General features: G+C 40.1%; 1 protein-coding gene and 1 pseudogene across 2 annotated transcripts; both read right to left on the reverse strand.

Moving 5' to 3' along the window:
• Positions 1-19,107: 19,107 nt before the first annotated feature.
• PCMTD1 (protein-L-isoaspartate (D-aspartate) O-methyltransferase domain containing 1) lies at positions 19,108-86,832 on the reverse strand. 2 transcript variants are annotated; one of them, XM_039254258.1, is made up of 6 exons: positions 86,613-86,832; positions 42,556-42,658; positions 37,268-37,460; positions 31,607-31,778; positions 29,647-29,770; positions 19,108-21,695 (listed from the first exon to the last, which is right to left on the reverse strand). In XM_039254258.1, exons 4-6 carry the CDS (start codon positions 31,658-31,660, stop codon positions 21,328-21,330), a joined length of 546 nt encoding a protein of 181 aa, XP_039110189.1. In that variant the 5' UTR covers positions 31,661-31,778; positions 37,268-37,460; positions 42,556-42,658; positions 86,613-86,832; the 3' UTR covers positions 19,108-21,327. The 2 variants fall into 2 exon arrangements, with proteins under 2 accessions (XP_039110189.1, XP_039110188.1); XM_039254257.1 differs by lacking the exon at positions 37,268-37,460 and adding an exon at positions 56,189-56,619.
• Positions 86,833-94,467: 7,635 nt separating this feature from the next.
• Positions 94,468-95,227, reverse strand: LOC120246641 (annotated as a pseudogene).
• Between the last annotated feature and the right edge of the window lie 48,952 nt (positions 95,228-144,179).

Consider the following 144,179-nt stretch of genomic DNA (forward strand, 5'->3'; position numbering starts at 1 on the left):
CCCTGGTCAAGACAGGAAAGGTATCTCCCAACATCTGGGAGGAAGGGAAAAGAGAAGACTTCCTGAAGGTGAGCTCAAAGCTGACCTCTGAAGGAGGCCAGTGGAGAACAACAGGTGCTCCTGCAATCCAGGCAGAAAGAGGAGTGGGGACAGAGCCCATTGGCTTCCTGCATCTCCAGACTTCTGGCTGCACCTTCCTAGAAGCACAACCCGCAGACGTTCTAATTGTCTCAGGGGCTACACTCTGGTCCTAATCTAATGAACTGATTCCCTGTCCTCTTTAATCTATGAAGGCATAACATTCCTGCAAGATAAAATGGATGTTTTTCATTGGAGTCTTCGGTGATCTAACCCAAGGGCAGATGGTGGCAAATGCCAGGGTCTGGGAAGCAGTTGAGGGATCTATTTTGGGGACACCTCTAGGCTTTTTTCAAACCATGTGTGTAGGCAGTTGCCCCTAGTAATTACTCATGGGGCTCGCAATCTGGGTGGCATTCGTAAACGAATCGTAAGATCTGTGTCCTGGATTTGCAAAATGGCGACAGGGTAGGAGGACCCTGGGCTCGTCTTGCACCACAAACACAGCTAGATAATCATCAAATCATCCTAACTACTCCAGAAATCAACCTGAAGACGGACAGAAGAAACTCCACAACAAAAGAAAGAGAAGAGGCCACATCCAAGAAGGGAGGAAGTGTAGAGATGGGGGTTAGAGGAGAAAGAGATTCTGGATGCTGCAGAGGGGAGGGGGCCGTGGTCGAGGAGAAGGGCAGGGGAGAGGAGCACACGGGAGAAGGCACAAAGAGAACACTCCCCCAAAGTCACTGGCTTAGAAAACGAGGGGGGCTGAATTGTGTGAGTTCTTGCACCCAGCAGGTCTTAAAGGCCAGGGGGCCTGGCTGGGCACTGCCCTGCTCCTGGAGAGAAGGTGGGCAAACCGTTGGGGTGGAGGGGTGGCAGATGGCATGGAAATAATGATCTGGGAACACTTGGGGCACACAGGGGGAGGATTATCCCGTAGTCTCAGAGCATCCCCGACAGGCAGCATTCACGAAGCGCCTCTCTGGGAACACAGATGCTGGCGGGCACCATTCCAGTTCCCTGCCCCTCAGCATAAGCACCCAGCTACCAGCACAGCACAACACTGGCCGCCTAACTTGCTTACACCACGCCCCACTCGCACTGTGCTTTATAGGGACTGCCCTTCTCAGTCAAGCTTGCCTCAGTCCCAGCATGGAGGGCTCATCACAGTCCCCTGCCCACCCCACAGAAATATAATTATAAGAGAATATTATGAAAAATTATATGCCAACAAATTAGACAACCCAGAAGAAATGGACAGATTCCTAGAAACATATGAATTACCAAAACTGAAAAAGGAAGAAACAGAAAACTTGAACAGACCTATAACCAGCAAAGAAATTGAATCAGCAATCAAAACATTCCCAACAAATAAAAGTCCAGGGCCAGATGGCTTCCTGGGGGAATTCTACTAAGCACTTAAAGAGTTAACACCTATTCTTCTCAAACTAGTCCAAAAAATAGAAGAGGGAGGAAAACTCCCAAACTCATTCTGTGAGGCCAGCATTACCCTAACCAAAACCAGATAAAGACTCCCATAAAAAATAGAACCACAGGCCAGCATCCCTGATGAATGTGAAGGCAAAAACTCACAATGAAATACTAGCAAACTGGGGCTCCTGGGTGGTTCACTCAGTTAAGTGTCCGACTTCAGCTCAGGTCACAGTTTCACGGTTCATAGGTTCGAGCCCCACATCGGGCTCTATGCTGACAGCTAGCTCAGAGCCTGGAGCCTGTTTCGGATTTTGTGTCTCCCTCTCTCTCTGACTCTCCCCTGTTCATGCTGTCTCTCTCTCTCGAAAATAAGATAAAAAACATTAAAAATAAAATAAAATGCTAGCAAATTGAATCCAACAACATATTAAAAAATTATTCACCACAATCAAGTGGGATTAATTTCTCAGTTGCAAGTATGGCTCAATATTTGCAAATCAATCAACGTGGCAAACCACAGTAATAAAACAAAGGATAAGAACCAGATGATCCTTTCAATGGATGCAGAAAAAGCACTTGACAAAGTACAGCATCCATTAATGAAAACAGAAACCCTCAACAAAGTAGGTTTAGAGGGAATGTACCTCAACATAATAAAGGTCATATATGAAAAACTCAAAACTAATATCATCGTTAATGGGGGAAAACTGAGAGTTTTTCCTGTATGGTCAGGAACACGACAGGGATGTCCACGCTCACCACTGCTATTTAACATAGTACTGAAAGTACTAGCCTCAGCGATCAGACAACAACAACAAACAAAAACAAAAAACAAAAAAATGAAAGCCATCTAAATTAGCGAGGAAGAAGTAAAACTTTCACTATTTGCAGATGACATGATACTCTATATAGAAAACCTAAAAGATTCCACCAAAAAACTGCTAGAACTGATATGCAAATTCATTAAGGTCACAAGATACAAAATCAATGTACAAAAATCTGTTGTATTTCTATACACAAATAATGAAGCAGCAGAAAGAGAAATTAAGAAATCAATCCTATTTATAATTGCTCCTAGGAATAAACCTAACTAAAGCGGTGAAAGACTTATACTCTGAGAATTATAACACACTGCTGAAAGAAACTGAAGATGACACAAGGAAATGGAAAAACATTCCATGTTCATGGATTAGAAGAACAAACATTGTTAAAATGTCTATAATCCCCAAAGCAATCTACACAGTTAATGCAATCCCTATCAAAATACCACGACCATTTTTCACAGAGCTAGAACAAACAATCCTAAAATGTGTATGGAACCACAAAAGACCCCAAAGAGCCAAAGCAACCTTGAAAAAGAAAAGCAAAACTGGAGACCAGACTTCAAGTTATATTACAAAGCTGCAGTGATCACAGTAGTATGGCCCTGGCACAAAAACAGACACATTGATGGACAGAACTGAATAGAAGGCCCAGAAATGAACTCACACCTATATGGTCATTTAGTCTTGACCAAAGCAGGAAAGCATATCCAATAGGAAAAAGATAGTCTCTTCAACAAATGGTGTTGGGAAAATTGGCCAGCAAGCTGCAAAAGAATGAAACTGGACCACTTTCTTACCCCAAACACAATAATTAATTCAAAATGGATTAAAGACCTAAAGGTGAGACCTGAAACCATAAAAATCCTAAAGGAGAACACAGACTGTAACCTTTCTGACATCGGCCACAGCAATTTCCTTCTAGATGCGTCCCTTGAGGCAAGGGAAACAAAAGCAAAAGTAAACTGACTATATAAAAGAAAAAAAACAAAAAACTTCTGCACAGTGAAGGAAACAATCAACAAAACTAAACAGCAACCATGGAATGGGAGAGGATATTTGCCAATGACATATCTAATAAAAGCTTAGTATCCAAAATACATAAAAAAACTTATGAACCCTCCCAAAACAAATAATCCAATTTAAAAATTGGCAGAAGACATGAATAGACATTTCTCCTAAGAAGACATCCAGATGGCCAACAGACACAGGAAGAGATACTCAACATCACACATCAACAGGGAAATACAGATCAAAACTACAATGAGATACCACCTGACACTTGTAAGAATGGGTAAAATCAACACAAGAAACAAAACATATTGGTGAGGATGTGGAGACAAGGAACCTCTTGCACTGTTTGTTGGTGTGAATGCAAACTGCTGCAGCCTTTGGAAAACAGTATGGAGGTTCCTCACAAAGTTAAAAACGCAGGGGGGTCCTGGGTGGCTCAGTTGGTTAAGCATCTGACTCTTGATTTTGGCTCAGGTTATGATCTCACAGTTTATGGGATCAAGCCCTGTATTGGACTTTGTGCTGACAGCACAGAACCTTCTTAGAATTCTCTCTCTCTCTCTCTCTCTCCCTCTCCCACTCACGCTCTTACTCTCAAAATAAATAAGCTTTTAAAAAAAAAAAGAAAAGTTAAAAATAGAGCTACTCTACGATCCAGCAATCCCATTACTGGATATTGACCCAAGGAATATAGAAATACTAATTCAAAGGGATCCATGAACCCCTATATTTACTGCAGCATTATCTACAGGAGCCAAACTATGGAAACAGCCCAAAGGTAGACCGACTGATATGAATGGATAAAGAAGATGTGGTATATATTTACAATGGAATATTACTCAGTCATAAAAAAAAAATGAAAGCTTGCCATTTGCAATGATGTGGATGGAACTATTCAGTGACGTGAATATTATGCTAAGTGAAATAAGTCAGTCAGAGAAACACAAACACACCATATGATTTCACTCCTTTGTGGAATTTAAGAAATAAAACAAAGGAGCAAAGAGGGGGGGAAAAAAAAAGAGCAAACCAAGAAATGGATTCTTAACACTAGAAGACAAACTGATGGTTACCAGAGGAGAGGGGGGTAGAGGGATGGGTGAAATCGATAACAGATTAAGGGGATACTTCTCATGATGAGCACTGGGTAATGTAGAGAAGTGAATCACTCTATGGCACACCTGAAACTAATATTCCACTGTGTGTTAACTATACTAGCATTAAAATAAAAACTTAAAAAATCTGTGTCCACAGTCTCGGGAGCCATTTACACACAGCGTTACAGATCTCTATCCTATATGATCTCCAGCCATTAGCACTCTGCAGCGTTTGAGGTTAAATGAGGGCCTTTTAGTTCTGCTTGTTAAAATAAATGCATTTAGTAGACTTGGGGTTTTTTTTTATATCATTAGCTAAAATCATGTTTGTAGTTTTCTGTTTTCCATTTTAAAATCCAAACATAATTTTTTTTTCTCCTACTCAGACAAGAAATTGCTGGGGGAGAAAGGGTATAGTGTCCAAACTGACCAGATGAAACCGTAAAACAAGGCGATTTTTAAACACAGCCCTGGTTTTCACTGCACAGTCTGGGGTTAGACAATAAAAACATGTGCCACTTGTGGCTACTCTGCTGCCTGAAAGAACCACAGACCATTTAAAATGCTGAAATGTTTCATGGGGCACTTGAATAAGTTGCCATGATTTGAATGTTGGTCAGAGATGCTTAATTTATGCAACAGCAAGAAAGAGAACTGTGTAACATACATGCCTCCCGTGTAGCTCAAGAAATAGTTTATTGTTATCTCACAGTGGGAAGGAACATACAGATTAAATAAAGAAGACAGCAGGACGCTTAGATTAGGTCAGAAACCTATTTGTTTTTGATAAACCGTTTGATGACTTAAACCTGAGTCACTGCCATGGGCTGAGTTCTTGACTCACCTTCAAATTCTTATGTTGAATCCTTAACCCTCAGGGTGATGTTATTAGGACGTGGGGCCTTTGGGAGATAATTAGGTCATGAGGACGGAGCCCTCATGATAGGAAGAGACAGGAGAGAGATGGTCCCACTCTCCATCATGCAAGGATGCAATGAGAAGGCAGCCAGCTCAATGGACCAGCAAGGGACCTTTCACCAGGCATCTCGGCCCTGCCAGCCCCCAGAACTGTGAGAAAAAATTTAGATCACCCAGTCCAGGGGCGCCTGGGTGGTTCGGTTGGTTAAGTGTTTGACTCTTGATTTTGGCTCAGGTTATGATCTTATGGTTCGTAAGACTGAGCCCAGCATCAGGCTTGCACTGACAGCATGGAGCCTGCTTGGGATTCATTCTCATACTTTCTTTCTCTCTCTCTCTCCCTCTCTCTCTATCTCTCAATACATAAATAAACTTAAAATCACCCAGTCTATGGTATTTTGTTATAGCAGCCTGAGCTAACGCAAGCACCTTCAATAAATTCACCACTCCATCGTATAAAACACTTTATAAAAACTATTGTTAAGAATGCCATTGAAGCAGCTGAAACAGCTAGTTGCCCAACATCCCCTGTCTCCTTAACAGAATCTCTGTAACTCTCACCATTATTCTAATGTGTCTCTGTCCCTTTGGAGCCAGCAGCATCAGACTCATTCGGAGCCTGGGCTGGGACGTGTGACGGAGCGGTGATGGCCTCCAGATGCTTTGGCGCTGAGGTGTGAGCCTCGAGCCACTAGGTTTTCTCCCTTTCAGACAAGAGGGTCTGAATCCGGCCTGGTCTATCCAGACACCCAGCTCTCAGCCACGTGCTCACACAGATCTGGTATAGACGCCTCCCCTCGGGGCTGTGAGCTGCAACAACTACATAGGACTCCCCTGCTCCCCATCCTTACTCCTCCCACACTTTTCCCACTGCCCTTGCCTACCACTTGGGCAAAACACCCCCCGACCTGTAAAAACAAACAAAAAACAACACACTCCCTTCGACCTTCGGCTTTACTTCCAACATCTTGAAGGTGAACTTGGCACTCTCCTACCTCCACTTCCTGTGCCAGATTTGACCACCCTCCTCCCGCATGAAATACTAATACTCCCCTGTGGGACTCCTCCTCCATCGGATGCTGTGTTCCTCGTGGACTCCTTTCTCCTCTCCTCAGAGTCATTGCACCGCACAACTGCAGGGGGCACCATTCCCACCATTCCCAGCACGGTGTGGAGCTGTGCAGTGCACGCACTTCCCAGCCACAACTGAAGGGTCGAGCGTGGCTTGCATGTGCGTTCCCTTGACTCAGGGGCTTGCCAGGCTTCTAGTCTCGTGCTGCCTTTTCTCATCTCCTGGGAAATCCCATTTCCTCCCTGCATGCTCTTCTTCCAGGGGCTCTCGGAGCTACACCCCCCCCCCCGAGCTTGCTGTATTTCTGAGCCTCTCCAGCAGGATGCCCAAGTGAAAGTCAACACGTTTTCTCTATTCATATTTTCCCCCTTTTGTCACTTATTTTCACTGTCTACATTTCCCATCCAGTTGACAAACCAGGACATTCACCGTCCTTTCTTACTCCAGAAATGCAAAATGGCTTGGCCCTCCTTCCATCAGAGCTGTCCTATTGTCCAGCTTTTCCTATACACAATCGCTGTCCAACCAGAACGGGGACCTCACCTGTGCCGTCTCATAATGTAACTACCCCCCTAAGAGCGGTGATTGTGCAGTGCTTCCCTTCATCTCCTGTAGAACCCACAGGAGGGACTGAAATGCAGAGCTCAGGGCACCTGGGTGGCTCAGTCGGTTGAGTGTCCGACTTCAGCTCAGGCCATGATCTCATGGCTTGTGGGTTCAAGCCCCACGCTGGGCTCTGTGCTGACAGCTCAGAGCCTGGACTCTACTTTGGATTTTGTGTCTCCTTCTCTCTCTGCTCCTCCCCTGCTCACACACTGTCTCTCTCTCTCTCTCTCTCAAAATAAATTAAAAAAAATTTTTTTATATAAAAAGAAATGCAGGCTCAGCATGGAAAACACCAGTCTATTCCACTGGGCACAGACCAGTGCAGGAAACCCCCAGACAAGGCCGCAGGGAGCCTGGCGTCCCGAGGCAACATCCATCCTTGTCTCGCTGGCGAGGACACTGAGACTCTGAGACGGGGGATGCCAACGCCTTGGTGGGGGCCACATTCTGAACTCTGGAAAAGCCAGCCGGTTGCTCCTTAAGTGCTTGCCATTCGGCCTCTGTTCCCATCTGGCTGCCGCAGCTGCTTTTGCAAAGTCCTGTGCAGTGTGCAGGGTCAGGTTGTCTCTCTAAGCGCAGGCTCTGACCCGGGTCGCGCCGCTCTGGGAAACGTCATGCGCCTTCCCTGCGACGGCCGGCTCGCTCTGTCCCCTTCAGTGGTGTGTGCACAACTGCGCCCTGCGGCTTCCCGGGTGGCTTAGGGGTGTGCTCAACATCCGGATCTGCTTCTCCGGGTCCCATGACCACCTGCTGGACTTCAACTGTTTGTCCCATGGGAGACCCCCAAACACACCCAGAGGGGACCCGTTTATCCCCTAAACTCATTCTCCTGTAGGTTGGTTTGAAGGAAGGATGACTCCCAAATAGGAGGGGTGGGCCCCACCCTGGACAGTGGCGCTAACGGCTGGCGGCTTCTACCCCTCCCACCCCTGCCTCTGCCCTCCCCTTACTGCCCCTCCACCCCAAACCCTCACGTGGGCTCCATGAACACTCACCCAACCTTCTAGAACAGCCTCTTCTAGTTCTTCTCTGAGGACCGAGCTGTCCTGAGTCATTAGGGTGGCGAGGCTGCACTGTGTCAGGCCCCCAAGATTGGGGACAGGTGTTGAAATAGTGTAGCTTGACTTAGGCATGGGCAGTGGAATAGGAAATGCATTTCAACTTTTAGTTCCATTGCTCTCCCCATCAGGTCAAGTGGGGTAGGCTTGAATGCAGATGTGGTTCAGTCGGGTCCCTCTTGCTTCCCTTCAACCACGCCAAACTGGGTTAGGTCTAGAGAGCCCAGGCTCGCTCACCACTGCTAAGTGATAACTCAGAGCCAACAAGTTATGTCAGTTATGAAAAAGTTATGAGAAATTCCATTTCAAAGGTCAAAGTCACCCCTGAGGGTTAAATTTAAAAAAAAAAAAAAAAACTGGATTGGAAACTGGAAAGAGCTGAAGGAATGCTATTTTCTTCTTGGACAAGAGGACATTTTTATCAGCTGGATAAATGTTTTCATGACTGGACTTGTCATTTTCCCATCTGCACCCCTCCCCGCTAGCCTTCCTCCTGAGGGTGGTCTTACTTGGGAGGCCAAGGCGAGCTTCATACATAAAGGAAATGCCTTCATTAAATAGTTAAAACATCACACTGTACATACTTGTGAAGCTAAGACTTTGGGGGAAATTCTCATGTTCTACATTTTTCTAGTGGAGTTGAGATGGGTTTTTAGAGTCTGTTTAATCGCAGTCCCTGAGTTCAAATGATACTCAATCTTCCACTCCTGGGAATTCAAAGAACATCTTATCTCTGACCTTTGGCTAAAGTAAAATCAACGAAAGCTAAGCAGGGCTTCTGATTCTTGAACAGGCACCTCCAAATTTCATTACTAGAAGTTTTATGTTTGCTAATTCCAATTCTGAAAGATTTATTATGCTAAAATAGCTTGAGGAGTGAGAGTTTCTAAATGGTAGTGGACTGGGGCGCCTGGGTGGCTCAGGCAGTTGAGCAAATAATTCTTGATCTTGGCTCAGATCGTGATCTCACAGTTCATGAGTTCAAGCCCCATGTCCAGCTCTATGCTGACAGTGTGGAGCTTAGGATTCTCTTTCTCTCTTTACTCCTCTCTCTCTCTCTCTCTCTCAAAATAAACTTAAAAACAAATAAAAAATGATAGTGGACTATTTGCTAACTGGTATTTGTTTTGAATACCCAATGATATCTTTATAGATGGAATTAAATTAAAAGGGGGGGAGTAGTTCTGTATTTTTCTATACTTGAAACCCCTGATTAGCCATCATCAATCATTAAGTATAGCGACATTTCCTTATCTCCAGCTGAGAAAAACATCTTCTATTAAAATTTTAAAAGCAAGTAAAGACAAAATCAAGAAAATTATACTACTAATTAACATTTACTAAGCACTCTGGCTGTGTATAATGCTACACGTTATTTATATTGTTTCCACCGTTGTGATGACCACACATATCTAAGTTTGCTTTAGCAAAACCTCTCGATGCTGCTGTTAGGGAGAAATTTGGCCAGGCCTTCCCCTTTGCCTCAGCTTTCAAAGGCTGATTGGGTTTTTCTTTTTCAGAATTTTTATCTTGATGCATTACTTGTGTACCTTCATAATATTGCTTCCATGAAAATGTAATCCTAGGTCAGGGATCTGGGGCCCAAAAGAAGTAGGGCACCAATTTTTATAGACTGCACATATATTTCTTGGCCTTTATACCATTTCTCTAATAAAGGCCACAGAAGAAATGTCCTGGGGTAAAAGGAATCTACAAATATGGGGAAGGGGGCCTATATGCTGTTGCCTTTCATTTAAAAAAAAAATTATATTCTAAGATGTAGAACTTAGGGAAATTCACTTTTGACTTCCATACCTTCTTGAAAAATATGGCAGCTCATTAACAGTAAGCCCAAATTCCCACAGGGCAGCAGTGAGCTCAGTAGCCACTGGCCCAGGCCTCTGACCACCTCTGCCTCCCCGCGGCCCCCACTCACCCAAACCGGCGGTTGGACGTGTCCCTGTGGACACCCTGCCTCCCCACGGCACCCACACAATGTTGGTCTCACTGTCCCAACCAGTTTTCTGTGGGCATTTGAGTTTGCAGCTGCTGTCCTAATTGTATGATGACAGCACACCCTCGCACAGTGCTGAGTAAGGCCAGACACTTTCCTAAGTATTTAACATGTATTATCTCATTGTGAGCTGCAGAATAACTCCAGAGGGTGGGCACCCTTAGCCTCCTCACTGAATGTACTAAGAAACTGAGGCCAGGAGTGGAGACTTCACCTACGGCACACACGTTTCCTCCCTAGGGCACCTGGCTCACGACCTGGCCTGGTCTGGAACCTGAGAACCATTTTATTTCTGCATGTGGTGGAAGGCTCTTTAAAACTACACACACAGGGTTGGGGTGCCTGGGTGATGCGGTCGGGTAAGCGTCCAACTTCAGTTGAGGTCATGATCTCATGGTTCATGGGTTCGAGCCCTGCATCAGGCTCTGTGCTGACAGCTCAAAGCCTGGATCCTGCTTCAGATTCTGTGTCTCCCTCTTTCTGCCCCTCCTCTGCTTGTGTTTTCCCTCTCTCTCTCTCTCAAAAATAAACATTTTTATTTATAACTGAGAGACAGAAAGAGACAGAGGATGAGCATGGGAGGGTCAGAGAGAGGGGGAGACAGAAAATCTGAAGCAGGCTCCAGGCTCTGAGCTGTCTGCACAGAGCCCGACGCAGGGCTCACACTCAAAACTGCAAGATCAGGACTTGAGCCAAAGTTGGACGCTTAACCCACTGAGCCACCCAGGTGCCCCATTATTAGTTTTGAGAGTAAGACACATTTTGGTATTTGCAAGCATATAAAATGATCAAAATACTTAATAAAAATCCCCATAAAGATGTATGGCAAATAGAGCTCTCTTATTCCACAAAAGTACTAACCAGTAGCTTCAACTTTTCATTGCCAGGTTAAAATCCTCATTTCATGATTATGACCAAAAAAAAAAAAAAAAAATACAGTGCTGACCTTCTTATCTCATATCTCAAAATTCCGGGACTCTTAGGCTATTTCCCTCTGCTCAAGACTGGACTTGTAACAGTGAAAGGAGGTCTCCCTTCCACAGACAGGACATAATCCACAAAAACTTTACCACGGACAAGTGAACCCTTCAAATCGGTACGTCTTTTCAGTATTTTTCCTTCTCTGGTGACGTAAGGCTTGAAAATTATGGTAAAGAAAGATTTGCACTTCACACAAATTATTTCATTTAACCCAAATGTCAATTCAATGATATAGGCTTATTATCGCCATATTAAAGGAAAGGAAGTGGGATTTGAACCCGGGTCCATCTGATTCCTATATTGCAGTTTATTCTACCATCCACGAACGCCTGCAAGATGCTGATTAGTCACCGCCCTGGAAGGCTTCTAAGTACCCAGCTCTGCTGCTCCGTTTGCAGGGGCTGCTCTGGAAAACCGAGAGACCTTCAGAGGCCTGAGGCTGAGAGCACACCCACCAGGGATGCACGCGCAACACAAACCCCAACAACGAACAGAAGAAATGCAAGTTGCCAGCACACACTACATCGGAGCAGCTTCCGAAGCTCAATCAGTTCTGTCCAAATGGGACAGATACGTGCTGACCCAATTAGGAGTCTGAAAGAGTTGGAGGCGAGGATGAAAGGAACACACTGAGAACCTACGCAGGAAAGCGCTTCAATAAAGATGAAAATTCTCAATAGCTAAGTTCTGGAAGATGCTGGAAAAGAGAACTGCACCTAGTGCACATGGTTTGATTTCAACACATCATCGCTCACGTTTTCTAGTCCAACCAACCAGAACCGTTAAGTTGTCCGAGAAGTGAGGACACCCCTCCTCCGATCACACCAGCAGGGCCCGCGTCGGGAACCTAGGTGAAAAGCGGAGCGGAGCGCAGTCTCGGCAGAGCGCGGGGCCGCGCTGCCCGGGAACGCGCGCGAACTTACAGGACCGTGGTCGGCAGCGGCACCTGGGGAATGTGATCCAGCACCAAGTGCATGCAGCGGACGGTGCTCTTCAGGCAGAGGCACCGGCTCGGGCACGGGAGCGCCGGCGGGCACCTCGCCACCAGGAGCAAGCAAGCGGTCCAGCAGAGGAGTCTGCGCTCCATCGCTCCATCCGCCGCGGGCGGCGAAGCGGCGGGAGCGGCGGTGGCGGCGGCCGCGCGGGGCCTGTCGTGGGGAGCCGAGCTCGGGAGCCCCCGCCGAGCGCACAACTCAGCTTCTGGCCAATCCCGGAGCAGGGCGATCACATTACGGGGCGGAGGGCGCCCGCCGCCTCCAGGGGGCGCCGGACCCCGCAGGACGCCGAGAAGCTCGAGCCGGCCAAAGCCGTTCGCTAACGAGCGCACCCTTCAGGCGGCGCAACGCAAATACAGACTTTTCCAAAGTTGGGGCCCCTGCGCAGGTTACTTAAGCCCCAGCCTCGCAGCCCCTGGCTGTCCTTTTGAAGCGCAGGCTGATGAATTATTTACTATTCAATGCAGAACAGCTTTCCTTTTTATCTGCGAATATTAATGAATCCTAAAGGGCAGGCCGAGCTCTAAGGAGTTGATCCAGGCTCACGTTTTCCTCCCCTACCTCCAAAGTATGCTTCTAGAAAACCGTTTCGTTGCCTCCTATGCATCCCACTCCTGCGCTCTCGAGATTCAAACCAGCTACTTCCGATTTCCTCCTTTAATATTTATGTTCGAAGCTGTATGTTTAAACCATGAGCTCCTATAGCAACATGCAGAGGAGACAAACTCCTAGAAAAACATGTGCATCAAGTACAAGGCCCGGCCACCTCTGGGCCCAGCTACAGCGCCGCGGGCTGGAGACCCATTTTTCACCAGGTTTCACGAGCCACGGGTCATTGGCCAAGACAGACTTCAATAACCACTCCTAAACACGTGCCTTTTTGGTCTCTCTGAGCAGGTGTTTGGGAAAGGTTTTTGGTTTTATCCTTGAAGTTTCCAAACAAATCTTCTCCCTAAACTAGCACTTTAAAAAATGTAAAAGTAATAGAAAAGCACATTAAAATTTGGGATGGCCCAACTGGGGCAACAATCCCGGATAACCAGACTGAGAGGCAAATCTAGCGGCTGCAGATCTAGTTTTGTCAAAGCTTATCAACCTTATGCGGAAAAATAAATTCACTTGCCTCTTTCCCTCTAGCTTCTCAGTCCCTTTACATTCTACTGTGGGTGAATACTGCCCTCTTTTGGCAAGATGTTCAAACTTAAATATGTGGGGTTTTAACATTATTTTTAAAATACATAATCTCTACGAACAAGAATGATTTTAAAATAAACTTTAAGTATGCTGACACTGTTCATGTGTAGTTTATCGTCTACAGCAGTAAACTAAAAATGCAGATTTCTTTTCAATCCCATAGCTTAGAATTCCTATGTTCTTGTCACAAATGTTTGTGACTTGGAGCACCTGGATGGACACAGCATACAAACTTGTGCGTTGTTTTCAGTTCAAAATACACTATTAGCTTGTATTCGGAGAACATTGTTCCAGGATAGACGATACATTCTCTATAGGTTTCCTTAGAAATCTAAGCTGCTTACGTTAAATGAGAAAATCTACCCATCACCTCCCATGAACACAGGACTAAGAACTGCAAGCTAGGCACAGAGAAGAGCCAGTGCAGGACCGGGCCACAGTGAACTGTACATTCTTTCCCACAATGCTTCAGGACAGCTCCCCTGCAGAAAACTGTCAATATATGTTAAATACCATAAACATTTGTAAAAATGCATCGATGTGCTGAGTTAGTGAAAGGCACTATCTGAGAGCCCAAAAATGAAGGGAAAATGAGAAGCTGGCCAGGTAAGTAAACACTGGCTGGTTCAGCTTCTGAGTATTTGCTTAACCAAGTAAAATAAACAGATTTGGGGGTGGACAGGAAGAAAAAGCCCTTTCCTAAGTGGAGTGTCTTAACTGGAAACCCTGTATTTTTATCAAGTTCATTAAGGATGAATGACATATAATCCACTTTACCCCATTCCCCCATCCACCCAGAAAAGGCAAGGAAAATTGCCTTTCACACTTGCTATGGGGAGGGAGTAAAAACATCTCCCTGGAGATATAATATCCCCAAATTAGCTTTTACATGAATTTTCGACCTGAAAACCTTAAACAGGATGTAAAAAGAACTAGCAGTAATTCCAGCTTAGTCAAAATCCACAAAATAGGGGCACCTGGGTGGCTCAGTTGGTTAAGCGTTGACTTTGGCTCAGGTCATGATCACACGGTTTGTGGGTTCAAGCCCCACATCAGGTTCTGTGCTGACAGCTCAGAGCCTGGAGCCTGTTTCAGATTCTGGGTCTCTCTCTCTCTCTCTGCCCCTCCTCCACTCGTGCTCTGTCTCTGTCTCAAAAATAAACAAAAAAATATTTTAAAAATTCATAAAATGCAAAACAAAGTTATAAAAGCTAGGCCTTAGAAACATCGTGCAGAGGGGCACAGAGGGGCACCTGGGTGGTTCACTCAGTTAAGCGTCTGACTTAAGCTCAGGTCATGATCTAAGGGTTCCTGAGTTTGACCCCCCCACCCCCATCAGGCTCTCTGCTGTCAGCTTGGAGCCTGCTTTGGATCCTTTGTCTCCCTCTTTCTGCTCCTCCCCAACTTGTGTGTGTGCTCTCTCTCAAAAATAAACATTTAGAAAACAAACAAACATCATGCACAGAAGCCTACCTCTTAAGATGTCAAGTAGATATGGAATATAAAATTGGGTTCTGTAGGCTTAGAGAAATGAATGTATAAATAGAAATTTATAAAGAGCAGAAAACTGTAAAAACAACCAAACAGGTTTGAAAAAGAAAAAAAAATTAACAGACATTAAAATCCAACACCAGGGTTTAACAGCAGATTTAAGGCAATGAAAAGAGAGAATTAGTGAGTAGAAGATCAATTTGAAGAAATTATTTTAAATTCACTGCTGAAGAGACAAAAAGTTGAATCATATTGATAAGGAAAAACAAAATGGCCAAGAATTTCCAGAACTGATGAAACAGACTAACCCACACAAAAAACCCAACAACTAAGAATTAGCTACCTACAGTCTTTCACTAAAAGAAATTTTAAAAGATGGGGGTGCCTGGGGTGCCTCGGTGGTTCCGTTGGTTAAGTATACAACACTTGATTTTGGCCCAGGTCATGATCTCACGGTTATCTCCCCTGATGGGCTCCACGTTGACAGCACAGAGTCTGGTTGGGATTATCTTTCTCTGCCCCTTTACCCCACCACTCTCAAAATAAACAAACTTTAAAAAAATGAGGGTGCCTAGGTGGCTCAGTCAGTTGAGTGTCTGACTCAATTTTGGCTAAGGTCATGATCTCAGGGTTGGGGGATCGAGCCCTACATCATCAGGCTCTGGGCTGAGTGTCGACCCTGCTTGAGATTCTCTCTCTCCCTCTGTCCCTCTCCCCTGCTTGCACTCTAAAATTTAAAAAAATAAAATTTTTTAAAGGTGTACTGTAGGCAAAAGGAAATTGCAATTATCTAAAACTAAAGAAGGCATAATGAGCAGAAAACAAAACAGTGCAAATGTGGGAGTAGAGCTAATGGTGTACTATAGGGGCTTACATATCTAGAAATAACAAGGGGCACCTGGGTGGCTCGGTTAGGCACCCAACTTCGACTCAGGTCATGATCTTAACTGTTCATGGGTTCGAGCCCCACGTCAGGCTCTGTGCTGACAGCTCAGAGCCTGGAGCCTGTTTCAGATTCTGTGTTCCCTCTCTCTCTCTCTCTCTCTGCACCTCCCCCAGTCATGCTCTGTCTCTCCCTGTCTCAAAAATAAACTATAAGAAAAATTTTTTTAAAAAATAGAAATAACACACACAATATGCTACTCTATAATTATGAAGTGATGACTTCAGTGTTAAAGTGTCATATGTGCCTTGCCTGAGAAAGATAGGGCACTAGGTAACTTTAGACTTTGATAAGTTCAGTGAGTGTTTTAAAATATTAAATGAGGGAAGGGAACACACATAAAAAAAGAGGAATGGACAAAAATGAGGAGAAAACAATTATCCTTTAAAAAAACCAAAAATATTGAAAATGGTGTATAGCACAAATATTCTGTGTGAATATTTAAAATGAATGTAAATAAATGAATTGCTTTAAGTAAAATTCAAACTCTAATTTCTTAAGATTCAGCTATATAATAATAAATATATCAAAAAATAAGGATATAGAGTAGATTGAAAATAAAAATTTTAAATGCTATACAAATATCAAACCAAATGGACTTTGAAGAACATAAAAATATAAAAAGGGTTCCCACATACCATTAAAGGTTCAAATCGCAGAACAGATATAACATCACATTAAAATGCACAAAGCAAAAACTGAAAAAGACTACAGTGAACTGACATGCTACCATCAGTGAGAGATTTCACTGGAAACCACAAAAGCACAGAAAAAAATGTTTATACAGACTATATTAGATTTGAATGCAGTCCAAAATTTGATTCAAATGACATTTACAGGACATTATACCGAACAGAATATATATTCTAAGGACACCAAGCCGTTTATTAAAAATGACTTTAGGGGCACCTGTGTGGCCCAGTCGCTTAAGCGTCTAACTTTGGCTCAGATCATGATCTCAACGGTTCGGGAGTTCAAGCCCAGTGCTGGGCTCTGTGCTGACAGCTCAGAGCCTGGGGATTCTATATCTCCCTCTCTCTCTCTCTGCCCCTCCCCTGCTCGCTCTCTCAAAAATAAACATTAAAAATTTAAAAATGACTTTACATGGGCAATAAAATAATAAGGCTGCTCTTGCTCACTGATTCTATTCAACACTGTAGTGGAACCCCCAACCAGTATATCTGGCAAGATAAACAAAGGAAACCCAAAGGAAAAAAATAAACTGTCTTTACGAAGATAATTTAGTTACCTGTGTAGAAAATTTAGATCACAAGACAGTGTGTTTTAAGTAATGTACGAAAACCAATATGGAGCAAAACATAATTTTAATAAACAATAAGGCAGTATTGAAAAATATGACATCTAGGGGCGCCTGGGTGGCTTAGTCGGTTAAGCGTCCGACTTTCGCTTAGGTCATGATCTCGCGGTTCGTGGGTTCGAGCACCGCATCGGGCTCTGTGCTGACTGCCAGCTCAGAGCCTGGAGCCTGTTTCAGTCTGTGACTCCCTCTCTCTCTGACCCTCCCCTCCTCACGCTGTCTCTCTCTCTCTCCTCGAAATAAATAAAATATTAAAAAAAAAAATGACATCTACACATAAAATCTAAAGATGTCTGAAATGAAACTGTGTACCTTTACTAAGACACTTTAAGATCTAAATAAAAGTACCACCATATTTACGGACTGGAAGACTCCCTATCATAAACATGTTACCTCTCACACAGATTGATCTATAAATCCAGTGTGAATCCAAAGGAAATCCGAAAAGGACTGTGTGCATGTAATCTGAGAGGTTGGCTCTAAAATGCTTATCGAAGTCAAAAGGTGCAAGATTAGCCACAATATTCCTGAAATTTAAGTTGAAAGGACTTATCTGACTAGATCAAGAATTACTGTAAATCTGTAGTAAATAAGAGTGTGTAGTTTTAGCACAGGAATCCATAAATGACTAATAAAACAGAAAACTTGGACACAAACATGAAAACTTAATTTATGATAGTTAACACTGCAGCTCAGAGGAGGAAAGTGGGGCTTTTCCAAAAATGGTGTTGAAACAGTTGACCAACAGTGTTAAAAAAAAGAAATGACTTACTATTTCTCACTTTATGCAAAGATCAGTAGCAGATGTACTATAGACTAGAATGCAAAAGACAAAAGTCATAGAACTTTTGTGAGAAAATACAGGCTAATATTGTCATGATCCTGGACTGCGGCTGTGCAAAGATGAATCTCACAGGATTAAAACTGAAAATGCTGGGGCACAAGGGTGGCTGGTGGCTGTTGGTTGAGCATCCACTTTTTTGATTTCGATTCAGGTTTTGATCTCATGGTCATGAGACTGAGCCTCACATCCAGCTCCACTGTGGTCAGGGAGGCTGCCTAAGATTCTCTGTCCCTCACCCTCTGCCCTCCCTTACTCATAGTTGTTCTCAAAAAATAAAAATAAAAATAAAAATAAAAAACTGGGGGCAGGGAGCCTGGGTGGTGCAGTCAGTTAAGCGTCAGACTCTTGATCTCAGCTCAGGTCATGACCTCAGGGGTCATGAGTTCAAGGCCTGCATTGGGTTCTGGGCTCTGTGCTGATGGTGCAGAGCCTGCTGGGGATTGTTTCTCCTTCTCTCTGTCCCTCACTTACTCATGTGTGCGCGCACACACTCGCTCTCTCTTTCTCTCAACACATTAAAAAAAATTTAGAAACTTTTTAAATTGAAAATGCTACTTCACTAAAGGCACCACAAACAGAGTGAGAACAGAAACCACAAACTAACGAAAGATATTTGCAATACATGTAACTGATGATGGGTTAAGCCAATTTCGTTAAAAGAAACTACCCAATAAAACATTTCCAAAAGACTTGAAGACAAGCTTTACAGAAAGGAAACCTAAAACCAAGAAACACTCTGAAAGGTTCAAAACTTCAGTAATGGGTAACAAAGCCTCTGTAACACTTCACACGATAAAGAGGCACAAATGGCCGTCAAGTGCAGGAGAGGTCAAGGAAGAGCTGGAACATTTAAAGAAGCAGGAAGTCTCGCACCGTCCCACTATCCTGCAGCATCTAGTGACGGTTTCTTGAGATTTATCAGATGCTCGATGCTACTTCAAGTCATCTCCATCTAGCTGTCTGCCATGGGAGAATCATGCTATCTCCCTAGCCCTCCTTTCTCTCTACAAAATAAAAGACTAGGTTATATACACTGTTTTATCTGGCTGTTAAAATCCCATGAATATATTAATCATTTTCAATTAATTTTACCTTTATTTGCTACTTCTTCCACCCAAAGAACATAATTATTCATACTCAAGTAACCATGAATTCATTAAAAAATAAACACAAACCCAAAATACTCTTAATCAGCCTAATATATTCACATTAACAGATCAAAGGGCTTTCACTTGAATTTTCATTTTTTATTTCTACTTCTTTATTTAAAGTCAATAATAAAGTCACAACTGTAAAATGAATGAATGCATTTAAAAACACAAAAGATACATTTCAATGACAAAAATATGTAACGACCATGAAAATCTGCTGTACACTTTGCCAAGGTCCACAGAATAAAAGATCACATGAGCAAGTCAACCTTCAAATATAACCTTAACGAAAACTCTCTTCTGAATCGTAAAAGTGTCATTTAAGAACATGTATGTGTACGTATCTGGACACCAGCTCCAAAACCAACAGTGTGTACAGGGCATGGCTGGGGGGGAGGGGGAGGTGCTGGATAAAAAGATGTGGGTGGGCACCAGGAACTCAGTACTAAACCTCTAAAGCTAACATTTAATTTAAAATAAAGTGAACATTCCTAACAGATAATAATTGTATAAAACTTTTTCCTTGATAGAAATGAGACGGGACATTTCTTAACAGTAAATGGCTTAGTAATCATCTGAAAAAAAAAATTGTGGAGATAACACCCAACCCCCAACCCTGATCACCTGGCCCTAGCCCCTGGTATAAAACCAATACCTTCCATGAAATTATCTTCCCCATTACTAAAATACCCTCATTTACTCGAGATAATTCATACTCAGAATATTTCAAATGCTCATTTTTAAATGTGTAGAATTGCCAGAGCTGAGATTTTTTTTAAACTATGGATTACTAATAGTTGAATCTTTGAAGAGAGATAATAATCATCCTTTTACTATGTATCAGTTGGGTTTCATTACACATATTTGATACACTACTGCAATAGGGATGCTGGTGGTAATAAGCGATAGCTCTCAAAATTTTCCTTTTAAAAAATACATAATCCCATGCAACATGAAGTAGAAAGTCTGTTACATTCTGTACTTTCTTAACAAGGAATGGCTGTTTTCAGGCCCTTGTGGGAAGAAAAGGAACAAATCAAAAATGGCATTTACTGTTGTACCACTGAAAGCTATAATTAATATTCAAATGATGGATAGTTTAAGTGTGTGATATTAAGAAAAAAGTGATAATTATAATTTTACCAAAAAAAAAAAAAACCACCCCACACACCATGAGAAAGTTAAATGAGCACAACGTAGGTCCCAAAGATTACACTATGATTCTGAACTGGATTTTCAAAGCAAGAGGCATCAACATACAAATCCCGTGAACATCTCATACACTACAAAGATGAACTTCTTCTGGAGGCTAGCCCAGTCCTACCTTGTAAAAGACAAAGATTCAAATGAACCAGAAGTTCCATTTGCTAAAGTGCTCCTGCCTCTGAGCGCATCCCAAGAAAGGGGTCGCACTCATGCTGACTCCCTACCTGTGTTACCGACTGTCGTACAGAACAGCGGATCTTTTTAAAACCAAATACTTTATACAGTGGATAAGAGAAAACCCAATCCCAAACATACTATCTTCTAAAACTCCGGAGAGTAAGATAACCTCATTATTTTTAAATACTGAAAATGCAAAGGGTCCATACAAATTAAGAACTGTATGAAGTATATACTTTTTATTTAACATTCACTTGATGTGCTCTTAAAATCTCTAGGAGAGAAGCAGGTATTTTCCCATGTCTTTTGGCAATAGGTTCAAAAGCAAAAGTAGCAATGCTACTGAGTTCCACGAAACTTTTTTTTTTTAAAGCTAAATTATTCAATATCTGTATTGTTATTGCACTCATAGATTGCCCGGAATACTATAGCAACTCAGCAATAGTGACTGCAACGAAAGTAAGGTAAGTGGGTCTACACAGCGTCTGATTTCCTAAATCAGATCACAATGTTTTCATAGAGGAAATGAAAACAACTGCTGTTCAAAAACCAGTATATGCTGAACAGTTATGTAACCTTCTATAAAATGAAACGTGAGCTTTACCACTACAAATCCGTAAGGAATCAGAAAAGGATTTACAGTACCCAAATCTCGAGTATTGTTGCATTTCATTCTTGAAGTCACTCTGAGTTAAAACAGCATTTTTTCCAAGATTTAAAGAAAAATATATTTTATAAAAAGGGATTTAATTACTGAATACATCATTTTTATTACTAAGACAGAAACAAGTTATTCTTTTTCCACTATAATTCGCTCTGTTGAGAGAATTCGCTCTCGTTTAACTCCTAACAAATGCTACATTTTCAAGACTAAAGGAATTATCAGTAGGCATTCTTTCTTCGTGATCTAAGTTATTTTTCTCTAAAATATGTCAAGTAAGCCTTTAAAGATTCAGGGAGAGGGAGTTTCATGATTTTTTCTCTCAGTAAATTCTGAGGTGGCTCCTCTGGCTTCACGACTTCACTGTGATCTTTCTCTTCCTCTTCTTTATTATCTTCTTCCATTTTGTCATCTTCCTCACTGTCTAGAGGCTGAGGAATAAGCTGGTTACCCACAAATACGTAAGTATTGATTCTCTGTTTAACCCTCTTTCTTTTCCTTTTGGGTGGAGCTCTCTGAGGAATTCCCTTGGCCTGCATCTCATCGTTTATGAAATTCCTAAGTGTACGTCGGATGTAAATACGAGCCAAGTCTTGGAGGTTCCTGACAGCACAGGGAGCTAAAAAAACAAACACACACACACACACAAAACATAAAAAAGTTAAAACATATACCTTCCATTCCTTCACAGAACAAAATATTTCTTAGCAAACATTAGAGAACACAACATATAAAAACTCTATTTACCTAACAAAGATTTCTCTGCGCCAAGCCCCCATTCTAAGTCCTATGGATATGTGTGTATGTGTGTCCCCAAGTATATCCGTGAAAATTCTTTGAAAGAATAAGTAAGAACTTAGGGACAGGTTACCTAAGAATGAAGAAGTTAGGGAATGAGAACAGAGGAGAGGTCTTATACGACATATTTTTTTAATATATTTGATGTTGAAACCTATCCAAGAGGACGATCTATTCCAAAAACTCAAATAAAAGCAACATTTGAACAACTGCCTCAGTCCGAGTTTTAAAGCTAGTACTCGTGCACGTACACACACATGTGCACGCGCGCACGCACACGCGCGGGTACACACACACACACAAACACCGAGCTTTCCTCTGTAAACCAGTAAGTACAGCTTACTTAGGCAAAGGCCCACCGGAAATCAAGCTGTAAACAACCTAATAGGCCAAAGCCTGTTAGTAGGTTTCCTCTAGTTACTGACGTTTACCTCTGCCAAACACAGACGTGGTGCTGGCTCCCACCTCCCACAGATCTGTAAGCGCATAAGCCCTAGAACACGTACTCTTCTTTGTAGCCTGCTCAATGCTTTATACATAGAGAAATTAATTCCCTCGTCCCACTTGAAACGCATCACTCCTAGTTTCCATCCCTGTGGAAACAAAACTACCATCAAAGATCCTTCTCAAATGCCTCAACAAAGAATAAAACCAACCCTCCTCAGTGAAACAGCACTGAAAAATCTTCACTTATGTTTTCTTTCTTTACTTGGGGTACTCTTTTCCTGGATACTTCCCTTGCAAACTTTTTTGTTATAACCTACGAAATCCTGCCTTCTTCAGGAACTCTTCGGCATGCGGTCTCCCTCTGCCTTCAGACTGTGAGCGCCTGGCACGAGGGGCCAAGGCCATCTTCCTGGCACTCTGGCCCGGGCCCTGCTGGTGCCAGGCTTGCACGGAACTTCCTGTCCAAGGCTCCGAGCCTCCTTCACCAGACCCTCTCCCAAACTGGACACACGCTGCAGTGGGAGGTGGGGTTTACTGTAAAACCCGATAGGAGGGTCTTTACCAGCTGAATCCACGACCTATTGGCACACCCACCGCAAACCCTTTTTCTTCAAACCTTTGTCAACTCCCTCCCGAAACCTAAAATAGAAAAGAATTCCAAAGAGCCATGCTGGGCACGTTCAACTAAAAACTCTGTGGCCTACTATCTGGGCCTGCCCACAACTATCTGAGATGGAAACTGAAACAACATATGACGATTTGAGTTCAAGTCCTGCTTCTGCCAACGGTGCATTTTGTGAACGCTAGTAAGTACAAACAGGGGTGAAATCCCACCCCTTACGTGGTACAACCTGCAAGCTATCACCTGTTCTGCCTGCCTCCCCAAACTGTGACGCTGCTGCCTGTTCACTCAACAGCTGCGTGTGAGACTGTACGCCAGGTACTATTAAAGAGCTCATTTAGACACAGTGAATGATTTAGGCTATGAAAGTCCCTGCTCTTATGGAGTTCTTTTATTTGGGGGAGGGACAGATAAAAAAATAATCATGAAAAAAAAAAGAAGGCAAGAGAAGCAACACCAATGGCATACAGAGTAACGTGGGGTATTGGCTACTTCCGACAGGCAGTCCCCAAATGGTCTCTCTCAGGATAGGCATGCCTGAGCGAAATATGAAGAATAATATGAAGAAACAGCCATTTGTAAATAGCTTCATGCAGAGAGAACAGCACGTTCAAGGAGCTGAAAGAAGGCTAGTGTAGATGAAGTTGCGAGCAGGAAGGAAACAGTAAGGGATGGGATCGGGGGGATCTTGTAGGCCCTGGTAAAAAATGTGCCTTGTACCGGCCGTGTAGCTCCTCACGGGTTTTACAAAGGCGGGGTCATGATGCAATGAAAATGGCACTTGGGTTCCTGTGTGGAATATGGATCGGAATGAGAGGGAGCAGGAGAGCAGCGGGAATAGTCCAGTAATCCACCTGAGATCTGACCACACTCGGATGCAGATTAGAGTATGGGAGGATGGCAGTAATGATGTAGAGAAGTGGACAAATTTGAAACACATGTTGAAGGCAGGTTGGACAGGCACTGGATGTGTGAGAATTTTCAGTCCAGACAGACTGAAATTGATAGATGCTAATTACTGACATGAGAAAGAGGAAGAATAGCTGGAGAGAAGAAAACCCAAATGCTGTTCTGTGTTAAATCGGGGATGTCTGTGAACACTTCCTGAATGGAGATTTCAGAAAGAAAAACAACAGGGACATACTGGTTACCATCTCAGCACATTACATGCAAGAGCACATCCCGAGCTAAGTGAGGAAAAGGAAGTAGACAGAAGTGAAATAACGTGATCCCAGTCACAGAGGTCACAAGTGACATGACGTGGGACCTGGTGTGGGCGGTTTTGACTGCACAGCCTACGCTCCTGCCCAACCACAGGCAGCTCAATCATGAGGCTGGGGCTCAGGGGCACAGCCAGGGCTGGGGACAGAGATCCAGGAGCCATCGGCCCCTCGCGAGCACCCAAGGGGGAGTGTGGCCAGAGAAGAAGCCTACGCCCGAGTGAGCTCTGAAAAAGCAGGGTGGGGGGGCTGGTGGAGAATAAATCTATAGAAGAGTTCTGGGAATTTTATTAAAAGAGCTAAGAAACAGAGCTATAATTAGTCTTTTCGGCTGGTCTTTGTTCTGCCACCGCTCTCACATTTTCGGTATTCTCTGTTAACACCTTAATTACGCTCCTCCAAGGATGCTGCCAGAATGAGGAACCTTTCAGTCCTAACCTAACCGGAACACCTGAACTTCATAAAGAACCAACGAGACCCAGAAGGGGAAAAGACTGCGACTTAAGTCCTAAAATAGCATCCCCATGAGCTTCGTTTGTCTAAGTGGTACAAAAACTTTTAGATAATTCTCGGCCCTAGCTATTCAAAAACCTCCCATATCTTCTATTCTTTGACTCTAGATATAAGGATTTAATGGACTACACAATACTAACTAAATGGCTGACTGCCATTAACATTTTATTTTGAATCCAAGCTTTCACTCCAAAATTATAATTAAGGTTATCTCTAGCACACACACGTAAGCTCTATTCGTTTCCCAAAAAGGTAGTCTCTGCCAAGATTTCATGGGAACCTAGCAGTCAGCATTTTTGTTTTTATTAGCAAAGACTGAAAAGGGCATTATATTTAGGTCAAAATCACAAAAGCACGGATTTGGGGCCACCTTTTAACCTACAAAAACAGCAGCTTCGTATGCTCACTGTGGTTAGTGCCACAATTTATGAACTCTCTTGTCCCTAGAGACTTTTAACGAGAAATCTACATTTGGCTTTCCATTCCTGACACAGCTCCGAAGAGCTGTAAGAGCTTCCTCAGTGAGAAGAGCAGAACAGGTTCCTTTCAAGCACACCTAAGTTTATGCTAAAAAGGCACCTTTGGGAAGCCCCGGAGCGAGCTGGGCTGGGCTGCTTGCCAGAGGACTGGAACCTTCAGTCGGCGCTCTCTGGGAGGGCAGGAGGGGCCGGAGGCTTAGTCAATCATAAACAGCCAAGGACTGAATCAATCAAACCTCCATAAAAAGCCTGAACTGAAAGGGTTCAGGGAGCTTCTGGGCTGAATACAAGTGGAGGTGCCCGAGGGCACTCGGAGGGGGCACGGGAGCTCCGTGTGTCCTCGCCCCCAACCCCCTATGCATCCACTCAGCCAGCCGTTCCAGGCTGGGGCCTTTTATGATAAAACCGGTAATCTCGTAAGTGAACTGTTTTCTGGGTTCTGTAAGACACTCCAACAAATTCCAGAAAGCGGTTATGGGGGTTTCTGATTTATAGCCGGGCTGACGGAAGCACAGGTGAAAACCTGTACCTGTGACTGGGGTCTCGAGGTGGAGGAGGAGGAGGCAGCCTTGTGGGGTAGAGGCCCTTTCACCTTCAGAGTCTATGCTAACAGTGGTTAGTGTCAGAAGGGGGTCAGATCGCAGGACACCTAGCTGGTGTCCGCAAAGAATTGGAGAATTGCTTGGTGTGGACAAATCCACATATCTGGGATACAGAAGTATTTAGTGGGTGGTGTAGAGAGGAAACCGCTTTCCTTAAGTTGGTATAGAGTTTTCTCCTTTTTCCTCTTACTCCTTCTAGAGGGCCCGCCCTCAATGTGAGGCAGCTCTTCTAGAATGTTGTATACCACCCCCAAACAAAGAAAGACTTGGGTTGAATCAAAAGTAGTGATAAACCAGAGGAAAAGTCCTAACTACATTTTAGTAACTGTTTATGTAGGCAATTTCGTAGCTACAAAATGCATTTGGCCCAAGATTTGCATGTGTATTTTTTCAGTTCTTTTTGCTAAGAGCCTTTCATCCTTTAATCCCCTATAATTAATGAAATAATGTTCCCTAAACAGCAATTTTCACAGAAGAGGAAACTTGTTATTCCAAACATTCTATTAACTTCTGACAAATAACATCTTCAGAACTTTTTTCATTCTATAAACATTACTCATAGTGAAGCATTTTTTTTTTTTTTTTTTTTTTTTACAAAATCGTAATTCCTGGCTCATGTTTATGCTATTGATTTTTTTTTTCTTTTTATTGTAGAGACTTTCAAGTATGTACACAAGAGAGTGAACAGTATAACGAACCCCATGCACTGGACACTCAGCTTCGACTCTCACACTATAGCCAATCCTACCACACCAATGCTCCCATTTCCTCCTCCCAAACCCACCACACACTATTCTGGTGACAAATTTGGATACATCATTTCTCCTGTAAGTATTTCAGAGGTTATGATGGATCTTTTTTTAAATTTAGGCTCTTCCCCCATTTTATCCCTTTCAACCAAATTTCTCCTCCTGCTTGACCTTCAGTTATGTCCATCAACCCAACCAATGACAGTCTCATTAATTACCTAGGTCTAAACTGTATCGACATCCTTAAAATGGAGACGAATGAAAATTGCCCATTTATAACATATCATCATCCATGCCATTCGTAAGTATGTTACTGCAAAACCACATTTACAACCTGGACTCCTCTGAAGGACACTAATCTGGGAAACTGTCAGATAAAGAGGAAATGTCTCAGGCGACAAGTCTCCATGAGAAAGTAAAACACCTAAATGGCTGATGCACAGAAGTCCACAGGGACCTCTATAAGGACACATGTATCTTCATAGATATATGTTGTACTTGTGGCTAGGCCACTGTCAAAACCAAACTGTGTCACAGAATTTTTTTCATTACTTCTTTTTTGTGACTCTCTAACCTGTTATGATAGGTTAAAGAAAACGATCATAAATATGACCTGTAATTCTAATACTTGGGAAACAGGAGGAAAAAAATAGTTTTACTTTGTTATTACTGCTTTTAGCAAGGAGTTGAAATAGTCAAGTGACCTTAGTATGGTATAGTCCATATTATAGTAGGTACCATACAGTATAGTCTACTATATATTATAGTATGTGCTATATGGTATATACATATACATGTCATATATGTACTATACAGTAGAGTCTACTATGAATTATAGTACATACTACACCGGTACAGTCTCCTATATATTATGGTATATACATACACCTCTGTATACAAGGGTGTGTGTGTGTGTGTGTGTGTGTGTGTGTGTGTGTGTGCAGTCTACCAAAAAGGATACTGTGAAATAACCATATCATGCACGTGAATACAAGTGACAGTTACTTGGTTCTGGTGATAGGTGAAGAAGTCCCTTTCAGTCCCAGAGCACATCTAGCACGTGTCTCTGAATAAACAGGAGGGACATATAAATTTAACATTCAAGCAGAGTAACTTTACTAATAGGATGAGCCTTTTTGATAATCCTTTTTTTAATCATTCTTATTTTTAATTCTCTATATATGCAAGTTTCCTGATGTAATGGTTTTATGTGGCTTTGTTTTGTAGATCGACTCATTTTTGTAAGTAACATACAACAGCATCAAGTATGTCTGGAAAAAATGGCTGATTAACAGTTTCTGAATTGTAAAAAGTTCAAAACGGAGTTTGAAATCAGAGTGCCTGATTTCTAACTGAGACTGAAGTAAGAGCACGGCGTCAGAGCTGATGGATCTCATGAATCTGAAGAGTGGTCACCAGGCCTCTCAGACGGCAGCTCCTGCTATGGAGGAATGCTGGGGAGCCCTTTCTGGGGTCGAGGGAAGAGCCCTTCCTGCCACTCACCGCCCCTGACCCCAGGACCTCCTGGGGCTCTCTGCACCACCACACACCCCCCTCCCCACGGCAGGAGGACTGCTCTGTATGGTTTGTGTGCACGTGGGGCCTTTCACTTCTCTCTTCCTTCACTCACACACATGAAGCTCTGCTCCCCTGATGGGAGGGAGGCTGGCCAGGCTGCCTGCAGCCGCACGGCCCTAATTTAGGATGCAGATCCCAGTCATATCCCCCAACTCCTTTAGTAGGTGATAAAACTGACAGCTCACTTCCTAGCTATCTGACCACCAAATCCATCTCTCCATTGGTAAGAACTTCGAAGACGGAAAAACAGGCCACAAAAATCACATGGCTGAAAAGAGGGTAAAATAAATGATGAAAATAAAACTAAATATAAAGCCAGGTTCTTTTGAAATTAATTCATTTAAAAAGCAAGTTAAAGCAAGAAGTCTACCACGGTAAAGTTCATTTTAGGTAAAGAACTTTACTTACCGACTTCCAAAATCGTGATCTATCACAAGCCAATTAATACTACTCTTATTTCTTTTTCTTCTTTGAACTGCAGTAAGTTGATCACTTCCTCCTTCTTGAAATACTGTTTTCTTCTTGGTTGCCAGCACAAACACCTCTTCTCTCTCCTCACTCTCCCCCAAGTGCTCTCATCCATTCTCATAGCTTAAAATGGCATTTTCCCGTTGAGGATTCTCAATTTATACCTTCCTCCTGCAACAGGTTTATAACTGGACTACCTGACATGTGCACACCGACAGGAAACTCGGATGTGGCCAGAATAAAATGTCTCCTCTTCCTACACCTACTTAAAAGTTATTCCATTGCCGGTCTTGCGAATGGCAATAAAATGGTACCACCACCCAGCTAGCTGCTCAAGGCCAAACTTCACACCCTCCTTTTTTTCTCTACCACTGCCTTCTAGTTACTGTTTTTCTACCTTCAAACAAGTCTATCCACATCCAGTACGGACTTTCCCTTTGAGTCTAAGACAAGTCTTGTTAAATCTATCTTCTACACTCTAGCCAATGAGCTTCAACTACCCTGAAACTTATTTCTGCTCTTGGAACAAGCAAGCTCTTTTAGCTCAAATAAAGGCTTTTGTGTTTGTCGTCCTTCTGTGTAGAAAACGACAACAGGGGCGCCTGGGTGGCTCAGTCGGTTAAGTGTCCGACTTCACCTCAGGTCATGATCTCACAGTTTGTGGGTCTGAGCCCTGTGTTGGGCTCTGTGCTGACAGCTCAGAGCCTGGAGCCTGTTTCGGATTCTGTATCTCCCTCTCTCTCTGACCCTCCCCTGCTCACGCTGTCTCTCTCCCTCTCTCAGAATGTTTAAACCAAACAATAAAAAAATTAAAAAAAAAAAAAAAGAAAATGACAACAAATTCAATAATAATCAATAAAGTCACCACTATAATTAATAAATTCATGATTTCTTTGGTCTGTGCCTTCTTTTCATATGTCCATGAAGGCAGCTAAGTGTCTGGTGCAAGGTAGGGACTTTAACCCACTCCCACAAAAAAGCTGAATAAATCTGTAAATATATAGCTATTTCTTTAATTTTTCATAATTATATAGTCCATTAAACCCCAAGCATAAGAGCTGCACAATAGTCGGGAAGGACCAGCAGTTACTTACGGAGTCCTACAGAATCTGGCTTGCCATTATCATTCTTACTTGGCTGCACGAGTGGAGCAAATGAAACAGCAAGGATATTTTTACTTTCCCAAGTGTTTTGTCCAGTTCGCATAATTTGTGTTAACTATTTGGAGGAAAACATAGAAAGAGAACGGCTTAATCCTGGAAATGCGATCGCCTTATGGCACAATTTTATTTTCATGGAATAACTGCCAATAGTTGCTATATAATCATTTGTATTTGAATGCAACCAAATTACTATAATTTAAATACTTACGGTAAAATAAGACAAAAGAAATCACAAATATTTGCAGCTCAAGATAGATAAGTTAATGTGAATAGACATCCAAACATGGTCAAGGAACTCATCATGTTATATTTGGGGTCTGACAGCCTCTAGGGGTCTTACTCCAATCCACACGTGCCAGGGAACCCCAAATTAGATGTCTCACTAGGTTCAGTTGTTTGGTTAAAGCATTATGTAAGACATCAATAAAACCATTTTCTGTTTACTGCACCAGTGAGTCAACTTCATGGTCGTCAATGACAGTAATAAAATACAGATTCTCATTCTAATCCTAACTTAGTATTCCACAAATAAACGTAATTAATCACAAGAACATTAGAAGTCTTACCTACCTGGCAAAAACCCATCCCCAGTCCTTGGAAAAAAGAAAAATTAGCTCGGTACATTGCTTGATCAAGTTGAATTAAGATCTTCAATTTCTATTATAAAAATAAGCCCATTTGACATCAGGATAATAGTATATACTTAATATTTAATAAAATACCAATGGGAAGCCCTATCTTAAAAATATTTGAAAAGATATTTTTAACAGAAAACAGAAGATTGTTCATCTGGGAGTCTCAGCTCTGGAAGCATGCAAATAACAATATTTTCCCAGGAATCTTTTTTAATGAATGTTTTTATATTAGGTCTTCTTATAACTGACAAACAATTTGCTACAGAGCACAGTGCATGGTGATGGTGAAATCTACTGAGTTACAAATAACATGCTGTGATGTGAAGGGCCCCCCCCCCGAGATTATAAACTCCAAAATGATGAGGCAAGGTCCCAGTTGTCTTACATAATTTATTTTCTACCATATAAACCACAAGGCATTTTAAACATCTCAAACTTAAGTTAATATGAATATTAAAGATTCTTTTTTGAAATGCATTTTTATTTAAAAAAAACTTTTTAAGAGAGCAATCCAGACAGCATACGTAAGTAAGCACAAGCAGGGATGGGGCAGAGGGAGGAGGAGGGAGGGGAGAGAGAGAACCTCAAGCAGGCCCCATGGGGCCCGATCTCATAACTGTGAGATGAAGGCCTGAGCTGAAATTGAGTCAGACACTTACCTGACTGAGCCACCCAGGTGCCCCCAGTTTTCTAAATTTTTAAAGTAATTTCCTTTTGAAAGACCCACCCATTTTCTGAATATATTAGTAGTTTATACATTTACTATATCTAATAATTCCAAACGGAAAGCAGGCAAATGATTGAAAAAATATCTCAAATGAGTCTGTGTCATACTAAAGGAAGATTTAAACATTTACTCGTTTCTTTAACGGATTTAAGCAGTCCAAACCGAATCCCAAATAGAATTTATTTTTCATATGTTCAGAGAACTAAGGAATGTTGGGGACTGAGCAGCACGTAGAGACCACCACACTCAACGGAACAGCTACAGGTAAGAAGCCTGTGGGGGAAGCAACCTGGCACACGCCACACAGGTTAAGCTCTGCTGAAATGCAAAAATCTCTTCAAAGCCTAGTATAAGGATCTCTTCTCTGCTTTGCTCAAGAGTCTGTTTCAAGGGTTTTTGTTTTGTTTTGTTTTTTTATAGCTAGATCTGTGAAGAGTACTCCTTCTTTAAAAATTACAACCTACTTTTCACTGATACAACATTTCCCACCTTAAACTAACGTGTTTAAGCAAAGAACACTGGAAGTTACCTGATCCTCTATAGGCATGACCAGAATGCCTCCGACCTTCAGTAGTATTTTCATGTAGTTTTCATGGTCCTTCTGGACACCAGCTCCACAGTAAATTCGATCATACTGATGACTGTCAGATGCTATCTGGAGGCAATTACCAACCACAAATGCAGGTTCACAGAACTCAAATCTGCATGAAAACACAAATATATTTTAATTCATTTAAACAAAAGGTTAGACCTGAAAATTTTAATACAATCCAGTTCTTTGAAATAGTGAAGTTACCAAAATTAAGGACAAAATATCACTATGAGATTTGGTTTAACTGCTCCAATACATTGTTTTATTACCAATGATATAATTTCACATGTTTTTAAAACAACCAATTTTTTTTTGCCATACTGAAACTTCACTTAGGGCTTAAAAAAATGAATATAAGGAAAAGCTCCTCTCGATACCAACCTTGTGATGCCCCACAAATGATATATACTAAGGATGAGAATCACAAGGGTCCCACAAACAAGAAAAGGTTCACCTTCCACTGCCCTTTCCAAAAAAACAAAAACAAAAACAAACACCTAATGGGCCCTCGGCAAAGGGAAGGAGCCGTGCAGTAGCCTTCTCTGTCTGACATTTCTGCTGTGGCTAACAGTGGCAAAGCTTTGTCAGGAAAGGACACCAGTGTCCCAACCACACACTTCAGCAACCACTACGATTAGGGAGATCTTCCTAACAGATTTTAGCAGAGCTGCGTTACAGGACTCTGAGATGTGACTGGTGCTTTGGCCCCTGTGATCACCCTATGCAATAGAGGGAGAGACGGTTTCAAAGCAAAGGCATTTATCCAGGCTGCTCGCTCCTGGTTACAGTGTTGGCTCATGGTAGGTAGAGTTATGCTTTTACAAACTATCCTATTTAGACTTCTACTTTATTCCTGAAGTTTTAACAAATTTGCAAATAGTTTCTAACATAGAACATTAATTAAAACCCCAATGCACTAATAAAACATATACTCTTTTAAAAAACTAATTCATGGAATATATTTTTGCTTTTAAGTTGATTAACGTTGATATGACCACACGAAAAAATCAGGCTATTATTTGAGGATGGAATAATTCATGTTAAAAGTTTCAGCATGCAGTGAAAAATGACAGTGATTGAATCATAATCATTTCTACTTTGTAAAACATATCCTGTCCTTTGGTAATTAATAGATTTATTACATAACAACTTTTCATTAAAATTCACTAAAAAACAGACACGCTATATTTACTAATATTTAAAGAAGAGTTTACCGGAATTATGCTCTATCTTTAGTCCCCTGTCTCTTAGTGGAGGGTTAGGAGTAGGGTGGGAAGGGCTGAGGGATTGGGGTGGGATAAGTTATCAGTGTACACTCTCTTCTCCATACCCCCTCCTGAGGGTAGTCTGTGCCTCATTACTGCTTTCACTGTAACTGCCTCCTGGCTGCTCCCACCTTCCAGGTCTCTCTCCCCTCATTTGCTCCGTACTGCAGAGGACAGGGTGAAGCTCCTTAGAGCACCACACGGGGCTCTTGAGAACTCTCCCATCAAGCTGTCCTGCCAGATTCATTTCCTGGGCCTGCCCCCACTGCTCTCCCCCCGCCCCCACTATGTTATAACCAAACTGAATTACAGTTGACCCTTGAACAGGAGAGATGCTGACCCCTCTCTGCTGTCAGACATCCAAGTATAACTTATGACCCCCCCAAACTTAACTACTAATCAACTACTGTTGACCAGAGGCCTCACAATGACAACATCAACAGATGGCTAACATTTCTTATGTTACATGTATTTCATACTGTATTCTTACAATAAAGTAAGCTAGAGAAAAAGAAAATATTAAGAAAATAAGGAAGAGAAAACACATGTATAGTACCATACAACAATCCGCATTTAAGTGGCCCGGCACAGTTTAAACCCATGTTGTTCAAGGGTCAACTGTGTGTGCTTCTAGTTGCTTAGAGGAACTAGTACAAAGTGTTTGGAAATCCTGTATCTGTGTATATGCTGCTCCTCTGACTGAAATACGCTTCCTCTCTTCTTCCTTTGATAAATGCCTACCATCTCTTCAAGACACAGTTCAAATATTAGTTTTAGTAATGAAATCTTATTAACTCTAACAGTATCTCATTCTTCCTACTAGCATGGTGGACACAAAAGGGTAAACTTACCTAGGTTAGGGTCAAGCTTAAATTCCTTTTGAACTCAAGATTATGGTACAACCTATGATTGCCTAAAATATGGCCAAAATATAGTTTCTTGGCTTTTAAGTATAAGATACTATGGATCATGTGGTTTAATCACTCTACTAAACTCAGAGTAAGCATTCTTTAACAAGAAAAAGTTAGACTATTTTCAATGAAGTCTATCTAGAAATCTTTATTCTTATAAAAATTCATATTAAATAATTTTATAGTAATTTAAGCCAGTCTTATTTTTAGGGAATTTGTATTTTAAAAACTAAATTATTAAACCTCTTTATCAAGTCTATTAAATCAACTCAAAAATATGCTTACAGTTTAAAAAGCTTCCTACTTATCATAACTACATGAAAGCTTACAGAACTATTACTTAGGACACTACCATTATAAGTAAATAACTCACAATTAAGACCATTTCTCAGATTAGTGACAGTTTATACATCCTCATCCCAGCAAAATTAATTAGAAATAATTTAGTGCCTGATTCTAAAATCAGGTGTGTGATTATGGCCAAATTTCCTTATACTACTAATAAGCACAATTCATTAAGTGAAATACTATTTATAGAGCCCCAGTTGTGTGTAAAGATTGGAAACAGATTGGGAAACACTCATGCCTACATCTAGTGGAAGAGACAAGAATCAAAGAATCTCACTAATACAGATTTACAGCTATGATAAATGCTCTAAAGGAAAGGAATATGATTCCATAAGGCTAAGGACGAAAGGAAACAGACAGACCTATGGAATCGGAGAAACACTCCCTGAGAAATGGCAAGATGAGACAGGACAATCTACAGCCTCAAGGTAGCCAAGATGGTCGTCACAAGCCACATGTGAATTCTGAGCGTTTAAAATGCAGCTAGTCCAAACTGAGCTGCACAGTGAGGATAAAACTCACATGGGATTTCAAAGACTTAGTCCAAAATAAATGTAAAATAGCTCAATATTTCTTTTATTTATGTGTTTAGGGGTGTATTTCAACAGCCACATAAATTGATGATACTAAACAAATACCCTTCTACTTATAATCTGTAACTTTAAATACTTTCTCCTTAATAAAGTCTTCCCTTTGAAGCGTTCTCCTGGTATTCCCTATTTCTGTGAATATTTCTTCTGAATTTTAAATGTATCTCCATCACTTATTACAGTCCTCAAAATACATTTACTAAGAGAACTATACAAAAAACATAAATGCTTTGCCAACTTTTCTACCTAACAACTTTGAATATGAACCCCCAAAATCTCAGGACTAGAAGAGAAACTTGCCCAGAAAGATAGAGAAAATATGTGCCTATGACCCTTTTTATATCAGTATGATGGTTCTTGTTTTACTAAATTGGTCACTATTAAAAGCTATAACTTCATGCTACAGAAGACAGTTTTTCTCAAAATGCCAAAAAAGGCAAAACCCAAATAATTTTTAAAAAATCCTTGTCTTTAATGAATAAATCAACTGTCCTATAACTGAAAGGTATTTGTTTGGGCCTTTCCAAAGATCTTAAGTAAGCCACCATTAACTTTAGGAAAATGACTTAATGCTTTCCCCCTGTAATGCAGATCAGAACATGTGTATTTGTGTTCACTTAGAGAGAAATACAAAGGAGCATTGTAATGAAGACCAGATCTCCAAATCCATAAATTTGTACTAATGCAAATCGAATATATGTTCTAACAAATACATGAGATCTTTACACTTTCATTTAACATAGTCTGATTCATTTATTTAACAGAATACTCAAATCTGAAAGTTTAACTGAACTTGAGATGTTCCAAAAGGATTGGACTTTTTCTAGATACAACATAGTAAAATTTGAAGGACATAAGTAAAACTGAGAACACTGTAATGTCTTCAAATGTTGGCACTAGAACATCTAGAACACAAAAAATTCACATGCCAGAGACTCCTGGGTGACTGAGCCGGTTAAGCATCTGACTTCGGCTCAGGTCATGATCTCACGGTTTGTGAATCTGAGTCCCGCATCGGGCTCAGAGCCTAGAGCCAGCTTCAGATGTTGTGTCTCCCTCTCTCTCTGCCCCTCCTCTCTCTCTCTCTTCCTCTCTCTCTCTCAAAATAAACATTAAAAAATTTTTTTAATAAAATTCATGTGCCAAACCCATTACCAAAAAAATTGTAATAACACTACCAATTTAGTGGTTTTTAGGAAAAAATATCTACCAGAAATGGTGTCCCATCTAGAGACTCTTAATTATAACTATGGCCTAACCTTTTCTACCAGTAATACATGAATCCTTCACATTAGTAAAGAACACAAAACAATTCTCAAAATGCATATTAGTTTATACATTATATCTAAAAAAAAAAAAAAAAAAGTAGGTAGTGGACTATCTTTCCGAATAAAGGACTTAAGAGATGAGCTTTAGTCTTTCTAACTAGGTACACATTGGAGGATCTCAGACATTCTGTATTCTAACAGTAAAACCGTGGCTTATTTCTATAACAGCATTTCCCATACATAAACTCACACCAGTTCCACAGCTAACAATATGTTTATGGATGTGCCCCCACCAGGGTCAGATGACGCTCGGGCAGTATTTACAGAGAGCGAGACGACTGACTGGAGGCGTGGATGGTAGCTAACGTGTCACCAGAGTAAATTGCAACTCCCATTCAGTCTTCCGATGCAAACAGGAAAATAACAGAAACACTTCCCCCGCAGGCTCTGGCTACCTTCGGAGAGCTGCGTCTCCCCTAACATCTCACCTAAGTTCCCACAAACCTCTGTAGAGGCAAAGGGCGTGTTTTAATCCACAAATACAATCTGTTTATAATCTGGAAGACTTCAGCAATAAACTCACTGCAAGTTTTCAGTTTATTACAAAATAGTACTACACTATTTACAGACCTATACATATTAGTGAAAAGGAAAATCCAAATTCCATTTTTGCACGTCAATCAAATACTATATGAAACCTGAGGGGCGGGGGGGCGGCAAGAGGTGAACCAAAATGGCAATTCCTACGTGGCTATTATTTTAGTCATAAAAGGATGGCTCACGTGTGCTTTGCTCTAATTTTTATTAATTTAAGAAAGTCATTAAAATTTTTCTGTTAGTAAAGTGAAAAGGAGCAATCCTTTTTATTCTTTGAAGAAAATTTCCAAAACGAAATTTCCCACATGGAGATGACTCATACTTCTAAACCACACTGAATTACATCTAACTATATAAGTTATCTGTGTACAAAATAAACAGTTGTGAAACGTGCATAATAACTACACATTTATTCCTTTAGACTTATAGTCATTTGTTGGTTTAAATCTGAAAATCTAGTTACTGTTTTTAGACTCTCTTGTGCGGAGAGGGAAAACTACCTGGCACGCGCTTCCTAAAATGTACACTGGAAATCATTTGTGGGAAAACAGGGAGCACATTATCTTGGCTTACAACATGAACACTTGCCCAAAATAACACTGGGATTCTCATCACTTACCTTAGCAGTGGTTTTCTTTATAGGTGCGTGTTGAAATATCTTCATCTGGAGACGGACAGATGATTTCCTTCACAGCAGGGACCTTGCCAACTTGCCCATATAATTCTTTTGATAAGCTGCTAGGAGATCAGGGTGACCTAGCCTTGCCCTGCAGCTTGCCTCTTAGACGGATAGTCTAGGTTCTAGGAGCTGACTGAGAGTAGAAAAAACAACATTCCCCTTCAATACACTGTTGAAGCGGGGGGCTGACAATTTGCACACCTAGTTTATCGTGTGCCACAGGATGCTGTCATTGAAAGTTTAGACAATTATTCCAATGGAATAAAGGATTTGAAGGTCATAGGAAAGAATCCTACCTTGTTCTCAGACCTCATCCAAAACAACCTGCCAAATGAATCACAGAAACCTGTTTTTCTTAAAACACTTGTCAAAATACACATTTTGGGTCGTAAGAGCTATGACTATTTAGTTAAAACAAGATAAACCTTCAGAATTTTCCACTAGGAAGCAAAATCCAGGGAAATATTATCTCTTGCTCTCCAAATGCAGTTTTACCATTCAAAAACTCTTACAATCAATAATTAAGCTACTGAATAATATAAAATTTAAAAAGCAAAGACTTTACCTTTTCAAGTGTTATCCCTTCCAACTGCATCAATCTCATCTCAGAATAATTTCAAGCATTATTTAAAGCAAAGTGTTAAGAGTAAATAAATACAGTGTTTTCTCATTGAAAGCTTTCGGAAAATCTATAGGATCAAAACCAATCTCTAAACACTTTATAGGAAATGTAACAGGTACATCACATGAAAGTGAGCCTTCAAGTATTTCAACAAGAATTTCTTCTCCTAACAATGTGTTTGAAGCCATCAAACTTTCCCCCCTGCTGTTTCTCAACTGATGTTAAAAATATATAACTGATAAATAGCCCTGATGACTATTTTCAAGCACTTCTGTTACCACCATTTGAATGTTTGTCATGGTTAAAAACAGTTTACAACCTGTAGTAATTGTTATAAAACTACCATCTTAACATTATTAGTGTATCAAAATATTCAAATATCTGAGAAATATTGTGAAATAATGTTGAACATATATTTATAGACAGACAGCAAAACTACTTCAAGTATGCCATAATTCTCTTAAAGATGAAGCAGGACTATTCTAGTCATAAATTTGACAGGATACAGAAGCATTTTTCCAAGGCAAATCGAATCACATGAAACACAAACCTAGAATTAAAAATAAAATAAGGCCACTAGACTTGCCATAAATCAATTAAATCTTTAAAACACAAAAGACTATACTATCTGCACTTAACTAAACTTACACCTCCACTGCATTTGAGGACTGCATTGCCTCTCTCACTCATCTCTCCTGCCAAATGTAACTCACACCGTAGGTGAGTTTCATTAACGGACAGGATAAGTATCCTTTGTAATAAAACCTAGGCCCAAAGACTTGTCTAGATCAGAGTGGGCTAACACAAAGCTGTTCTGAAGAGTTTGTGTGAAGACCGAACAAGGGTCGGCAAACAGGCCGAATCCACCTCGCTGCTTGTTTTTGTAAACAGAGTCCCCAGAACTCCCGCTCAGAGGATCTCCAGCTGCATCTGCATTACGGCAGGGTTGAGTAGTTGCTAACAGGACCACTTGGCCCAGGGAGCCCAAAGTAGTTACTATCTGGTCCTTCACTGGAAAAGTTTGCCAATATTCTAAAGGACGCTAGAAATCAAACGTCACGTTTATAAGAGAATTTCAGCGAATCTAGAAACACTGTAAGTAGAGCAAAGGGATAAACCACACAAGAGAGCTCCCCCCTCACGCCCATTTCCAAATACAGTAAATTCAAAGAAGCCTCTCCAAATTACTTAGTTTGCTGACATAGGAGTAAGGCATGGAAAGAAATTTTTAAAATACATACGTTATAATAAAGATACTTTCTTCTATAAGAAGAAATACTACTTTCAAGACTCAGGAACCAACCTTACTTTATAAAGCACACACAAAAACACACATTTATATTGTTTACAAGATCACCTTACATTATATATTTTAAGGTTAAGTAGTTTATAGATTTTTTCCCCACTTCTATTGGAGTTCATTATGATCTCCAATAGATAGACATAAGAAAATTTTAAAATGCAGTATAAATCTTAAGTGACATAACACTTTTGAAAAAAAGGACTGATTAAAAAAAGATCCCAACCCCCCAAAAAAAGGATCCAAAACCATAGGATAAGAAAGGAAGAGTATTACATTTTAGCTACCTATTCTGTGTTACACATAATCAAGAATAATCTGGTACTAAGGAATACATAAAGAGCAATTAATTTTCCAGAGTTACATTCTATTAGTTAAAATATGTATTTTGGTGACCTGTATACAACTAAATATAATTAAGAGTCTTGGAAAGGGAATTTTTAAAATCACTTTGCACAGCAACTTTCCCAAATTCAAAAAATTTAATATAAATAGAAATATCATTCACAAATATAAAAAAAAAACAAAGAAATCATCAAACCACAAGACAGAAAGAAAACTGTTGTATCCTTATAACCTGTCACCAAAACCAAATAATATGAAAAGACCAAAAAAAGGAGCCCAATGAGAACTCATCAACTTTGACTACTCAGGTTCCAACCACTCACTACTTTACACAAACGGAAACATTTTCCCAGAACCTAGTGCTCTTCGGATACAAGATAGTTTTTATCATCTGAAATATTTAAATAATACTTCAGGACACTACTGGAAAACCAAAATAGATAGTATTTCCAGAACTAATTCTTTTAGACTAGTTTATTAATGTATGAATCTGTTTTAAAAAGTTGCAACACTTCAAAAACAACTGTGTTATAAAGTCTGACTGATTGTTTTCAACTAAAATAATCAGACCATTAAAACTTAATAACATTTAGAGGAGTCCTATCACCATTTTTTAGAAATCATCATTTTATGAGTAACAAAACTATCACAGAGTAACAAGAAACTCAGGAAGTATAAGGAAAGTTAATCTTTTTATAATTATATGAAAACAATTTTAGAAAAAATTTTTTAATTGAGACACTTAAATATATATAGTCTTCTGGGGCGCCTGGGTGGCTTAGTCGGTTAAGCGTCCGACTTTCGCTTAGGTCATGATCTCGCGGTTCGTGGGTTCGGGCACCGCGTCGGGCTCTGTGCTGACTGCCAGCTCAGAGCCTGGAGCCTGTTTCAGTCTGTGACTCCCTCTCTCTCTGACCCTCCCCTGCTCACACTGTCTCTCTCTCTCCTAGAAATAAATAAAACATTAAAAAAAAAAGATTTATAAAAAAAAAAATATATATATATATATAGTCTTCAATCTTATCTGTTATGGATTATTTGATATTTAATTACATCAACATAGAAATGCTTTAAATGATGACATATTTTATTGTGTCCCCGGGCCATGCCCACTTGTCAGCCCTGAACTTGAGTTTTGTCGATACCTGTATGAGAGTCTTCAGGTCCCTGGTGCATGATAGATGTATTACTATCTAATGATACTAGACCTTGTGATGGACCTTAAACACTGGCTTTTACTAATACTACTTTTGTATTTTCCAAGTTCAAACACATTCAAAAGTCCTACGTGTACAGTTTCACCATCAAAATATATAAAACAGGAATTCAATAAATTTGCCAAAATTCTATGGTTCTAAGAAACCATATAAAAATATTCCTGTCCACATCTTAAGCATTTAACATGTTACAAATCATCACACAGACAAAATGGTAAGACAACAAAACAATGGCAAAATTGAATCCCAATTTCTTATAAAATAACTTGGGCTAAAAACTATTATTTTTTTTTTTTCTGTCAAACAACATGTTATTCTTGGAAGCAGAATATGAACCAACACGGTAAGCATTGAAAAATGATTCAAATGTGAATTACGTTTTAATTATTTATAAAGACCAGCATAAATAAGATAAAGGATGGAGCTCCACAAATTGATGCAGAAAATTCAAATGGCTTGTTCAGATACACTGAACTAATTCTAGAACACCAGAAACCTGAACATGTCCCACTTCCCTCAAGCCTGCCTGCCTGAGCTCTTTCGTATCCCACTTACAATCCAGCCAGGACAGACACCTCCCTTCCCAGGAACACGGAGATTCTGCAGCAGATCAGTTTCTTGTTCACCAACCAATCCAGTGCCACCTGCCAGAGGACAGGTCCACACTGGCAGAGGTTAAGGGGAGTAAAGCAAAGAGCAGGGGGAGGGAGAAGAGGGGCGAAGCAGGGGAGGAAAAAGGAAAACACGCCCCACCAGACGTTCACAGGGCCTTCTCTGCTTCCTTGGTGGCATTGTCTCAAGGCAAAAACTCTCTTAGAAAAAAAGTCTGAGCTCTGACTCAGACCCCCAAGTGCCTCATCTCCATGGTCATGGCCAGGGTCTAGAGAGGAGTGAGGAAGGCCCGCTCCCAACAAGCTGAGTCAGAACTCTGGTTTTGTACTAAAACTCTGCTACAGAAGGTGACTGGGTTCTAAGCTAGTGTTCTAAGCTTTTTAAGACTTTCTTTGAAAACATGACTAGTTGGAAGATATAAATGCCCTCAAATTTTACATCATTTCGCAGAGTTTGTGGACTTCAGCCTAAGACACCCTTGCCCCAGAGTACTATCCTTGCTGAAGTTTAGGAATGCTGCACACGAAGAAGACTCCCCAGCAGGGCTAGGGACCAAAGTCTGCACGACATTTGTTCTAAGGGAAAGTATGAGTTCAAAACAATGTTTTACAAAGAAATTGCTCAAACACAACCCTATCACAAAATACGTCAATATAGTTCTAGGGTAATTAACTCCAGTTATATTACAAGGTAACTGAATGTTTTTAAGAAAGTCCTTGGGATGCTAACAGGTATGACCCTATGTTAAGAGGGCGGAACTATTACATTGCCGCTCCAAATGTACAAAACCAGTTCCAGATCAGTACTTTCTAATGCCAAGCATCTTTACATTGTACTTTCAGAAAAGGCACTTATGTGACTTTTAATGAATGGAACGTTACCCTACGGATACAATGACAGTAATAAACAGTTATAAAAGTTACGTTTGCTATCAAGTTACACAGAACAAGAATTAGAGCACAGAATAATTCTTCTAACTTAATTTTTTCGGTCATTTTATACCACACTGATTTTTGCTGCATTCAACTGAGCAATTCAGGATCAATGAATTAACAGCACTGAGGAACAGACATGTCATATACACCTACTTATCAACTGTTTTCAAACCAAAACTATAGATGTGAGTACTTACTTATCAAAGCTATCACTATTTTTGATGAAGCTCTCCAGCTTTTCCTTGGCGTATTCCACCACATCTGAATGAAGCTCAATCCCATGATTTATTCCAAAAGGACCTGCAATTGTAGCAGCAGCAGCGTTTTTATAAAATACATATATGTATATTAATAATATGTCTTTACAGAGTTCTTTTAACTTCTTCTCACTTATCTACCACAGGAGCATTTAAAGAAGGCGTGAACATCCGCTAGCCAGATTTAAAAGGCTGAAAGGAAACTAACTATGTATATGACTTTAAATAAAAAAAACAAAAACAAAACAAAAACAAAACAAAACAAAAAAAAGACTAAGTTACAGAGAGTTCTCTCAAGAGAGGAGCTTATCTGTCAGGACAATATTGACAAAGAAATAAACATATTCCTATACAAAGTTTTAAGTCCTTTAATATTACATTTTCATTTGTTATTTGTTTAAACATGTAGTAATTCTGACACGCCTAAAGCCATGGGCTAACGTGGCTACTATACAAATGTCTCACACCACCCCACTACATGCCAAGGTCCTCCATTCTATGCCTTCTGGAGCTCCCAATGTCTAGCAGAATGTGGCCATCAGAAGGCAGGACCGCAGAGCAGATTTCACTCCTTTGTTCCAGCATTTCACACTTCACTTAGCATTTCTTTTCACCCATCGCCATGGATGAGTGGCATTCTACAAATGAAGAAAAGGAGAGCTTTCTGAGCTCCCGGAGACGGTAGTGGGGTGGCACCCTGGAACACTCTGAGAACATGACCAACAGGGTCCACATTTCCTGAAGCTACTGTGCTTTCCGCCAGCCCTGTGATGCACACGAATGTAACACACTATCTCATCTAGGTAGGCTAGTTGTTTTTTAACTTCCAAAACTGAGCCAGAGTTCTCTACTCTATACTTCTGTTATATTTTTATTTTGAAATTGGTCTCCTAAGAAAAAACATCTGTTATGTATTTTCCCTATCTTACATGTACTTATTTCTGTATCTTGTATCTTAGGAACTAATTACCTGGAGATAACCCCCTAATGAATGTCATTAAAATACAATATGTTGTGGAGTTCTACTGACCTCAAAGATTTTTTAAGTAACAAAAAAATCAGTCATCAATTATCATGTTTGAGGGCACATGAGGTAAAAAACAGCTTATGATCTACAACTACCTAAACTAGAAATGCTAAACCAAAATATTTGGATACTGTCTTCATGCCAAAATCAGATAATGCTTTAATGTACTATATTTGTATATTCCATTTGATTAGTATTAAAAAACAAACTCATTCTACTTGAAAAATGTATTCAGATACAGTTAAATAAAAAGGTACTTAATTCATCAAAACTGTACAAGTAGAATTAACTCCCTTTGCAATGTTTTTATACTTTTGATGCAATCTTAAATGTTTGTTCTTGTCTCCATACAGTCGAACAGTTGGGTCTCCATCTGAAAATCTGAACATCCTACCTGGTATCATTTAAAACCTCTTGTAATTCCTATGGGGCACCTGGGTGACTCAGTTGGTTAGGCGTCCAACTTCAGCTCACGTCATGATCTCACAGTTGTGGGTTCGAGCCCCGCATCGGGCTCTGTGCTGACAGCTAGCTCAGAACCTGGAGACTGCTTCCGATTCTGCGTCTCCCTCTCTCTCTGACCCTCCCCTTCTCATGCCGTCTCTCTCTCTCTCTTACTCTTAGAAATAAATAAAACATTAAAAAAAAAAAAACCTCTTGTAATTCCTAATTATTACCATAAAGTAAACAAAAATGACCGGTTTTCAAAAATAAAAGTGGCAAAATAAACTGAGAGAATACTTGAGGACATCTGTTTTTAATTTATATTGAATCTGAATACTTTAATAACTTGAATTTCCATAAGGAAACAAAGAATGCTAGGAAACAGTGAATAAAGTTTTCCTCATTAAAAAAACTCAAATCACAATTACTTAACATTATGCACATAAGGAAAATACTGTTCTATGAAATGAATTCCTTTTACCGCTTTAAGGTGATCCATAATATGTAAAACAGAAACTTCTACATTTTTTTTATCCATTAAGAATCTAGTTATACTAATCAAAATTCTTATGAGAATATTGCTATTCTCACAAGATATTGCTAGAATCTGAAGTGTCCTGTTAAGACCAAATGCGTAAGTCTGTATAATAACATGTCAAGTAAAGAATCTGGAAATCAAGGCTCCTATTCAGGATTTTACACTGCTTTAAGAAAAGGAGTCTGACCTTGAGTTCTATTTCAAAGGGACTAACTACATCGGTGGTTAATCACTTAAGTCTCTTTTTCCTTTCCGGGCTTTCTGCTTATTGTCTAAAACCAAAGTGGCAACTTTTGGAAATAAGCTTAAAGTTCATTTAGAAAATTACTTAAGAATGTTTCCCACAAAACTTATTTTTCACATTACCTTGGCATAAACCATTTCATTAATATATAAAGGATTTGACAACACCATAAACAGACATGCAGAATAGATTATGTAGTAACATCTAGTGCAAACATGCCATTTATGATTTTTTAATGAACAAAATTTAGATAACATGGAAACATATCTTTACCACTAATAAGCTGTATAATTAACATATTAAGAATAAGTTTAAAAGAATGCATTAATAAAAGACAGAACTTAAATAGCAATGTCACCAATACCTCATTTATTGAGAATGTAATATACAACTAGAACATTTGATAGAAAATGTAGTGTGATGCTGTTTATTACAACTCATATTTGACATGTATATTAAATAGAACAGAAAAATAAAACCTAGAAAACTAAGAATACATACACAGCTACTTCCAAGGAAAGGGACTCAGAGACCTAGGGTGCAAAGGAGACATTTCCATCATTATACCCTTTTGGCTAAAGTACCAAGACTATACCCATATATATAACTTTTTCAATCAAAAAATAATAGGCTAGTCAAAGAGATGACAAAAAATAGTCTTCAGATTTTCAAATTAATAAAATAATTCTAACAGAAAGGTACAATTGAAAAAAAGAAACAGTATCCAAAAGAGGGCATGTCAATGCTTTCTAGCACCATCTAAGAGATATAGTATAAATAAATGTAACTTTGTATTCACTAGTTCCCAATTCTATTCTGCATTTGCCAATATGAAGAGGTTTTTCTGTAAAATAATAAAGGATTCATTTTTTGTAATACATATTAAAAAAATAAAAGTACTTATACAGTTGACCATTATCTTTAATAGCTAAACATTAAAGAAAAAATAGAAATATACACAGAAATCAAAGTTTAATTAAGACAAATAGCTATTAGGAAAACCTAGGGGCACCTGGGTGGCTCAGCTGGTTGAGCGTCAAACTTGGGCTCAGGTTATGATCTCACAGTCTGTGGGTTTGAGTCCCGTGTTGGGCTCTGTGCTGACAGCTCAGAGCCTGGAGCCTGCTTCAGATTCTGTGTCTCCCTCTCTCTCTCTGCCCCTCCCCCGCTCCGCGCTCTCTCTCTCTCTCTCTCTCTCTCGCTCTCTCGCTCTTGAAAATAAACATTAAAAACAAAAAAGGGAAAACCTAGGTATCCAATATTAGAAATGATTTTTAAGGCTGAGAAAAGCCGATTTTTTAAGAGCAGTAACAAATATAATAAAATTTCAATACAATAAAATCTAGAGACTATTTTTCCTTTGTCATAGTTGGATCTAATCTAGCTCATTTATCATCTATCGGTCAATAATCAAAGCTTGTATGTTACGTAAAGGTCGATAATTACTAGGCTTCGGTGTCTATGCAATAGTGATATCTCTTTCTTACATCAATGCTGACCCTACGTGACACTCCATACTGCAGCTTCCTTCTCTGAGGCACCCCAAAAGGCTGTCTGACTGCTATGCAGAGTACAGCTGGCCTGAGGGAGGCCAGGGAAATCCAGAAGGCTTCACACAATGTTGTAATGAAATCTTCAGTGCCTTCAGTATTTTGTATAAAGCTAATATACAGAACACAGCTAAAGGCAAAAAATATTTCATGATATGTAACTAGAAGAGCTCTCAAGATGAACTAATTTAAGATCCATCATTTTAACCAAGAACTCTGAGATCTACATTCATTCCACAGAGTGGTAGGAAAGAATAGTGGATTTAAAGTGAGAGGTCTTAACTTCCAATCCTGGTTTCTCCTCTAGCTGTATAATCTGAGACCAGTCACTTACCCAGGGAAGTCTCCCTATTGCATAAAATGGGTTCCTGGGAAAATCAGGTAAATTATGTAAAAGTGCTTCACAAACTGTAAAGTGCAAGGTGGTAAAAGTTATTAGAAATTATAACATGCCCCCGCTTTGTGTACAGAACTGATTCGTCATAGAAGCAAAACTATACCTGTAAGTTCTCAACCCTGACTGCATACCCGGCAATGTTTCAATTATATTAAAAACAGATTAAACTAAATTTACTTATTTTGAGAGAGAGCAAGTCGCAGAAGGACAGAAGAAAGGGGGAGAGAGAGAACTCCAAGCAGGCTCTGTGTCAACACAGGGTCTGATTCGGGACTGGATCCCATGACCCTGGAACCAAGACCAAGAGTCAGATGCTTAACCCACTGAGCCACCCAGGTGCCCCTAAATTTGATGTAAACTGTAAATTCTTGGTGCAGTGCCTGGGGGGCTCAGTCAGTTGAGCGTCCGACTTCAGCTCAGGTCATGATCTCATGGTTCGTGGGTCCGAGCCCCAGGTCAGTCTCTGTGCTGACAGCTCAGAGCCTGGAGCCTGCTTCAGATTCTGTCTCCCTCTCTCTCTGCCCTTCCCTCGCTCACACTCTGCCTCTCTCTCTCTCTCAAAAATAAATGAACATTTAAAAAAATTTTTTTGATTAAACTGTAAATGCTTGGTTCCCACCCCAAAGAGAGAAAGGGAATCTCTTGGGGTGTGGCCTACGCCCTACAGATAACCTTACACACAGCCCAGGTTGAGCACACTAGCCCCATCCTCCTGATTTTTAAAATCTCTTTGGACTACTATCCAAATCTCTGTTCTCATTGGTAAAGTGTTACCAAGAATTAAGAACTACCATGAAAGCATGTTGGATAAAACCAAGTATTTACCACAAGAGGGAGCAAGTGAATCAGTTATTTGGTTTCTATGAAACTAGTATAAAGTTTCCCAATGACGACTGAAACACATAATGTAAAAACATCTCTTAATAAGTTCCAGTGAGATTTTGTTACCAATTTTAGTTGTATAAAATAAAGCATTTAGGGGAAGACTTATAACCAACTCTGTAAGAATTCAGAGACTGTAACAGGTAAGCAACAGAATAGATCTCATTCCTCTGTAAACATCTAGGGGTAGAACAAAGAGACACAACATAGTGCAAAGGTACCTCCAGGAAAGGGGAGTAAAGGGAATCGGCAAAAAAATCAAAAGACTAGATCAAAAGACACTGATCTCATGTATTGCCACTTAAGATAATTAACTTCTTCCGGTTTCTCCATCCCATTACATTATACAAAAAGAGAGCCTTAAAGAAAAGGAAACATGGTCAAGTTTACCGAGTCTTGCCACATTCACATAAGCACCCTGAAGCTAGCTGGATATACCTGAGACGAGGCTAGAGGCTCAGTCCTCTACTCTCTAGGTTTACGAAAGGCCTCATGAAGCAAATCTTGAAAATTTTCCAGAAAGTTCCAGGTCCAGTCCCTCGAGCTCCTCTCAGCTGATGATGGATTTATTAAGTGCTATTTTTCTTTATTTCACTCGAATCATAGATATATGTTTACACAAAATCTGAACATGTTGGCTTAAACAGTTATAGAAAATAGATCCAAGCCCTTAACTACGTGTCCAAAAACAGGCGTCACAATCAGATCATTTACATATTTCCACCCAACAGGCTAATAATATACTTGAGTCTAGTACGTTCACAGTAAATTCGGACTGTCTCACACATCTACAGTGGAACAACAGAGATTAAGTTTCTACCAAAGTAAAGTCAATCAACTGAGAAAAAAACGTGCTCACCTACAAAAAAGTTTTAAAAGCTAATTTAAACAGCTTTAGATCTTGATCTTAATTCTTTTTATTATAACCATTTCCCCTGGAAGCAATTTGCAGCATCTCTTTCATTCCACTGGACATTTGTGAAATACCTGAAGATACACCAGGGCCAGCATGGTGACAATTCAAATAGTGAACTAAATGAAGAACGGGCCAATGAAATTGACACAAGGGTTCAACTGCGAGTTCAGAAATGATATGCGCAATTTCAAGTGTACAGGATCTTATTCACTGCTGTATCCTTAGCACCTACCAGTGTTGAATGTAACAAGTATCACTAAAGGAATAAAAAAGCATAAAAATGTATCTATGGTCCCAAACTTAAAAAGTTCACAACTAAGGCAAATGATATATGCAAAACCTAGAATGTATATTTTTCATGTCTTCATTTAAAGTCTACTGGCAAAAGTCATTTAGTATATGTCAAATCCATTTTATCTGTTATTACCACAGACTGAAACATTCCACAGAAGACTGAGGGAAGTACATTCCATTCAAAAGAAATTTATTAATTTTAGCTATGATAGGAATCTTCTAAAATGCAATACATATTTTCCTTTATGTACCTACGGAAATTATGACTTCAAGTCAACTATTCTCCCTATAATCATGTGAGTATTATGCAAAAGTAGAGGTGTCCCAGGCTTTATGAAGTTATTCCTGAAGTGGAGAGACAACTAGACAAAATGGGGGAAAATGGAATACCGCTTCAAATACACCTTTTAATTCTTTGCGATTTTTTTCACCCTACCAATATATTACCTATTCCACAAAATATAATTAATGAGAGAAGAGAGTCTGATGTTCACGTTTCCAGCTTAAAGAATGTGGGGTAGGAAAAAACACTACCTTTCACCAGGATGAAAAACACAACAGGAAGAAGAAAACTTGAACTGTCTGCCTTGTGTGGGACACAGTAAGAAAGGATGACTTGAGTTGGAAACAGGCTGAACTTCTGGAATCTGGTGCACACTGAAGAAACATGCAGTAAGGAAGCTCCACATACTTCAGTACCCAGTGTGTTAGCACAGCCCGGAAAATCAAGAGTGTCCACAGTTGAGCAGACAGGCCTTGGTGCTGGAAAACTGTGACTCCTCTGTATACGGATGGTGCCTGCAGACAGAAGAAAGATCCACCCTTCACTGGATGCTAAAGCCAAGGAAGTTTCCACAACAGGACAGGAAAGTCCCAAAGGCAATGGAAAGAGATTTGAAATCCAGGGAAAGAATCTCTGAATGCCAAAGGTGTGGGAGGGTAGCTGAGCTGACCCTGCAGAAGCCACAGTCAGAGAGAATGTTAAGACAGGTTCTAGAAGGGATCAGGAACTCCAGCAGGCCAAGTAGCCTTGCTGACTCAGACCAGCCTCTGGCTCTAAACTATATTGCTCAGTCTACCAACCAACTCAGCTCAGGGAAAACTGTAGGGGGGAGAGGAAGACAATTCCACTGGCACCAGTTCCTACACTGTGAAATATTCACAAGTTATTTTACACATAGAGAGACAAATTCAGAAAGCTTTAGTAATCTTCTGAAACACAGGGTCGACACTCATAACTTGCAGTAGTTTATGTTCTACAAAGTTCAGCAGACACTGTATTACCCAACACTGCACCACTGCTAGCAGGGGAAGCACATACATACACACACATACTTTAGACAGACTGTAATCTTAAAACCTAAAAACTCAACCTGCCTGTTTATTGGCTTTATTTTACAAAAGAAAAAAACGCGCTTCCAAAGTATGAAGAGCTATCTGCCTGAGAGCATCCAAGGAGGGGCCAAACACGGGCCCAGAGGCAGAGGGGCTGCCTGCGCTGCACAGCCCCCTCCCCTCTCCGTCCTCCAAGCTCCTCTCCAAGATAGCTGCCACACAAGGCGGAGCTGTCCCTCGCCCACCCCCGCTAGGGACCTGCGCACAGTGACCCAAACTGTTCACTCCTCTGCCCTTGTGCACAAATGACCTCAAAAGCCACCAAGTTCTGATCTGAAGAGTTACAAGTTAATTTTAAATAGCAGCACATTCACAAATAATAGGGATCGACTAATTGTATTTGGTACAAGGACAATCTGGGCTGGCGACAGTTAATCCTGAAGATAAATAAAAACTCAACATGAGCAGAGAACCACCTAAGATTTTTCACACCACTGAGGGCACTGCCTTAAGAATTCTGAAGAACAGTATGAGGAAACATATAACTAGGTACTACTATGAAAACTCTGTAAAATTTCTAAACCCTGCACTGTTTCCTAATATTTGATATTTGTATTACTATTTGTTCCCCTATAATAATTAGCAGTACTCTCCCATAAACACAAACACACGGGTACTGATTTTTAGAGGGAGTAGAAATGGTTTAGATGGTCTAATGGTTTACAAAGAGATGGCTGAGATTAGTAATGACTTTCACTCCACAACCAGAAGTAAAAAAAAGGGAGGAAAACCCCTAAAATAAAGACCAGTGATGACAACTCAATACAGAGGGAATGTGGGAAGCAAAGATGCACAGAGGCCTAACTAGGACAAAGAAACAACAGTTTAAACAGTGAGGAGTTTTACTGAATTCAGAAAATATGAGTAGCCTAAATGAAATAAAAGTTTCTTTTCAAAACAGATTTGCTCAGAGCCCAAAATAAAGCACATACCAAGAGCCTTTTGTAATGCCTAAAAAGAAAAAAAAATCCTCAAAAAAAATAAGAGGAATTAACTCAGGTTGGTTTAATACAGAAAATATATCCTAAAGCGAACACTAAGAACCTGCAGAATGTGTTTGTCTTATCAAAAAGAATGGGGGGTGGGGGGCTGAAGACCACTCTGAACTTCCCTGATTCATCTCTGGCTTTAAGTGAGCCGAAATAGATTTCTAAAAGAGCCGCTTTAAAAAAGAGCATGAAAAAAATATTTGAAAACCCTATTTCTAATATAGGGTTTGTATCCAAAATGTATAAAGCACCTTTGTAACTTAATAATAAGAGCACCCAACAGCTGAATTAAAAAATGGAGAAAAGATTTGAAGACACTTAACTAAAAACATGGGAATGACCAAAAAAAAAAACACCAGGAATAGATTCTCCTCCACATCATTCGTCACTGCAGAGGTAGAAGCTAAAACCTCAGCGAGATACCAGTTTATACCCACTATGATAGCTATTACAAAATCAAAACAAAAAACCACACAGGCCATCAGTGAGGATGTGGAGATACCAGAACCTCATACATTGTGGGAATATAAAATGGTGCAGCCACTTTAGAAAATACTTTGACAACTTCCTAAAAAGTTAAACATAAAGTTACTTTATGTTTAGCAATTCCACTTCTAGGAATCCACCCAAGAGAAATGAAAATGGATGCCCACACAAAGATCTATGCAATCTGAATGTTCATGACAGTATCAATCCTAATAAGCAAAAAGTGGTAACCCAAATGTCCATTAAGTGGTGAATGGACAAATGTGGTATGTCCATAAAATGAAATATTATTCAACCATAAGAAAGGAATGCAGTGCTAATGCATCCTACAGCCTTAAAAACAATGCCAAGTGAAAGAACCCATACATCAAACACTACATATTGTATAATTCTATTTATATGAAATGAAAAGACAAATCTATACAAACAATGTAGATAAATGGTTGCCAGGGGCTGGGATGAGGACAGAAGTGGATTCAACAGAGAATGGGGGATCTTTTTGGGGTGATACACGCATTCTCAAATTGCTCTATGGTAATGTTTGCATAACTGCAAATGCACTAAAACTCACTCACTGTACACTTACAATGGGGTAATGTAAATCTTATTAAAGAGAGGAGGGAGGCTAACATGAGGGCTAAATCTGGAGCATCTCAAGTCAAAGCAATCTCAGGGCAGCTGAATAAAGATCATTTCACATCCTCTGGTAAACAGAGAAAGCACAGAGATGTGACAGCAACATGCAGCCTAACAACCGCATTTGGACAACCCAGCCACACTGGACAACAAAATGTGTGTAGGAAGTTGACTGGTTAGCACATGAGCTTGCCAACTGTTTACCTTTCGGAACTCATGGTATGTGCTGAGGTAGTGGCAGATACACTATTGCAATGATTCTGGAAATTTGCCCACTCATTTCTATTAACTCAGGAAATAGGTGGGGCTCCTGGGTGGCTCAGTCGGTTAAGTGTCCAACTTCGGCTCAGGTCGTGATCTCACGGTTTGTGGGTTCAAGCCTTGAGTTGGGCTCTGTGCTCACAGCCAGCTCAGAGCCTGAGCCTGTTTCAGAGTCTGTGTCTCCCTCTTTCTCTGACCTTACCCTGCTCACGCTGTTGCTGTCTCTCTCTCTCTCTCAGAAATCAATAAAACATTAAAAAAAAAACTCAGGAACTAGGCAAGCAACTAAGGAAAACATTAAGTTGGATGAATCCTGATATCTTAAGTTTCCTAAGAAAGCTATAACTTTTATATTGTCGGTTTTGTAAGAAAATGGGGGGGGGGGGGCGGAATACCCAAGCAAAAAGGATCAGAATGGAGAACTATTGCTACCTGAATCAGAAAGATCATCAGATTGATTTGCCTTCATAGATCTGATATTTATAACTCAGCGCTGGGAAGCAGAGGACTTGGGAGCCCTTCTCTTGGACCCTATTTTTCACTGGGATTCCACAGGTATGAAACAGACAGTACTGAGAGGAGGAATCCATTAAATACTTGTTTGGGACAATCTTTAGTTCTCGAGACTTAAAGAAAAGCCGGTGGAACAAGAATTTATCTTTAATGTGAATTAAGTTGTCTAAATGAGGCACATTATGAGTCGGAGTGATCCATTCTCCAGGTCTGGAGCAAAAATCAACTCCACCCATGAGTAACTGCTTTAACCACGAGAAATTTCCTAATGTTAAGAAAACCTAACTTCCTCTCATGTAACAACAGCTCTCACGAGACTGAAGCCCATCCACTACAGGTGTGTTTCTGCAGTGGTAGTGGGAATCCTCCAATGAGCATTTTCCTCTGTTACCAAACCAGACGCCCGCTCTCCGTGCCATGGCCAGGACTCCCGCAGACCAAGCTCGGCGTGTCCTCTGATGAGAATCACCGCCTGTGCTGAGCACCTGTCATCCTCATCTTGTGACTGGGAGAGAAACCTGGCTTAAAGCCACCATGTCAGTTACTTAATAAGGACAGAAACTTCTGTTAGTAAGGTCACTGGAAAGCAATGGAGCCAAATGAGACTCACCACACTCAGGTTAAGTGTAGGGAACAGAGGAGCAGCTTTCTTTAGTTCTACCTTCCTGACCTGAAACACTCACGGAGCAAACCAAAAACGGAGGGCAGAGGTAAAAAGATTAAGCTTCCTCAGAAGCTAGACTGATCCAAGATTTATTAGCTGTAATCACTGTTTTACATACTGTTCTTTCTGCCTTTCCTTCTTCAGAGGGCTTTTATCTTCCTCACCAAATGACTACTGCACATCACACTACTGCACATCACAAAGGAAGACCTTTACCTTGGTCTTCACTGTGCAGGGTCAGACACAGACAGACCCTGGAATAACGTCCAGGAACCACAGTCATACATGTACCTACGGGCCGGGACACCCTGGAGCCTTGTAACGGGAGGAACACATCTAGTGCACTGTGGATCACGTACGCAGGGGTCTGCTTCTCCACGCTGCCCCCTGGTATGGATTTAAAGACATTCAAGATACAGTGAAGTCTGAGGTCAGCCTACAAATGCATCCACAGGAAGTTAATCTCTTGGAGGAGTAGCATTTAAGAGGGCACTCTCACTGCTAGCAAGGTTGCTAATCATGACCCCTGCCTTACCCCCAGACCTTGGGCTACAACTGACCTCCCTCAGCGTGAGCCAGCCAACAAGGCTAGAGAAGCTGAAGAGAGGGAAACAGATGCTCAACTGGCCAGACATGTGGTTGCCGGAGCGTGTCAAAAAAATGCAGTTTCAAGAAGGCAACTCCCATTTTTTTAAAAGCTCTCCGTATGCCCTCAACTAAGTTCTTTTGATTTGGAGATAGTCTCAAATCTTAGATAGACCCTTTTCAAAGTTAATCGATGTCTGGGGTCCCCAACCTGCTGAGAAATATGTCTCAGGAAGGGCAGGAATACCAATTTTAAATGTAAGCTGCTAAATTTCTTTTTTGGTAAAAATTAGTAACTTGCCACCAAGTTTTAACGTACCATTATGTATCAGAAACATACTCATCAATTGTGATATCAAACAGCATGTTTTATATATTAGATTAGATTATGTGTCATGAACCGACTGTTGTTTTTTATGAGACATACTGCAGGTGCCAGGACTGGGAGAAAGGAAGGACCAGTCAGGGTACAGAAAGGAGGATTTCAGGCCTGAAAATGCCTTTGAGGTCATTTAATGTTACTATGTAATTTGCTGTCTGAATGAGGACAATTTGGGAAAGAAACGGACATTATAAATACCGATACCAGTATAACAGGGATAAAGCAGGGCTGCCCCAACACCCTGGGACAGAGTCCCCACAAGAGTATACTCACTTCTCTGTTCAAAACCTTTCAACAGCTGCCCATCACCTCGGAGCAAATCTTAAACCACAGTGCATCACTACAACTTGGGCATATGTCTCAGCTACAGCTTATACCACACTGGATGAAAACTGCCCATTTTCTTAAGTCTCTCCACTCTCATCCATCTATGAACTCAAGGGCAAGAGTCTGTGATGGAACTTGGTGTTCTACCTTCATGCTCGTCATGCAGGAGCACTTAGTAAATCCTGAGTGACTTAGTAAAAATAATGGTTGTTCATTCTCCATCAACACCATGTCTTAGAGCATATTTTCCTCCATCCACACTTTTTCAACCCACACTCTGTATTTACCAGGTGTCACTTCGCAGCCACGTGACTTGAAGCAAGCCAGTTAGCCTCTGTGTGCCTCAGTTTACTCACCTTTATACGCAGGAGCTTAGTGGTATGTATGTCACAGGATTATTAGGATCATTAAATGAGTTACTCTATGTAAAGTGCTTTCAACACCACCCAGCCCTCAGAATAAGCACCCAGTAAGCTTCTCAAAGGCAGAGATCTGTCCCGTTGATCCCTGCGATATACTTACAACAGGAACAGTGCCTGACAGAACAGATAATTCATTTTCTGAAAGCTTAATGACATGCACTTCTATTTTTCTCCGATCTCTTCGTCTCACCAGTGCCAAATATATACTTTACTTCCCACATACTCCTGTGTCTCCATCAGAAACCTGGCACCCTTCCCTTTAAAATGGGACATGGATGACTCCTAAACTCTCTATGCCAGCCGTCAATCACAACCCTTTACCTGAAATAGATTACATGAGACTCCTGAGCTCCCTACCAGCTGTTCAATTTTAAATACAGACGATGACTGGGCACTGAAAAACAATTCTGAGGACTTCTTCAGTCTAGGACGAGATGCTCAAGCTACCTTTCAGTGTCAGAATAAGAAACGACTGCTACTGCCCATGCTTCCACTCTCAAGTAAGGAGAACTACTTAGGGTATATACATTCAAAGATACACAAATGTACAAAACCCTGGAAATCATAAACAGTTATACCAACTCGGCTTTTTAAAATAAAATTTTACAAAATTAAAATTACCTAAAATTAAGCCCACCATTGTACTTAAATATCCGGTTCCACTTCCCAGGTTAAGAAAAGACAATCCTGGTTGAAGTTTCAACGCCTCCATAACTTCAGAATAAATGCACGGTGCTGACAAGTGTATGTTCCCATGCTTCCAGGCTAAGTCTTTGTAAGCATTGTCTCGGTAGCCTTCCAAATAGTAATCTCCGCGATCAATCGCTCTGAAGGCTTGCTCCACTCTTTCAGTGCGGATATACTGAGCTTCTTTTAAGTTATCAATTAAGTCGTCATTATCTTCCCCAGCACTCACAGCTCCTCCCATGACAGCATTCAAATCAAATCATAAATTTTAAAATGTAATAAAATTAGCAGAAATGGCTTCCAATAATGGAGTGTGGTTTGTTTTCCCTTTAATATTGCACTTGATTTCCAAAAATAAATTAATCCTGAAAGGGAAGAATAAAAATAAACAGGTTTAAATTAATGCTTAAAGGAAAGTAATCCCAGTTTATTAAATCTATAATAGTCATCATAACGACCAGTTTTCAAGGACATATTCTGTTCCAGGCATAGTGTTAGCTTCCTCAAAAATATTATTTATTCTTATAACCACCACCAAAGGTAGCTTAATTGTGAGTGTATCTCATCTATACAGATGGGAAGTCTGGGACACTGAAGACTTAAGTCACCTCATACTGAAAGGTCCAATATGGTAGCCATTAGTCACATGTGGCTACTTAGACCTAAATTAAGTAAAACTAAGTACAATTTAAAATTCAGTCAGCCACACAAGCCATACTTCATGTGCTTAACAGTGACACGTGGCTAGTGGCTGCCACACTGAACAGAGTTGTTCGAGACAGCAACAATGCCGGGACATGGTCCCAATCCTTCAGACTCCAGAAATCATGCTCCCAATCACGAAGCCAGGCGGCCTTCAGACTACAGGGGGTCTAGTCTAATATGCATGAATTACTTGATGGACTTAAAAATTCTTAAACTTGGGGTGCCTGGGTGGCTCAGTCGGTCGAGCATCCGACTTCCGCTCGGTTTATGGTTTGTGGGTTTGAGCCCCGCGTCAGGCTCTGTGCTGACAGCTCAGAGCCTGGAGCCTGCTTCAGATTCTGTGTATCCCTCTCTCTGTCCCTCTCCTGCTCACTCGCTCACGCTCTCTCTCTCTCTCTCTCTCAGAAATAAGACATTTAAAAAAAGAAAAAAAAACTTTAATTCTTAAATTTAAAAATCCACTACCACCTAAATGCTAAAAATCCTAAGTGCACTCACCATATAAATTCAAAATGTTAACACAAAATAACATACATTATTACCAAAACACTGAATACAAAAAAAAACACCCCAAAACAAACTCCCACGTTTAAAATATACACACCCACACACAAACATATGTGTGTTACAACTGTTTTATTTGGTGAACCCTGTGGTGATAAATAAGGAGACCACAAGTATTATTAAAACCTTTAATAGCATAAGCACTAGAACAGATGTTACACAGAGGTACGATGAACTTCTCTGACTAAAAACTTCAGCATCTTTAAATGAAAACGTAAGTGCAACTTAATAAACTAAGAATTTTAACACATCATGATGATATACGATTTAATCTTTTATTCAACTACAGTTAATGAATGAATTCACATAACAATTAACTTCTAAAATAATAAACCGGGACAGGGAAAGTGAGAAATGAAATGCCCATGGCCGAAAACAAGGGTTTTGACAGCCAACTGGGACAGGGCTGTACCCTCACTCTTGACTTTCGAGTAGAAAAGCAACTGAGGCCTGGAGCTTCCTCAGGGTCCTCAGACTCCTGTCACTGAGCTGCTCCCGTACTCCAGGGACAGCGTCCTCTCCCGGTCCTGTCCCGGCTCTGTGTCCTCTTCTGTCTTTTCCAAGGATCTCCTGACACTTTCTGAGTACAGGAACGATTGTGAACTCAAGGCACACTATTTAACTTATTCCAAAGCACTTATACAAACCCAGCTGGCTTCAATGCCCCCACCACCCAAAAGAGAAATAGGTGGAAAAACACATGGGCTTACAGCACCATTCTCCTCAACGAGTGCATTTCGCAGCAGGCAGTGCGACTGTGGCCATCGATCTGCTGTTCCCTCCACAGGGTTCAGTTTGGGCATCCTTTGTAACCCAAGCATCGTGACTTGCTGAGCAAAATTCTAGCATTTAGAGATTTTTTTTTCCAATGACATGGCCTCTAGCACAGGTTAGTTAACTTTCTCACCTGGCAGGCACTCAGAGCGAATGCCTTCCCAAGATGAAAGAAAAAGTGGCTAAGTTCGACCAGAAGCAGCTTCTGCCAGTCTCCAGCATGGCAGCTGTCTCGGGATTTATAAAGCCTAATTCTGACTCTGAAGACATTTAATGGCTCTATGGAAATGCTCTTTTTACTGGTTTGAAAAACTATTCCCCTTCCATTTGGTTCTAGGACTAAGGAGTGACCCAATCCTTCTCAGGTGCTTCTGAACACTAACCTGCCCAAAATTATCACAGGAAACAAATGTGACTTTACTACACAGAAGTGCACATTCTTGGTGAGAAAGGCAAGAGGAAGAATCAAATCAGTAAGAACTATTCCCATCTTCTGTACGTGGTCTCATTAAAAGCTACAGTCAGCCCATGAGGAAGGCGTTCCCAAGCCCACTTTCAAGTAGAAACAACCTGTACAGGACTGGGATCTACAGCGCAGGAAAGTGGATCCGGGAACGCAGGAAAGCATCCCTAAAAAGGCACAGATTGTATAGCATGGCTAAAGGACTAAGGGAATTAGGAAATGGCTGGTATTGAGTGACAGAGCAGAGGACACTTTTAAGAACCTACACGTAATTGGGTACTTTCCATCACCATTAGACCTTTATCCCATAGGCCAGTTGATTTTTTTTTCTTTAAAGCTGGGATCCTTCGAGAATCTGATCATACTTTGACATAATTAAAAAATGAATGAGTGAAGAGTTTTACATACAACCTCGGAAGGAGCCTGAGTTCCTACACACCCATGAGTTGAATCTAATTTCAGAGCATCTAGAGCAAAGTGGGCCACAGGTCTCCACAAGGAAGGGAGATGAACGGGGGCAGGAGAATTACACTTCCATTCCAGAACGCATTCCAGAACGTGCAGTGTCCTCGGTGTTTCTGACCTACTGCAACAGACCAGAGGGCAGGTGCTTGGAAAGTGGGGAAAAACATCAGCTTATCAACAAGAAGCAGCACAAAACCTGAACCAGATCTCCAGGCCTCCCTGGTCTGACAGGGAAGACAAACACATGTGAACTGAAGGCTGTAGGGCCTCCAGAAGGGAGGTGGTCAGGAAGGTTTTCCAGAGTGAGGTGAGCAGTCCCTACAGTGCTTCGTGTTCCCTTAATCAGCCCACACACTGAGAACGTAAGGTAATGACGTGCAGATGATACGAAGTCATGGTGGTCTGCGTGCTCAGTCTGCAAGTGACAGGAAGGTACAGCTTATGCACAGTAAAGGGATACTTAGCAACTTAGGAAAACTTTCAGCAAAAAGCTGAAATTAGAGAGTGCCTGCTTCTAAGGTAAATGCTGTTACAGTTACTTCAAGTGGTCTGGGGAAGCTGTGAATGCAGATGAAAACTATCAGACACTGTCCCTGGATTAAAGCAACAAACGAATTAAGGTTATATCCAGGTTCGGATTTTAAAATTCTGATGAAAATATACACATGCAAATAAAATGATATCCATAAGCAAACAGTCTTGTAGGGCCTGCATTTCAAAAGAGGAAGCTGAACGCCGGGGCTGAAGGCTGTGAAGGACTGAAGGGCTGTGACGCTGGGTGCAGACTCAGCTGTGCTGGAAAGTGTATGCGGATGGCTATGATCTCTGTAGGTAACCGTTTGTACAGGTGCACAGGTTTTCAGTGGTTAGCCCGAAGCCTATTTCTCCCACACGCCCTGCTGTCTGTAAGCCAGTAGTAGGAGTTTTCAGATGTTACAGAGAACCCCAGTACTTGGCTCACAGGCTCACAGACCATAGGTGGCATGCACCTCTGCAGAATGGGACACGCAGGGCACGTGCTATGGTGCACCCAGCCCAGACGCAGGGATGCAGACGAGAGAGCGGATGGGAAGGTCTTCCTAAAGATGAAACCTGGGGAACAAAATGCAGAAGGAAGCAAAGGTGTTCAAAACATGTGGAAAAGGCAAGGAGAGGCGATGCCCTGCCCACGTGAGGCCTTGGGGCAATAATGCAGGGCAGAAGCGCAGGGATTGAAAGCAGGGCTGCTGAGGCTAGAACAATGAAGAGGAATGGAAAGTGAGGCTTGCAGGCCACACACACACACACACACACACACACACACACACACACACACACACACAGCTTGGACTTCCTCCTGCAGACAATGGAGCCAGCAAAGGCTTTTTAGAGACGAGAGACATATTGTATGACTAATTTTAAAACAAGATGTAAAGGAAAAACCAAAACTGTAAAAGAAAGAGAACATAATTATAATACATTATTTGGTCTGGGGAAGACAATGTTTACAGTCAGAATAGTGAAAACGCAGTGGCTGATTTAATGTGAACAGTCACTGGGGCGCAGGGGCAGCTCAGTTAGTCAAGCGTCCAACTTCGGCTCAGGTCATGATCTCACAGTTAGTGGGTTCAAGTCCCACGTCAGGTTCTGTGCGGACAGCTCAGAGCCTGGAGCCTGCTTTGGATTCTGTGTCTCCCTCTCTCTCTCTGCCCCTCCCTTGCTCATGTCCCCATCTCTCTCAAAAATGAATAAGTATTTAAAAAAATTTAATGGGAATAGTCATTTAAGCACACTAGGAAGGTGGAGGGGGAAGAGGTGAAGAGATAAAGAGGGATGTGGGAACTAACACCTCATCTGTAATTACAGAAACTAAATGCTGTCTAAAATTCGTGAATTTAAGAAGAGCAAAAGAATGACGTTTAGTTAGCAACGTGGAGGTAACTTCCTTACTGGGAAGGAGCTGAATGCTGGAAGTTCCCTCTGGGGTGTGCATCTCCAGGTAGCAACGGGTGAAGCCATGGACCGCTAGGCTCTGTCTTCAAGGTATCGCTTGACTTTCTAAATTGTGCACATGCGTTATTTGAACTAACAACTAAAGCTGAATATAAAGAGGGTGTGGGTGTGTGTGTGTGTGTGTGTGTGTGTGTGTGTTTAGACCAGATGATATAAGGCACATAGAAAATAACTTCCTAAGGAATAAAAATACACTTAACAAATAAAATAGTTGATGGTAGAAAAATCAAAGAACATAAAAAGAGAAATTAACAATTTATACCACAGAGCCTCAAAAATAAGTCATTTAATCATACAGTTCCTAAAGTGGGTGGAAAATGATTATAAATTAAATATTTTCATAATGTTGACAGATTCAATTATAAAAATATGTGCATTTGCAGAAAATTTGAAAACCAAGTAAAAAAATTATTCATAACCCTAATATTCAAAGAGCCACTGTTAATATTTACTTTAATACATATAAAGTATTATACTTTATATTAGTATTATACCGTATATATTCTTTCAAACTTTTGCCAAGTAGGTTTTAAGCATTTTCATGCCACCAAAAATTCTTTCAAAATCCAGGTGTGGTACTCTACCATATGGAGGCACCAAAATATAATCAGTCCCTGACTGCAGGGCAGTGAATTATGGATTATACTTAATGTGTGGAGTTTGTAAGTTAAAATCCATACTGAATACTGTGATGATTCAATAATAATTCTCTAACTTAAAATACACTTCATTTTTTATCAGTAAAGCAAACACTATTAAAAAATCATCACAACATTAAGTCACAGAAGTGTTTGCCATTTGTTAATTCTGAGATAATTCCATCTCAGTCATGGAAAAGTGCCAAATACAAGTCAAAAGACCAAGGTGTAGCCTTGGTCCCACTGATAAACTTTGCTATATGGCCCTGGGCAGCTGTCCGGAGTGTCACTTCCTCACCTGCGAAATGAAGAGGCTAAATTCCCTGAGGTTCCCCAGAGCTCTAATTTCCCTGCTACTTTGGCATCAAACCTGCATTTGAGTACAGCTCAGTTTTAGTTATGTAGGAATGTCTGTCCATGCCTCGGCCCCGCTGTTACTGTGGTCACATATTTTTGGTGCCCCACTTCTACCCTTTTCTCCAACACGGAAAAGGAAAAAAAAAAAAAACCCAGAAATGTTCAAGTCCTGCATTAAACAATAAAAACAAAATAAGGAACCTAAGAAAAAGAAAGGGCAGAGGCAGAATAGAGAAATGTCAGAAGAGCAGCTGATGCAGTTAGATCCGTCTGAGAAGGAAATCCTCATACTAACTCAACGGGACACAATTTCGTCCCAGTATGTGGGTTGGGGCTGGGGGCTCAGAGGGTGCGTCTGTTCACACAAGCTCACCTGAGAGCATGTGTAAGGTGTTCCAACAGTTGCCTGCTAGTCTTTCAAAATAAGGTTATGTAGTTTTAATGCATTTGGTTTAGGGGAAGACCTACCAAAGGCCCAGTTCAATATTATGGTATCTCTCGTGCACCTTAGGGAGGCTTTATGGAAGGTTAAAAACAAGTCAAAGGAGGCGGGCAGCAAACAGATGGCAGACAGATGTCGCAGCACCGGAGAACAGAACGAATGCTGACTCACTTTCTTTCCCTCCTAGCAACCGGGCACAAGCAGCCAAGTGCCACGAGCTGCTCCTTTCTCTGCAAAGGTGAGCACAGAGCTCCACCGACTCGGGGGAAAGGAGAGGAGTGATCCACAGGAGGACACGGTCTCTGAGGGCACGAACAAAGGTCTTTCTTCCTCATGCCCTCAAAGCTCACAGGAGTCCTGCATGAAGCCCGCTCTGAGTGTGCAGACAACTACAGGGCAGGGAGTTTTCTCAATGATGGCAAATAGGTATGATGAGGTATAAATACAGAATAAAAGAAAGAAAAGGGTAGAATAGGCTAATGGAGGGGTTCAGAACAAGTCTCCCCAAAATATACCACTTTGGCATGTGGACCATTTTGAGCTGAAGGCCACCAAGACCCAGACGACTAAAGCAAAACTGTTACCTCCCTTTAAATTACCTACAAGACTTGAGCTAAGGAGCCTGGCCCAGAAAGCCATCACCAAGACACAACTTTGTTTTGTTTTGTTTTAACTGAAGGACCCATTTGTATAGCAGGACAAACATCTGCTTGTGTTATCATCCTGTGAGTCACATCCACCCCATGACATCCGGGCCCCTATCCCACTTCTTAGCTCTCGATGGCATGTAAGCCTCAACGGCCCAGCTTCTCCTCAGCTCTGTCTTTGTGGGGGCTCCTACACAATTAAAATTTTTTCCCATCAATCTGGCTTATATTAATTAATTTGATTATCAGACAGGCCAAAGAACCTTCTGCTCTTCTAGAGCAGAAGGAAAATACTTTCCTCCAACATTAAAGGTTCACTACTCATGTGCCAAAAGCTACCAAGAACATCCAATTAAGTCTATATCCAATGACAAATACAAATCTTAACTTTTTTTTTTTTTTTTTTTTTTACTAGTGATAATACATACATGCAATTTCCTCTGTCTCTACTACATAGAGGCTCTGGGCTCGCTCTATTTCTTCACCAAAACTCAATGAAGAAGCGCTAACATCATTTTATAATGAAGAGACCAAAGCTCAGAGATGACAACAAGCTCAGAGCTTGGGAGTAGCTGAGCCACAACTCAAATCCAGTTCAGCAAGCCGTAAAACCCTTCTGAAACAGAGTAATTTACAAAGTGGCTCCTGGCTCTAACTCAAAAGTAAACTTTTCATCCCCTTAGCTAAGAAGCTTCAGATCTTTCTCCCTCTCTCCCAATTTCCTCCCTGTTAGTACTCTGGGTTCCAGAAGAATGGACGAGTGGAAATAAAGCAGCTGATGTCACGTACTGACTATGCAGCCTCAGGCGAAAACTTAACCTGTGATCTTCAGTTGTCCTTGTCTATAAAATGGGAAAAATAATTACTGCATCATAAATTTGTCAAGAGTGCCCTGCACATCAGACTTCCAACGTACACATGTCCAATAAATAATTCACTTTCTTTCACATCTAGGACAAAAAGGACACATTTAAAACGTTCATTTTTAAACACAAAAGACCGAAAAGGGACAACAAATAAGTGTCAGTTTTAAAATCCAGTGATGTTAGCCCCTAGTGATCTAAAGACAGAACTACAGAGTGAAAATGTACATCCTAAAGGTAGAGGTATGGAGAAGAAAAGCCAAGTTGCAGTGTACACAGAAGGGAAGGGAAAAATACACCCATTCACATGTAAATTGATTGAGGTTAAGGTAAAATCAAAAAAACCCAAAACCACAAAACCCAGAAAACAATGCAGTGATTCTGTCCTGCTGTGGCCCATAAACTAGGCCACGAGGCCTAAATCAGGACCTGCTGCCCTCAGCGCTCACCGACAGGGCTGGAACTCTCTTCAGTAGCTTACTAGCTAACTTCTCCCTGGGCTAACTTTCTCTAATGGAGCATTTGTTACATAAATTAGCAAAAAGCAGATGTCTTGTATAGTTTTCTTTTGCTCAACACATCTTTTCTATCTAAACTGTAAACTCAATAATAAAGATCCAATAAAATGAAGATAAAATATTTAAAATAATCACAGTTGTAAAGGTATTAGCAAGCATTTAATAAATGTTGACAAACATAAAACACTGTAAGAGTAACTTCTAGCTTTTTACTTCAAGAAATACTTTCAGATTTGAACAGACATAACAACTACGGCAAAGTGAAAGTGTATTTTTCCTTTAGATTCTCTTGAACTGTGGAATCTTCACCTTATCAGACAGCTGATAAGTCACTGTCTCAAGATAATTAAAGACTGTCGTCTCCTCCCCAACCCTTCAATTCACTATTACACAGTCTCAAGTAACAAAACAAAGTTCTGTTAGAAGCAACCAGGTTCTAAATTTTGATATTTAGCAAGTTTTAAGGTGCCTATATTCATAGATGTAGACTTTTCAGTTATATTCTCAAATTCTACTCCAGTCTTGCTTCTATGCCTTTTTCTTCCCACCACCTTCCCTCTCATTCTTTTAATTTTCCTAGTCTCCTGTGCCGGAGGCAGCGAAGACCAGCATAAACTCAAACAAGATGGGAGAAACAGGGGCGCCTGGGTGGCTTAGTCTGTTGAGCGTCCGGCTTTCGCTTAGGTCATGATCTCGCGGTTCATGGGTTCGAGCCCTGCGTCGGGCTCTGTGCTGACTGCCAACTCAGAGCCTGGAGCCTGTTTCAGAGTCTGTGACTTCCTCTCTCTCTGACCCTCCCCTGATCATGCTGTCTCTCTCTCTCTCTCTCTCCTAGAAATAAATAAAAAATATTAAAAAAAAAAAAAAAAGATGGGAGAAATAGTAGGAGGCGCCTTTATGGGAGTTCAAGGTATAGAATATAAGGTGATAGAGGAATATATAACATTTTTAAAGGACAAGATGAGACATCTCAAGCTGAAATCTTATCATTTTGAAAGCTACAAAATTTCATGTACCCCCAAAATCTCCCCCACTTCTTTTACTCGAAGACCTGAATATATGACCTCTTCAAACCTCTATCACTACACAATAAGACGTGTGTGTTCCTAAACACCACACACTATACTACAAATGCCCTCAATATGCAAAGGTCCATGTATCTCTGAACAAAATCCTCAGAGAATAACTGCCTCATGCTTTAGGATTACTGCTTAACAATTTCAGTTTTTCAAGAAATGTTCTACTAACCAAACTTAATACTTAAAAAAAAAAATTCCTTACAGAAGCTACAACCCAGGAGAACTTCAAACAGAAGAGTTATTTACCTCCTGTAACTCAGGAAAAGTCTGAAGCAGAATACTGAAACAACACTGGGCTTTCTGGTGTTAGTCTGTTAAACAACAACGCTCTTAGGATGTAATGAGATCAACACGGGGGCAGGAGAGAAAAGCACACAGATTTTCAGCTCCTGTCTGGTCAGGCTTTTAAAGTTGGGCTTATATGAAAAATGTTGAATTCACAAAGAACAATATTCAGATAAAAATAAAAGAATACCCCAAAGCAAAATTCCATGATTTGGGAGTTCAGATGATCTGCACCTGTCCCCTTCCACTAGTAAATCACAAGCCAAAACAGGAGCTCACATCAAAGACACGTGGTCTGCAAATCACATTGGGGACTGTGAAGGCTGGCCTTGCCACACTATACAATTTTGAGCAAACTGTTATCTTTTCTGGCTTTAGTTCTTTCACCTGGAAGACACCGTCACTAAATCAAATTTTCTCAATGGCACCTATAAAAACTTTAAAAATGTCTAGGCATATTTTCTATACAAAGATAAAAAATGTAAATAGGTTACCTATAAAGATTTTTGGCCTCACAAAACAGCGTCTTTCCAAAGTCCACAATGACCATTTTAACTAGGGACAGACAGTGAAAGCTATATATAGAACAAAATAAAAATACCCCATTATATATCATTTTAATCTGAAGTGCTGCAATACCAACTCACACAATTTCATCAACTACCCAGGATATTTACACAGGACAGACGGTATTACCTGCACCCTCCAGGTGAAGAAAACCGATTGAGAACAAACTGTTTTAGACTTTCCATGTAATAAACAGGGAGATTTCGGTCTCATTCATAGATCTAATGTCATGCATTACCACTAACATCCACGTTATCAGAAGAAAACACAGCAACTAGAAATGTAGGTCTGAGACCCTTTGACAAATACACACACACACCCATATTTGGTACTAAACCATTTCATTTAATGGGACAAATAACTCCATCCCTATTTTTACTCATGACCCAGAGAAAGTTGAGGGAGTTCTTAAAAGCAAACTGTAATCATAAAATCATCACCACAATGCTACAATCTCTAAAGGAAGTGCTCACCTTAACATTAAATGATTAATTTTTGTATCAAGAGAACTCATTTGGAGAAAACTATCCAAACTGAACAACCAAAATGCTTATGAAAGCTTATTAAACTAGCTCAGTACCTCCCGCCAGGCTTCACTTAAACAACTTGTTCACCACTGGTCCAGCAAGTTGAGCAGGATACAGGCACACTGAGGACATAAAGTCAAAGGATGGCTCAGTTCAGTTCAGTAGACAATCTCTTTTCATGGAAATTAGTCTCTTAAACGGTTAGTATATTTTCATTAAAAATGTAAAAATTACTTTCAATTTGACCACAATAAAATGACAGAACTGAAGGTCTTTAACAATGAAAGGAATTATTTCATACAATTAGATTGGTCTTCAAACTGTAAATGGCAAACTGTGTACTCATAACTGAGAATGTTTATTAATAGAACACTTTAAAATACTAAATGCTCTCTCAACAGAAAATTACTCAAAGCAACTAGTACTGTCTTCCATTTGGATATTCTAAGTTTTGCACTAAAGACTTCCATTTGATGATTTTCTCATTCAATTAACAAAAACTGATCACCTATTTATGCCTCGGGAACTATGGTAGGCATGGAGGATTGAAAGACCATACTCCAGAAGCTAAAGTCAGATTAAAGAGCTTTCTTATAAGACAGGAGTTACAGAAAAGCTCACTTCATTTCATGGATAAAGAACTGAGCCCCAGTAGCTGCCTTGTCCAAGATCACACAAGTCATTGGGGCACCTGGGTGGCTCAGTTGGTTAAGCATCCGACTTCGGCTCAGATCATGCATGATCTCACCTTTTATGAGTTTGAGCCCCACGTTGGGCTCTGTGCTGACAATTCAGAGCCTGGAGCCTGCTTCAGATTCTGTGTCTCCCTCTCTGCTCCTCCCCCAATCAGGCTCTGTCTCTCTCTCTCTCTCTCAAAAATAAACATTAAAAAAAATTTTTTTTAACTTAAAAGATCACACAAATCAGAAACCCAAGTTTTGCAAGTCATTATATAATAATCTTAGATAAGAGAGTCTATTCAAATATCAGAATATATACAGCCAATAAGACCTAATTTACTCCTGTGTTTAAATTTTTTTTTTAATTTTTTTTTAAGTTTATTTATTTTGAGGTGGAGAGGGACCAGAGAGAGAATTCCAAGCAGACTCTGCAATGTTAGGGCTTGAATTCATGAACGGTGAGATCATGACCTGAGCCATAATCAACAGTCGGAAGCTTAACCAACAGAGCCACCCCGGCATGCCGAGATTTCTTAAAATTAAGTGAGCAGAATGCTTCTTTTTAAAAAAATTAGAAATCTTTCTTACTTAATTTCAGTATTTAATTACTGATAGTAGGCAGTATTACTGAAACCTGACTTTATGATAACTTTTTGGAGAGTGTAAGGAAAAAAAATGCTCCAAAAGAAATGACTACAGAAAACAATGTACTGAGTATATCTAGACTGAATCCATGCAGGTTATAGTGGGGAGTTACAATGTTAAGGCAATGTAAAACCGATTTGAATTCAACAGGATTTATAGCTATAGGAATGTAACAATTGTACTTTACTCATTTGCTACCATTAGAATGATTATTTGTAGAATGAGTGAATATTAGTATATCAAATTATTAATATCAAGTTGTAGCTTCATTATTGTTATTCTAATAGAATGTGTTCTTTTCAACATAAGTAGAAATTATACTTAAAGATCATATAGTACAGTGTAGGTTCTAGAGCGGAACCCTAAATCTATAACTTCTAGCTATGTGACCTCAGGAACATAATTCACCTCTCGGGGCCTTAGCTGCTACATGATAAAAACAACACTGATAACAATCACCTCACAGGACTAGCAGAAGTCTCTGGGATCATGTACATAAACGCCTATAATGGTCCCTGTCACACAGCAGGTACTCACACCACGTTACCGGTTTCTACTAACATAGGCTTATTTCATCTCACAAAAGAACATGGTCCCATTTTGAGAAACACTTATCAAATGTATAAAAATATGTATCTAGTAACAATATATAATATATATAAAATACTTTGGATTTTCGGTGTCAATTTTCACCAAGATCTCAGCAACTGTATGATGTTTCTGACAGAAACCAAAGCATGGAATGAATGGGGAAAGACACTGGGAATATACCTTGCAATGCTGGATAGAAATGAAGGCCTCAGTAGGAGCACATTAATTTGACTTGGAAAATTACACACACACACACACACACACACACACACACACACAGAGAGGAAAGCTACAGAAAACACATATACATACTTTCCCTTTGTTTATGAATGCCAAAAGATAGACCGTGATTCAAAAAAACACCCAAACTCTGGTTGGAAAAGGCGTAGGAAAACAAGTTCTGCATTTTTATCTACTACATTTTCCCATCCATTAATCGTGGTCTCCCATCCCCCATCTCCCCACCCTGCAGACACTCGCGTGTCCCCTCTCCCATCCCATCAGCAGCGGCAACTCTGGCGCCTCTGCTGCTGTCTTCTCTGCTCTCCAGCTCGCACCAGCACCCTGAGCATCTTCAACAACTATTCGAGCCCCAAAGTCAACCATTCCAACACCTTAAACTCCATGGACCGGCTCACCACCATCTAACCTCCATATCCTTATTCTACAATCGCATCTTACTTCCAGTTTGGGTCTCTTCTTCTACTACTACATTCACTGTCACTAGAGCTATAGCAGAGACTGTCCGTGAAAGACCAGACAGTAAATACTGGTGGATTTGCAGGCCTTAGTTTCTGTTAACAATTACTAGTTCTGTGCCTGTAAGAGCAAAAGCAGTCACAGACAACATGTTAAGTGAAAGTATGGCTGTGTTCCAAATTTTTTTATAAACACTGAAACCTGATTTATAACATATATTTATAGATTTTATATATAACTTATACAGTTTCCACTTACTTTTAAATCTTCTTTCCAAGCTTTTGAAGATGTAAACCGCGTCCTCAGCTTGCGGCTGCACAAACACAGGCAGCGGGTAGGTTTGGCCCGTGAGCCCTAACCTGCTGACACCTCTCAGCATCACTTTCTCCCCAAACCAAACAGGCCCCACAAACATGACTTCACTCCATTCCTCTCCATTATTTCAACCCTTCATTCTAACCTTCTGCCTCACTCCTCTTGCGAACACCTGACTTTGCACCCATCCAATAATGTCTCCTCTGTGTAGTGTCCTATACTGTGGAATGTTCCAGAAGAAAAAAAAACTCCACCACTTTGGTACAACTACAATTTTCATTCTTCAATCTCCACGGGATTTTCAAGAGCACCTAGTGAAGCCTCCGGGTCTTTAGTCTCTCTGGCCCCATCCTCACAGCAAGCTCACTACCATGGTCCCCATCCTCTCAACATTAATCTACCTAACTCAGCAAATGGTGATACTTCATCTTCCACAAACAAGGTCATGAGGAAAAAGCCTCAACGTCCCGGACTGTCACCCAAACCCCATGCCACAGGACAAGAGGATTACAACCTTGCCTGCATCTGTACACATGTCCACAACAAGAGTATTCAACCTCTGTTCTGTAATTCTGTAGACCTGATACTGTCCACGACTAGAATTTAAGTACCTTACTAAGTACTACATGTATTAGATGCCTAGCACTCAGCCAAGTGCTTTACAGTCATCTCTCAATCTAGAAGGAAGCCCACCTCCAGAACACTCAGGGCCTAGAAGTCACCATAACAGAATACCACAGGTTGGGTGGCTTAAACAACAGAAAGTTCCTCACAGTTCTACAGGCTAGAAATCCAAGATCAGGGTGTCAGCACGGTTGACTTCTGGTGAGAACTCTTGTACGTGGACGGCCTTTCCCTGCTGTGGTCAGGGAACACTGGCGTCTCCGCCTATAAAGATGCTAGTCCTAGAGGATCAGAGCCTGACCCTTCTGTCCTCACCTTACCTACCTCCTTTGAAGCCTCATCTCCAAATATGCCCAGACTCGGGGTTAGGGCCTCAACATTAATATTTCCCAGGGACACAAACATTGGGCCCACAACAGTGTGTTTCTTCAGTGCTCTCACACACCCGTGACTATCCCTGCAACACTGGTCCACAAAGTTGTTTCATTTTTTATCCCCTTGACCGTAGTACTGTTTCTCAAGAGAAAGCTCCACAGGCTACTCACCAGTTTATTTCTATCATTCAGAACAGAGGCTATCCTGGAAGTAATCATTAAATGATGAGAGAGAGACTAAATGAATGAATAAAATAACCTTGACATGATACTCATTTAATGAAAATGAAAGGATGAGACCAATACTTGAGTTACACAGACCTTACAGGCTATTTCCTTCCAGCTTTGAGATTGGTGCTCCTTATAACAAAGAAGATATAGTTCAAGACCACCCCCAGTAATCAATAATTTTGGTGAGCTTCCCAGTAATAAGATATGGAAAGAAGAGCAGAGATACCTGAGCACTAGACAAGTTACACACTCCACCGCATTAACACTCTGGTCTGCTTCGGGGCATACTTCATTGGAGAAGAGAAAAAGGTTTTACAGAGCTTAAAATTTGGTTGGCGATACTACAGTTAAAAAAAAAAAAAAAGGCTAAGTGAAAGTTTCAGTTCAAAATGAAAGCAAATTAAAAAAGAATGTAATAGCCAGAAACAGATAAATCTGTGCTACCAAAAGTATCAAAAAATTATTGTAAACAGGGGCACCTGGGTGGCTCAGCTGGTTAAGCAGCTGACTTCGGCTCTGGTCACGGCCTCGCAGTTTACAAGTTCGAGCCCCACAAGGGGCTCTGTGCTGACAGCTCAGAACCTGGAGCCTGCTTCAGATTCTGTGTCTCCCTCTCTCTTGCCCCTCCCCTGCTCGCACTCTGTCTCTGTCTCTCTCTCTCTCTCAAAAAAATAAACAAACATTAAAAGTGTAGAGAAATTGTTGTAAATATACAAATAATTTTCGACATTAACATTGGGGAGCAGAGAACACTGCAGTGGAGACTTCAGTCTTTAATGAAGGTGAGAGGGTTGAGGAAACTGCAATGCCCTCGGGATGGGAAGTGAGGAGGGTACACTCACTAGGAAAAATAGACATAAAGAGACACAAGCATATGGTGGGGGAGGGCATGGGCAGGGGGATTCAACAAACTTTCTTCCAAATCATTAATGCAATGTGAAACCTCAATAAATTTCATAAAAGAAGAAATACTTTAGTTTTGCAAATACTCTAAGTATAAAGAGTTACACAAAAGCTGGTAAAATGCCCAAGCGATCTTTAAAATGTGTTCAGAAAGTCAACCCGAAAGCCACCAAGGCAAGTACACTACATTTTCTGAATCACTCCCTTTCATGAGAGCTTTTCTGGCATCTTTTTCGTAGCTGAAGTACTGTGGCAGTGGCAACAAAATGAGAATAAAATGAGTCAAAAACAAACTACAGCTTTCCTGGGCTATCCAAGAATGTCCCTGTGGAAACTTCAACCCAAACTGGCCTAAGCCATAAGGAATTCTCCCCATCCCCAGCAGCTTTCCAGTGCCACCTGGCTTTAAGACCTCCATTAGTAAGGTTTAAGACCTCCATTAGTAAGGCAATGGCTCTTTTCAAGTGAAAATCCTCTTCCAATGATTTCTTTCAGTTAAAGAAAACAGGTACTAATGCAGGTCTTCTGTAAAAGCCAAGGGGTACCATGCGGACTTTCATCAAGTGGGGGATACCTATATACTGCTGACATGTGAAATCTCATTCTAGATTTAAAATGTTTAAAGTTTGTAATCCATGACAGCAGAAGCATAATTCATAGTTTTCTGTGCATATATAAACCCAAACAAGATACAGCACTTTGATATTTATGAAAAGCAAGAAAAATAAACTGTACAGAAGAAAACCCCTAAAAATATCCAGTTCACCCAGTCATGCATGGGACAAAACTACTTGTTCAAGGCCATTCTGACAGAATTCAATGCTCCAAGTCTTGGTTAAGTTTCTTTCCAATACATCATAAAACAAAAGTGACACCTTTTCTGAGATAACAAGCCTTTGTCTACTGTATTTAAAACAACAAAACCCCCATATTGTTAAAATAAGGCAGGGAAGAAGTGCAGAGTCCTTCCTTAAGGTGTACACAGAGCTGCTAATTTTTGAGTCCCTGTGGTAAAAAGAAGGAAGCAGTGCTCAAATATTTGGTCCAGGGGCTATGACTTCTTTTTGATATTTAAATGGGAAAGAATACATGCAAACAAGAAATAGTCAAGATCAGCTGACTGGGAACAAAATATAAAAATAGAAACTGGCCTTTATGTCAAAAGGTGTCTACCATCATTTCAGCTGGGGAAAAGGTTTAGAATGGCACAGGGAGAGAAAGCAATGGAGAGATGTTTTAAGAGCAACAGCAGTTAATTACCCTGATTCCACCGGCAAGAGATTAAGTACAAATCAAAAATTTTCTGGGGCACCTGGATGGCTCAGTCCATTAAGTATCTGACTCTTGATCTCAGCTCAGGTCTTCATCTCAGGGTTGTGAGTTCAAGCCCCACACTGGGCTCCACACCAGGCATGGAGCCTACTCAAAAAAATAAAAAACAATAATATTCTACTTCCAGAGAGTAAAATGATGGTCACCAGAGGACAGGGAGTGGGGGTAAAACTGATGGTGTTTAGGAGTACAAACATGCAGCGAGCAGTAAACAAGTTACAGAGATCTAATGCACAGTGTAATGAATATAGACAATACTGCACCAAAATTATGTCATGTGATAAATATTGCTACAAAGGAGGGACACCTGGGGGGCTCAGTTGGTTGAGCTCCAACTTTGGCTCAGGTCATGAGCTCACAGTTTGTGAGTTCGAGCCCCACGTCGGGCTCTGTGCTGACAGCTCAGACCCTGGAGCCTGCTTCAGGTCCTGTCTCCCTCTCTCTCTGCCCCTCTCCTGCTCATGCTGTTTCTCAAAAATAAAATAAAAACCATTAAAAGAAAAATATTGCTACAAAGGCAACCATACTATAAGATACGAATGTATCAAAGTGACACACTGTACACATTAAATTTATACAGTGTCATATGTCAAATCTATTCCATTGAAAATAGAAAAAAATTCTATTTCCTGTACCATTTCCTACTGACGGGGAATGTTCGGCCGGAGCAGGAGTAGATGGTGCCAGAGACACGGCACGAAAAAAGGGCTTTGCTTCTAGGTCGGGTGCACTGCTTGGAAGGCTTCTGTGGTGCCTACGGGTTAACAGCCAGTGGCCTTCCCCAGCACCCTCCTTTGGGTGGTCTGTGGGAGGCAGCCTCTGGTAAGACACCTCTGTATATCTTGGGACCCAGAAAGCAGATTTCCGTAAGCTTCCATTAAGGAGGCACCAGAACAACTTCCCTGCCCTCCAGTGAGCCACACACACATCCTCCCCACAAAGTGCAGATTCCAGCCCTGGGTGGGCCTCTTCCTTGGGTGCTTAAATATGGCCCGTGGGGGTAGAGGCAAATCCTTCTATTTCCACATTCTTTGGAGCACTTCACTTACTAGTCAATCTTGTTAACGCTTCTCTACTTCTCTACATTACCTGACCTTATTACCTACCCTGTGTGGTTTCTCCCTCCTGACTGGACTCCACTGATAGAAGGCTGAAAACCATGAAGACTATACTCAGGTCAGTGAGGGAATGAACAGTAGACAGGCAATAAAATGAATTGAGGATACAACAGACTGACACTTTGCACCCAAAACATCCACAGTCCCTCAGATGTGACTTAAATTGCTATATCCTGCAAACACTCTTGTTTTTGTTAATTTCCAAGTATCTGAGTGTGTTTTATTCTAGTTTCATGGAGCAAAATGTTAAACACCTGTCACCAGGTTTTCTGTGCGACAAGAGCTGTCCCTCCTGATCACAGAGGAACGTCAGAGTGCCAAGTGACTAAGAGTACTGAGGGCGGAAGCTGACAATTCCGCCATCTTAAATTCCTGCTCAGGAAATTCATCTCTGTCAAACTCAGACAGGAGGATGGCCCACTGGCCTCACCTGGGAGTCAGCTTAAACATGAGCTTGGTAATAAAGCACAGGATGTTTCTGGTATCCATCTCCCCTCCACAGATTACAATGATTACTAGCACACTTGGAAAAGGACAAAATAAAACCAGTGAAACGCTCGTTAAATTTCACATAGGCTTGGTAGGTAAGCTGAAAATAGAAACCCACAGAGAAATAAAGGAGCGGGTTAACAGCAAAGCCAAAGTCTTGAAACAAACGCCAGGGATAAACAATGGTAAAGGTTACTTTTTCTCGTAAGTGGCATTTCAAAATGAAAGAAAAGAGCATCAAAAAATATTTCTTGGAACAAAGCAGTCCCAGAGTTGGATAAACCTAGAGGGAAAACTAAAGATACAAGCAGGCACTAAAGAATTCAACTGATTTGTTGTATCAGTCATCTAGCAGAAAAGAACTCTGGAAGAAATCAATAGGAAAGGACACTAAGCCACGCACGCTCTGCTACTGCACTGAAAACGCGCAGACCACTGGAGAAGAGGATGAAGGCTTTATGTTTCTATCGGGCGTTTGTTTAAATTTGAAGGTGTGTGGGGTTGGGAAGTACTTGTGTTTTAGAGGAACTAAAATACTTTTGAAACCAGTAACTTATAAATGTCTTCCCCACCACCTCACTCTAATTCCTCCCAGCATGCTTACAGCTGGTAAGCCTGGGGTAGAAATCTACACGTGTGTTTACAGTGAATGCACAGGACAGTCTTTCTTCCCTACTGAGAGCAAAGCAACCTCTTCTCGTACAAGACTCTTGCCTCCCAAGTGGAAAGACTCCATGTAGTGAGCTGACAAGGACCCCAGACTCCTGTCCTCCAGAAAAGCAGTCATGGCTGTGGACTCTGTTCCTGCCTTTCTCCAACATCACTGCCTCAGTGACTTTAGGGCACATACATTTTCTCCTTTCCCCTGCCCTGCTGATTCAAAATCTTCCTCCTCTTTACCACAAATTTCCCAGTGCATCTAGTAAATTACTAGATTAATTTTACAGGGGGGTGGGGCTCCTGCCATCACTCCAAATTATGTGTGAACCCAAAACCTTCTATCTAGCCCCTCACCTCTCAAACTAGCTGCTCTCTTCCATTGCTCACACTCCTCTTTAGTGAGAACGCTGTTCTGTAACCTTCCCTGTTAATGGTAGCTCCATTACAGTAACTAACTTCGCCTTGGTCTTCACACCTGGGGCTCTCCCAGCTGCAGCAGCATCCTGCACCACTCTGACCCACCTGCCCCATAGTGCACTTTTGTCATTAAAGAAAAGCAGCAGCTCCAGAAATTCAGGCTGTCTCCAGGAAGATGCAAAAATGAGAGGCAATCCCACCAGGCAGGGGCTCAAGGCCACCACCATTTAAACCCAGTAGCACTGGGGCGCCTGGGTGGCTCTGTCAGTGAACTGTCCAACTCTTGATTTCGGCTCTGGAATAGAGCCCCACGTGAAGCTCCATGCTGGGCTTGGAGCCTGCCTAAGTTCCTCTCTCTCTCTCTCTCTCTCTCTCTCTCTCTCTCTCCCCACCTCCCTCACTTTAGAGCTTACACCCTTTAGTGCTCTCAAAAAACAAAACACAAAACCCAGTAGCACTCGTTTAATCAGTTTTATGAGTGTCCTCTTAGTATTTTATTGGGGGAAGGGACTGCTTAGCAATCATCTCCCTGAGAGCACAGACGGTCTCTGTGTGCCTACCTATATTGCTGTAACACGTCGCCACAAACACTACTAGCTTAAGTCCACGCACCTCACTGTTACAGTCCTAGCGGTCAGCAGTGTGACGCGGCCTCACTGGGCTGGGAAGACACGATCAGCAGGGCTGTACTCCTTCCCGGAAGCCGTAGGGGGTGTTCTCTTGCATTTTCAAGGGTCTAATGTCCATCTACTTCTTTGGCTCAGGACCCTGTGCTGAATCTTGAAGCGCCAGCAACACCAGGCCGAGATCTCTCCTCACTCTGCCTCTTCTCACTTCCCACAAGAAACCTGCGGTTGCACCAAGCCTGCCAGGAAAATCCAGCAGTCTTCCTGACCTAAAAGTCAGGGGACTGGCAACCTTAATCTCCCTTCGCCAGAGAAGGTTAACATTCAGAATCCAGAGATTAAAACATGAACCTCTTTGGGGAGGAGGCGCATTACTTGTCTACTACACTCCCCAAATTTTACTTGCCCTCTATCTCCAGCAGAGCACTGTTCCACAGGGAATGAAACGAACCCAACTTAAGTGTGTAAAAGTGACCCAAGTCCATCATCACCTATCGTATTTCCCCCCCAGGATATAGGAAAGGAAATAAGAGATCGCAAGAGTCATCAGTGCAAAGACACATGCTCTTAGCCCTGGACAGAACTTGGGGTTCATTTTCTCTTAATACGTGGTCACATTCTTAAGACAGCCTGAAAACCTCCAACCAAATCAATAACCACACCACAGACTCACTGAAGACAACCTCACAAAGATCCTGAAATCCAACGTGAAGCACCAATGGGAAAAACTGCAACAAAAAAAACCATCAACCTTTTGGTCTGGTTACTATGAAGACTTGTAATCATTTTTCTCTTCGAACATATACACCAAGTCCCAACCCTTGAGCACAGCACTACAAAACGCTTTACATCCCTGGGAAAAACTGTGCCTCAATATAAGCTCAAGCTTAAAACCCTCACAGGGCGCAGTACCACTAAGCTCTGACCTGACTTTTAGAACTGTGGAAAGCCACTATGCAGATTCACTCTGTGCTTACCAAAAGTAAGACCCTGTACAATGCAGTACACACCTTTTCTTCACTGCTGGTACCTGCCAAGACTTGTGGCAGATTCAAACCTGTCATATTTCAAGGTAGTACTGGACGCCTGGGTGGCTCAGTCAGTTAAGCGTCCAGCTCTTGATTTCGGCTTGGGTCATGATCTCACAGGTTTTAAGCCAGGGTTCAGGCTCTGTGCTGGATGTGGATCTCGTTTGGGATTTTCTCTCTCCCTCTCTCTGTGCCCCTCCCCCCACTCTTTCGGGTGCGCGAGTGCACTCCCACCCTCTCGCAAATATTTTAAAAAGTAAGAACAAGAAGTTCACCAAGTTGGTGTAAACTTAACTTTAAAAAAGAAAAAAAAAAAAAAGTTTAGTGTAGTGTGATTCCAGATTGGCCTCCAGAGGGAGCAGCATCCTTTCAGAAACAGACTGCCCGCCAGGTGGATGCTTCTGCGCGTCACTAAAAATGAATGTAAAGACACACTCACCAAAAAATATGAAGACATTCAGGAGCAGAGCTTGATTTTGATAATGCTCTACTCAACAGAAGGCACTGATGGATATAAAAGGAAGCAAGCAGATATTGAACTTGATAAACTTTGGGTGATCAGTGAGAAAAAACTGCAGAATCATTTATGAAGGTCTGAGCCTTCACCTCAACACTGACCATTAACGCTACCATTGGTCGTTATCCTTCCTACTGACTATTCCTCAGGTTTAAGATTCAAATGAAATAATGAACATTATTTAAATTAGCAAGATATTTTTGTCTAACACGACTGAGAGTAAAAAGATTACAAACAACTGAAAGGTACTCGCTCTAAGTATTAGAAACTAAGTACTGAGAGAGACTTCTAATAAACTTAGGTCCAGTATTTCAGAGATGGACTACAGACACACAGTGACACGTCATCAGGACAAAAGCTGAGTGACTGAGGTGTGTAGTTCTCCCATTATCAACCGTGGACCAACTACGCACTTGGCAAGGCATGTGCACAAATCAACCAAGCGGAGGGCCGGCCACAGCCGCAGTTATCCAGCAAAGAGTCCAGATGAGAGGAAATCACATCTTCCACACGTCCATCACCCACTCTACCTGCTGATGCGGTAGCAGGATTCATAAAGCTGGCCTTTTCTAGTTCGTGTTCTCCGTAACATAGAAATCTCTCAGAATTAACTACAGGATACATCATCCCTGGGCGGTAAATTCCTGACAGTCCTTTGCTTCTTTTTCTGTATTTTCTAGTTTTTCTACAGTGAATTCCTACTGCTCTTATATGGAGAAAAAAAGCAACAATCAATCTTTTACTTATTATTTCTACAATGACTAGCAAAGTGTATGGTAGGTAACCAAAAGAGAATCGCAGGTATACAGAGTGTAAATGAGCCATTGTTTAAAAAAAAAAAACAAAAACTAAACCATATGCAGTACCATTGTAAAAAGAAAAGACCAATCTATCAAGCATCTAAAAACTAATTTTTTAATGCCAATCAGAAACACTCAAATCCCGTATTTAAGACAGAATGATTGCAAAGGACTTTCAAAGAAAATACATCATTGTTCGGTAAGCCATACGGTACTACTAAAAAAAAAAAAAAAAAAAGGCCCAGATTACCCAACGGTAAAGGACTTGTCAGAGTAACCCGACAGAACTGATACAAGTCACACAGCACGGCTCCGTATTTACAGCACCCTCGGTCTGGAAGAATCTGAGGGCCTTTGCCACTCACCTAGCCTCCAGACACCACCTCATTCACTGATTTCATTCAACTGTGACTCATCATTCTTACCATTTGTTATTCAACAGGGTTCCGACTGACATTCTTAAAACGCATGAATATCTCATTTCCGTTTATAAGTAGACGTTTGAGAGGATTCACACCACACTTAAAAATCCATAGATGTGGCTGGGGGAAGCTTGCTGAAGAAGGAAATTTTCTTTTAATTTCATTGCTTTTGGTCGTTCAAATCTGATCTTTGAACAGATAATAATACAATTTAAAAAAACTTAACAACCACATAAAATATATTTAATTGTAGGCTATGAGATTTCCTTCTGGATGATACACAGGGTATTTAGTTTGTACCCTGAATGGCTTTCCAATCTGTATTAAATGTATTGTCAGAGGTCACAGGCTCAGAGACCAGTTTCCAGGTGTCAAGGATTACTTCTCCACACGTCCAAACACATCCAGGGCTGACTGGTAACGGAACCACCCATCAGGACTGCCTCCCCTACTCTTCCCATTCACCAGTCAACTATGAATTCTAACAAGCATTTTTGCATGCTTCTCCTTTTTGCCTTCTCTCCATTCACGGGACCATTAATCATCCAGGCCAGAAAAGATATCCATTTCATTCTCCACCATGAAACACCCATTTCAGCTTTCAAGCTCTATTTTCCCCTACAGGGAAAAAGCTGCTACTTTTTACTTCTCTTCTTCAAAGTGTTGCTTCAACAGGTGTAGCAGTAAAGAAGTGAAAATCATTAAATGTCTACCAATAGAAAATACAGTTAACTACATATGCAATCTACATATGTAGCTATAGAGAGCAAATACTTTGAAGCTACAAAAATTCTTTTTAAAAAATGAAGCTTTTAATCTATTGATATAGAATGAGTGATAAATTCAGTTAAAAATGCAAGTGAAAAACCATGTGCAGTGTGCCTCATCTTTTTGTAAGCGGAAAGAAAAACCATTTATTCGCATTTACTTGTTCACAAATAAATTAATCGTTTCTTTTACATCATGCCAGAGATGAACGGCTACGTCCCAGTGAGGGTAAGAAGGAATATCTGAGGAGACATTTCCAGTTTATAAAACTTTTTGTACACTTGAAATTTGAGCCATGTGACTATATCAACCTAATTTTAAAGTCGACAAATTATTTTAAACTTGCTTATAACTTTTATTTCCAGAGTAGTTGTGATTGCTGTTAACACTTTAGAAAGCTGAGAGCAGGGAGACTGGCAAATAGATTAGCTTAAGAACCAACCTCACTCCTTTATAATCATGCATTTAGCATTCCAAAAGAAACCCCAAAAGTCTCCCCCAACACTATCACCAAGATATCCCACCTTGTTATTATTTAATGAAGCAATAATTACTTATTAAGTTGCTACCCTGTAACACGTTATGGGATGCAAAGACAGATATAAATGTAAAACTGTAAATTCTGCACGGGAACCATTAACCTTGATGGATTCAATTAAGTCTGAAATTTCACATAACTCTTTAGGAAGCAAAGAGTTATGTGTTATCTGTGGAGGACATTTCAGCTAATCATACAGTTGGGAGATTCCTGAGATCACCAAAAGGAAGAATGTAAGCCTGCAGTATAGGGAAAGTTTTATTCTGCCTTTCATATCCATTGAAGCATAGAAGAAACTGAAGAATTATGAGAATATTACAATCCATTTGAAAATCTGTCTAATTCAACAGCATAGAAAAGAATCCAAATGTCAAACCATTAATTTTAAGAATTTTTATATACAATAACTCAGACATATGCATATAGAAAAACAAAAGTTTTAAAAATAAACTTTATTTATAAAAGTAATGATAATTACCTAGTAATCAAGCTGAAAACAAAGAACTCATTTGATAGCCTACAAGAAAATCTGGTTTTGTTATACACACACACACACACACACACACACACAGACCCCAGTAAACTACTGTATGTCATCTAGCACCTACAATGAAATACTACTTAAATGCCATTAAAGCAGCAGCTGACTAGTGATCATTTTCATGTTCATCCCTATTTCCTGAGCATCCACTGGGAGAGACAACAGTAAGACAGGGGTTCTGCTTCCAGGATTTTATAATCCAGTAACGACTGCTAGAGCACTCAAGGACAAATTGAGCACAGACAGTTATCACCACAAGGTTAAGCAACCACAGGAGTAGAGGAGACCTTAGCACCCTGAGGACAGAGAAGAGGAAACACGGTGCACTTGCCAGCCTTTCTACTTGAAGCCTTTCACTTGAAAGACTTCAGAAGGCAGAGAAAGGAAAGGGAGAAAAATCTAAGTGGAAATGCATGAAAAACCAAGAGTTTACATTCTTTCTTTTATAGAAGAATGTAAAAGAAAGAATGTAAACCCAACTTTGAATAAAACAAGAATTAAATTCGAAAAAGAGCATGGAGGCCAGATAATGGAGTTCTGAAAGGCCTCACTGGGGACCGAGAACTTCACTGTTGAGCTGATCAGCACCGCTCAGTGGAGGAGCAGTGTTTGGAAGGCACTTTTGGGATTCAAACTCCAGCTTTTCTACCTACTAGCAACCCTCCAGGCTCGTGAAGTGCAAGTGTCTTCATCCGTGGAGTGATAAGTAGTACCTACGACATAAAACTACTATGACAACCAAATGAGAACAAAGCATCCAGCACGAAGGCTGACATAAGAAACACTCAAGAAGTGTGTTTGATTTTGTTTGCTTCTGTCAGGCAGGGAAAACATGATCAGGGCTGCCTTTAGAACAATTAATTCAATAGCAGTGCACATGATGAATGGCAAAACGTAGAGATTAGGGATGTCTCCTCCATTAATGGCAGTTGAGGCAAAGGGATTAAAAGTATTTTGTTGCTGGGAAAATGGAAAAGCTGCAGGAGAACCTGATTTCTGAACCATAATGCAGTAAAAGTCCAAAGAATTTCTGAGAAAAGGCGAGAGGGCAGAATCAAAGGTAACCTTTGATTTTAAGCCTGGATGACTAAGAAAGTGTTAAGATCATGAAAATAAACAAGAAAATGGGGCAAAAATTAAATCTGTAAAGGAGGCAGTTTAATTCTGAATCTTCTAATTCCAGATTACAAAATGAGAGTTACTTACAGTTTATCAAGGAGAACAGAAGGCGAGTCTGAAGCTTAGGAAAGAAGAGGCAGGTGGTGCAGAACGGGAGCTTCAGCAGGGGAGGGAAGGACAGTGGGCACCGTGCGTGTATGCATGACTAGAAAAGAGAAAACGCGACCCTAAAGAGGAAGATGTGAAGTCAATCTAAAGTTACACTTGTAGAGAAAGGAGATGAGAAACCGCACAAAGACCACAAGAAGGTACAAGTGTGAGGTGCTGGCTTGTGCAAGTTACAGAGAAGACGAAGGCTTCCAGCACTCCGGATTCCATGGCTCTTCAGATGCTCATGTACCTTAGATTATAAACTGACTTCTGATGATGTGATTATTATACGTTTAGAAGAGCCTGCAAGTTACTGAAAAGTGTTAATTATTCCAACTCAACCGCCAGCAAGACACAGCTAACGCTATATAATTATAATTAGGTATTTTTCCAGTATCTCAAAGCTCAAAGAAGTAGAACCTTTAAGTCTTCATCTTCCTTGACATCCATCCACACATCTGACTCTACTGATTACCGACTATTTCAGGAAACCCTCTCCCTCTGTCTACTTGACACAGCCAATTCTCAGGTTTTCTCCCTTCTATTTTGGCTTCTTTCATCTTAACTAGTTTCTCCCTAGAAACAGAACATTCAGGGAACAGCAATCCCCTATGCAATTCCACAAGAGCTGATTTAAACAGTTTTTAAAACCCAACTACATTTTGGGATGCCTGGGTGGTTTAGTCTTAAGGTTAAGTGACCTACTTCAGCTCAGGTCATGATCTCATTGTCCATGAATTCAAGCCCCACATCAGGCTCTGTGCTGACAGCCTGTTTTGGATTCTGTTGTCTACCCTCTCTTCCTCTCCCTCCTCACGCTGTTTCTCAAAACTGAATAAACGGTAAAACAAAAAAATCAAAACCCAACTACATTTTAAACTCTGGATCCTACCTAATGCTTCTTTTGTTGTCATTAATAGAACCTACATAGTTTCTTGACTGGGGGGGGGGGGGGGAGGGGACACATGAATGTGTCTCCAAAAAAGACTTTCAAGCTAAACTGCAAAATAAACTTTCTATTTCTTTCCATCAGCAGTAAGATCGATTAATTCTTGAAAATACACACATGTAGCATTGCATTCTCCACCCTTCGACAGCTGAAAAATCAATAGATCTTAACACATTCTAAAGATGTCTTTCTGGTGCTGAAACATTTTTGTATCCCACAACTATAAAACCTACTCATTCAGTGTAAGCTGTCCAAGAGATAATCAAGAGCAGCTACACCACTTAGATAAGAATCCAATTACCATCCTTAACAATCACCAAGAAATAAAAGCTCAAATGTTTTCCCATATGTGGGTTTCTTCTCAAATACAAATTACAACTGATCATATTTTATTAACTTCAGTATCTGTCACATTTCTTTAAAATACAACTGTCACATACACTAGAAAACTGAAAGAGATTAATGTACCATAATATTAGGGCCTGCACTTTATTGAATTGTCATGATGTGCTTTTAAGAAACTACAAAATACTAAAATGAAATAAGTAAACTTTAATTTTTAAGGCCTTTATATTATCTTACTAGTTTATAATTCATAAAAATGGTAACTTATATGAGATTATCCATCCAGTTTGTAAGGCATAAAACACCTGTAATAAGTACAACTTACTACGCTATCCAAGTTTAGCAGGGCATCAGAGTGACTAAAATAACAGTTCTGACATAGTTAGTGACATCAGCTCCAGGTATATTTTAATACAGCACCAGAAACCTCATCTAAAAGGATACCAGAGTCCATGCTATCTTTTAGACTATTTTTCAATGCATACGATGATACTCATGTCTCTTATTTCATAAGGAACATCTCTATTCGTAAGGAAGCCCAAAAAGAGGCAAAAACTCTTAAGATTGAAAATTTTGTAAGGTAGTGTTCATTAACGAAAGGCGACACAGCAGAGTAGAAAACACAGGTTCTTGGCTTAAGCCGGAATCTCCTGCAGTCACCACCACTAAAAAGGTGATGAGATCTTGAGCAGTTAAGTTCATCTATCACAGCCTGTGTATTAATCCTCAGATTGGGGAGAATGCCACCTATGTTGTTAGAAGTAAATAAGAAAAAGCAGATTATTACCAGCAACTGTAACTAAAATGCCATAGACACTTTGGCTCCTTTTCAACCACAGCTCCCAAAAAAATTACACAACTGGGCCTAAGATTTCAGGGCATATACGTGCTTTTAGAACCAGACTTCTTTGTGATTATCTTATTCAGGTCTATGTTTTCCCTGGAAGCCAGCACAGCACAATTTTAGTAAATACACGCCAGTGATTAGATCAACAGAGCCTTCAGCACTTCTGTGCACAGAAATACAAAAGGTGAGAATTTCCTAGCTTTCTGTCTTCTTTAATAGTAAGCAGAGTAATACCCTTTCACTCACAGCTTCCTCCCTAGGGTCTACTATCAAAATATTCAGTCCCTGGCTGCTCTGAGGTTTTGTTTTGTTTTTTAACCTGTTTGAAATTCAAACTTCTGGGCCACTGGCCTTCTATCTTTTACCTTTTCTTCACAGGAGCAGGTTCATGTTTAAGGAGTTGAATTTGTTTGCATATGGAATTTAAATTCACCTTGAAAAATGCACTATCCAAAACACAAAACAGAAACTACTTTAGAAACCTGCTTTATGCAGTCACCCGAGCTTCATGCAAGCTCTGTGTAAACATGTTACTTAACTTGCCTAGTAAGTAAGTATCCCCATCTGGCCTTAGACAATCTGAAAGTTTTACCACACTATGTTTCAAAATAGCAGCTTGTAACCCTTGTTAAAAACTACTTAATAATAGCTAAAGATTACCGAAAAACTCGATACAATGTTAAAAAGCCAACATAGCTATGCAGCTCTTATAAAGAATAAGGTATGTAATAAAATGGAGGAATAAATGTGAGGATCCTTGGCCAATAAAAAGCATATACTATGTATGATCCCAAATTTTCTTGGTAAAGAATACTTACACGCATAGAAAAATTCCGAACGGCTAACCACCACACTTGTAGACTGATTACCCTGGGTAGTAAAAGAGGAAAATGGGGGGGAGGGGGAGCAGGGGGGGAGGGAGCAGACGTCTTCATTGTTTAGCTGCTTAATTTTTTTCTTAAAGAGCACGTAGTATTTTTATTAAAAAAAAAAACGGCGCAAAATAACCATTGGTAAAACTATACTTTCCCCTCCGTACCCAAATTCTTAAAACGTGCAATTTTAAAAACATAGTTAGGATTTCCGTTTAAAATAAAAAAAAAAAAGACCTACAAAAATACAGCACTAGAAGTTAAAAAAAAAATCTTGGATTTGCAAAATTACTCCCGCTGGCTGTACTCAGGGATCCTCTCTACGTCAGTGGTTCGAAATACCCTAAAAAACGAGCACCACGCTTGAACAGTAGTAAACGCTCAAACAAAAAAACAGAAAGTAAGAAAAATGTTAGCGCTTGCTCCAGCCTCGCAGATCCCTCCCAGCCTCACCCCCCCACCCCCCACACACACACCCCCAGGCTTCCCCGAGCCTACGTAGGCTGGAGTCGCTTCCTTCCAAATCAAAACAACAACAGAAAGTCACGGGGTGGAATTGAAAAGGCCCGAAGGGGCCCGTGGGTGTCTCCGGACCGCAGCGCCCGGAAGGCCAGGTCCCCGAGCCCGGGTCAGAGCCCAAGGACCACCCGCCCCCACCTCCCGTACCCCTCGACCCCTCCAGACTCCCTCGGCCGCCCTCGACTCCCCGCGCCCGCGACCCTTCCGACCCCGACCGCCAACCTCCCGGCCCCCTTCGGAACCTCCAGCCGCCTCTGCCTCCCCAGCCCCCGACCTCCCCGCCCGGCCGCGACACTCCAGCGTGCGGGACACGCCGACCCGCACGACCCCGAGTCTGCAGGCAGCGGCGTTACCTGCGGCGAGACGGTCGGTCCGGCCCGCCGCAGCGCCGCGCAGGGCCAGACGCTAGGACTCGGCGGACTCCACGGCCGCCCGCCGCGCACGCCGCCGCCGCCGCCGCTGCCGCCCGGAGGAGGGGCGGGGCCGCACCCGCCGCTAGGGAAGCCCGACCGCCGCGGCCTGGGGAGGCGTCGGGAACCCAGGCATGCGCACAGCGCCGGGCGCGAGAACCGCTCCGGGAAGACGCCGGAGTCAACAAGGCTTCGGGGACGCCCCCCTCCGGCTCCGCCCCACCCCCCACCCGGGATGGTTCCGCCCCCACACCCAAACAACGCGAGGTCTTGAGGAGACTTAGGGACGGCCCCGGTTGAGCGAGATCCCGCGAGAACAGGGCATCGCCCTCCTCGGCCCTTGCCGGCGTTCGGACGCGGAGGAGCTGAGGAGCTGGAGGGGAGGGGGAGGGCTCGGCTGCGGAGGCGGTTGTCCCACGCCGCGCTCCGGGATGGGGCGTCTCGGTGTCGGGACGCCTCCGAGGGTGGTTCCCCGCGGGTCACTCTGCGGAAGCCGTTGTGGAGAGTGCTCCCCGATTAATCGCAAGAGCAAGGACTTTTCACAGTATTGTGCCACTTTGAAGCGACCGCTGAGAGTCTAGAACTTTCCCCATCGCCCCTCGTTAACGCTTCCGCTGTCGGGCCCGCGCGTTTCCCTGCGTGCCCGGCCTGGCTCGGGAGTCGGGCTTGTTCCCACACCTAACGTGATCGTCCTTGAGCGAACTGAGGAGTTGGGAGCGGTGAAGTGCGTGCCGAGCGGGTTTCTGGTGGCCTGCGTAGACGTCCCCGAGCGCACTGTGGGAGAGAGAGGTTTTCAGGAAGAGGGATTAGACAGTTGGCAAAGGGAAAGGACGGCTGAGAAAACGCTGCCCGGGAACCTGGCGGTAAATGAGCTAGGCGCACTTGGAAGTGGGGTTTAGTATGCCTGAAAGTCAGAAGGTCTTCATTTTTGTGCCAGCGCTTTCCAGTGTGTGCGCCCCTCCAGCCCACTAGTGGGCTTGGTGGTTTGCATGCCGTCCGGCTTTGATTTTCCGGTTGTGAGTGGTTTCAGGGTACCTACGTTTATAGGTTACCTACTGTGAATTAAAAGGCCCTCGATGCCCAGGTTACCGGTTCCCATCCTAGCTGGTTGTGGTTAAATAACATATTCGTGGAAGGAGAGCTTCCACGCACGGTCAAAGCTGACCTCGCGAAATAAAGTTTGCAAAGGAGAACACAGTTGCTGCTAAGGTGGTCTGCCACGAATCCAACAACCTTGTGTTACTCTAATGGACTTTGTGTTATCGAACGTGGGTGCAAACACAATGGACGTTTGGCTCCTAACTACAGAAATCTCTGTTCACTTGCCGTCCGGATTACAGCCCTCGGTCACAGACTTTTTTGGCCCTTGGCCTGGTTCCAGCGCACTTATAACTGTGATGAGATCATGTAACAGTCTTACACGATTAGTTTTCTGCTATTCCAGGCAGAAATTTTAGCACAGGAAAATACCTTACAATAAGCAAATTAGGTAGAAATTATTGAGAAAAATCGTTTACAATCGTTCAGTGCTGCGACAGTACCCCTGGTTGTTTGTTGTTTTTTTCTCTATTGTTTATCTATTTTCTCCATTCAGCTATGACTTTTTCAGGGTTCTAGACCTTTTTTTTCTCCTCTTACTCTCCTACATTAAAGTTGACCACAGATTATTTTTAATAAGACTAGTAGCAAGTACTTTGTTAATAAACAGGACTAAGTGGCATTTTTGTGGGTTGGTAGTTGAACAGTTAAGCCATCAACTCTATCTACCATGGTACACACACGCCTCATGGTGCCACCCCGTCCCTATCATTCAGACCATTTCTGATTATGCCTCCATTTAGCGTGTTTCATATAGAGTTTGTTTCTGTTGAGTGTGTATCTTTCTACTAATTTATAACCCACAGAGGCTGGGCACTTGGCTCTGTTCACTATTGCTTTCCAGGGCAGAGTACATCTGCTGAAATGTTGGTACTCTCCGTTTGTTGAATGGACAATTTAAACTTTAAATTATCCCATCATGTAGACTTGTTCATAAACGAGATTTATTTAGACCGGGACTCATTTAGAGAACCCCAAAACATTTTATTCCTGGAGTTCAGAGTCCACTGTTGCAGAAAGTCTGATCCTGGCAAACAGCAAGTAACCCTTGTTATAACAACTTAATTCTCCATACCAGGTTGTTTCAATGTTAATGTTAAGTGGAAAATACCCACAGTGAATACTTATGAATACAGAGTGCTGGGTAGGTAAGAGTCTGGTAATGTCAGAAATGCTTTGTTACTTCAATGCAGAAAACATCCAACAAATATTTATTAAATTAAATCATACTCAGCATTCAAAGTACTGTCACCATCCTAGGAGTTCACGATTCCCACTCGCATGGCAGAGTTGCTATTTCTTCAGCCTCAGAATCTGTCTCCCTGTGTTGCCCAGATTAACAAATCATCTGGTTATTTGCAAACACCTGTGTTGCATAATAGGCCTTGGTTTTGGTTTATTGCACCAAGGCTGGCCTGTGAGGCCTGAAAGAATTTCCTTCTATCTTTCACCTAGCCTGCACTGTGTGGGGAAAACCCAACACCAAATCCTACTAAATACGGAACTGTTTTCTTCTATGGCTATTTCCTTGTACTATTTTCAGTACAGCTACAAGTCCATCACCTGCTGGCGACCCCTACCCCCAAAACAATAAAAACAAATGTTTCCTCTCTAAAAGAGGTTTAGTTTTACGGTACTTGTTTTTCAGTTGAAAAACAAAACATATCAACATTTCCTTATTGATTTGAAGAAACGTAAATGTGTTTTGTTGGAAAGATGATGATGTTCTCTAGACTAGGACTAGTATTTGAAGATGAAGGAGAAAGCTTAACCCCCTGCATTCCAGGGAGGGAATAGCTTTGTAATTTACCAATTGAGGAACTAGAAAGCAGTCTTGGAGCGGACAGATGAAAAGGATTCTTCTAACTTGTATCATCGTCTAAACCATTAGCACTTTTTTTTTTTTAATTACAAGATTTCTCCCTGGTATTGTACTTCACTGTTGTGGAATCCCACTTATGATCACTTCACATATTGAGCTACCTTTAGTCAAAATTAAGGATTAAGAGCCCTGTAACAACATAGAAGTAGCTATTTTCTAAAGAAAAGTGAATAAGACTTTGTTTAAACCAGTGGTTGTCAAAATGTGGCCTGGGATCAGAGACATCAAATCATATGGGAACTTACAAATTCATGGGACCTGCCCTAATTTAATAGATCCTCTGGGCCTTTCTGATGAATGTTAAAATTTGAGAACCATTGCTTCTAATCATAAAATGTACATTTTCAGTATGTATGTTATTTTTTTAAAATATGTATAATTCACAGAGCTGAAACTGAGTAAAAAATAGGCTTGGTTTGGTGAAAATACTCCATTCCTTGTGTTCCCGAAGTCTATACTCTGATCCCCTTCTAAAGTAACTATACTCAATGGAACTATACCCACCCCAATATTTTTTCCTTGATGAGCCTTTGTCAGTCCTTCAGGTCACAATACAATGATGTCTTGTTGCTGTCATTGTTCACATGTCAAGATGGTATTTGTGGTTGTGGGTGTGACTGCAAAGACTGCCCAGACAGCACTTTCCATACTGGGAAGTCTCCCATACTGTGCACCCCTGCTGCTTTATTGGGCCTTCATATTTAGCAATTGTTTATTTTCTTTATTTCCACCGTAGGAACTACCTAGTGAGAATGCCAAGTTGATCAGACTCCAATATTTTTTTGCAGCCTTTTCAAGCTCTTCTATGTTTTCTGAAATTTCCAAATGTGTTTTTTAAAAGCTGTGATAGTTTATATAAAGTTATAATGAGAATTTTAAATAGAAAACTTGGAACATCAAAGAATACAACGATGAGACCAAACAAAAAATGTAAATACACATGCCTTGTGTGTTGAACCACCTCCTTCCACCAAAAGTATGCATAGCAAAATACTGAAAAGCAGAGAAGTTGCTTTTAGCTTCTCAAATTCACTAACCATTAAGATGTTAAAAATAAAATTGTACTTTTCCAAAGTCATTTGATCCTATTCCTTAGTGGATACTTGAGAAATTCCTGTCCTGTTTAATATTAAAAATGAAATTTGTCCAGACTATATCCAATTAAGAATGGATTTTAATTAGAGAATTACTCTCTAGTACTTATAAACCATGATATATGTACATAAATATTTTTATATAGAGATCCCTTTTATACATAAAAGTATCAATGACATCTAAATGATTGGTTTAGGCCTCATTTCTTTTTCAGGATTTACTAAAATAATCTTTTTAGTATTGATGTGGGAATCAATTGTCCATTATACTGGACAATATGATTATAATGTCCAGCATAATGGACAATTGATTCCTACATCAACTCTTTTTTTCTGCTGGCTGGGGAGATGTCATTGTACTTAAAGAGCTACACAGATAGTCCCTTGGACCATCTAAGTTGAGAAGTCTTAACCTTACTTACTTCATTCTATGATTAAGTAAATTGATATTCAGTGAAAAAAGAAGGACAAGTATCAGTCTTATTGAAGAGAAAATTTTTCATTTACAAAATATGAGAAACTGAGCTATCTAAATGCTGTACTTATATGTTTTGATGTTATAAGTCTAAGAAGTTGATGAATTAGATCATTTATTGCTATATACATTTAAATATATGAAATAGCTAAATATACAAAATAACAATTTGGAAGTAATAACATAAATGTTTTTCCAACTTATTTAGAATAAAAGACAATTTACTCATTTCTCTTACCCTCCACCCCCTACCTCTGGCTACCACTATGTATTCTCTGTGAGCTTGTTTTCTTTTACTCTATTTATCATTTTTTAGATTCCCCATGTAAGAGATCACAGGGTATTTATCTTTCTCTGTCTGACTCATTTCACTTAGCACCATACTCTTGAGATCCATCCATGTTGTCACAAATGGCAAGATTTCCTTCTTTTTTATGGCTGAATAATATTCTGTTATATACATATACCACTATCACTTTATCCATTCATCCATCAATGGATACTTACATAGTTTCCATATCTTCACTAATGTAAGTAATGCTGCATATGAACAAGGGGTGCATATATCTTTTCACGTTATTGTTTTTACTTTCTTTGAATAAATACCCAGAAGTGGAGTTGCTGAATCAAACAGTACCTCTATTTTTAATTTTTTTAGGAACCTCCATACTATTGTCCACAGTGACTACACCAATTACATACATTCCCATCAACACGGTAAAGTCTTCCCTTTTCTTCACATCCTTGCTAACACTTGTTATTTCTAGTCTTTTTGTTAATAACCTTTATTTTCATTTTTTGAGCAGGGTCTGTGTGTTTATTACAACCCCTTCATAATAGTCATTTTTCAGGTGTAAGCTGATACCTCATTGTGATTTTGATTTACACTTACCTGATGATTAGTGATGTAGAGCATCTTTTCATGCGCCTGTTGGCCATCTGTATGTATAGAATGATAGATCTTCTGTCCATTTTTTTAATTGGATTGTTTGGGGGTTTTTCACTCCGGAGTTGTTTGAGTTTTTACAATATATTTTGGATATTAGCCCCTTATCACTGTTGTATGAGTTTTTAAAATATATTTTGGATATTAGCCCCTATCAGTAATAATTTGAAAATACTCTCTTTTATTCATTAAGTTGCCTTTTCATTTTGCTGATGGTTTCCTTTCCTATGCAGAAGCTTTCCAGTTTGATGTAGTCCCACTAGTTTACTTTTCCTTCTGTGGCTTGTGCGTTTGATCTTAGATTCAAAAATCACTGCTAAGACCTCTCTCAAGGAGCTTACCACCTTTTTCCTTTCCAGAAGTTTTATGGTTTCAGGTCTTATGTTCAAGTCTTGAATCCATTTGACTGCATTTTTGTGTGTGGTGTGAGATAATGGTCCAGTTTCATTCTTCTGAATGTGGCTGTCCAATTTTGCCAACACCATTTATTGAAGAGACTGTCTTTTACCCACTGTATAGTCTTTCTTTCTTTTTTTTTTTTTTTTGTCATAAATTGACCACTGATGGGTGAGTTCATTTCTGGACTCTATTCTGTTCTATTGGTCTGTGTATTTGTTTTTATGCCAGCACAATAATTTACTGTTTTAATTATTATAGCTTTGTAATATAATTTGAAATCTGGGAGTGTGATACCTCCAGTTGTGCTCTTTATCAAATTTGCCTTGGCTATTTGGTTATTTTATGGCTCCACTCAAATTTTAGGATTGTTTGTTCTATTTCTTTGAAAAATGCCATTGGAATTTTTTTTTAGTTTAATAAACATTCCTTTAGTTGAATCAACTCTACACACAAAATATATATGGTTTAGGATCTTTTTTCAAGTGGAAAGAAATTTAGATCTCAAGAGATTTTAAACCTGTTTTCTGGAAATCATGTCAGCCTAAAACCCTCAAAAATATATAAAACTGGTTCAAGGAAAATCAGCAATTAGATTTTGAAATCAAACTAGATTAAACCAGCCAGCTTAGAACTGGGGCAGTTCCTCTTCTGTATTTCCTACACACTCGAGTTCACCCTGGGAAACAGAAACCTCATCTACTAGAAGACCATGGAAACAGAATGTGGTGGAGAGCTTAACAACAAGCTGGGCACAAATGATGGCCTGGCAAGTTTATGGAATAGCAATGATTTTGAGAGGTTAGGGCAAAGATGAGAAGTTGCTGTGGACAACACAGAAGGATTAGATTGTACTATAAACTTGTAGTGACCCAAACTACATGACTATTCTCAGTAGTCTGTGGGAATGGGTAAGGTGGGTTGACCCAAGAGGACATAGGACTTGGAAAATTGAACAATGTACTTTGCTAGTAGGTTCAAAATGGTCACTAACACCATTTAACATCCTTTAAGATTCTGATCAAAGCCAACTTTAATATTTTACCCTCACACTTAAAAGGTTATCGAATAGCCACCAACTTCCCAATCTTAGCATTTGATGGGTTACTAGCTTACAGATCTTAAGGTAAAATCTTCTCATTTACTTAATGTCCAATTTCCATCAGTTTTAATAAAGACCAGTGTAAATACCGTTACTGCTTTGTAGAAATTCCATATTCTACAGATCCCATGGGAGTCGTGGAATAGAACCAGGAACCTCCACCTTTTATGTGATATTATATGGCACCGTGTAGATCAAGGCAATTTTGGTTCAAGCCTTGGTTAAGGAGGATTTATTTTCATTTGTAAGAGAATCCTGTTGCAACATGTTTATTCAATTCACCTAAAAATGGTGGCATTTTTAACTCTTTCAGAAGCAGCAGTTACATGAATCGAATACATGAATCGATTCAACCTAAAAATGTGGTTCCTAGGTACCATTTTTCTGCCTATGATCGTGATAAAGGATAAGGATATTCTTCACGTTTCCAAGCAAAATCCAATTTAAAAAGCCTGTTCTTACCAACCCCTTAAGAACAGCCGTTTGAGAATAAACCAACAGAGCATAACATCACCCCAATGAAGCTGTACATTTCATTACATGCACCAACAAAGCTACATGGCTACCTTCTGCATTCCACTTTTACAGAATTTATTTTACATCTATAATACCAAACAGCATTTTAAACACTGACATATAAACTCCCTAATGAGATAAAGCAAAGACACAAGTGTTTATCTTATTAGAAACAAGATACACCATCACTTATAGTCTTCAAACATTATTGCACTTTAACTTTCATAATTTGACAATGCATTCATGGAACAATCTCCAGACAACTAATTTTAACAGACAAAGAACACTATTAAGCAGACATGACTGTCCTAAATTGTTTATTAGGTAAGAATTTTACAAACATTACTTGTATTAACGGTAACGGTGGAGCTGGAGAGTTTTGCATCTTCTCCAAGCTGCACGGTGAGAACCACCAATAATAGTGTGGTGGAAGTTGTGACCCTTTCCAAGGCCACGGCTCTTGCGGCCTGCAGATGTCAGCCCTCGCCTTTCCCTGTGCCTGTGGACTGGTGTGGTGATCCACTGGGTGTCAGGATTCCTTCTGATAGCTTTATGGAATGGATCAATAAGGATAACCTCAAAGAATTTGTATGTGGAATCTTCTCCAACCCAGTTAAGAATTCAAGACTCTCAGAGCCCCACAGTGGCGTCCAGCTGGCTCCTCTGCAACAGACGGAAGGCTTCAGGCAAACTTTAGCTGGTTGACACCGTGATGGACAGGCTTGCCAGAGGTAGCACCCTTAGGAACTGGGCTTTTGCGGCCACCGCGTCGCACACAAATCTGATATATTGCATAGCCTTGCTTGGCCTTGTACCCCAGTCTGCGCGCTTTATCAGGGCGGGTTGCGGGGGGGGGGGGGGGGGGGGGGGGGGGTGTGAAGGGGCCAGCGCCTGTGGAGCGCAGAGAGCTGGAGATACTGCCAGCAGCACCCCCTGAGAAGAAAGCGCATTACATCCGATTGCTTCTTCCTCCATAGCTCCTGGATGTACTTGTAAGCGCCCATCTTGGGTTACCTTCGAGCTGATGGCTGCCGCCAGACAGAAAGCAAAGAGCCTGGGGCACCTGGGTGGCTTAGTCGGTTAAGCGTCCGACTTTCGCTTGGGTCATGGTCTCATGGTTCGTGGGTTCGAGCACCGCGTCGGGCTCTGTGCTGACTGCCAGCTCAGAGCCTGGAGCCTGTTTCGGAGTCTGTGTCTCCCTCTCTCTCTGACCCTCCCCTGCTCACGCTGTCTCTCACTCTCTCCTAGAAATAAATAAAACATTAAAAAAAAAAAAGAAAGAAAGGAAAGAGCCTTTCTCCCATTGGAATTTTGATACAGATGGCATTGCATTTGTATATTGCTTTGGGTAATATGAGATTTTAACAGTATTAATTCTTTGAATTCATGAGTATGGAATATCTTTCCATTTATTTTGTAAGTTTTTCAATTTATTTCATTAATGTCTTAGAGTTTTCAATATCTTTGGTTAAATTCTATTCTTTTTGATGCAATTGTAAATGGATGTTTTTCTTAATTTCCGATTTTGGTAGTTCATTATTAGTATATAGAAATGCGACAGAATTTGGTGCTATAGGCTTTGTGTCCTGCAACTTGGATAAAATTAATTTATTCTAATATCTTTAGTCGGGTCTTTAGCATTTTCTGTAAATATGTCATCAGCCAATAGTGACAGCTTTTCCTCTTCCTTTCCATTTTTGATGCCTTTTATTTCTTGTTATTGACTAATTGCTCTGGCTCAGACTTCCAATACTGTGCTGAAAAAAAGCAGCTAGCATCCTGTCTTCTTTTTGAACTTCTTTTTAAAAAAATTGTTTTAGTGTTTATTTTATTTCTGAGTGAAGGAGAGATACAGAGCAGAGTGCGGGAGGGGCAGAAAGAGAGGGAGACAGACTCTGGAGCAGGCTACAGGCTCTGAGCTGTCAGCACAGAGCCTGACGCGGGGCTCAAACTCACAAACCACGACATCATGACCTGAGCTGAAGTCAGACACTTAACTGACTGAGCCACCAGGCGCCCCATTAGCTCTCAGCTTTTCTTAACTGAGTATGGTATTAGTTGTGGGCTTCTCATAGATGGTGTTTATTATGTCAAGGTACATTCCCTTATACCTGCTTTGTTGAGAGTCTGTATCGTAAATGGACATTTGATTTTTTCAAATTCTTTTTGTGCCTCTATTGAGAGGATCATACAATTTTTATCCTTCATTCTGTTAAGGTAGTATATCACATTGACTGATTTGGGGATGTCTAACCATCCTTGCATCCCTGGAATTCCTCACACTTGATCATGGTGTATGATTCTTTTAACATGTTGGATTCCGTTCACTAATATTTTGTTGAAGATTTTTGCATCTATGTTCCTATTCTATTATTGCCCTGTAATTTTTTTTTGTTGTGGTATCCTTGTCTGGTTTTGATATCAGAGTAACGTTGGTCTTGTAAAATGGGTTTGGAATAGTTCTGTCCTCAACTATTTTCTGGAAGAGTTTGAGAAGGATTGGTATTAATTCTTCTTGGAATATTTGGTAGAATTCACCAATAAAGCTGTCACATCGTAGGCTTTTGTTGGTTGGGAGGTTTTTGATTACCTGTACAATCTACTTACTAGTAATTGGTCTGTTCAAATTTTCTATTTCATCATGATTCAATCTTAGCGGGTTATATCTAGGAATTTATCCATTTCTTCTAAGTTGTTCAGTTTGTGAGCAAATAATTATTATAGTCTCTACGATACTTTGTACTTCTGTGCTATCAGTTGTAACATCTCTTTCATTTCTGATCTTACCTTATTTAAGTCCTCTTTTTCCCCTTGGTAAGTTTGGCTGAAGGTTTTTCAGTTTGTTTATCTTTAGAAAGAACCAACTCTTAATTTCATTTATCTTTTCAATTTTCTTTTTTAGTCATTATTCATTTATTTCTGCTCTTTGCTATTTACTTCTTACCAATCTGGGGCTTCTTTTGTTCTTCTTTTCCTAGTTTGTTCAGGGTAATTAGGGCACTTAAATTGTTTATTTGAGAATTTTCTTGTGTTTTGAGGTAGGCATTTATTGCTATGAACTTCCTTCTTGAATAGCTTTTGCTGCATCCTATACATTTTGGTATGTTACAAATCCAAAGTGGGGTTTTTTTTTTTTTATTCTTTGAAAAGGCATTTGGTTGTTTGGTAGCATGTTGTTTTAATCTGCACATATTTGTGAATTTTCTTGTTTTATTTAATTAACTTCTAGTCTCATATCATTGTGGTCAGGAAAGGTATTTGATATTATTTCAATCCTCTTAAACTTATTAAGACTTGTTTCGTGACTAACATACAATCTATCTTGGAAAATGTTCCATGTGCACTTGAAAAGAATGTGTATTTTGCTTTTGGATGGGACAAAAGAACTTTTATTGCTTCATCTTAAATTGAAATAATTGCATATTTTTCTCTTGCCCTAGAATTTGTCTTCCTTTCATATATCAGATTTTACCTCTCTGATAGCTTTAAAAGTACAAGTTAAAACATTTTTCTATGATGAAATTTACATTGTTTCTTAGTTTCAAATTTTGCAAACCAGACTGCTTTCTGGGACTCAAATATGAATACAGTAAAACCTTGAATTGTGAGTAACTCATTCTGTGAGTATTTTGCAAGAGGAGCAAATATTTCTAATAAACTTTAACTTGATAAGCAAGCAATGTTTTGCAAAGGAGTAGAATGTGATCCCAAACATCACGTGATCACAACTGAGCCAATGGTGCCAATGGTGGTGGTGGTTCTTCTTCTCTCTTTCTCTCTCTCTTGCTGTGGGACTGTGGGTGATCAACTCGCATGCTCGGATGCTTGCTCTCATGCCGTGGTGTTTGGCAGAAATCAGTAATTTTTCAGAACATTGAAAGGTGCCCACAACTGGCACTAGTGTATTTTTTGTCACTTCAAAGCACCTATGGGCAGTCCTTTGCTTTTCCATCCAAGTGTAAGCTTAGGAATATTCTGCTTCATTCGGGGTCAGGCTGCCTGCAGATATAGACCCCTTCCTCTGCTGTGTTAGTGCCAGTTACATTAAATACAGTAGATGACAAAAGTTTATTAATACTGTCAACATCCATGCAAGCGTATACAATGGCCTCTATGCAGAAAAAGGTTGAAAAGAAAGATGGTAAGAAGAAGATGAATACAGCAGAAGTTAAGAAAGAAATCATCAAGAAATACAAACGAGGTAAGTGAGGGCCCAAAATACCAAGATTTTATAAGAAGTCTACACCTACAGCTCGCCATCTGCAGAGGAGGAGGAGAACAAGGTGGAGGAATCCCTCACTTCAAATGAGATTAGGAAGATACGTAAAATGTAGGAAACAGTGCAAAATTTTGTAGAAAAGCACCATCTGAATAAGGCCGTAGCAGTGCGAGCAATGAATTTGTTTAAGGACAATGCAATGTCACATTTCCACGAAACCCTCAAAAGGAGGCAAAAGCAAGTGTCATTGGATAGATTCCTTGTTAAAGCTACATGAAAAGAAAAAGATTCTGTTGAGCCAATAGATAGCAGTGATTCTGCTAGTCATAGTTAAAGTCAGCTACGCAATACCCTCCTCTCTCATCTCCCTCACACCAGCCACGACAGTTTCCAAAAGTAAATGCAGGTTAATTTGTTTATTTTCTTTACAATTTGTATTTTCTTTATTGTATTATGTTACAGTATTGGAATCATTTTTATGTTAATATTTTGGGGTTGTGGAATAAATCATCTGAGTTTCCATTATTTCTTATGGGGAAATTGAATTGATATACAAGTGCTTTGGATTGCAAGCATGTTTCAGAAAAATTATGCTCGCAAACCAGGGTTTTATTGTCTTTTTCATTAGAATAACAATTTAGGGAAGGGATTGCCCTACTAAGCTAATAACTATATTATAAATATACATGTTATTTATGTATGTTAAGCTGCTAAAATAATAGATGTAATGAGGATGTTATTTTATTGACAAACAGCATTTAAGATACTCTATATCCATGAAAACTTTCAACTTTTTTTTTCAAGTTTTCATTATCACTTTCCTTAGGGGTATCCAAGCACTAATAAATAGATAAAGTAGGTTATTAAATTTCCAAATATCATTAATATTTAAGAAAAGAAATGTAAGTCTCATCTTGGATCTGGATTCAGATCCATTTTTAGATTTTTTTTAAATATACCAATGTTTATTTCAGAGACCTACATATAAACTAATTATAAACTTGAAGAGTAATGGCACATAACTTTCAAATGTGTTAATCTCAGCCTTTTACTGAGGAATTGGAGAGAAATACTGGAAGTGTATTCATTTCTATGTTTCCTATTCCTTGGTAACATGAGAATTATAATCTATTAATAAAATATTACATTTCTAAGAAGAAAGAAGGTGCCTGGGAGAAGAGGAGGGGAGGCAAGGGAGGAAGAGAGCAAAGGGAGGAGAGAGAGAATTAAAACCTGTTAACACTTCCCATTCTCCATTTAGTAAAGTCCGTATAGGAAAATTAGTTGATCTTTTCATTCTTTTGCATTGCCTTTTCCATATTTATTTTGTTTTTAACTTCTTTTACAGTTCATATTTACCTTGTTGACAAGCCTTTCCAAACAGTTGTGAGAAGGTTAATAGGAGCCTAAGGCCTACCACAATGGCCTCCTCATGATCGGTGCCCCACAGAAAATGTATTGAGTAGAATGTCCATGGTATATAAACTTCCAGGGGAGGGAGGACAAACTCATTTATTCATCAGGTATTTATTAGGATGTAAAATATGCTGGGCTTAGGAGATACAGCAAATAGTAAGTCAGCTAAGTCCCTTGCCTCCTTGACTACATATTCTAGTGCAACTATATGTAAACCAGAAGATGAACTTATTGAATACTAGTATAAAAATTTTAGAACTAAACACTACCTTAGAAGTCATTTGGGAGATCCTCATGTTTGGCATATGGATTATTAATTGTAACTGGGCAAATATAGTAGATTTAACATTGACAGGATACTGGAGATTTTTCCAATAAAAGGAAGATATAAAAATTCTTACCAAAAGTAATTTCTTTTTTTTAAATTTAAATTGAAGTTAGTTAACATGTAGTGTAATAATGGTTTCGGGAGTAGAATTTAATAATTCATCACTTACATGTAATACCCAATGCTCATCCCAACAAGTGCCCTCCTCTTTGCCCCTCACCCATTTAGCCCATCCCCCAACCCAACACCCCTCCATCGACCCTCAGTTTGTTCTCTATATTTAAGAGTCTTTTACGGTTTGTCTCCCTCTGTATTTTTACCTTATTTTTCCTTCCCTTCCCCTATGTCCATCTGTTTTGTTTCTTAAATCCCACATATGAGTGAAATCATATATTTGTCTTTCTCTGACCTATTTCACTTAGCATGATACACTTGTTGTACATGGCAAGATTTCATTCTTTTTGGTTGCCAAGTAATATTAAAAGGAATTTCTTTTAGGAAAATATTTCTAAATTATTGTGGGCAGTAAATAGTGACTTTAGTTCTAAAATTCTCTTGGTTTTTAACCTGTGAAGATGCTTTCCCTTCATTAAAAATTCTGCTTATAAACTACATGCATCAAAAGTACAGATGAAATATTTTAAATTTTATTTAACTAAATTTTCAATTTTTGAAGAATATTAACAATTCAATGAACATTTTATGGAAAACTATGCAAGAGATATACAACAATGTGTGACATAATCGCTTTCTTAATAAACTTGTTCTAAAATAATACAATGAAGAAAATGACCCATGATATCATGAAAAGGGTACAGTGCTCCATGGCAGCTCAGGTCATGATCTCATGGTTCGTGTGTTCGAGCCCCGCGTTGGGCTCTGTACTGACAGCTAGCTCAGAGCCTGGAGTCTGTTTTGGATTCTGTCTCCCTCTCTCTCTGACCCTCCCCTGCTCATGCTGTCTCTCTCTCTCTCTCTCTCTCTCTCTCAGAAATAAATAAAACAGTTTTTAAAATGTTAAAAAAAAAAAAAAGAAAAGAAAAGAAAAATCCAAAAGCAAACCCCGGTGCTAAATAATCAACACCATTCTTTTTAGATGCTGAGTAAACGCTGGGTAAATCAGAATGTGATTTAAATTCAGCATCCTTTCAAGAGGACATTTAAATAATCTGGTCAACACCGAACTCTCTGGAAAAGTGTTCAGTGTTGCCCAATTTGAAGGTCACGGCTAAGTGATAAAAGCAGTCCCCAAAGCACAAATAGTTGAACCCCCCTCCCCACCCCTCACCCCTGCTTCCACTGCTCCTGCTGCCAGAACTGACTATAAATCTGTGTGTAACAAGAGCCGAGTGTGTCACAGATTCAGGAAACAGTGCACTCATGCTGCCTAAGGCTGTGTGGGGATCCCTCTAGGGTCTCATCCACACCTTGCCCATGGGCGTTGTCCTATGGCCCAACCTTTTATCTGCTTCTCTGTAGTGTGTCCTATTGAACCCAGAACTCAGCTAGAAAGACCATGTGATAAATTCATACTAACATGCTTCATATATAAAGTTAGCTTCATTTCTTTTCAGGAATATTTTTATTTAGACAACTCTTAAAATCTAAAATTATTACTAAGGAATTAAATAATGATATTCTATCAATGATAGAGAATTTTTGGCCTCAGTGGTAAGCTACCACTAGATTGTTATAGTCTGGAGGACTTTTTGTTTTCTTGGCTCCCTTCTAATTAAAGGGCTGAAAGATGAACTGTATCTCTGAACTAATTGTTTATATTTTTATCTGACAACTTTTCCTTTTTTTTCCTAATCTGTTTTAGCAGCCAAGCTATGTGGCTCTTGGCCTTGTTCAAGAGGTAAAGTTATTGACAAGGCAGACACCAGACTTTGCTTACACAAAAATAAATCTCCAAGCACTCGCCAGAATGGGAATGAAAGAGATAACCCTGGATCTAAGGGGCAGCAAAACAAAACAAAGCTTGTTTACTAAACAGTGCCCCAAGGAGGGGCTTTAAAACCTCATAGAAAGTGGATGCATGGTTTATCCAGAGAGACTGGATTTTGAGAATTGGAGTTAGCAGTTTTACCACATTTTCTCAGGCCCCAAAGGTAGAGTAGAATCAGTGGAACCAACAGAAGTGAGGGTCCGCACTAGCTGGCACAATGGGCATCTCAGCAGTCACCACCATGAACTGATAGCTGATGGCCAGCAGAGCCCCTCAGTGATTTGACTTTCTATAAAAACTGAGAATCCCAGAGACTGGAGGCCTGAAAACATAATTCAAATTAAAAATTTCTCAGTTTTATGGAATATGAGCACAAACTCAAAATTAATTTGACAAGAAAAACACTTTGACCATATTGCCTTATGATCTAAAACTTGCACAATCTGCTATGGTTTTAACCACATTCCAACATGCCACTAGAGAATGTTCTTAGAGAGCAGTCTGATGGCCAGCTGTTCTCAAAACTTCTGCTTTTACTTACTACATATTTAAGACTACCCTACATTTTGGTTGCCCAGGACAGTTCCAGTCTATGACTATTGTCCTGTTGTATCCTTTTAGAATCAAAGGTGTCCAGGTTTGGGTGATAAATTATATGGCTTCCTGATACACAACTGATTCCACTATATCAATCTGACTAAGTTAGATTATGCTTTTCTAACAAATAACACAAAATTGGCAGTGGCTTAGCACAACAAAGGTTTATCAAGTGACGCTGTAGGCTGCTGTCCTCCTTGGTTAGGCTCAGTATTCCAGACACCACCATATTAATTTTTTTTGAGAGAGAGAAAAAGCACACACACACACGCGTGAGTGAGCAGGAGAGGGATGGGGCCAGTGGAGAGAATTTCAAGCAGGCTCTGTGCTGAGCATGGAGCCTGACATGGGGCTTGATCCCATGACCTTGGGATCATGACCTGAGCCAAAATCAAGAGTCAGACATTTAACTGACTGAGCTACCCAGGCGCCCAAGACACCACCATGTTAACCTGTGCTTTACACAATTGTCATAATGGGAAAAGAGAGCTCTTGGAGTGTCTTATGCCAGCAAATAAGTGGTCCAGCCTGGAGGTGACACACAGCATTTCCACCCAGAACTCATTAGCCAGAATTTTTCATAGGGCTCAGTCTATCTGCAAGAGGGTGGTTCATTTTCCCATTTCCACAAAGAGAAGACCAAAATATGAGTATGAGAAGTCTCATTCTTAGATATTCAAACAAAAAACCAAGTAGCAAGGGGCCTGTCTATTATTGGTGTTATGAAGCTGAAAACTATACTCTCACATGGACTGATCAGTTCCTTTGCCTACCTTCATGCTTAGTCATAATTTTAGCAACGGTGAGTCTCTGGGGACCCTAGTCCCAGTTCTTAGAGTAAAGATAAGAGAGCTTAAAGTTTTGTCACTAAGTGAGAGAATCAGCAGTAGACAAGAAAGCAATATTCAAGTTATGAAGATCCTTTTAGTCTGATAACAGTAACAGTAAAAATATAACCGTAAAACAAATTCCTACTCTACAAATATATGTATATCGCACCACTCCTTAAGTAGTCTAGAATAAAAATCATAAGCTAATGCATATGCATGCATTAATAGCCTGTTATCATATTTGTTGTAAAAATTAGCCATTTGTTGTGACTATAGAGAGAAACTTTATGACTCTTTAGAAAAATATAGCACACTTTCGGATGGTCAGATTCTAGTCCTGTTCATTATCTTTAAGATTATTTTGAAATAATTATATATATTTATACATATAGTGCAGAAAGTTCCCATGTACCTTCTACCTGGTTCAATACCTTACATATTTATAATATCAAAACTGGGAGCTTGACCTTGTGCAATATGCATGTGCGGCTCTTCTGCTTGGTCATGTCTGCTGTTGCATTTTTCATTCATTCATTGTACTTATGAGCTCCAGAATTTCTATTGGGTTCTTTTTTCATGATTTCTGTCTCTTTGTTGAATTTCTTGTTTTGTTCATTTCATGATTTCATTGTGTATCTGTTTTCTCCTGAAGCTCACTGAGCATCTGGAAAGCAATTCTTTTGAATTCCTTGTCAGGAAATTTGTACCCCTACATTTTTTGGAGTTATTTATTAGAAATATATTATTTCTTTTATGGTGTCACATTTGTGTGTATGTGTGTGTGTTCCTTGTAGCTTTGTGTTGGGTGCCTGCATTTGAAAGAACAGTGACCTCTTGCTGTTCTTATGGATTGGCTTTGGCAGGGGAAGACCGACCATCACAAGTAGGAGGTATGAGATTGCTTGCTAGGTGGAGTACACAACAGTGATGTGGCCAGGGATGTGTGGGGATGCTACTTGAGGGGGGATCTATAGGGACGCTTGTTCTAGGAGGCCTGTGAGGGCACTGAATGGGGGGATGCAGCAGCACCAGGGCTGGAGGATACAGCCACGGCTCCTGCTGCAGAGGAGTAGCGGGTACGGAGGAGTAGCGGGTGAAGAGGCAGCTCCAGTTGGGAGAGTATGGTGCTCAGCAGCACGGTCTTCAGGCAGCTCAGTGGGGTGGGCCTCCTGGGTAAAGGCGGTGGGTGTCTGCTGCAGTGGTGAGGGCTGCTGGGGTCCTCCTGCTGTCACTCCCCCCCCCCCCCCACCCAGAAGAAGTTGCCACTGAAAGGATCCCTCTCCAGGCCAGGCCATGCTGTGCTGGGCTAGGGAGTGAGGTTGACACAGGTAAAATGCTTCCTACACTTTTCTATGCAGCTACGCTTGGTTTCTATGCTCCAGCAGGTTGTTGTTGCTTCTTAATTGTGCACTGGAACTTTCCAAAAGCTGGGTTTTTTTCCCCGTGGGTAGTTGTTCAATCACTGGGTTCATTGTGGGCGGGGGGCCGTGTGGGCCTGGGACCTCCTGATCTACCATCTTGCTGATACTGCTTCTGTATGTATAACTGTACATAATTTTAATACATGTGTAGATTCCTGTAACCACCATTGCAATTAAGACATAAAACTATTATTGTATCACCACAAAGGTCTTCCATCAACCACTTCTTTGTAATCACAGCCACATTCCGACCATCCCTAACTTCTAATAACCACTAATCTGTTTTCCATGTCTAATTTTGTCATGTAAAGAATGTTCCAGAAATGGAATCACACAACATATGACATTTGGTGATTGGCATTATTCACTAAAGGTAATGTTTTGGTATTTACCCAAGGTGTTGCATGTATCAGTAGTTTCTCCCTTATTTCTGAGGAATATTCCATGGTACAAATGTACCACTGTCAATTGAAACATTTACCTATCGAGGGGCACTTTGGTTGTGTCCAGTTTGGAACTATTACAAATAAAACATCTATGAACGACTGAATATAGGTTTTTCAGCAAGCATAAACTTTCATTTCTTTGGAATAAACACCAAGAAGTGAAGTTGCTGGATCACATGATAAGTATATGTTTATAGTTTTTTAAGAGTCTGCCAAACTACTTTCCACAGTGGTTGTACCATTTTACATTCTCAGCAGCCATGTACAACAGAACCAGATTTTCCACATCCTCACCAGTCTTTCATACTGTTGCTTTTTTTTTTTTATTTTGGCTTCGCTAATAGTAGTGACCTTGAATATCCTTTTATGTGCTTACTTGCCATTGGTATACTCTCCTTAGTGAAATGTCTGTTCATTATTTTTTTCATTTTCTAGTTGAATTTTTTGTGTTTTTAATGTCATTCTTTGAGAATTCTTGACATATTCTGGGTATGAGTCCTTTGTCAAAATTGTGGTTTGCAAATATTTTCCCAAGTCTATCACTTGTCTTTTCATCTTTCAACAGGGTGCTTCACAGAGCAAAAATTTTTAATTCTGATGCAGTTCAATATATCAATTTTGTCGGTCATAAATCCATATTTGGGGATCATGCCTAAGAAGTCCTCCCAATCTGTAGCTACCAGAGTTTTTCTCTTATGTTGTCTTCTAAAAGTTTTATAGTTTTACATTTAAATCTATGATTCAAATTAATGTTTTATATTAGGTATGAATTTTAGGCCGAGTTTTTTTCCTATAAAATTCAATTTCTCTAGCGCCATTAATTAAAAAGATTATCCTTCCTCCACTAAACTGCTTTTAGGGGCGCCTGGGTGGCTCAGTCGGTTAAGCGTCTGACTTCAGCTCAGGTCATGATCTCATAGGTCATGGGTTCAAGCCCTGCGTCGGGCTCTGTGCTGACAGCCAGCTCAGAGCCTGGAGCCTGTTTCAGATTCTGTGTCTCCCTCTCTCTCTGACCCTCCCCTGCTCATGCTGCTCTTTCTGTCTCTCTCTCTCTCTCTCTTTCTCTTTCTCAAAAATAAATAAAACATTAAAAAATATATAAAAAATTGCTTTTGCACCATTATCAAAAAACGGTTGGTAGTATGTATATGGAACTATTTCTGTGTTTTCTATTCTGTTCCATTGATTTATGAGTTTATCCCTCTGCTAAAGCCACGTAGTCTTTATGATTCTAGCTATATAAGTTTGTTTTTTGGGTTTTTTTTTGTTTGTTTGTTTGTTGTTGTTGCTGTTGTTGTTGAGGGAGAAAGAGGACACAAGTGAGTGAGGCACGCGCACACAGGAGAGAGAAGCAGGGCTCACCCAGGAATTGTGTTTTACCCGAAGTGGGGCTCATGTTCACTAGTGTGGGACTAAAACTCATAAACTGTGAGATCATGACCTGAGCCAAAGTGCTTAACCGAGCTACCCACCGAGTCAGGTGCTTAACAACCGAGCTACCCAAGTGCACTACCTATATAAGTTTTTAAAGCAGAACAGTTATGCCCACTAATTTTTTTGCCTTCCCATATAAATATTAGAACACTCATGTCCACATCTACAAAAATACACTTCTAGGATTTTGGTAGAAAGTGTATTAAATCTATATTTCAAAATTTGGAGAGGATGGACATACTGTGTTGGGTTTGTCCATTTGTAGGCATAGAATAGCTCTCATTTTATAATGTTGATTCTTTTGGTAGCATTTTATGGTTTTCAGCATATAAGTCCTGTACATATTGTGTTAAATATTTCACTTTTTTGAACAATTATAAACGGTATTGAATTTTAAATTGGTTTCCACATACTCATTGCTAGTATATGAAATACTGATATTTGTATGTTGTCCTCATATCTTGTGACCTTGCTGAACTCACTTATTAGTTGTAGAACTTTTGTGTGTGCATGAGTAAATTTATTGGGATTTTGTCAAAGGCTTTTCCTGTATTCATTGATATAATCATGTGATTTTTTTCTTAATAGGGTGATTACATCGGCCAGTTTCAGATATTTACCCAGCATTGCACCTCTGGAATAAACACCATTTAGTTATGGTGTATAATTCTTTTTCTACATTGCTGAATTCTGTTTGCCAATATTTTAAGAATTTTTGCATCTACTCAAACCATTATTATACTATATGTTAACTAATTTGGATTTAAATTAAAAAAATAAACAACAAAAAAGAATTTTTGTATCTATAGTCATGGGATATATGAATCTGTAGTTTTCCTTTTTTACTGTTTTATTTTAATATCAGGGTAATACTAGCTTCATTGAGTGAATTAGAATATGTTTTTTCTTCTAATTTTTGGTAATGATGGTATAAATTGGAGTTAAATTTTCTTTAAACCAAAGTTTAGTAGAATTCTTTGGTGAAACCATCTGATCCTGGAGATCTCTAATTTTTTTTTTTTAAGGAAAGTCCACATTCATGCGTGTAAGTGCACGTAGGGGAGGGGCAGATGGAGAGGGAAGAAGGGAATCCTAAGCAGGCTCCATGTTCAGCATGGGCTCAATCCCAGGATCCTAGGATCATGACCTGAGCTGAAATCAAGAGTCAGACATTCAACTGAGTCGCCCAGATGCCCTTGGAGATTTCTTTTTCAGGGGGTTTTTAGTTAAAAATTCAATTTACCTTGTAATTACAGGCCTATTCACATTATTTCATATTGGATAAGTTGTGGTAATTTCATTTATGTTGTCAAACTTATGTGTGCAGAATTTTCTTTGTATTCCTTTATTATCATTTTGATGAATGCAGGGTCTATAGTGATACCTCATGTTTCATTACTGATATTAGAAATTTGTATCTTCTCTCTTTTGTTTCTTTTTTGGTCTTCCTGGAGTTATGTCAGTTTTATTAATCTTCACCCAAAAAAGTTTTTGTTTCACTGATTTTTCTCTATTGTTTTTTGCCTTCAATTTTGTGGCTTTCTGTTCTTATCTTTATTATTACCTTCTGCTTACTTAGTTTTAGTTCTTTTTCTAGTACTTTGAGGTGAGAGCTTAGCATATTTATTTGGGACTTCTCCTCTTTTCTAATATAAGCATTTTAGTGCTGTAAATTTTCTTAATGCTGCTTTAACTGTGCTCTACAAATTTTGATATATCATGTTTTCATTTTCATTCCATTTAACGTAGTTTTTTATTGTCCTTGAGGTTTTTTTTCTGAATCTATGGGCTGTTTAGAGGTAAACTCTTTAATTTCTAAGTTTGGAAATTTTTTTCTGTTATCTTTCTGTAAACGATTTCTGGTTAGATTCCATTAAACTCAAAGAACATGCTCTGTATGACTTCTGCATTCCTGTCAATCTGGGGCATGTGAAACTAGAAAACAAGAAATACGATGATAAGACAGGTGTGGGATACCAGTTATTGACCTCCCCATTCCAAAGAGAAGAAAATGGAAGGGGAAGAGGACTTACGGTTGGGAGCAATTTAGAAACCCGAGTTGGCAGATTCTGTTAGGTTTTAGGGCCTGGGGATAATCATTTGTGGATTCACCCTCTGAGTTTTCACCTTTGTCCTGGGGCTCCTGACCCTCCACCCCTGGAGTCCCCTTTCTTTTTTCATAAAAGGTAGCAGTTATTTGCGGTCCAATAGTTTTATCAGCCTCTCTCGTATGGGTAGGACTGTGGGAGTCTGACAGCCGGGGCAGCTGTTCTTCATTTCCTTCTGTCTTTGTCCATTTCAGTTCAGCGTTTCAGCCAAGATCCTTGCGGGTCTCCCCTGTATGTCTCCGGGGTTCGCTCCATGAAGCAAGTGGCTTCTCGACAAATCTGTCCTAGAAAATCCCAGATTGATTCCAGGGTTTTGCTTAGATGGCTAAGGAGGTCCATGAGTTAGATGCCTACTCTTCAGAGAGCCCCCTGTGTGACCGAATTCGCCAGGCCTCCCATCCTCTGAGGCGCTACCACAAGGTTATCCAGCCACACTCTTGGCGTTCTCTCAGAGCCTGCTTTCATGACAGTGAATCTCTTAATTTTAGCATCTTTGATGATCCAGATAGGATGAAAATTTCCTAAACCATCAAGCCCAAATTCCTTTTTGCTTAACAATTCTTTCTTCAATTTATCCCTTTGTTCTCACATTTTACTTATACGCAGCAAGAAGGAACCAGGCTTCACCTTCAACAGTCTGCTTGAAAATCCCGTCAGCTAAATATTGACAAATTGTCTCCTGCGACCAAACTTTAGCCAGGCTCCTCCATCCTGTTTTGACTAGGCCTTGCCCTTGAGCTCTGTCCTTGGCCGATTTAATTCAGTTTTAGCAAGAATCCTGCTGGGTCAGTTTAGTGAAAATCCCCACCCTTGATATCTGATCAAATTCCTCATCCTCAACCTTTGTTAGCCTGTCTTCAGCAAAAATCCTGTTAAGTTAGTTTAGCCAGAATCCCACTACCCTTGATGATTCCTCTTAGTAATTTTCCATCCACTGACCTCCACCCTGCTCCTTGGCTATAAATCTCCATTGTCCCTGTAACAGCTCAATCTCTTGTTTAGCTCAGCCTCTCACAGCCCATTTTTAGTGACAGCCTGTCTTTAACAAATGTCATGAAATTTATTTTTCTTCAACAATGTGTAACTCCATCACTTGTAAGTTCTGCTTTCCACATAAAAATAGGAAACTACAGGACGCCTGGGTTGCTTAGTCGGTTAAGCATCCAATTCTTGATTTTGGCTGAGGCCATGATGTCACAGTTGTGAGATCGAACTCTGTGCTGAGTGTAGAGCCTGCTTGGGATTCTCTCTCTCCCTCTCCCTCTCCCTCTCTCTCTCTCTCTCTCTCTGTCCCTCCCCTGCTCACACTAGCTCACTCTCTCTCAAACACACACACAATCAGGAAACAATTCAGCTAAGCTATTGCTATAATAATAACGATCCCTTTTCCTGTGATTCCCAGTAACATTTTCCTCATCTCCTTCTAATCACTCATGTCTTTGTTCTATTAACAGTGTATTGATGATAATTTAAGTATTCTCTAAGACTGTTATCATTTTTTCTTAACCTATGCTTCACTTCATTCTGAATTCTCACTAGCAGAGCCATTAACATCCATATTTTAAATAAGAGTTTGTTCAGAACAATCCAATCTTTGGGGCACCTGGGGGCTCAGTCAGTTAAGCATCCACTCTTGATTTCAGCTCACATCGTGCTCCCAGCGTCCCAGGGCTGTGGGATCAAGCTCTGTGTTGGGTTCCAGGCTGAGCTTAGAGCCTGTTGAAGATTCTCTTCCTCTGCCCCCCTTTCCTACTCATGCCCTGTCTCTCTGTCTCTAAACTAAAATAATAATAAAGCAATCTAAGCTTTTTCCTGTCATTCTCCTTAAAATTCTTCCAGCCTCTACACTTTACCCAATTTTAAAGCAACTTCCACATTCTTAGGTATTGTTTTACAGCAGCACTCCACCCTTGGTACCAAAATCTTTATTAGTTTCCTATTAATGCTATAAAAAATTACCACAATCATAGTGACTTAAAACAATACAAATTTATTATCTTATAGTTCTGGAGGTCAGGATTCTGAAAATGAGGCTCCTTGGACTACAGTGAAGATTTCAGCAGGATATTCATTCCAGAAGGTTCTATAGGACAGTTCCTTCCCTGACTTTTCTAGCTGCCAGAGTCTGCCTAAATTCCTTGGCAGTAAAGCCAAGTTATTGTTTAAAAGTTTTCTGTATTGCTAAGCTATTTCCTCATCCTTAGACTAGAGATAGCAGGCTTAGGTTGTGACTGTTTTTGTTTTGTTTTGTTTTTGTTTTTGGTACTCATTTGTGATTCTGGGTTGACAGCTTCTCCAGTCTTGGAGAATGAAGTAAAAATAAAACCCAGGAACTCGCCACTGGTTTGTTCCTTAGGTCCTAAGATCCCTATCCTGTTTGGCTTCTTCTCTCCAACTTTCAGTCTTATGTTTGTTTTTATATGTAATGCCCGGGGATTTTTAGCTGCACTTAGAAGGAGAAGTAGAGGAAAGAAGCTTCTCTCATCTTTTAAGACAATAGTGTTTCTTTTTAGGCTCTTCAAAGACCATGCACATATGGCTGATATGTGAACTACTTGAGAATCCTTTTTGCTCAGGGCCTCTTCTGTGAATGCCCCATGGAGGCAGCTTCCTGTAATTGGGGCTACCCTTCCTAGAATTGTGTGCACCTCAGAGTCAATCTTCCTCCTCAATTCCCTCTCTGCCAGTTCTTGTTCTTTTGCTTTCTGGGATCCAGAGCCTCACAATGGTTGTAGAAACTACTACAGAACTACGAGGACAGAAAGCTAGATGTTTCCTCAAAGCAGAGGGTTCAGTATGTACTTAGGGAGTTAGAAACCCTCAGCTTCAGAGTCACAAGGTAAGCACTGGGGGAAGTAATAAGTTTCACTTTGTTTTGGTGACAAAAATGTTTATTGCTTATTGTCATTCTATTAATGCTCCAGGTGTACAGTGTTTGGAAATTCCTTCTGAGCTATTGGTATGCTTGTCAATCTTTATTTTTGGTGTCACCTTGTTGCTTTTTTGTGAATGTCATTAGTGTCGGAGAGGTTATGTCCTGGAAAGCCAATCAGCACTTTGTTAACAAGACTTCCTGGGCAGTTCCGACTGCCCACTGCATAGCTCTACCCACATGTCCTATGGGCACATCACCTCAAGCTCAGAACCTCCTAGACAAGGCAGACCTGAGATCCAGCATTTCTGCTTACCTCCATCTCCTCGAGCTTCCTTTCAGGTAATGATAACACTAATTACTCAATTGCCCAAGTGACAAAACTGCAGATCACAAATTTCTCCTTGTGTTCCATCTCCACATGTGTTTTATTTCTTGGGTTCTTCAGTCTTCACTGGCTTTGCCTGCATTAGGGCTATCAGTGTGAGTCCCCTCCAACTCAACAGATTCCAGCCGAAACCCCTTTCAAGTTTTCTTCACTCTGCTACCAAGTATCTTAAAAGGCATATCTTGTCATATCGTTCTATTTAAAATTCTTTAATGGCTTTCTTCTCTCCAAGTATAGAAAAATATCAGTCAAACAAAATATTCATAAATGCAAATTCCTCACAATCCAGCCCAGTGATTCTCAAATCTGGATATTCCTAGAATCACCTGGACAGCTTTAAAGACTTAAAAGTTCTGGGCCTCATGCCTGAAAATGCTGATCTAATTGGTGTGGGCCGATGTCCAGGCTTTATTATTAATTATTGTTATTGTGCTTTTTTTTGTTGAGGTGAAACCAACATAAAATTAATATTTTAAAAGTGACTAATTTAGAGCATTTAGTACATTCATGTTGCTGTACAACAACCACCTGTGTTTAGTTCGAAATTCTTTATCAGCTCAAAAGAAAATCACATTCTCATTAAGCAATTATGTCCCATTCCCCTCCTTACTCCAGCCCCTGGAAGCGATCAGTCTTTGTGCTGTGTCTATATATTTAACAATTCTGGATGTTTCATCTAAGTGGAATCATGCAATATGTGATCTTTTGTGTCTAGATTCTTTCACATAGCAAATTACTTTCGATGTTCTTCCATGTTGCAACATACATCAGTACTTCATTCTTTTCATGGCTGAATAATATTCCATTGTATGTATACACAATTATTAATCCATTGATGGACATTTGGCTATTTCCACCTTTTGACTATTATGAACAGTGCTGCTATGAGCATGCATGGAAATGGACTTTAGTACTTGCTTTCAGTCCTTTAAAATGCATGGGAAAATGAACTACTGGGACATCAAGATAAAAAGCTTCTGTGCAGTGAAGGAAACAATCAGCAAAACTAAAAGGCAACTGACAAAATGGGAGAAGATATTTGCAAACGACATATCAGATAAAGGGTTGGTATCCAAAACCTATAAAGAACTTATCAAAATCAACACCCAAAAAACAAATAATTAAGTGAAGAAATGGGCAAAAGACATGAACAGACACTTCTCCAAAGAAGACATCCAGATGGCCAACCTACACATGAAATGATGCTCAATGTCACTCATCATCATGAAAATACAAATCAAAACCACAATGAGATATCACTTCACACCTGTCAGAATAGCTAACATTAACAACTCAGGCAACAACAAATGCTGGCGAGGATGAGGAGAAAGAGGATCTCTTTTGCATTGCTGGTGGGAATGCCAACTGATTCAGCCACTCTGGAAAACAGTATGGAGATTCCTCAAAAAATTAAAAATAGAACTACCCTATGACTCAGCAATTACACTACTAGTTATTTATCCTAGGGATACAGGTGTGCTGTTTTGAAGGGACATGTGCACGCCAATGTTTATAGCGGCACTATCAACAATAGCCAAAGTATGGAAAGAGTCCAAATGTTCATCGATGGATCAATGGATAAAGAAGATGTGGTATATATATATATATATATATATATATATATACACACATACACACACAATGGGGTATTACTCAGCAATCAAAAAGAATGAAATCTTGCCATTTGCAACTATGTGGATGGAACTAGAGGGTATCATGCTAAGTGAAATTAGTCATAGAAAGAAATATCATATGACTTCACTCATATGAGGACTTTAAGATACAAAAAAATGAACATAAGGGAAGGGAAGCAAAAATAATATAAAAACAGGGAGGGGGACAAAAACATAAGAGACTCTTAAATATGGAGAACAAACAGCGTTATTGGAGGGGTTGAGGGAGGGCGATGGGCGAAATGGGTAAGGGGCATTAAGGAATCTACTCTTGAAATCATTGTTGCACTATATGCTAAATTGGATGTAAATTTAAAAAATTAATTTAAAAAACGCATGGGAATAGAACTACTGAGTTATATGGTAATTCTATGTTTAGCGTTTTGAGGAACTACCAAACTGTTTTCCATAGCAACTGAACCAGTTTACATTCCTGCCAGCAATGTATGAACATTCCAATTTATCTACACCTTTGCCAATACTCGTTATTTCCAGTTTTATTATAGCCACTCTAGTACGTGTGAAATGGTACTTCATTATGGTTTTGATTTACATTTCCTTAATGACTAATGAGGTAGGGCATCTATTCATGTGTTTATTGGCCATTTGCATATTTCTTTAAAGAAATGTCTACATTTTTTGCCTCTTTTTAAATTGGGATGTTTGTTATTACTTTGTTGTAGAGTTGTAGTTCTTTATATATTCTGGATACTAGATCCTTATCAGATTTGATTTGCAAATATTTTCTCCCATTCTGTACGTTGTATTTTCACTTTCTTAATTATAATGTCCTTAAGTGCATAAAAGTTCTTAATTTTCAAGAAGCTAAATTTATCAATTTTTTTAAATTTTGCTTACTCATGCTTTGGTTATATCTAAGAATCAATCCATTGCCAAATAAAAGTCATGAAGATTTACCCCTCAGTTTCCTTCTAACTGTTTTATGGTTCCAGTATTTTCAGTTAATTTTTGTCTATGGTGTCAACTTAGACAAAACAACTTCGTTCTTTTGCCTACAGATACCCAGTTGTCCCAGCCCATTTGTTGAAAAGACTTTTTCCTGCATTGAATGGTTTTGACACCTTTGTCAAAAATCAACGAATCCATAGACACATGGGTTTATTTATCAATTCACTGTCCTGTTTCATTGGTCTGTATGTCTTTCCTCATGCCAGTACCACACTGCTTGGATTACTGTATCTTTATAAGTTTTTAAATTGGGAAGTATGAGTCCTCCAACTTTGTTTTTCTTTACTAACATTGTTTGGCTATTCAGAGCTCTTTACAATCCATATACATTTGAGGAAAAGCTTTCAACTTCTGCAGAATTAATAACCAGTGGTATTTTGATAGGGATTTTATTGAATCTATAGATTGCCATCTTAATAGTATTAAGTCTTCCAACCCATGAACATTGTATGTCTTTCCATTTATTTAGGTTTTCTTTCACTTTACTTTCATTTCAGTTATTGTACTTTTCAACTCCAGAATTTCTATTCGGTTCCTTTTTATTACTGTCTATGTCTTTACTGCTATTCTCTATGTCTATATATATAATTGTCCTGGCTATGCTGGACTTTTTAGCATAATTAAGGCCATTGATTTAAAGTCATTGTTTAATAAGTCCAAATCTATATTTCCTCAGGCAGTTTCTGTTACTTTCTTCTGTGAAGGGCCTTGCTTTCCTGTTTCCTTGCATGCTTCATAATTTCTTGTTGAAAACTGGACATTTTGAACAGTATGATGTAGTAAAGCTGGAAATCAGGTTTTCCCCCTTCCCCAGCATTTGTTTTTGTTGTGTGCTGTGGGATGTTTTTGTTTAGTGCCCCTTCTAAACTATTTTTGTAAAGTGTGTGTTCTTTGCCCGGTGTGGTCTTCTGAAGCCTCTTTTCCTTTAGGATGTATTCAGCTAGTGTTTTGAGAGTAGTTTCCTTGAACACCATGAACTAAGGGGGGGGGAAAGGAGAAGAACAAAAAGGAGAAGGAGAAGAAACAAAAAATCCAAACAGACACACACATGCACACACCACACACAATCGTCTCCAAGTCCTCGCAGATCAGTTGTCTGCTAGTGCGCTCCCTCAGTATTTAGCCAGGCCATATAGAATACTACTGTCTCAGTGCTCTTCCTGCATGCACTAAGCCCAGAAATCAGCCAGAAGTGAAAGTATATGGCCTTCTGAGTTCTTCTGCAAATGTATATCCTGTCTTGGCTATATGCATAGCCTTCTCAATTCCATAGTGTACCCGGGAGCTTTTGAATTCCCTAATTTCCTAAAGAAACTCTTTCCAGCTTTCCCCCTAAGTTTTTGGCACTCTGTCATATACCTCAACTGTAATCTTTTGTCCCAGGTGACTACAGCTTGCTAGTTCATTTTAGAATGATTTGAGGAAAGCCTACTCCCTTTCCAACCTGAACTCTGAGTTAAAACAAAAATGCTTCAGGGGTGCCTGGGTGGCTCCGTTGGTTAAGCGTACAACTTCAGCTCATGTCATCATCTTGCAGTTCGTGGGTTCGAGCCCCGCATTGGGCTCTGTGCTGACAGCTAGCTCAGAGCCTGGAGCCTGTCTTCGGATTCTGTGTCTCCCTCTCTCTCTGATCCTCCCCTGCTCATGCTGTCGCTCTCTCTCTCTCAAAAATAAATAAAACATTTAAAAAAGGAAGAAGAAGAAGAAGAAAGAAGAAGAAAGAAGAAGAAGAAGAAGAAAGAAGAAGAAGAAAGAAGAAGAAAGAAGAAGAAGAAAGAAGAAGAAAGAAGAAGAAAGAAGAAAATGCTTCCTGTCCATCCTTCAGGTGGCCTCAGACAGGTTAAAACGTAGAGACCCAATTCTTTGCAAATAAGTTCTGCTCTGCTCCTTCCAGAGCCAGAGACCAGAGTCCCACACTGGGAATGTGGGTGGCCTACTTCAAGACCACCCCTGAGCTGGGGAGAGGGTGCAGCAAGGGCAAGTAAAAATGCCATGAAGCTTTTCTACCATTTTTCAGTTTTTTCCTTCATTCAGCATTTAGTAATGGCTGCGTTCCAGAGCAAAGGTAGTTCTGATCGTTTCCCTTTGATTTTTTTTTGAATGCTTCTGGGGATGGATGAGTGCTTATAATTGCCTGCTTCCTCATTTTTGCTGACCACTTACTATTTTTTAAAGCCTTTTTTATTAATTTTGAAATGACGAGCCTAGCGAGCAGCCTAGATGAGAATGGCATCAGCCACAGTCTTCCTGTCCACAGTCACCTACCACCACAGTCTCTCTAGTCCTGTCATGGCTCGAGCTGCCTACCAGTGCATTCTCACATCTTTGACTTCCATTCAAAGTGCACTACCATTTCTAACTTGTCCAGGGGGAGTCATACCCCTGGATGATACTCTCCATCACTTTCATAGTTGTCTGTTTGCTCCTCGAACTGAATTGAATCTTTGAGGGCAAGCATTTTCTCTTCCTCACCTTCCATACCTCAATGGCAGACACACATTAGAGGGTCAACAAATGTTAAAAGTGAACCACAAACCGTGCTTACTAAGTCTTGCTAAAAATATGTATATTGTTTTGAAATATTTTCTGTATATTGATCCAAAGACAAGCACCGACTGTCTTCTTTTCCCTGCCCCTGTCTCCTCCCATCATCTTTTTCTTTCTCAGGCAGCACCAGCCCCAGCAAGGAGTATTCAAAGACTGTAAATAAATAACTGTGTGAGGGGAATCGTCCTCAGCCCCCAGATCTCACCAGTTCAATGAGGAAAGGTCCTACTTCATCTTGAAGACACACCTTCGCTTGGCAATGTCCTGGGCTGGATGCCTTTGACGCCCACCTGTGGGAGCCCTGGTACCACCATCTGTTTTATCAGTCTCTATTTTTTTTTCTTTTATTTAAATCCAAGTTAGTTAACACAGTGTAATAATGGCTTCAGGTGTAGGATGTAGTGATCTATCACTTACATAGAACCCTCAGTGCTCATCCCAACAAGAGCCCTCTTTAATGCCCATCACCCGTTTAGCCCATCCCCCACCCAACATCCCTCCAAAACTCTTCACTTTGTTCTCTGCATTTAAGTCTCTTATGGTTGTCTCTCCATTTTTATCTTATTTCTTCTTCCCTTCCCATATGTTCATCTGTTTTGTTTTTTAAATTCTACATATGCATGAAATCATATTTATCTTTCTCTGACTGACTTACTTCACTTAGCATAATATACTCAAGTTCCATCCACATTGTTGCTAATGGCAAGATTTCATTCTTTTGGATCTCTGAGTAATATTACATTGTGTATATAAACTACCTCTTTATCCATTCATCAGTTGATGGACATGTGGGCTCTTTCCATACTTTGGCTGTTGTTGCTAGTGCTGCTATAAACATTGGGGTGCATGTGCCCCTTTGAATCAGCATTTTTGTATCCTTTGGATAAATACCTAGTGGTACAATTGCTGGATCAGAGGATAGCTCTATTTTTAATTTTTTGAGGAACCTCCACACTATTTTCCAGAGTGGATGCACTGGTTTGCATTCCCACCACACATGTGAAAGGGTTCCCCTTTCTCTGCATCCTTGCTAACATCTGTTGTTGCCTGAGATGTGAATGTTAGCTACTCTGACCAGTGTGAGGTGGTATCTCATCATGGATTTGATTTGTATTTCCCTGATGATGAGTGACGTTGACTATCTTTTCATGTGTCTGTTGGCCTTTTTTCAAAAAGTGTCTGTTCATGTCCTCTGGCATTTCTTCACAAAAGTATTTTTTGGGTGTTGAGTCTGATAAGTTCTTTATAGATTTTGGGTACTAACCCTTTATCTGATACATTATTTGCAAATATCTTCTCCCATTCCGTCGGTTGCCTTTTAGTTTGGTTGATTGTTTCCTTCACTGTGCAGAAGCACTTTATCTTGAAGAGGTCCCAGTAGATCAATTTGTTGTTTGTCATCTCTTGAACTTATCTGCTGCTCCTCTTGACCCTATAGACTAAAAATATGCCACTTCTTCCTGTCACTGTCAACATGGTGCAAGGTGCTATGTTCCTCACTTTCCTACTGATGAGGGGTTCCAGTAGCTCACAGTTCAGGTATGTAGCAGCTGTGGATTCAGACACTAACTCTAGCCCCTATGTTCAATTTTAGAAGTATTGTTTGTCTCGAACAGAAGGGCCTTGTCACCTCAGATCTGCATTGAATCCAGTGTTTAAAATACTGTGAAGACTTAGTCTTATGACATTCATATTCACAAAGGTGTCTTGTATTAAAAATGCTGATTGTCACCACCCTCCCGTCTCTTAGATTCAGAGTCAGTGGTTCTGAGTTGAGCTCGAGGAATGTAATGTGTGACACGTGTCCAGGTGAGTTTGACACAGGCTGTCCTCAGGCAGCACACTGTCAATCAGTACGACAAGGGGTATTGATTGCTTACTGATGTGAGCTTCTCAGCATTAGAACAGTGCATGCTTAGAATTCACTGACAGGTCCACTGATCCACATATCTATTTATAACAATCCCCTAGAAAGATTTTTTTTTTTCTTCACATTTCCGTGTTTATAATTGTATCAAAGTGAGGTGTCTCATGGTTAATAAAAACCAAATCTTCCTGTAGCACTTAAAGTCAACAGTTCCTTCACCCATCCTTCCTTACCCCTGACCCACTCTTTCCATGGGACATGACTTCTAATCATTCCCTTTTAAATTTGTGTAGTGCTAATTTCCTAATTCTAAAATTATGCATGAACTGCCATTTATTGGTTATCATCTAATTTAGACTTCCAATAATGGATATGGAAATTGTTCCCTTCACTATTGCTTCTCTTTTATTTTATTCCTGTGAATTTATTGCTTCTCTATCGTCTATCTTTAGAAAAATCTACAGAAGGCTATGTTTCCTGCTCTATCAAGCATAAACAGTCTCTAGATTCCCTGCTTTGTAAGAAGATGGCATTCACTTCCCACTTTCTCTTTTTCTCTTCCCAACTTCCAATCTCTGTGAGCTCTCAAGGTCATGTAATTTTTATCATTTGTAATAAAATTATAATTATAATTAAATTAGAAGGGTTGTTCAACCTTGATAAATATAGACTATAAAGAGGATTTAATGGAAGGACCACTACAGAATGAGAATTGTGTAGTTTACAGTTCAAGTATGCATAATTTTATGCAACAAATTACGCAGAACATATATTAATGTTCTTAAATTGGTGTTTCTAAATTAACGTTCAATATTACTTCATTTAGGACTAGTACACATTTCAGCCAGCTGGGTTTATCTGTTGCAGACTTTCCTTCTTGTTGTGTGAGTGCTGTTGACCTTCTTCCCAGTTTTTGCTCCATGTTCTTCTGCACCAAATGCCTGCACTTCCTTATAGCTGAGCCTCAAGTGGTCACTTAAGTCGTTCTGTTTCTGTACCTCTAACTGCTCCAGATTTCAATTTCTATTAATAAATTCCACTTGATCTCTAAAAATAGCTAATGCTTCCACAGTATGATCGGTCAAATACCTGATTTTGGTTTTATATCATCTGAAAGCCTTTTCTAAACATAGTTATATGCTTTCTTGAATCTTACTAATCACAATTCTTGTAGATATATACCACATGCTATGCAGTTTACATTTTACTACGTCTCATTTGCCATCTCTTATTTCTCATCTGAAAAGTTACCTTCTCAGAGTTTTCCCTCTTGCCCCTTCCCCAGTTGCTCAGCTCTGTAGCCAATGTGCCTGTTTTATTTTCTTTGTAGCACTCATCTCCATGGTAAGTTTGTCAGTGTTGCCCTGGCAGAATGTGAGCTCCGTGAAGCAAGTGCTTTGTCCCTTCTCTCTCCTTCACTGACCAATCCCGAGAGCCAGAGCAGTGCTTCATGCAGACCAGCTGCTGTCTGGAAGATTGGAACAAATCTTCAACACAACAAAATTGATTGGAGAACCACTGCACTACACTGCTATCCCTCAAATAGGCTTTCACTCCTCTGTATTTTGCTTGGATTGTACGGACAGGATGAACTTATACTATGCTTTCTGTGGATGGAAAAGGGGGTAAGCGTCACCTCTAGATATTCATGTGGAGCCTGGGTGGCTCAGTTGGTTGAGCGTCCAACTCTTGATATCCACTCTGGTCATGACCTCGTGGTCATGGGTTAAGCCCCACATTGGAGCATGGAGCCTGCTTGGGATTCTCTCCCTCTCTCTCTCTGCCTCTCCCCAGCTTGTGCATGCACTCTCTCTTTCTCCCTCTCTCAAAATAAATATACATTAAAAAAATATTTGCTAAGGCAGGAGCTCTCAAACTCTAATGTGCCTAAGAATCACATGGAAAACTTGTTAAAACTCCCGATTGGAGTACTCTCTTTCCAGAGATTCTGATTTAGTCGATATGAATGGGGCACATGAATTTGCATTTCTAACAAGCTCACAGGATCATACTGTGAAAACAGTGTTCTAAGACAGATCCATATGTCCTTCCTGATTAGTGCCAATACATCTGTGGCTGCAGGAACTGAGAGATTTTGTTTTTATGTTTGTTTTACTATTTAACTCTTTAACACTTCCACATAATTTCCTCCAAAGGGAGCATGGCATATTGCATTCTCTTCTCTCAAGTGTACCCAGGTCAAGGGATATTTGAGTAACCAGGGCCACCTTGTCCATCTCAAATCCACCTTCCCCTTTGTCTCAGAATGGAGCCTAGACATTTCATCTTTCTCCTAACTGAGGATAAGCACTTGCCCACCCCGGGCACATGGCAAACTACTTGAAGTCATCTACATATCATCTTCTTGTTAGAATCTTAATCCAGGTTCTAAGCATGCCTGGTGACTTGCCTCTGAGATTAAAGCCCTGTTCATTACGAGTCCTGTAGGATCTCATTCTGTAAGGATTTCTGGTTGCCCGTTCTGATCTGTGAAAACACTAGTATAAATGCAAATTAATTTACAGGCCCTATGTTTTACCATTTGGGGATCATAAACAAGATCACATCATTTAAAATGTAATATATATTAGGTGATATGAGAAACTGCACTGACTCATCCTTTTTGATCGCTCAAGTCGCTAACAATGGAGGCAAATGTATAATATAATCAACTGTTAGTAGATGTTGATTCCTTCCCACGCGTCACAATCCTCCCCTTTTCTCTGAAATTTGGATATTACAAGGAGTTAAAAGAAAAAGTCCCACATGTGTTTAATTTTCAGATAAGCTCTTCTGTATCCATCTGGAACGGAAAGACATCCTGAGTTTGACTGCTTGAAGCTGTGTCCTTCTGAGAGGGACGTTCACGTGAGTTGTGTCCTGTTCTCCCCTTGCCGATTTGAAGTCCAGTTCTCATGCCTGGAGGACAATTTTAAGAAATATGTAACACCGTGCTTATATTTTACCATTATAAAAGTGCTTATATTGGGGCGCCTGGGTGGCTTAGTCGGTTAAGCGTCCGACTTTCGCTTAGGTCATGATCTCGCGGTTCGTGGGTTCGAGCCCCGCGTCGGGCTCTGTGCTGACTGCCAGCTCGGAGCCTGGAGCCTGTTTCAGTCTGTGACTCCCTCTCTCTCGGACCCTCCCCTGCTCACTCTCTCTCTCTCTCTCTCTCCTAGAAATAAATAAAAATATTTTTTAAAAAGTGCTTATATTTTACCATTATAAAAGTGAAGTGTAGCTTCTGTAGATGACCACATTACAAAATATTTGCTTTTATTAAAAATTAACTTATTACCTTACCTGATGTTTGCCTGTTGTTGGGGATGCAGAAGGGACCTAGAGCCTCCCTTGAATGCAGCTTGTCCAGGCTGCATTGGGGAAGTGACTGTCCACCTAAGTGTTGGGAGGGGCAAGGTCTCAGGCAGCACCCAGGGCTTCAGGGGTTTCTTATCCAGATGTGAAGAGAGACCTCTTTCCCTGTGGTATATCCCAAATTTATATCTGAGCTCTGAGTGGGACCCCCGACAGAAGACTTTTTCAGTAACCTGAGATCCATGCCAAATAACACTTCGAGGTACATTTTGGGCACAAATTTCTCCATTTTCTACTTAGGCAAAATCGTTTTGTCTGTTGCGTTTTGTTTTTTGGTGGTGTGTCTCGAAGTTCTGAGAACTTGCGACACTGTGCTCTCAAGAGAGGTGACGGAGAATAAGTGTTCATTCATGATTCATCATGGGGTTAACAATAACACTTACCTGATAGGCTTATCTAGGGGTCTGTGTAAGTCAACACTACTGCTAAGGCACTCAGAACACTGCCTAGCATGTGATGAGTGCCACGTAATCAGATTGTTAAGTAAACCCACAGCCGAGCTTGGTAAAGGCTGCCTTGCCCCTGGCAAGGACTCCCTCGGCCCGCTTTTATACCATCAGTAGCATTAACTTGCAACTCTAACTTCATTAGTTGAGCGCTCGGAGGGAAGAAGACATCTGTGTTATAACAAAATATAACCAAGTTTCAAGCACACAGAAGCTCTAGAGCAAGATGTAAAGATCAAAGGACATCTCATGTTTTTGTTCTCTTTCCGTTTTGAACTATTATCTCATGAGGCTGAAAGAGCAGTTCCACATGTTCCTTGAGGCAGGTTATCAAGGCCAGATACTTAGAGACTAAAGAAACATCTTTTCCCATGGCAGAAGAGCCCAAGCTGTGGGGTTCAAGAGTATTCAAGTGTTTTCTGACACAACAGGGAAATGGCATTTTTGATATACAACCTAGACAATCTTGATGCGGGTGTTTTGGGAATCACCCTTGGAGAAGCGCAGTTCCAGTCCCTTATTAAGTTTCAAATTTATACCGTTTAAGGTACATTGTAATTGAATAAGCTACCTGATGTTTTCATTTTAGATGGAATTAGAATAAAGGACCTAGTAACCATTATTCTGGATTCTTACATGCAAAATGCGTGTTCTTTGAATAGCTGTTTCTTTGATTTAACATTTCTGACCTAACCCTTAATATCCCATTAGAGTCTTTAATTCTTTTTCTGTTTTTAAACTATTAAGAAGCAGTTGAGTGGTTCAAGCAATCCAAGTGCATGCATTCCAAAAATAATACGATTTGGGTGTAACCACGGTGTCAATGAAATGAGTAGAGTTTTGTACATAGGGATTTTGTTCAATGCTTTGTGCACCACAATGTCCAACAAGGTTTTAACCAGCTCTGTCACAAATTTTTAAAAACTGATGTTAGATTAGACTATTGAAATAACTATTCTTATAGCCATAGGGTAGATTCAAGTACATGAAAGTGTGTTTTATTTTTCTGAGTTGATAAATGTGAGAGCGCGGATGGATTTTATCTGTGGCTTAATATATACCTTGAGGGGCGCCTGGGTGGCTCAGTCAGTTGGGCGTCCGACTTCGGCTCGGGTCATGATCCACAGTCATGGGTTGGAGCCCCGCATCGGGCTCTGTGCTGACAGCCAGCTCAGAGCCTGGAGCCTGTTTCAAATTCTGTGTGTGTGTCTCTCTCTCTGACCCTCCCTGTTAATGCTGTCTCTTTCTCTGTCAGAAATAAATAAAAAACATTAGAAAATTAAAATATATATGTACATATACCTTTATTCTTATGTATGTATTAGGAAATGGCTCATGTTAGAGAATTTAAAAAAACAACAACAATGCCATAAATGAATGTCACATCTCATAGAAATCATGGTTTTCCCAAAGATGAAAATTACAGGAAACAGAACCATTGAATTCTAGGAAATTGGTGTCTCTACCAAGGACAATGGTCTTTTAAATTTCGACATTCCTTTGAAGTCATGCCTTTTCCGATAAGCATGTGGGGCAGTCAGTGATTATATATGATGACTTTTGGTTATGTGGATGGTATCATGAAAGCTCTGGCCTTTTCTGAATGCTCAAATTTACCATGTTTGATCACCATTTGTTTTCCTAAAGTTTTTTTTTTTCCCTAAAGAAAGAAATGCCATTTCATGTTTAAAGACATTGGCTTTCTGTCTTCCAATATAACATAACAAGGACTTTAAATTTTCCTTCGTACTAGTAAGGTGAACCCATCATTTGCTGGTTAGAATGATTAATTCATGAAAACAACAGATGGCAAGGAGTGTGTATGAAAGACAGGCACTCCGGAGGAACCACAGTGTCACACTGCATCGGAGAGAAAAGAGAAGTTAGTACCTCTATCTAAAATAAACCCAAGGAGTGAAAGAAAACTCCCCCAGAAAATGCACAGAGGAAGTGATTAGTGGCAGTTGAAGAAAGGGCCGATGTTAAATGAAACAGTTTAAGGACTAAGTATATGTGAACTCAGGCCCTGAGTGATTTAATAAGGATGATATTCAGGGACTAAGTGTAAGAGCCGTACATTTTCCAAGAGCCCAGAACATTCTCAGTGGCTTTGTTATATGTGGGGACTTTGTCTTTCTTGCCTAACCTATTTTCACAATCTCTTAAGTGGACACTCTGCCCGCCTTCCACGCCCTCTACATAAATTTCTCCATATTGTGACCATTGCTTGGAGGAAAAACAACAACAACAACAACAACAACAACCCACACCTCTTAATAATTTTAAGCTACCACTAAAGTTACAGCTCTTTGGAACCAAGAGATCTAGGTAAAATCAGGGTCTATTCTGCCTCTATACTTGTGTTTCTGTGAGGGCTGTTGGATTGTGCCATGTGTGAAGCCTCGTTTCTTTATGAGATTATACACACACACACACACACGCACCAATAAAGATAGTCTACTCACGAAAACCACGGATGTACTCAGGAATACACAGGCTGCTGACAGTCTGTGGTCCTTGAGAAGAAGCTACCATGTGTACAGCAGACATCAGAGGTCTCTCCCTTGCCCTTCCCTCGCCTCACATTCTCCCCTCCTCCTCTGAAGCAAAACAAACTTCTCTCATTGCTGCCTATGCCGGCATTAAAATGAACGTTTTTGGTTGCCGGGTCATAAATCTGGGGTTTCACCATCTGTCTCAAGGTGCTCTATGAAGAATATTTCCCACCAAAGAGAGTTCTCCTGTGCTGGGTATCTTCTCATGGTCCCTCAGAATTTTCCCCGACCTGCTCTGTGGACCACATCAACAAAAGTGTCTCGCCTTAGGCTTCCAGTTAGATTCAGCTCGTGGGAGGCGCGGAAGATGATGGGAGGCTGAGAGAGGGGGTGTAGGCCCACTTTTCCCCAGTGGCCTCTGGGCAGAACCCAGGGTGGGTTGTATCTCTCACCGCCCTCTCTGGGTCTGGCCCGTCTCCTATTTTCACTTTAGGCCCAGGCCTGGCAAAGCCTTCCCAGTGAGTGATGAGTGATGTTAGCCCTTTTTGGTGTCTTTAAACCCTGACCCACCCTTGTAAATAGTCTGTTAATGCTACTCAAATTACCCAGTGTGAGTGAGCCTGACTTCCTGGGCTGCATTAGGTGCCGGCTGCCATGATGCTGTAGTTTCTCGACTGGAAACCACATAGTTAGAGTATGAAACCTTTCACGTTCCACCTTTCCCTGCCCCTCATCGCGTTGGGACTCTGTGCCTTGTGCCTTCCTGTGCATCCCTGCCTGCAGGAAAATGCTCTTTCCCCTCCTTTTCTGTCTCACACATCTCTCTTTAAGATCCCTCTCAACTGTCACTTGTCTGGGGAGCCTTTTCTCTGCCACACCCCCTCCACCCCCGCTCTGTGCACTCCAGCTGGTTTGACCTATTTGTCTCACTCCCCCAGGAATTATGTCTTCATTCATTGACTTATTTCCCCCAAACAATTATTTACTTATTATTTATCTTCTACCTTTCAGACACTGTTCTAAATCCATAGGAACACAGCATCGAACGAAACAAAGCCCCTGCCCTCATGAAGCTTATATTCTTGTGGGAGAGACAAACAATAAGTCAGTGAACAGACAGGTTTATGGTACATCAGGTAGGAATATATAACATGGAGATAAACAAAGTCCTGTGTTGGAACAAGAAGTCTCCAAATGCATACATAGCTGTTGCTGGGAAGGCCTGAGGGCAGAGGTGGTAGTTGAGCCAAACCCTGAGTGAAGTGAGGATAATATCTGCAGCTAAGTCTTTTAGTCAAGGAAATAGCAGTGCAAATGTCCTGAGTGAGAAGTGTGCTTAGCACTTGCGAGGAAGAACAGGGAGCCTAGTGGGCTGGGGGAGCCCTAGGATAGGAGATAAGCCAGCACTGGGGAGAGGTGCGCTCCGGGCAAGCCTCACGGCCCAGGATCACGGACTTGGAAGCTCCTGGAGAACTGTAAGAAGTGCCCTGACTCGTCTGCGTCTTGTGACCCCCAGTGCCTTGTCTCAAGCCTGGATGCACAGAAGATTAAATCGTAGTGGTTCTCAGTTAGTTCTGTGATCCAACCCCCTCCTCTTTAGCCAACGTGACTTTCCTAAGTATTACCAAAGGAACCGCGTCTCTTCTTGGAGATGTAGCACCACGCAGTAGAGCTGACATCCAAGGTGACAAGGCTGGGAAGTGGCCAGCCCTGTCCCCAACTAGTCTCTGCCTGTGTGTCTCTCTCTCCCTCGTGCAAAGTTCTGCCCAAACCACAGGCACCAGAGCAACACCATGGAGCACACTACATGAACTTGAAGCCAGGTTCCACCTCTGTCAGCACCGTTGAGCTTATTTTTCACAAATTTGGGGTAGTTATTTCTAAGTTCTTGGGTCAATTTTTAGTGAATTAAAAAAATGGTCAGTGTAATGATTTTCACTAAGGAAAACAGATGCTGATAACCCATGTATTAACAGAATTATGTCCTTGCTAAAAGGTAGGTTTCTGAAGTGTTTTCTAGTCCCATATATAAATCAAAATAAAGTTACCCAAACAAGATATTGGTTGCCTTATACTTTTTTCTTTATTTTTTTTAAGTTTTAGCATAATGTAGTTAACTTGGGGGAATGAGGAATTAGATAGGAACAGAAAAGTCTTGACCTCTAGTTCTGCCTTGAATGTTTATTTTAGTTTCCAGCTAACGCAAATATTTGATCAGAAGGAAGCTGTCTTCTGGAAGTACTGAATTGCTTCTATTATATATACTTTGCAATTGAGCATTCCAAAAGGAAATGTTAGAAAAATATGTATATTTAAATTTCACAACTTTGCTATTCTTAATCTTTTATTCCTAAAGTAAATAACACATTAAGAAAGCAAGTTATAATTAAATATAAAACAGATTGGTCACTTATTAGAAAGCTAATAAGCCTCTGCCTTAATTGAATGCAACCAAGAAACACAGCTCTCTAGCAGGATGAGAGTGTGGCCTGGGAGCAGATGGTCCTTGTTTTGGTGACATCGCAGGGATTTACCCAAACCACCGTGACAACGATGCAGGCCAAGCTCCGCGATGGAAGAGCTTCAGTCTCAGGAGTTCACCTTGGCTCTCTTCCAGTCATTGTTTCTTGTGCTGCAAAGGAAATGAAAGTAGGTGCAAATCTAAGATGAAAATTGCTTCCTTAAAGATAGCTGAATTACCACATTATTTTTAATTGGGGAGATTGACTCATCTTTAATAAAGCAAATACAACAAATCCAGTAGACACTGAAAAAAAAAAGACATGAGATTAAATTGCAATGTGAGACCTTTGGTTTAAGTAGAAGAACGACCCTTGTAACAGAAAGAGTATATAGGCATTTTAAACAGGTCGTTGAATGGCCATAAGAAATATTTCTACCTTAACATATATAATAATGTGTTTTGAAACAGCTAAAGTCTTTAGAAGTTAAGGAAATTAGTTTTTTAAAGAAAGGAGTGGCCTATTCAGATAATTGTGAGTGTTAACAAATTTTAGAACTTGTCCATCATCATTAATACATTAATATTATATAAGAACTCATTTTCATTATTTGGTTTTTTTAATGCTTATTTATATTTGGGAGAGAGAGAGACAGAGCATGAACAGGGGAGAAGCAGAGAGAGAGGGAGACACAGAATCCGAAGCAGGCTCCAGGCTCTGAGCTGTCAGCACAGAGCCTGACTCAGGGCTTGAACTCACAAACCGTAAGATCATGACTTGAGCTGAAGTCGAAAGCTTAACCACTGAGTCACCCAGGTGCCCCTCATTATCATTATTTGAATCACTCTCTGTTATTTTAATCCTCAAAGGGATTTTTCTGGATATATGTCTAATTTTTTAACTTTATAATGTTTTAGTTATGGTAAATTATACATAACAAGATTTCTATTTCAGCCATTTTTAAGTGTACAGTTCTGTGGAATTAAGTACATTCATAGTGTTGTGCAACTATCACTACTATCCACCTCTAGAAATTTGTCATCATCCCAAACTGAATTTTATAGACAAACAGTAACTCCTTATTCACCCTTATCCTGAACCTTGGAAACCAACATTCTATTTTTGTTTTCCTCTGTGAATTTGACTACTTTACATCCCTCATGTATGTGGAATCATATAATATTTGTCCTTTTGGCTTATTTCACTTAGCATAATGTTTCCAAGGTTCAATCATGTTTAGCATGTGCCAGAGTTGCCTTTTTTTAAAGGCTGAATCCTACTATATGTATATAACACAGTTTGTATATCCATTGATAGACATTCGGGTGATTTCTACATTTTGGCTACTGTTGATAAATGCTATTTGAACATCGATGTACGAAAAAGTATCTGTTTGACATGGAAAGAGTCTAAGTGTCCATCACCTGACAAATGGATCTAGAAGGTGTAGTTTATCTATACAATGGAATACTACATGGGAATGAGAAAGAATGAAATCTGGCTATTTGTAGCAACACGGATGGAATTTGAGGGTGTTATGCTGAGTGAAATAAGTCAGGCAGTGAAGGACAGATACCATATGTTTGCACATATAGGTGGATTAGGAGGAACTTAACAGAGGACCACGGGGGAGAAGAAGGGGAAAAATAGTTGGGGAGAGGGATGGAGGCAAACCATGAGAGACTCTTGAATGCTGAGAATAAACTGAAGGCTGATGGCGGTGGGGGAGAGGGGAATGGAGGTGATGGGCATGGAGGAGGGCAGTTGTTGGGATGAGCACTGGGTGTTATATGGAAACCAACTTGACAATAAACTAAGAAAAAATAAAAATAAAAATAAATGCTATCTAGTAAAAAAATATCTGAGTGTCTCCAATTCTGTTGGGTATTTTCTCAGGAGTAGAATTATTGGATTATAATAGTAATCCTATGGTTAATTTTTTCCCCAAGGAACTGCCAGACGGTTTTCTACAGCATCTGCATCATTTTACATCCCCACTAGCAATGCACACTAATTCCTATTTCTCCATGTCCTTGTCAACATGTGTTGCTTTCTGTTTTTATTCTTTGTGATAGCCATCTTAGTGTGAATTGGGATGTGGTTTTCATTTCCATTCCCTTAATGATTAGTGATGTTGAGCATCTTTTCATATGCTTATTGGCCATCTGTGTGTCTTCTTTGGAGAAACATCTATTCAAGCCCTTTGCCCAACTTTAACCAGGTTGCTTATGTTTTTGTTGTTGTTGAGTTATAGTTCTTTATGTATTATAAATATCAATCCTTTGTCAGATACATAATTTGCAAATACTTTCTCCTATTCTGTGGGTTGCCTTTCATTTTGTTGATAGTGTCCTTAGATGCACAAAAGTTTCAATGTTGATGAAGTCCAATTTATCTGTTTTTTTCACATCTTGCCTGTGATTTAGGCATCATTCTATATTTTTAAAAATTTTACTTTTTAGGGATATTCTATCAGTTAAAATACTAAAATAGTACAGTATTTTGGGGGAAGAGATTATGTTTTGTACCCAACGTGGCTATTAAACTTACCAATGAAAAGTCTCAATAGAGTGCAAAGATAAAAAGCCAAGTGTTGACTACTATCATAGCCACTCGTTCATTAAGTCAGTTGGTCAGTCAGCTTATCACTATTTGGTGCCTACTTCAGATATAATCACTATGCTGTTATTACTAAGAGGAAAATCCAAATTAAAAATGTCTTTTTAAAAGATCATATAGCCTGGTTAAGGGGGAGAAAAAAAGGCCAACCCTTCCCATAAGATGGTCCCTAAAAGGAAAGTCTATAATAGTAGCTCATCTTCATTGATAGCTTACCATATTTCTAACTTTGTATTATCCACTTTTCATGCATTATCTCTTTATGATCAAAACTGCACCTTCTCATGCATAACTGAGGGTCTAATATTAATTTCATTAGACTTGTAGGAGAGCTGAAGCTCAGTGAAATGTACTCTTGCACTAACTAGTATGCAACAAGTGCTATTCAGTGTAGACCTCTTTGATGCCTGTGGTAGAATATAAACTCTGTGTGGTCAGAGCATGGGCTGTCTCTTGCAACATAGGTGTTTTCAGTTAATGTCTATGCCTGGTCATGGAAGGAAAAACCTTAATACTTGGTGCTTAACCATTGTGCTTTAAGATAAGAAGGGTGAAACGTTTCCCTCTTCCTTAAGTAATAAACAAAAAGAGAACCCAGTTTACATTGCTGCTAATTTCTTCCGTTGGGTGTTGGGACATCTCATGACTTTATTCATACTCAACCTTGTTGAAGGCAAAACTCTTGCAAGAAAACCTCATTTGTTTGAACAGATGGTACTGTGGTTTACTCATAAGAATTTTTTTATAAAGTTCCTTAAGTCACATTTTAAATGTTAGTGTATAATTGCTGTGAGTTTCATTAATTGCTTAGTAAAACCTTTAGCCAAAGCAGCTAGAGGTATGGCAGTAGGCTCATGTACTTTACTTCATTACTGTGGAACAAAACTAGTAACATTTTGTACTATGTTAAGGTCAAGCATCTTTAGTTAAACAAAACTTGTAAACAGAGGTTTTGTCTGGAATATCCCACTTAGCTGTATGGCGTTGGATAAGTCATCTGACTTTCCTGAACTACAGTTTCACTATATATTTAAAAATAACCTTAAGAATTATTCCAGGGTTGCAAGGATGGTTCATTGTCCATAAATCAACGTGTACATCCCATTAACAAAACAAAGGGTAAAAATCATATGATTATCTCAATACATGCAGAAAAAGCATTTGACTAAATTCAGTGTCTAATTATGATAAAAACTCACAACAAAATGGGTATAGAAGGAATGTACCTCAACATCATAAAAACCATATATGACATGCCTACATCTAACGTAATCAACAGTTAAAGACTGAAAGCTATTTCTCTAATATCAGGAACAAGACAAGGAAGCCCACAATCACCACTTTTATTCAACATAGTATTGGAAGGTCTAACCACAGCAACAATTAGGTAAGAAAAATAGGTAAAATGTATCCAAATAAGGAAAGAAGAAAGAAAGCTATTACTATTTGTACATGACATGATACTACATGTAGAAAACCCTAAAGCTCCACCAAAAAACTATTAGTAAAAGAATCTAATAGAGTCTTAGGATACAAAATTAACATACATAAATCAGTTGTGTTTTTATTTAACAATAATGGGCTGCCAGAAAGAGAAATCAGGAAAGAAGTCCCACTCACATTTTCACCAAAAGGAATAAAATACCTGGGAATAAATTTAACCAAAGGGATAAAAGCCAAGTACTCTGAAAACTATAATACATAGGTGAAAGGAATTAAAGATGACACAACTAAATGAAAAATGTATTCATGGGTTGGAAGAATATAACTACTAATTTATAGTACTACTACTACTAATTTATAGCAGTATAAAGTCCATACTACTCAAAGATTCAATGCAATGCCCATCAAAATACCTATGACATTTTCCTCAGAACCAGAACAAAGGATTCTAAAATTTGTATGGAACCATAAAAGATCCAGAATAGTAAAGTAATCTTGGGAAAGAAGTAATCTTGGGAAAGAAGTAATCTTGGGAAAGAAGAACAAAACTGGTGATATCATGTGCCCTAATTTCAAACTATACAACAAATCTATAGCAATCAACACAGTATGGTACTGGCATGAAAATAGATACACAGATGAATGAAATGGAATAAAGAGCCTAGAAATAAACCCATGCAGATATGGTCAATTAATCTATGACAAAGCAGGCAAGAGCATAAAATGGGGAAAAGACAGTTTCTTTAAAAAATGATGTTGAGAAAACCATAGAGTTACATATGAAAGAATGAAACTGGACCACTCTCTTATGTACAAAAATAAACTCAAAATGTATTAGATTTGAATGTAAGACCTGAACCATAAAACTCCTAAGCTCTCTGACATCAATCTTAGCTATATTTATAAATATACAAATAAAATTATATGTGTATCTTGGGGGAGAGGTGGGAGGAACCAGTTTCCACAGATGAGACTAACAAAATAAAAAAAAAGACGGGATTACATCACACAAAAAGCTTTTGTACAGCAAAGGAAACTCAAAAAATAATAAGGCAACCTGCTGAATGGGAAGAGATATTTGCAAATTATATATTTGATAAGGAGTTAATAGCCAAAATATGTAAAAACCTCACACAATTAAAAAAATGAACAATCTGATTTTTAAAAATGTGCAGAAGACCTGACTAGGTCTTTTTCCAAAGAAGACCTACAGATGGCCAGCACACACATGGCAAAGATGCTCAGCGTCACTCATCATCAGAAAAGTGCAAATCAAAACCACACTGAGATATCACGTTACACCTGTCAGATTAGCTGTTATCAAAAGACAACAGCAAGTGTTGGTGAGGATGTAGAGAAAGGAGAAGGCTTGTACACTTGTGGGTGGGGATGTAAATTGGTGCAGCCACCGTGGAAAGCACTATCGAGGTTCCTGAAAAAATAAAAAATTGAACTATCATACAGTCCAGCAACTCCACTTTTGGGTATTTGTACAAAGAAAACAAAAACACTAATTCAAGAAGATATATGCTCCCCTATGTTTATTGCAACATTATTTACAATAGCCAAGATATGGAAGGAAGCCACTGATGAATAAATAAACTATGGCATAAATTATATATACACACACAAATGATAATTATTTAACCATAAAAAGAGAATGAAATCTTACTATTTGTAACAACATGGATGGACCTACAAAGTATTATTCTAAGTAAACTGAGTCAGACAAAGACAGACAAACATTTCATATGTGAACTCTAAAAACAAATAAAAAAATGAAACAGAAACTACCTCACAGATACAGGAAATAAACTGGCAGTTGCCAAAGAGGAGGGTGGTTGAGGGAATGCATGAAGTAGGTGATGGGGATGAAGAGGTTTTTATTTGCAGTTATAAAATAAATAGGTTGTGGAGATAAACTGTATAGCAGAGGGAATATAGCCAATAATACTGGCTAAGTTTGTATGGTGAGAGACAGGAATTAGACCTACGTTGGGATCACTTGTAAAATACAAAAATATTGGATCACCATGATGTGCATAAGAAGCTAATAGGATATTATATGTCAATTATACTTCAATAAAAAAAAATTGATGTGAAAGACATTCCGCCACCTGGAATTTGGATGTCTCCATCAGGCTATTTGAGTCACTTTTCAAGGCATTACTGTTAACTCTGCAGATATTTGAAAAGCAGCCATAGAAACAAAGCTCTGTGTTCCCTATGCATGGAATGGCTGAATCAGGATGTGAAGTGTTTTCACTTTAAACAAATAAGCATATATAACAACATACAGTTAATTTACTTAGTATATGTAGATAATATAGCATATATATACAACAATACAGTATAGATTGTTAGTATAATATATACTTTGTTATATATTAACAGTATAATTCATAGTTATTATTGTCAACTTTCAAAAATCCTTTTATCATTTCTACATGAACTCCTTCATTTTGCCCCTCACTTCAATTAACACGTCCACTTCAAAAAGATCCAGATTTTTCCAAACAGTGTGTGTGTGTGTGTGTGTGTGTGTGTGTGTGTGTGTGTACTACAAACAAATTTAACAAGAAATAATACCCAGTTTGCTCAGAGAACACATAGTGAAGCCACATATAGGAAAATATCAAAATTCTGGTAAAACTATTACCAGGAAAGATATCATGAAGCCAAGAGCTATTTTATATAAGGAAAATTTGGTGCATTGAATAATAAATTCCCATGATTTAGGAAGTTTTTCAAGCCTATGAAGGTGACGTGAAGGAAAGTTGAGCAGTAGGTGTTTGAAATGGAAGGATCTTTCTAATCCTAAAGTGATGTGAAAATAGTTTTAAATATTTGGGCTATCATATTTAGGATTTGTGACAACTTTTGTTTGTTTGTTTGTTTCTGTGAGTATGGGTGTTTTCCCCACACCATCAGGCAATTCTCTGATGCCAGCCGGGTGTCCTACAGTTCAAGTCACTTCTGGCACTGTCCACCTAGAGACAGCATCAGATCCCACAGATTAATGACAGTCCCACAAGACCACCCGCCCACACATTTCAGATGCCAGTTGCAAGTCCAGATTGTTACCTGTGCTTCTGGCCAACTAGGCTATAGATCAGAGGCTCCAGTGGCCATCTCAGGGTGGATTAATTTGCTAGAATGACTCACAAAACTCAGAGAGGCAGTTTACTTACCATATCACTAGTTTTTTATAAAAGGATGAATACTGAGGAACAGTATTCTTTTTTTAAAAACAGTATTTCTTTTATTTTTGTGAGAGAGAGAGCAAGCAAGCAGAGAAGGGGAAGAGAGAGGGTGACACAGAATCTGAAGCAGGTTCCAGGCTCTGAACTATCAACACAGAGCCTGATGCAGGGCTCAAACTCACCAACTGTGAGGTCGTGACCTGAGATGAAGTCAGACGCTTAACTGACTGAGCCACCCAGGCACACTGTAACAAATCCCTTTTGACCACTGCTGAGTTTATGTTTATGAGGTGACTTTTGGAAATCCCCTATATGTGGGGGAGCTGGTTGCCAGGGGAACCAACTTGATTAGAGGGTTGAAACTTTCAGTTCCACCCTTTGATCTCTGGGGCAGGGAGAGGGACTAGAAGTTGTGTGTGACATCTGAAGTTGGGGGGACAAGCAGTCTTGTGGGACAGGGCCCTTAACCGGTAGGATCTGACACCGTTTATAAGCAGATAGTTTCAGAAATGACCTGAATTGTAGGACACTCAGCTGGTGTCAGAGAATTGTTTGTTGGTATGGGAAAAATACCCACAGCTTGGACTTGGTACAAATCTTAAAGAATCTTTCTAATCCTGAAATTGATAATAGTTTTAAATATTTACAAATAATTCTTTTTTAATTAAAAAAATGTTTTTAATGTTTTGAGAGAGAGAGAGAGAGAAAGGGTGCAAGCAGGGGAGGGCCAGAGAGAGAGGGAGACACAGACAGTGAAGCAGATTCCAGGCTCTGAGCTGTCAGCACAGAGCCTGTTGCAGGACTTGAACTCAGATAATGGCCTGAGCAGAAGTCAGATGCTTAACCTACTGAGCCACCCATGCGCCCCTACAAATAATTCTTGATCTTATGTCATATTCAGGATTCATGTTGCCTTTTTGGTTTGTATTTTGCATGCCAGTTGAAAACATCTACTTGGAAATTTTTAAAAATTTAGAATATCATGGCTAAACATGCATTCAAATAAATGGATCTTCCAACTCAGTAGACAGCATCAGCAATTCACCCAACAGGGGACACAGGGAAAAAGAGGGGATCACAGGAAAGAGTTCATCCAGTGAAAGGAGAGTGAAAGGTGTCTCACTGCTGTCTCCCGCAGTGCTCTCTGGAATATCACTTGCTCTGTTCAGTCTAGGCATTTCTATTTGCTTAGATTTTTTCTTCCTTCCTTCCTTACTTACTTTCTTTCTTTCTTTCTTTCTTTCTTTCTTTCTTTCTTTCTTTCTTTCTTTTTAACATTTGTTTTTGAGACAGAGAGACAGAGTGTGAGTGGGGGAGGGGCAGAGAGAGAGAGGGAGACACAGAATCTGAAGCAGGCTCCAGGCTCTGAGCTGTCAGCACAGAGCCCAACACGGGGCTCAAACTCACGAATCGCGAATCGCGAGATCATGATCTGTTTGTCAAACAGACACTCTTTCTCCAGATGGAGAGGAGATGGAATAATTTAATTGATGACAGTCTGGCACCACCGAAGGCACTGGCACCTGTCTGAAGATTAGTTTTCAAGACCCCGCTCAGCACCATTCCCTGTGGGACTTCTAGTAAGTCATTCGCCCTCTCGGGGCCTCACTTTCCCATCTCAAAGCTCACATTTAATTTTAACATTCTCTTTGGCTAGGTTATACAACAAGGATTCCTAGTTTTTGTTCTTAATATTAAATAGGGTATTTCTAGAATTCACTTTATTGGGAGACTCTAACATAATATGTAGATGATACTATCATGACTTGCAGTAGTTAAAGGAATGCTTTTAGAAAGAGTTAAATGAGTGAAACTCAATCATCCATCAGACACCTTTTCTTCTCTTCAACCTTATACTTTTTCTTAAAATCTTAAAATCTTATTTGCTCCCACGAATATATTTTGCAACTAAATTTTTTCCACATAAGGTCACTCAGTATACTAACTTTATTAGCAAATTAATTTGATACAATATTAATATTCTACACCTATTAAAATTTTTATTGCCAATAATTTCAAAGACAGTTTTAATTAATAAGCATTTAATATTTAGCATTATGATACCCATATTTGAATTGCAATTTCTCCTTGCTCAAATTACATTTCAGTCCCCATCAATACTGTCTTAAAGCACTCCAAGTTTCATGTTATGGTGCATAAATGATGGTAGATTCAGCACGGGGCATGTTCAGATTCGAGTGTATAGGAGTCAGTGCACTTGGATGGTATTGATCATTCTTGGAGCTGGTTACTGTTAGTGGATTCTTACTGTCATCCCTGTTTCACCGACTCAGACAGAACCTGGGGTTTATGCACCATTACTAAACAGGACCCCAGCCTTCTTTGTGGCTAGTGTCTTCCAGTTGGAGGTCTCTGATAAGTTATTGCTTATTTAGAATTAAGCAGTTATTGCTATTTAGAATTAAGGGGCGTTGGAAAGCTCTCTTGATACTTAAAGGACTTCTTACAAAGGCGAGAAGAGCTTCTGCCCAGGGAGCTAAACTATCCAAAGTGCTAACAGGGAGGTACTATGCACCTTCAAAGTCTCCGCAGCTGTTAGCACCTATATGTGAGCCATCTTTGGACTTTGATCCTTGTCTTGGTAAATATTTTCATGGTGGGAACAGCCATATTCCACATGACTCCTGATCCCATGCAGTTTCTCCGCCCACTGAGAGCCACCAAGACAACGCAAGTGGCAGCTTAGCATTTCATTTTCATATTCTGCTTGAGTGAGCTAAGTAATGTACAACTTTGCAGCTTTTCTCTGAACTCCATGTTCAAGTTTGTTTGCTTATTTATTTTGTAATGTTTATTTATTTACTTAATGTGCAAGGACCGCAGGATGCGTCAGTCAAATGTAAGGCTTTTAGGTATTTCCATGGAGTCACGTTATTTTTATAAATTGGAAGTTTAAAGTCTACTCCTCTGTTTTCCACTTTTCCATTCGAATTAGCTCATTTAAAGTGTCAAATCCTCCTAAACTTTTGCACAGTGAAGGAAACCATCAACAAAACAAAAAAGCAACATACTGACTAGGAGAAGATATTTGCAAATGATGTATCTGATAAGAGGTTAACATCCAAAACATAAAAATAACTTATACAACTCAACAACAACAAAAAAAATCCAAACCATTCAATTAAAAACTCGGCAGAACACCTGAATAGAAATTTTCCCAAAGAAGACATACAGATGGCCAACAGACATAAATAGGTGTTCAACATCACTCATCATCAGAAATGCAAATAAAATCATAATGAGATAGCACCTTATACCTGCCAGAATGGCTAAAATCAAGAAGATGAAGAAGAGCTTCCACCCTGATAATTTCTGGGAGGAAAAAAAGTCCTAAACTGGACTGACACAGAGATTGATAAAACATTTGTACCTTGTGCTGTACCTGGGTTCCTGCATGTAGGCAGTTGGCCGGACGTGGATTGTCATCTTTGGAAATCTCATAACATCTAGGTCTCATCAAGTATGTATATTTTTTCCAATTTGTAGATGAAGATTGACTTTAAGATACTTACTTAAAATTAAATAGAAAGTTGGTGTGGTGCCTGAGTGGCTGAGTTGGTTGAGCGTCCAACTTTTAGTGTTGGTTCAGATCATTATCTCACAGTTTGTGAGTTTGAGCCCCAAGTCTAGCTCTGTGCTGACAGCATGGATTCTCTCTCTCCCTCTCTCTGTACCTCTCCTGCTCACTCATTTCCTCTCAAAATAAATGGATAAACATTAAACAAAATTAAATAGAAAGTTACAGTAGAACTTGTGGACTAGAAAATATTTTTCTATCTCAGTGTTTTCTTAAGCTCCAGACTCATATATCCAACTGTTTATTAAAGGAAAATAAACTGTTTTTTCCAAACGGACTTTTCTTTATGTGCAATATATATATATAGTCTTGCCTCACTAGCCCTTCTGTTTACTAACTCATTGTATAATCAGTGCCCACTACAAACTAGAAATTCAATTGACTTTTACTAAAAGGAACTGATCCCAATAGTAAGTGTTCAAGTCATTTGGATTCCTTTCTTTTGCTTTTAACATACCTAAGTTCAAGAAGCCAGAGAAGATATTATAGTTTTTCTTTAAAAAGAAAGTGCTTTTTAGATCACCTGGGTGGCTAGGTAGGTTAAGCATCTGACTTCAGCTCAAGTCATGATCTCGTGGTTTGTGAGTATGAGCCCTGCATTGGGCTCTATGCTCTCAGCTTGGAGCTTGGAGCCTGCTCCAGATTCTGTGTCTCCTGCTCTCTCAGCCTCTCCCCTGCTAATGTTCTATCTGTCTCTCTCTCTCTCAAAACTGAACATTAAAAAAAATAAATTAAAACAATAATTTAATAAATTAAATTTCAAACTTTTTTCTAGTATAAAATTCTTTTTTTAATGCTTTATTTTTTTAAGTTTATTTATTTATTTTGAGAGAGAGAGAGAGCATGAACAGGGGAGGGGCAGGGAGACAGGGAGAGTGAGAATCTCAAACAGGCTCCATGCTGTCAGCACAGAGCCCGATGTGAGGCTCAAACCCACGAACCATGAGATCATGACCTGAGTCAAGGTCAAGAGTTGGATCCTTAACCAACTGAGCCACCAAGGCACCCCTAAAGATTTTATTTTTAAGTAATCTCTGCACCCACCAAGTGGGGCTCGAACTCACTACCCTGAGATTAAGAGCCACACACTCCACCAAGTGAGCTAGCCAGGCACCCCTATTTAAAATTCTTAAACAAATTCCAACGTTTTCTATTGAGCGTTCATATTACCCAGTGAAGAAAATGGGAGAAGGGAGACATGAGCAATGTGCTCCATGTTATGGAGAGAATACTGTCTAGAAAGAATGGAATAAAGACAACCCGCAACCAAAAGTGGTTCTGCTATTGCAGATGAACTCAAGTTAGGACCCGGGTATGCTGCTTAAGTGACGCCTAAGCTTTCTCCTAAGCGCAGAGAAAGGCCAGGGTTGCAAGGTGTAGGATGGGAGGGCTGGAGGCTCTCCTTGGAGGGCAGCACCCTGAACTGTTGCTGCGGGACACTCAGGTGCCTTGTGCATTCTCCAGGCTCCGTGATGCTCCATGCTCCCCTCCCCTCAGTTAGACTGCCTGCCTGGGTGGGAACTTCCTTCCTCACTTCCCCAGCTTTGCTGCTGCTCCTGGAACCACCCCCTCCCCCCCTCCCCACTCTGGTTCTTTAGGGTCCTGGGTAACATAAGGTGACAGTAAGCAGGACTGCTCAGACATCCCCCACCGTGTCTTATTACCTCCAGATCCACAGGCTTACGTTTCCTGCCCCTCAAAACCCCAGGCACGTTTCAGATGCAGACCTCTGCTTCCAGGGCTTCTGTCTTTCAGGATCTGTTCAAATATCACCTCCTCCGAGGGTCTTCCCTGGTCACCCAATATGAAGTAACCCCACATCACTCTCTATCATGACACTCTTTAAGATAAAATCATTATGTTATACTGAAAAAAAATGTCTCTTGTGCTTGCCTCCCTCTCTGTTTTTATTTTATCTTTTATTTTTACTTCCCTTCCTATGTTCATCTGCTTAGTTTCTTAAATTTTACATATGAGTGAAATCATAATATTTGTTTTTCTCTGCCTGACTTATTTCGCTTAGCGTAATACAGTATTGTTCCATCCACATTGTTGCAATGGCAAGATTTCATTCTTTTTGATCACTGACTAATATTCCATTGTATATACACACCACATATTCTTTATCAATTCATCTGTCAATAGGCATTTGGGTTCTTTTCATAATTTGGTTATTGTTGATAGCACTGTTGTAAACATTGGGGTGCATGCACCCCTTTGAATCAGCATTTTTGTATCCTGTGGATAAATACTTAGTAGTGCAACTGCTGGGTAGTAGGGTAGTTCTATTTTTAACTTTTTAAGGAATCTCCATTCTGTTTTCCAGAGTGGCCGCACCAGTTTGTATTCCCACCGGCAGGGCAAGAGGGTTCCCCTTTCTCCGCATCCTTGCCAACATCTGTTGTTTCCTAAGTTGTGAATTTTAGCCGCTCTGATAGGTATGAGGCGGTGTCTCAGCATGGATTTGATTTGTATTTCCCTGATGATGAGTGGTGTTGAGCATCTTTTCATGTGTCTGTTAGCCATCTGGATGTCTTCTTTGGAAAAGTCTCTATTCATGTCCCCTGTCCATTTCTTCACTGGATTATTGTTTTTTGGGTGTTGGGTTTGGTTAAGTTCTTTATAGATTTTGGATACTAACCCTTTATTCAATATGTCATTTGCAAATATCTTCTCCCATTCCATTAGTTGCCTTTTAGTTTTGCTGATTGTTTGCTTCACTGAGCAGGAGCTGTTTATCTTGACGAGGTCCCAGTAGTTCATTTTTGCCTTTGTTTCCCTTGCCTCCAGAGTCATGTCTAGTAAGAAGTTGCTGCAGCCGAGGTCCAAGGGGTTGTTGTCTGTTTTTTCCTATAGGATTTTGATGGTTTCCACTCTTACAGTTAGGTCTTTCATCCATTTTGAATGCATTTTTGTGTATGGTGCAAGAAACTGGTCCAGTTTCATTCATCTGCATATCACTGTCCAGTTTTCCCTACCCATTTGCTGAAAAGGCTATCTTTTTTCCATTGAATATCCTTTCCTCCTTTGTCAAAGATTAGTTGGCCATAGATTTGTGGGTCCATTTCTGGGTTCTGTATTCTGTTTCATTGATCTAAGTGTCTGCTTTTGTGCCAACTCTCTTGATGATTACAGCTTTGTAATACAACTTGAAGTCTGGAATTATGATGCCTCCAGCTTTGATTTTCTTTTTCAACACTTGGGACTTTACTGGTTCCATCTTATATGTATATATTCTTTATCCATTCATTCACTGGTGAACACCCAGGTTGTTTCTATATTTTGGTTATTGTGAACAATAAACATGAGAGCACAGACATGTCCTCAATATTCTGTTTTAATTTCTTTTGGATATGTGCCCAGAAGTGAGATTGCTGGATAATAATGTAGTTCAACTGTTAGCTTTTTGAGGGATCTCCATACTGTTTTTCACAGTGGCTGCATCAATTTACATTCCCCCCAGTAGTCCAAAGTGTTTCCTTTTATCCACATCCTCAGCAACACTTACCTTTTGTGCTTTTTGTTAATAATCATTCTAACAGATATAAGATGACATCTCATTGTGGTTGTGATTTGCCTTTCCTTAATGACTAGTGATGTTGAGCATCTTTTCATGTACCTGTTGGCCATTTGTATATTTTCTTTGGAAAAATGTTTAATCAAGTTCTTTGTTTATTTTCCATTGAGTTATTTGGTTTTTGTTTTTGTTTTTGTTGTTGTTGTTCATTTTGCTATTGAGTTGGGTGAATCCCTTATATATTTCGGATAGTAACTCCTTATCAGATATGTGGTTTACTAATATGGTCTCCAGTTCCATAGGTTGCCTTTTCCTTCTTCCGTGCAGAATCTTTTAGTTTGATGTAGTTCCTTTTGCTTATTTTTGCTTGTGTTACCTTTGGTTTGGATGTCAAATCCAAAACTCATTGCCAAGCTCAGTATCAAGGAGATGATCTTGTGTGTTTTCTTCTAGGAGTCTTATGATTTCAGGTCTTACATTCAAGTCTTTAATCCATTTTGAGTTGATTTTTGTGTATGATGTATGATAGTGATCCTGTTGCAACCTTTTGCATGTGACTATCCAGTTTTCCTAACACCATTTATTGAAGAGGCTGTTCTATCCCCACTGTGTGTTCTTGGCTTCGCTGTCAAAAATTAATTAACCACATATGTATGGGTTTAGGCCTGGGCTCCCTTCTCTGTTCCATTGATCCTTGTGTCTGTTTTTTGCCAATATCATACTGTTTTGATTGCTATAGCTCTGTAGTATAAGCATGAAGTTAGAAAATGTGCTTCTTCTGGCTTTCTCAAGATTACTTTGGGCTAATTAGGAGTCTTTAGTGGTTCCACACAAATTTTAGGATTGTAAAAGATGCCATTGTAATTCTGAGAGGTATTGCAGCCAATCATTAGATTGCTCTGGGTAGTATGGATATTTTAGCATTATTAATTCTTCCAATTCTTGAGCATGGACTATCTTTCCATTTGTTTGTGTCTTCAAATTCTTTCATCAATATCTTATAATATTCAGTGTTGAGATCTTTCCCCTCTTTGGTTAAATTTATTCTTAATATTTATGTATAGGATACATATTTCTCTAGATAAATTCAACTTCCAGCAGGCTTTGCCTGCTCAGAAAGTGAATGCAAGGAGGTCCCTTTTTAAATAATACTGAAATGGATTTCATGTATAATAAGATGCAAGGAAGAATTCTGTTACTTGGGTAATGGGTTGCATTTATGGTTTTGTCTGATGAGCAGCTTAACCCTCAATACTAATATTAATGCTATCCCTAAAGGAAGTAGGAAAAATCTTCCCTTCTAAACTAGTAGCCCAAGTAAACCACACAGAAAAAAAAAGTGGATATGATTCAAGGCTGAGGAAGAGACACAGCCATGAGGGGGGTGCCCACAATAGATTAGAGCCTTGGTAGTTGGAGGAAACAACTGCCATAGAAATGAAAAAGAGAGTATGGAACCAGAAAAGTCCCCAAAGAGCCAAAGCAATTCTGAAAAAGAAACCAAAGTTGGAGGCATCACAATCCTGGAGTTCAAGATGTATTACAAAGCTGTAATCATCAAGACAGTATGGTATTGGCACAAAAACAGACAATTAGATCAAAGGAACAGAATAGAGAACTTGGAAATGGACCCACAAATCTATGGCCAACTAATTTTTGACAAAGCAGGAAAAACAGTCTCTTCAGCAAATGGTGCTGGGGAAAACTGGACAGCAACATGCAGAAAAATGAACCTAGACCACTTTCTTACACCATACACAAAAATAAACTCAAAATGGTT

Source organism: Hyaena hyaena, unplaced genomic scaffold, assembly GCF_003009895.1.
Source record: "Hyaena hyaena isolate Hyena2069 unplaced genomic scaffold, ASM300989v1 scaffold_475, whole genome shotgun sequence".
Lineage (NCBI taxonomy): Eukaryota > Metazoa > Chordata > Mammalia > Carnivora > Hyaenidae > Hyaena > Hyaena hyaena.

Coding starts and splice junctions, on each gene's coding strand:
- PCMTD1 (XM_039254257.1), bottom strand. CDS start 56,495: ATGGGAGGAGCTGTGAGTGCTGGGGAAGATAATGACGACTTAATTGAT. Junction 42,659..56,188: donor AATGGTGGGCTTAATTTTAG/GTAATTTTAATT, acceptor CTACAATTGCAG/GTCCTTTTGGAATAAATCAT. Junction 29,771..31,606: donor TCATGCCTATAGAGGATCAG/GTAACTTCCAGT, acceptor TCCTCCAAATAG/TTAACACAAATTATGCGAAC.